This window comes from Malus domestica, chromosome 17 (genome assembly GCF_042453785.1).
Source record: "Malus domestica chromosome 17, GDT2T_hap1".
Lineage (NCBI taxonomy): Eukaryota > Viridiplantae > Streptophyta > Magnoliopsida > Rosales > Rosaceae > Malus > Malus domestica.
This window is the reverse complement of record NC_091677.1, coordinates 2,826,250-2,948,864: the sequence shown is the minus strand read 5'-3', so window position 1 is coordinate 2,948,864 and position 122,615 is coordinate 2,826,250. Positions and strand designations below refer to the sequence as shown.

The 122,615-nt window shown below is 38.1% G+C and overlaps 18 protein-coding genes and 1 pseudogene across 23 annotated transcripts; 6 read left to right on the top strand and 13 right to left on the bottom strand.

Moving 5' to 3' along the window:
* The first annotated feature begins 9,387 nt into the window (after window positions 1-9,387).
* LOC103404375 (protein NRT1/ PTR FAMILY 5.9) lies at window positions 9,388-12,586 on the top strand. Its single transcript, XM_008343276.4, has 4 exons — window positions 9,388-9,849; window positions 9,947-10,164; window positions 10,901-11,415; window positions 11,702-12,586. The coding sequence occupies exons 1-4, from the start codon at window positions 9,798-9,800 to the stop codon at window positions 12,546-12,548; spliced, it is 1,632 nt and encodes a 543-aa protein (XP_008341498.3). The 5' UTR covers window positions 9,388-9,797; the 3' UTR covers window positions 12,549-12,586.
* Window positions 12,587-14,740: 2,154 nt separating this feature from the next.
* Window positions 14,741-15,684, bottom strand: LOC103431917 (metalloendoproteinase 2-MMP-like; annotated as a pseudogene).
* A 4,807-nt stretch (window positions 15,685-20,491) lies between these two features.
* LOC103404374 (uncharacterized) lies at window positions 20,492-21,484 on the bottom strand. The gene has a single exon (XM_070817057.1). It carries the CDS (start codon window positions 21,482-21,484, stop codon window positions 20,492-20,494), a length of 993 nt encoding a protein of 330 aa, XP_070673158.1.
* Window positions 21,485-23,834: 2,350 nt separating this feature from the next.
* LOC103404373 (uncharacterized) lies at window positions 23,835-26,241 on the top strand. Its single transcript, XM_008343274.4, has 6 exons — window positions 23,835-24,086; window positions 24,832-24,867; window positions 25,309-25,510; window positions 25,613-25,685; window positions 25,804-25,921; window positions 26,003-26,241. Exons 1-6 carry the CDS (start codon window positions 23,902-23,904, stop codon window positions 26,040-26,042), a joined length of 654 nt encoding a protein of 217 aa, XP_008341496.3. The 5' UTR covers window positions 23,835-23,901; the 3' UTR covers window positions 26,043-26,241.
* Window positions 26,242-26,947: 706 nt separating this feature from the next.
* LOC103404372 (CRM-domain containing factor CFM2, chloroplastic) lies at window positions 26,948-33,122 on the top strand. Of its 2 annotated transcripts, none has more exons than XR_011578123.1 (13): window positions 26,948-27,816; window positions 28,318-28,849; window positions 28,935-29,065; window positions 29,249-29,536; window positions 29,624-29,780; window positions 29,938-30,230; window positions 30,649-30,708; window positions 30,820-30,876; window positions 31,183-31,497; window positions 31,599-31,734; window positions 31,855-32,083; window positions 32,205-32,335; window positions 32,434-33,122. XR_011578123.1 is itself a non-coding variant. In XM_008343273.4 (13 exons), the coding sequence occupies exons 1-13, from the start codon at window positions 27,112-27,114 to the stop codon at window positions 32,638-32,640; spliced, it is 3,276 nt and encodes a 1,091-aa protein (XP_008341495.3). In that variant the 5' UTR covers window positions 26,948-27,111; the 3' UTR covers window positions 32,641-33,122. The 2 variants fall into 2 exon arrangements, 1 of the variants encoding a protein (XP_008341495.3); XM_008343273.4 differs by having other exon boundaries at window positions 31,599-31,769.
* Window positions 33,123-39,383: 6,261 nt separating this feature from the next.
* Window positions 39,384-41,751, top strand: LOC103404371 (ferredoxin-thioredoxin reductase catalytic chain, chloroplastic). Its single transcript, XM_008343272.4, has 6 exons — window positions 39,384-39,740; window positions 40,146-40,258; window positions 40,695-40,744; window positions 40,900-40,971; window positions 41,456-41,516; window positions 41,619-41,751. The coding sequence occupies exons 1-6, from the start codon at window positions 39,641-39,643 to the stop codon at window positions 41,661-41,663; spliced, it is 441 nt and encodes a 146-aa protein (XP_008341494.3). The 5' UTR covers window positions 39,384-39,640; the 3' UTR covers window positions 41,664-41,751.
* A 1,010-nt stretch (window positions 41,752-42,761) lies between these two features.
* Window positions 42,762-45,628, top strand: LOC103404369 (uncharacterized). Its single transcript, XM_008343269.4, has 7 exons — window positions 42,762-43,002; window positions 43,345-43,478; window positions 43,998-44,047; window positions 44,151-44,644; window positions 44,747-44,827; window positions 45,077-45,139; window positions 45,232-45,628. Exons 1-7 carry the CDS (start codon window positions 42,958-42,960, stop codon window positions 45,289-45,291), a joined length of 927 nt encoding a protein of 308 aa, XP_008341491.3. The 5' UTR covers window positions 42,762-42,957; the 3' UTR covers window positions 45,292-45,628.
* LOC103404370 (zinc finger AN1 domain-containing stress-associated protein 12-like) lies at window positions 45,577-46,617 on the bottom strand. The gene is made up of 2 exons (XM_008343271.4): window positions 46,234-46,617; window positions 45,577-46,152 (listed from the first exon to the last, which is right to left on the bottom strand). The coding sequence occupies exons 1-2, from the start codon at window positions 46,336-46,338 to the stop codon at window positions 45,679-45,681; spliced, it is 579 nt and encodes a 192-aa protein (XP_008341493.3). The 5' UTR covers window positions 46,339-46,617; the 3' UTR covers window positions 45,577-45,678.
* Window positions 46,618-54,646: 8,029 nt separating this feature from the next.
* On the top strand, window positions 54,647-56,998 carry LOC103404367 (U-box domain-containing protein 40-like). Its single transcript, XM_008343267.4, has one exon. It carries the CDS (start codon window positions 55,183-55,185, stop codon window positions 56,836-56,838), a length of 1,656 nt encoding a protein of 551 aa, XP_008341489.1. The 5' UTR covers window positions 54,647-55,182; the 3' UTR covers window positions 56,839-56,998.
* Window positions 56,999-59,560: 2,562 nt separating this feature from the next.
* Window positions 59,561-61,457, bottom strand: LOC103404368 (peroxidase 63-like). Its single transcript, XM_008343268.4, has one exon. It carries the CDS (start codon window positions 60,722-60,724, stop codon window positions 59,741-59,743), a length of 984 nt encoding a protein of 327 aa, XP_008341490.3. The 5' UTR covers window positions 60,725-61,457; the 3' UTR covers window positions 59,561-59,740.
* Window positions 61,458-62,681: 1,224 nt separating this feature from the next.
* LOC103404587 (senescence-associated carboxylesterase 101-like) lies at window positions 62,682-67,088 on the bottom strand. Its single transcript, XM_070817252.1, has 3 exons — window positions 66,637-67,088; window positions 64,858-65,212; window positions 62,682-64,350 (listed from the first exon to the last, which is right to left on the bottom strand). Exons 1-3 carry the CDS (start codon window positions 66,645-66,647, stop codon window positions 63,979-63,981), a joined length of 738 nt encoding a protein of 245 aa, XP_070673353.1. The 5' UTR covers window positions 66,648-67,088; the 3' UTR covers window positions 62,682-63,978.
* Window positions 62,953-63,771, bottom strand: LOC103404586 (senescence-associated carboxylesterase 101-like). The gene has a single exon (XM_008343515.3). The coding sequence runs from the start codon at window positions 63,769-63,771 to the stop codon at window positions 62,953-62,955; it is 819 nt and encodes a 272-aa protein (XP_008341737.3).
* Window positions 67,089-68,463: 1,375 nt separating the features above from the next.
* LOC103417055 (senescence-associated carboxylesterase 101-like) lies at window positions 68,464-73,155 on the bottom strand. 2 transcript variants are annotated; one of them, XM_029097935.2, is made up of 5 exons: window positions 72,599-73,005; window positions 72,344-72,426; window positions 70,814-71,168; window positions 69,866-70,429; window positions 68,464-69,646 (listed from the first exon to the last, which is right to left on the bottom strand). In XM_029097935.2, the coding sequence occupies exons 2-5, from the start codon at window positions 72,352-72,354 to the stop codon at window positions 68,777-68,779; spliced, it is 1,800 nt and encodes a 599-aa protein (XP_028953768.2). In that variant the 5' UTR covers window positions 72,355-72,426; window positions 72,599-73,005; the 3' UTR covers window positions 68,464-68,776. The 2 variants fall into 2 exon arrangements, with proteins under 2 accessions (XP_028953768.2, XP_070673352.1); XM_070817251.1 differs by having other exon boundaries at window positions 72,344-73,155.
* Window positions 73,156-75,101: 1,946 nt separating this feature from the next.
* On the bottom strand, window positions 75,102-80,131 carry LOC103404585 (senescence-associated carboxylesterase 101-like). Of its 4 annotated transcripts, none has more exons than XM_029096990.2 (7): window positions 79,865-80,131; window positions 79,703-79,764; window positions 79,513-79,601; window positions 78,845-79,129; window positions 77,525-77,879; window positions 76,449-77,012; window positions 75,102-76,251 (listed from the first exon to the last, which is right to left on the bottom strand). In XM_029096990.2, the coding sequence occupies exons 4-7, from the start codon at window positions 78,853-78,855 to the stop codon at window positions 75,382-75,384; spliced, it is 1,800 nt and encodes a 599-aa protein (XP_028952823.2). In that variant the 5' UTR covers window positions 78,856-79,129; window positions 79,513-79,601; window positions 79,703-79,764; window positions 79,865-80,131; the 3' UTR covers window positions 75,102-75,381. The 4 variants fall into 4 exon arrangements, with proteins under 4 accessions (XP_028952823.2, XP_070673349.1, XP_070673350.1 ...); XM_070817248.1 differs by having other exon boundaries at window positions 79,703-79,773; window positions 79,865-79,936; XM_070817249.1 differs by lacking the exons at window positions 79,703-79,764; window positions 79,865-80,131 and having other exon boundaries at window positions 79,513-79,652.
* Window positions 80,132-81,829: 1,698 nt separating this feature from the next.
* On the bottom strand, window positions 81,830-82,633 carry LOC139187413 (senescence-associated carboxylesterase 101-like). The gene has a single exon (XM_029096992.2). It carries the CDS (start codon window positions 82,631-82,633, stop codon window positions 81,830-81,832), a length of 804 nt encoding a protein of 267 aa, XP_028952825.1.
* LOC103425824 (senescence-associated carboxylesterase 101-like) lies at window positions 82,153-90,772 on the bottom strand. The gene is made up of 5 exons (XM_070817247.1): window positions 90,612-90,772; window positions 89,832-90,186; window positions 89,006-89,504; window positions 82,868-82,935; window positions 82,153-82,684 (listed from the first exon to the last, which is right to left on the bottom strand). Exons 1-4 carry the CDS (start codon window positions 90,770-90,772, stop codon window positions 82,868-82,870), a joined length of 1,083 nt encoding a protein of 360 aa, XP_070673348.1. The 3' UTR covers window positions 82,153-82,684.
* A 957-nt stretch (window positions 90,773-91,729) lies between these two features.
* LOC103425883 (uncharacterized) lies at window positions 91,730-97,895 on the bottom strand. Its single transcript, XM_008363983.4, has 18 exons — window positions 97,600-97,895; window positions 97,329-97,520; window positions 97,089-97,244; window positions 96,622-96,915; window positions 96,279-96,490; window positions 96,115-96,189; window positions 95,891-95,957; window positions 95,329-95,654; window positions 94,890-95,123; window positions 94,611-94,798; window positions 94,023-94,161; window positions 93,795-93,903; window positions 93,526-93,628; window positions 93,227-93,410; window positions 92,976-93,074; window positions 92,836-92,894; window positions 92,528-92,633; window positions 91,730-92,299 (listed from the first exon to the last, which is right to left on the bottom strand). The coding sequence occupies exons 1-18, from the start codon at window positions 97,832-97,834 to the stop codon at window positions 92,135-92,137; spliced, it is 2,943 nt and encodes a 980-aa protein (XP_008362205.3). The 5' UTR covers window positions 97,835-97,895; the 3' UTR covers window positions 91,730-92,134.
* A 15,213-nt stretch (window positions 97,896-113,108) lies between these two features.
* LOC103416979 (gibberellin-regulated protein 14-like) lies at window positions 113,109-114,434 on the bottom strand. Its single transcript, XM_008355187.3, has 4 exons — window positions 114,319-114,434; window positions 114,147-114,185; window positions 113,844-114,060; window positions 113,109-113,538 (listed from the first exon to the last, which is right to left on the bottom strand). The coding sequence occupies exons 1-4, from the start codon at window positions 114,373-114,375 to the stop codon at window positions 113,399-113,401; spliced, it is 453 nt and encodes a 150-aa protein (XP_008353409.3). The 5' UTR covers window positions 114,376-114,434; the 3' UTR covers window positions 113,109-113,398.
* A 5,575-nt stretch (window positions 114,435-120,009) lies between these two features.
* LOC114822775 (proline-rich extensin-like protein EPR1) lies at window positions 120,010-122,362 on the bottom strand. The gene is made up of 3 exons (XM_029097915.2): window positions 122,269-122,362; window positions 122,121-122,174; window positions 120,010-121,993 (listed from the first exon to the last, which is right to left on the bottom strand). The coding sequence occupies exons 1-3, from the start codon at window positions 122,320-122,322 to the stop codon at window positions 120,260-120,262; spliced, it is 1,842 nt and encodes a 613-aa protein (XP_028953748.2). The 5' UTR covers window positions 122,323-122,362; the 3' UTR covers window positions 120,010-120,259.
* Between the last annotated feature and the right edge of the window lie 253 nt (window positions 122,363-122,615).

Here is a 122,615-nt window from a genome sequence, read left to right as displayed (position 1 = left end):
AAGCGAAGCTCGGGGATTACGACCCTGCCACATATCAATGAGTGGGCTTTTAGTTTTCAGTATATATATATATATATATATATATATATATATATATATATATATGCTTTACTTTTTCCCATAAAAGTTGATTTAAATGCCATGTCGAATACTTTATATCTCAGCATATGCTTCTAGTAGTTGCGTATAATATTGTTGATGTTGCGAACGCACAGGTAAGTTTCAGGTGAGTATAGGTATTAATGATTATGAGTTTCATTATGATGGTTATACATAGATGCATTTAGAGCTCATAAACCTGCACCCCGGTGTTAGTGCTTCTGCCTGTGGCCAGGGCATAGTCCTTCACGTGATGTTCATCTCCCGCACCGCACGCTCACCTTGGATCGAAGTTTGGTGCACAGTCCTGTCATACATACCACATTAGGTGGTTCCGACTCGTAGGTGACCCGCGATTATTCACACAGTCTTCACGTGATCGTAGCACTTGAGTATATTTATTTACACCCAGTCCTGTCGTACAGACCACTTTAGGTGGTTCCGACTCGTGTGCAGTCATATTTGACGAGCTATAGGTTCAGCCATACATGCCACAATAGATAAATCCAACTGACATAGTACTTTTCATTGATTTACTTCACCTGGTTTACTTAATTCATTATGTTGAGATATTTGGCATGACATACCTATGGATGTGGCTATTTCAAGTATGGTTTCGATATAGATAAGTATTCGATTTTCTAAGAAATTATACAGGTTTTACTGCGAGAGGTTATTACTTTTGGAAAGAGAAGTGTTTTTTTTTTTTTTTTGAAAAGCTTTATTTTTGCCCATTCATACTTTCTGTTTTGCGCCCCTCCAGGTTTTAGGTAGGCGTGCTTGTTGGTGGCTTGCGAGGAGACTGCGGCGATTCTGACAAACTGTAACTAATGTAGGACCATCCTTCTGGTATTGTATAATTAGTATCTATCATGCTGGACTGCACTTAGGCTACCTATGCTCTGATTATGTGTGTTTACACTTAAATCTCGTCACTCACACCTATTTGTTTGTCTAGTGTAAATTAGTTAGCTTGGTTTTTATTTACTCACATTTTTATATCCTTATCACTTCCACACTGCGCACATGGCTACGTCACTCTCACGTGACGGCCAGCATGCCTTGATTTAGGTCGGGGTATGTCAGAACTTCTTATACCCTTTTAGAAAAGGATTATGACTCTTCAAATAAAACACAACTCTTAAATATTAAAAATAAATAAAATAAAATAATAATAAGTTTTGAATCTTTAAAATAAAATATTATTAAAATAACCAACAACTAGTTTGAAGTGTGGATTTGCGGTTACTTTGGGACGAAAAACTGCGAAAAGTATGAGTTTCTGATTGACTTTGTGAATGCAGGAGCAAATTGGATATATGGAGTTTTGGGAGAATGGTAGAATGGAGACCTTGCAAGTGGTGGCTACAAGGACACCTCACTGGTACAACTTATTTTGCTTCCATTGCATTTGGCTATGATTGATGGGAATAGAATTAGGATGGAGGTGAGGTTACTGCATAGTTTTTTGATATTATGAGTCAATCTTAATTAACTATCATTGCAGACAATTGCATTGGTTTTCTGCAGCTCTGCCATCAAAGACAAGAGTAATGGATTCATTCGAGTGGATTGTTATGGGGGCCTTAATCAGATGAGAAAAGATGTGAGTGATTGAAGCAACCCTCTTAGTAATCTTCAAGCAATTATCCATGATCCTGATGTCAGCAAGATGGAATTCATGGCATAACAAATCTTCAGTCATGTGCTAGTGTTAAAAAAAAATATCATAGATAAGCATACATGTGTTTCAATATGAACAAGTTCAAAAAAAATAAAAAATATAAAAAATATCCCGTCCCGTCCCATACATAACACTTTGTACTAAACAACAGACGAAACAGGGGTAAGTTAGTTATTTAGTCATTTGGTTCTGTTCCGTTCTGCGCTTACGAAATGCAGAACGAAACAACCGTCCCGTTCTGTCTTACGCATACCAAACATAACACGGAACCTTTGTTCCGTTTCGTCCCGTCCCATCCCATTCTATTCCATTCCATTTGTCTGTGTACCAAATGGAACCTAATAGTGCCCTTGTAGCTAGGTTGGTGATGCTTCAGTGTGTTGCAGGACATGTGAGGGAGTATGCTGTGTAATGTTGCATTGTCCTATTGTTAATTTCTTTTGCCTTATTTATGATTTTAATGAGAATCTCAGTTGACCAAAAAAAATTCTCTAAATCGGACACTGAAATACCTTCTCAAGCATTCCTCCACTTTGGGAGTCCCCCTTCTATCAGAGTATGCATCCATACATTTAACCTTTTTCTTTCGTAAGTAGGCCTTTGAAATTTTTCGTTGTGATCGAAACACGAGTAGTAAATCACATGTATTTATGTGAATGGTAGAAAATTTTATTTTTTAAATTATTAAATTTTTAACATATTTATCCTATTATTTATATAATGACACATGATGTATCATCTCAGGTATTAATCACACTAAATAATCTCTCATTTGATTGACGTAAAGTCGCAAAGAAAACATAATGTCGACAAGCGATCTGTTTCGATTGACGTAATAAAGAAGCATTTTTTTATCATATGGCGATGATGATGAGCTGATCGTGAAACATAAAGTCACTAGATTACAATCACAATTCCATTTTAAATTTCACCACTTCACTTTAATTTAAATTATCTTAAGCTTTCTTTCCCAATTTAGATCGGACTTGGATTGTTTGTCCTCCCAATTCTATGCCATTTCCATGCCTTTCTATATTCAGTGATCATGGTTAATTGACGTCAACATTTTATATTAATTTTTTTACAGAAATAATAAGATAAAAAGCAATAGAAATATAAAATGTTGACTTGGCTTAACCGTGACCACAAAAATAGGAGGGTATGGGCATGGTATGAAATGGAGAGGGCAGACAATCGAAGTCCATTTAGATCTGATTACACCTGTGCAGGAAATAGACACCACCAACAAATTAAAGATATAAACCAAACTAAGTCTATATAAGGTATGGAAATATAAAATAAATAATTACTTATAAGTGGCATTTAAGTGAAACTAACCAAACATCATGAGAGTGATTCTTTTGTAATTAGCACTACTTCAACTACTATCGGTTGGTTAAACTTTCGTGCATGAAAAATATAAATTAATTTATTCCCTTATAAATTATAGTCTATTTTCTGTTTGCAATGCGGTTAAAAGTACAGTTAAGTTTATCGACGACACATCTCCAACCATTTTGCTCACATATTAATAATTGTAAGATTAAAGACGTATTGACATATCAACAATATCAACAATATATTAGCATATTAAAAAGTGTAATTAATCGCAATGTAGCCAATCTAATTATGTATGAGACTTATCCACATCCAATAAAGTGTGCGCACTCATGTCTCGATATTGCTTTGCATACGTATGTCAACTCAACCATAGGAGAATTCAAGATTTCAAAACTACAGTTCTCTTAACTCGATCCATTGTTGTCCCTGGACCCTGTCCCCTGTCCCCTGTCGTTCCCTCTTGTAAAGATTATCATGTATAGCTAGCTCAACCATGAACAATTCAAAAGTAGGTAGGGTACCATTAACAGGCACTCATGTCTTGAGAAAAAAAAATGATAACAACATTTATTTTTCCTAAAATCAAATTGGAATTAGCTTTTCTACGCGTGCACTTGACTTTAATTTAGTAGCTTAACACAAATAAAATTTTTGAATACTGAGAATATAAATCACATAGTGTTATAATTTAAGGGAAATAATAAAATCACATGAATGTACTCTCCTAGAACTGACGGTTTGTTTTATTTCTATCTCTCCAACATCTTTCGCAACAAAAGCTAGTGGTTTCCATAAAGAAATCAAGTGCTATCCATCGTTGCATGCCACCCAAATGAAAAGTTTTAAAATACTCCTCGAAGCACCGAAGAACCTTCATGCTCCCTCCATCTGTCAATATTTCCCAGACTATATATCTTCAGCTGGTTATCTTTTACCTAACTTTTAAATTCTTTTGATTTTCTTAGTTTCTTCCTAGCTAAAACTTGTACATGGTAGCCATCCTCGTCAGCTACCACTGCATATATATACAACAACTGTATCTTAATGAGGTACATGTGCATGTCCGTCTGCATTTGTGTGTGAACTGTGTGTCTGCGTATGCTGGCTGTGTGTCCCGGTGTGTCATCAGTATGCTTTGTCTCTTAGTTCAATTCCCAAACGTAACGCATCCAAAAATCAAACGCACTCATAACTTTATTGCTTTTATTGCACTAATGGTGTGGATTTTTCGACACAAAAAGATCAACAAATCGTAACACACTGAAAGGAGAGCACCGACCAGTTTGGCAAGAGAAATGTGAAAACGTCAAATAGAAACCCTAATATTAAAAATGGTGAAAGTTGAATCATTATTGATGGAGATTGGACACTCAGTCAAAAGTGTTTTCTCCGTAGGATAAAGAGGCTGCTTTCTGATCATCATGGGATCTTATCTTGTGGTAGACTGATAGTGGTAGTTCTATTAGGGTATATTTTTGCTCATCATTCTCAAATGATAATGTTTATCATCTTTTCTCAAATGATAATGTTTATCATCCTTTTATTATTGTTTGATGAATTTAAATTATGAGATTTGTGTCTATTAACTATACAAATCTTAAAATTTAAACTTCTTTTACAACGATAAATAAAGATGTGCATCACCTTCACTTGAGAGGGAGATAAAAATATTCCCCTCTATTACATCACTTACTTTTAGTATTGAATCTATTACGCTCACAAGTGTGGCCCATGCATGTTATTGTTTGTGAAATGTTTACTTCAGATTATTAATATTGATGCAAAATGTATATGATATGCCAAATTATCTGACAATATATGATGTTTATCTTATCATGTTATTGGTCATGTTGATTATTATTACTTGTTACAGATTCACAATCTAACATATCAACACATGCACACATGAATTTGGAGAAATAAAAACATTGTTCCGTAAGTTAGTTTTATTTACTTAATTTTCATTTCTCATAAGTGATTTTTTTTTTAGAAAAATAAGTGATTGTTTTCAGGGTGTACTTACATGTGAAATAGTCTCATTTACTATCGTTCATCAACTATGGTCTTGTAGAATTATGATTCCTTATATTAATTAATGAATAAAGTTATAATCTAGGGTCATAATAATCTATATTGTACTTAAAAGGACTAATGTACCAATTATAATTAATCAACCTTGTCTATATAAAAAATAATTATCACAGAGAAGATTCCGAAATTAGGGAATCTATTCTAACCTGGCTACAATGTAAGTTTGGCAAATGGTTAAATAAGTTACATTTTAGAGCATCTTTAAAGGCGATGTCAAAATTGGATTAATAAGTTTGGCAATTGGTTAAATTGGATTAGTAGTTCCCATGGTGATAACTGAAAGATAGCCCCGTGGTGGAAAAATTAGGATTTAAACATTCGTAGTGAATTCCGTTAGGATTCAAGCCCGAAATTGAAATTTCCATCAACTCCACGTGAACTCATTCAGCCTTCATAACCAAAAGGGATCTGCTACTAGATGGCTTGGGGATGTTTGCCCAGGTTGAAACTCAAGTCCGAACGAACTTTTCAGGATCTTCTCAACCAACCTGAAGCCCCTCCTTGTCACCCAATTCCCAGATCTTATCTATACCTAACATAAAAATTACAAACCCAAAAATATATTTAGAAAGATAAAAACTTGTTTTTTGAAGGAAAAATAAATACTTTAGATAAATACCTGCAGAGTAACGGTAGTATCCAAACAAAAACCTGCAAAGACCAGAAAATAAATAAAATTTGAAAATCATGCAAAATCCAAAAATCAAAACCAGAATATTAACGTCAGGGCACAAATCCAAAATATGAACATAAGAAATGGGTTCGAACTTTTATTCGCAGCTGCCACTAATGCGATTTTTTATTTTTGTTGTTTAAATCTTGCTTTCCTCTGAATTTTCCAGTTTGTTTACCTTGAGGCTTGCGTACTCGGCCATGCTTGGAGACCTACATTCTAATGCGCTTGAAGATTTTCAAGGGAGGCTGGAGCAATCGTTGAACAAAGGAGAATGATTCGCTTCATCTGTTTATTCCTGTGCTCAGTCTTCTATGTGAGTTTGAGAAAGGATGTGCAGGTAATAGAATTTGTTTAGCTAATACTTCAAAGATGTTTGATTGCAATTTGAACTCGTTACCTGCATTTGAGTGCCAACGTGGGCGAACATCCCACGCCAAATATAGCAGCCACATTCCTATTGGTTATGAAGGCTAATGGGTTAACGGAGAGTTGATGGAAATGTTAATTTTCAGTTTTAACCCTAACGGACTTCACTACGAGGGTGTAAATCCAAGGTTTTTTTAGCACATGAGCTATCTTCCGAGTACCTTATCACTACATGGACCATTAATCCAATTTAACCATTATAATTAATCAACCTTGTCTATATAAAAAACAATTATCACAGAGAAGATTCCGAAATTAGGGAATCTTTCTAACATGTCTATAATGTAAGTTTGGCAAATGGTTAAATAAGCTACATTTAGAGCATCTTTAAGGCGATGTCACAAATTTTATGTGGACTACTTTGAACAAAAAAAGAAGTGGTTTCTAGTTCTAAAGGAGATGTCAAAATCTTATGTAAATTGACATTTTTCACTTTGCTGTCAAATTTGAAGCAACGCTTTTTTTTTTTTTTAATCATGGGCTTACAAATTTTTTTCTTTTCACTTATTGATTATTTTATTATTAAACTCTAACCCATTTGATTGTCTGAATAACAAAAAAAATATTTTAATTTGAAATCTCAATTAAAATAAAAGACTCTACAAAATATTATTTTGTTACATCAACTATACAATGAAATTTGACATTTTAATTTTGGGTAAATTGCATAGTAGCCCCTCAGGTTTAAGGTCTATTACAACCTTATACAACATCTTTAAAACATTTCACTTTCATACCTCACGTACTATTTGATTTCAAAATAATACCTCCGTTACATTTTCTATCCATTGATCCGTTAAGCGCTGACATGGCTGCCACATTTGTGCCACATGGCAAAAATAATAATTTTTTTTTTTTTAAAAAACCTAAATCTTCTAACAAAAAAACAAAAGAAAACCCACCCCCGTGAACCCTCCAAACTAGAAACCTAGAAAAAAACACCCCCCATGAACTAGAAACCTAGAAAGAAAAAACCTACCCCCCCCCCCAAAACGAACCAGAAACCGAGAAAGAAAACCCCCATGAGGACCCTCCCTCCCCCACGACCCACCTCACCCAGAAACCCACATCCTTCCCTCTGCACCCACCATCTTCCTTCCTCTACACACCCCCACTCTCCTTTACACACCCCTCACCCCTTAAATGCACATCCATTCCTCCCACCTCACGAACCAGATGGCGGCGTAAATGGGATTTGGGTTTTTTTTTTTTTTTTTTTCTGGGTTGCAGGGTGAAGAAGATGAAGATGGGGGAGAAGACATGAGGAGGAAGATGAGGGGTGCGGAAGACGAATTGAAGGGTTTTTTTTTTGGGGTAAACTACAAAAAACTACCTCAACTATTGGTGTCACAACACTTTCATACATCATCTTTTAAAATTGACAATGTCATACCTCATCTTTAGAATTTGGTCCAATGTTATACCTTCCGTTACTTGGTCGTTTACTTGTCAATTAAATGCTGGCGTGGCTTGATTCGAGGCCCATTTTCTATTAAAAAAAATTAATAAAATATAATTAAAAACTAAAAAAAAAATTTAATATTTTTAAAAATAATAAAGAAAAGTAAAATAATAATAAATAAAAAATCCCTCTGTTCGTCCATTTCCCCCTCTCTCTCCCCATCTTCATCTTCTTCCCTGCTTAATCTTCAACCAAAACCAAAAAAAAAAAAAAAAAAATTGAAAACCATCAACCCCCCTCCCCCGGAACCCAGAAAGAAGAAGAAAGAGACGAAAAAGAAAAAAAAAATACAAAGTGAACCCAGTTCGTCCCCCCCCCCCCCCCCCAAACATAACCCCCTGCCAACCCCAAATTCACCAATCTCTTCCATTCTCCACATCCTCTTCCGCACCTATCCTCCACCTTCTCCGCATACCCATCTTCCTGGCGATGGGATCTAGGTTTTTTTTTTTTTTTTTTTTCTGGGTTGCGGGATGGAGAAGAGAATGGGTGGGAGGGGGGAAGACAAACTGAGGGTGGGTGCGTGGGAAGACAAAGTGTCGTGACACTAATAGTTGATGTAGTTTTTTGTACTTTACCTTTTTTTTTCTGAGTTGGAAGGGGAAAAAGATGAAGATGGGGGAGAAGAGAGGAGGATGAGGGGTGTCACATCCCGACCCGAGGTCCACCACATTCTGGGTTCGACTTCACCGTAGCACGATATTGTCCGCTTTTGACCTCGACCATGCCCTCACGGTTTTATTTCTGGGAACTCATACGAGAACCTCCCAGTGGGTCACCCATCATGGGATTGACCTCGCGTGAACTCGCTTAACTTCGGAGTTCCGACGGAACCCAAAGCCAATGAGCTTCCAAGAAGCCTCGTGCTAGGTAGAGATGAGAATGTACATATAAGGTTTACATGAACCACTTCCCTGGGCGATATGAGATGTCACAATGGGGGATAAGGTTTATGGGTTTAGGGGTTATGGGGTGAAGAGACAAGGAAAAGGAGGGATAAGGTTTCAGCTTTTGATTTTTTTTTTTTTTTAAATTTTAGAAGATTCAAGTTTAAAAAAAATTAAAAATTATTATTTTTACCACGTGGCAGCCATGTGGCAGCCACGTCAGCATTTAAGGGATCAATTGATGGAAAATGTAACGGATGTATTATTTTGAAATAAAATAGTACGCAAGGTATGAAAATAAAATATTATAAAAATATTATATGATGTTATAATAAACCTTAAACCTGAAGAGCTACTATGTAATTTACCCTTTAATTTTACATCTCCATTTGCACATCGTCTTAAAATTTACTTGCTTGAAAGTATCCTATTTATTTATCATCCACCAACTCTATATGGTTTACATTTACATAATTACCTTGTTGGAACTTGGAATAACCTTGGGAATCGTCCATGTATCACATGATTCGCATCACATTGAACACAAAGCAGGAGGGCTGGCCCATCCCACGTGTCAAAGGATCCACGTGTTCCATTATGTGGCACATCCAGATATATTCAGTGGGATATCAAACAGTGAACATTCAGAGACTGACATATGGGGCTTATTTGTCGCATGATGACACCATTATATATACCCAAAACTGAAAAAAAATAAAGTGGTATCCGTTTAACTTTGCTATCTCTTTCCATTCCCTTATAAATTAGTGCGAGCGTTGTTGGAGAGCTTAGTGATTTGCCGAGTGTATACCATTATATATACACAACATTTTCACAAGTGTCTGGAAAAGGATGGAAAAGTATCGCCAATGATGATGAAGTTTGCATTATTGTTTCTTGGTGGGAATATGAAAACAACAGTAGCAGCATATAGTAATCTCCAGATGATGAAAGATTCATAGGAGAGCTCTTGTGGCTTAATTACAGGTTTCCTTCTTCTCTGATTCCCCCATAAACCCTAAATCCGAGCTCGGTGGCTATAGCTCAATTTTCTGGTAGCTTGGATCGCAATGGAGGTTATATCTTAAAGGGACCACGAGCAGTCATCCTTTGATATAATTTTGGAACATCATGGCTGGATCAGGAGGAAAAAGATTCGGCAACTCTTGCATTCTGCTGATAGGTAATTAATCATACCCTAGGCCCAATAATTACCTCATGATATGAGTTTTACCAGGCACATGGGTTAATTTTTGTCTGTTTATTATTCATAATTATAGTGATTGCTGGGATGGAGAGATTTGCGTACAAAGGAGTGGCATCGAATTTAGTTACTTATTTAACCGATGTGGTACAAATGAGCAACTCTGCGGCGGCCAAGACGGTGAACAGTTGGTGTGGGTTCACATCCATGCTCCCACTCTTAGTTGCACCCCTTGTTGACTCTTACTGGGACAGATATCCCACCATCTTGGCCTCTTCTTTCCTCTATGTTGCAGTAAGTACACATTCACTTTGTTTCCTTCCCTTTTTTTTTTAACAAAGGGTTATCTGCTCTAATTTACTGAAAGCGAAATTCAAATTCGAGTTCAAGAAGGTGTGTACACTGCACTGATCAACTAATCTAACTAACATATACATTTACTTTCTTATTTGGCTCTTAATATCAACGAACTTCTATGAAATGGTTCAAGCAAATTTAGGCCAATTGTCTTGATTGTAGGACATCATTAATAAATAGGAAAAAAAACAAAAGACTTCCTGCACTTGTTTTTAGTATGGCTCTTTTACTAAAAATTTAAATGCTCACCAGAGATTATGTTTTTTTTTTTTTTTTGAATTTTTTCATCAAGATATTGTTGATGACAGATTAAAATGGAGTCCGAGTCATGTGCACTAATCTTCTTTCTATTAGAACATAGTGGAGATTATGACCAATGCCTCAAAATGTACGGTTGAAGAATATAAAGTCGCACATTGCAAATTAAATAGAATACAATATATAACTAGTGCGTGTACTATTAATAATATATAAGTTATCACTAGTGAGTTTGCTATTATTAACTGCATCGAGATCTTTTGTGGTAAAACCTTCAAACTACTACCGTTCTTAACACTTACGACATTTTTCTGGTTTGGCCTCTCGACTTTCAATTTGATTTACGAGAAATTTTGGCTCTAATGCATAGGAAAGGTGCAACTATAAGCTCTTTTATATATGGTTTTGCTTTTAGGGGCTTGTGGCATTGACATCAACAGCATTCACCCGGGCATCATCTGCTGCAAACAAAACAAGTTCCAATTCATCATTTCTGTTTTGGTCTCTGTATTTGATTTCTGTTGGTCAAGGTGGATACAACCCATCTCTACAAGCATTTGGAGCAGACCAACTGGACAGTGAAGAGGAACTCCCTAGCAGCAAAGATGACCAAAAATCTAACAAAAAGAGTGTGTTTTTTCAGTGGTGGTATTTTGGTGTTTGCAGTGGCAGCCTCATGGGTGTCACTCTCATGTCCTACATTCAAGACACTTTTGGTTGGATTCTAGGTTTCGCCATCCCCATGATATCGATGGTTATATCCATCGTGGTATTTTCCTGTGGAAGCCGAATCTATACATATAGAGAGAATGATCAGGCCATGGATTATAAGCCTGTTTTCAACATAGCTCAAACCATCAAGGCAGCTGCATTAAAGCTAATGAAATGCAGAATCACATTACCAAATGAAACTAATGTTACTGAGCTAGAGTAAGTTAACAAATTTCTAAAATAAAACTTTTTTTTTAAAGTTTAAGAGTCCAGTTTACAATTATAGGCATGATTTCCACACTCCATTTTTCTCCCATGCATTCCTCTTTTTTCTAGTCGTTGGATGGAATAAATTGAAGGTAAATCAAGGGACAGAATCATATGACAAAGTGCATAAGCAGAAAACGGGAGTGCGGTCAAAATCATATCTCCTTACAAATTACAATTACCGTGCATGAAATATGCTGCTAATGCTATAAGTTTTTGCTGGTTTTATATTATATAGGCTTCAAGAGAAACCGCTTTGCCATCAAAATATTAGCAGCACAGCGAGCTTGGTTGAGAATCCCAAAAGCCGCTTCTACGTGATTGAAAATGCAAAAGTGCTTTTGAGGCTTCTGCCAATATGGATTATGCTTTTGATGTTTGCGGTAATTTTCCAACAGCCTCCAACATTTTTCACCAAACAAGGCATGACAATGAAGAGGAACATTGGAAGCAACTTCAAGATTCCACCAGCAACTCTGCAAAGTGCTATTACACTTTCCATAATCCTCCTGATGCCTCTGTATGACAAAATAATGATCCCGATTACGCGTCTGGTTACATGTAGCGAAAAGGGTATCAGCGTGATGCAACGGATGGGGATTGGAATGTTCGTTTCGGTCATAGCAATGGCCATTGCAGCGGTTGTGGAAACAAAAAGGCTCAAGATCAGCAGGGAAATGGAAATGCGGGGATCTCAATCCGAGACTGTGCCGTTAAGCATCTTCTGGCTGCTGCCACAGTACATTCTTTTGGGCATTTCAGACATTTTCACCGTTGTTGGAATGCAAGAGTTTTTTTACTCTGAAGTTCCGGGAAGAATGAGAACAATGGCCTTTGCATTGTACACTAGTGTTTTTGGGGTGGGAAGTTACCTGAGTACCTTTTTGATTGCAACAGTTGAAGCAGTTACAAGTTCAGAAGGAAGGCAGAGCTGGTTCTCTGATGACATGGGTGAAGCTAGGCTTGACAAATACTACTGGTTCTTGGCATCACTAAGTGCACTTAGCTTTGTGTTTTATGTAATTTTGTCTACGTTTTACACAAGTAAGAAGGATCTGGATTTGGAAAATGAAACCTGTAAATAAAGCTTTTGTTTGAGTAATTGATTTTGTTCAGATGAAAATTTTCTCGTTTTGTTATTTAGTTTTGTGTCAATGATATTGTTTCATTCAAACTTCAATAAACTACTACATACAATCCACACACTATGTGCGACAATTTAAAACTTGTTTTGTGGGATAAGATTTTATTTTCTTTTGATTAGGTTTCAATTAGTTTTTCTTATTTCCTTCACTATCCTCAATATATATATATATGTATGTATGTATGTATGTATGTATATATTACAAACTCATCAAATTGTTTCAATGTTAGAGCTACAAGGAAGAGTAGTTGGAACTTCTGAGAAGTGCTTTTTCTTCCTCAGTCAGAAAAAGACTTTTGAGAAGGGGTGTCTTAAGTAATGCAATAGATCCAATAATCAATGAACAAAAATGGTTGAATATCATAATCTTTATTCTTTAATCATTTAACTCTTAATATTATGCATACTGGTACAACTTTTATTTCTTTATTATTTACCATCACCATCACCTAATACCGCCACCATTACTATTGACACCGCCACCATCCTATCACTTCTTCTACCACCACCTTGTCATACTTTTCATCACTGTACCACAACCTCCCACGACCATCTTTTCACCGCCACGCACCGACACGACCATGCACCATGATCGCCACCTATAGTACCACTATGTTACCATGTCCGCCTGATTACTTCGATTACAATTGCCTAGTCATGGTAATCATCATCTTAACCTCCGACGACCACATTAATGTCTTCCAACTCGCTTATAAATAAAAAGGGTAAAAAAAAATGGAGTTCTACATTCAACATATCAAAATTTGGTAAGATATACCTCACTTATGAGAACCATAGCTGTTGACACCCAATTCCACTTCGCCGGCTATCGGCATCGCCAAATTCCCCTCCTCTTTAATCTCATCATCCCCATCATCAAAATCCAAAGTAAATTGCCTTTGATTATCAAACTGATATATTTCTGCACTAAACGGCTTAAGTCCAATTCAATTCAATCCTAAACACTAAATAAACCTAAGATATTAAAAGCCTAACACTAACTGATGCTTCGATAGCAAAAGAAAAAAAAAAAAAAAAATATATATATATATATATATATATATATATATATGCCAAATTACACTTTGGTCTCTGTAATTTGAGCAATTTTCTGCTCTAGCTAGTGTTCTTATTTCAGTTTTGGCATCTTTAAGTCCTATTGTGTGCTTACTTTTGCAATTTTGGTCACAATAGCTTTTTCTGTTAAAACTGAGACGAAAATTATTTGCATGGCGGCATGTATATCTCCTGTGTATTAGTTATTTTGAATTTAATTTCACGGATTAATACTATACTTATCACATTTTTCATATAACACTTCTACCACATTTCTAACATGGGTAGGCCCCTTCAATGCATGCGGGTACCATCTCTATTAGAAAGATGATAAAAATGTCATATGAAAAATATGATAAGAGTAACATTTTTGAATTTCAAGTGTGCAAACTTTGTAGGAATGCGCGCATCTCGAGAGAGAAGGGATTCTGCGCGTTGAAATTGGCATTTGACCAAAAATACTACTTTCACTACATTTTTTATACCACATTCGTATCTCCTCTTCTGTATTATCATTTTTTTTTTGTTTTAAAATTTATATCTACATGTGTGGGCTGGCTTCATCTAGTTTAGGACCAATTACGCTTTACAGTTTGCATCCATGGTTTGGGTAGTAAAATGGAAATAACACAAAAGTAAAATATTGAACCTGCTCTTATATAATCTTTCAACTTAATCATCAAAGTTGCTACGGTCTAGGATATTTCACTACACTTGTAAGTGACACATCTTAAGTTCAAATCGGGTAAATGACAAATTCAATACTGATTTATTCTTTAAACCATAACAAATCTATGGTTTACTAAAAAAATAAAAAGATATTAAAACGTTCAAACATTAAAATATATAAAAAGAAAACTCATAACTTTGAAAAAGAAATCAAATTTTCAGCATATATATATATGTATGTATATATATATGCTATTACAACTTTATTGATGCAAGAATGTATTGCATATCTCAGTACACTCCAGATAAGGCACCTTAATTATCCGATAAAGAAAAGAATAGGTATGAAAAGTTGACTTTTGCTGAACTTTAATTATTTATCCTCTAGTACTTTTGATTATCTGATCATCAGGTGTTACATAAAGCTTTAATTCCTTGAATATCATCCGCATGCAAACTTTGGGTAAATCCAGTACGAACACCGGAAGACATGACAGCTCCTTCAACAGAGCTATGTCCTAGCCCAAGCAGATGCCCGATTTCATGCAAAGCCACGGTTTCCAAGTCATAAGCACCCTCCACAGCCCCCACAGCCCACGGCTGTAGTGGAATCTCCCATTGGTTTGGTGGAAATGCATGAGCAAGAGTCCCACCTCGGCCGTCAAATGGGGCCCCATCTCCATGATCTCCCCTGCCAAAACTGATCTTCAGATCCGCGTTTTCGTAGCTTTGGGCTTGACTGAACGAGAAGTGTGTGTTTCCTGCCCATGTTGCAAAAGCTCGTGCAACTGCGGCCTGAGCCTCAGCTGGGGTGCTTTGATCAAAAGCATAGGTGAGTCGGTACTATACGAAGGCCATTTAGGGTTTCCGGAGAAGAAAGAAAAATGAGCAACTGTATGAGTCGAACCATGTCTCCGCCACGGTGATGAGGTTATTTCCAGGTCGCATGGAGGTGGTACCATTAATGATATCTGGGACACCACACCGTGGCATCGTCATTCTCGACACTGTTTTGGCATCCAATGTTCCGGTGGCCTTGAGGTGGTAATTGACTTGGTAGGTTTTGATCGCCGACTCTAAGATGTCGTCGAAGTCATCATTATCGAAATAGCTATTCAAATATCCAAAAATTTCAAGGTGCTTTTTATAGGTTTTGGATGCCTTGGACTTTGTCACCCTTGTGACAACCATTGAGATGGTTAAGGAACTCGAATGGTGGAGTTTTTCGGTTGTGTGTTTCTGACGATGTTGCATGGGAGAGGAGAGAAAGGAGGACGAGGAGAGTGACTGTGAAGAGAGAAAGGGTGTTTTGTGATGCCATTGATTATACTAGTAAAAAACTTATGATTAAGCAGATTCAGGATGTTGCAAAAGCTTTGCATTTGGAGGTCTATTTATAGGTCTAATGAGCACCCATAAGTCCTCATTATTAATGTCGAAATTGAGATTGAGCTGGGGTGTCATAGCTATATGATCATGACTTTGACCGTGCCTAAGTCTTGAGGTTCGAGATGATGACCATGGAAAAAAAAATCCGAGGAACAAAATTTGGAGACTTATTTTTATTGGATACGTATAAAACTAGTCACTACAAAGAGAGATTGTCGGAAGGTGAGACCTAAATTATAACTAGAGAACATATTAATATCAATAAGGATAATGGTAGGGAGATCATATTTTTAAACTAAATTTGCAAATTAAATGATGTGTCAGTAATAGTAAATATGCACATTAATTAACACTTAACTAATAATCCAAACACATCAACATTCACATCCTTTAGTTTACAAAATTTTGTTTCCCTAGCATACTACCCTATGGATATATTTAACCTCAAGGCATGAGAGAGAAAAGACCGCCCACATATGCAGCAAATTAGGGTTTTCTGATCAAGTTTATGGAAGTATTATAGAAAAAATGAAGGTACGTATTGTCATATGTCATTATACAAGTGAAATGACACTTGAAAAAAAATTCTCTCAACTTGCATCGCGACATATGGCGCACCGCCCAGTGTTCCAATCACAGTGAAAAAAACTCTCCTAGAAATTGTGGCAAAATAGAAGATTTAAATGAAATAGAGTTTCTTTGGTTTACGGTGGTATGAAGTTTGGGGTTGGCGTTTAGGATATGCTTTGGTTGGATGAATTGCTAGCTACGAAGAAATGGATACTAATTTTTATATTTTGTTCAAATTAAAGGAAGAATAATTTCCTTCATAATTTAAAAAAAAATAGTAGAATGGGCGGAGGACTAATACATTTTTAACCTAAACACTTGGACAAGGTTTTTACTTAGCTGTCTAATTTTCTTTCAACATAGATTGACAAGTTTAGTGACAATTCTATTCCAATCAATTCAATCCTAGACATTGTACAAGACATAAGATATTAAAAGCAAAAGAAAACAAATATGTATATCAATTGTAACAAGCATATTCGTATATCCCCTCTGCACACTACATATGGGGTAAATAGAGTATGAAAGATTTGTATTTACACGTGTCTTGAAGCAATCTGTCATCCTTCATTATATTCATAACTCATATGTTATAAAATTTCTTTAAGACACACCCTCTCTTGTGTGGAGATTTTTCAAGCTTAATACATGGCCAATACAAGTTGGATGACTTGGAGCATGTGCGGTCATTGAGTTTCACATGTAAGACAACCTACTCCTATGTCATACAAAATTGAACATCCATCATTAAATCAGTTGACAATATAAATTCATACATTATCGTAATTAACTTATCATATTCAAGTTGCCCTTTTGTTTGCCGTTTAATAAGAAACAAATGGTGGAAATGACTTGGGTTTTCCATGCATAATTTTTTCTTGGGATATTGCAGGATATATATATAATTGACTGTAAATACAAAACAAATTGACTATACATTTGATGCAGTGGAGTTTCACAAAGATTTACTACTGAATTAGGAATTGGGAAAGTTGTTCAGCAGAACATGATCGTTGCATAATATAGTTGTGTTCCTTAAACATCAAAGTTAACACGTTCAACAAATAGAAGGCTAGACATCCACATATTTCTTAAAAAGTATTTGTTGATGCACAAAATCTGGTGGATCTTTGAGTCAACGTAAAGTGTGGTGTAGTGACCTTAGCGAGGATGATCCGGTCATTAATTGATGTGATATGTAAAAAGATAACAGTACAGAAGTAGATACAACATGTACGTAGGTCACCATAAATTGAGCTACGTCCACGAAGTTAGAAGAATCTCATTGGTAATTTGTATATGTTGGGGGAAAAACTCAGTAGGTAATAGACAAATATCAATGAAATTGGAAGTGATATAGTAATACGTATATTACTATAACAAAATTGTAGAGTTATAATTAATGATAAAACTCTCGTTAATTAATTGCCAATTAAATCAAGATTGAGTTAGGTATTAAACTAATCATTCTGGGAGACTGATTGATGGAAGACTAGAGCAAGATCTAACCTTTAAAATAAATAAATAAAAAATAAAAGGTATCAACTATTTTGGAGTAGAATGTCCACATGCAAGACCATCTCCAACCGAAAGGTCCAGAGGACTAGAGGGTCGAAAATAGCCCGAACACCGTCTCCAACCGAGGGCTAGGCCAGAGGACTCTGAAATCTGGGAGGGCCTCACGGAATCGGAGAGGGCTGGAAGGCTGGCTGCATGCAGCTAGACCAGGGCTGGCCATTTTTTTTTAATGTTTTGTTATTTATATCGGTTATAGCTGATAGGAATACTATTACTTAATATAAATGTATTAATGTCGGTTAACCGACAGTAATACATTTATACTAAATAATATAAATGTATTCCTATCGGTTATAACTGACAAGATTTCTTAAGAAATAATTCAAATGCAACGGCTAGCTGATTAGCCGTTGCATTTGATTTTTTTTTTTTTTACAGTTTTATTATTATTTTTTATTTACAAAATTTTTCTATAACTTCTTTTTTTTTTAAATACCATTTTTTCCTATAACTTCTATTTCACAAAATTTGTTTCATTTTATTTTAAGTTGTAATTTTTAAATAATAAATTATGTTTGGCCTTATGGCCCTCGGTTGGAGACGGTTTTTTGTGACAGGGCTAAAACGAGCATTCTAGCTCTCTGACCCTCGGTTGGAGACGGAGGCAAATATGATCATGTACTGTTCATTAAAATATTAATATCTTGGAGGATCTTGGAAGGCCAGAGGGCTAAAACGAGCCATCGGTTGGAGATGGCCTAAACTCAAAAGGCGAAGGGTCATGCACTCTATGAGAATAAGGCATATAAGTACCACAATGGAAGAGAAAGATGATATTTTTTTTAAAGTGAGACTCTTTATGGATTTTTTGTCACCTCATATTTTTCCGTAATATTTTATAATGTTAACACAAGAATTGACTTTAAACTGTAAAATGAAAGAGAGTCCATAAAAAGTGCCACTTTACAAGAATCTCCTTAGCATTTCTCTTTAAACATTTCTAATGCGTCTTCCAATTTCTCAATTAGAGATCAGAGATGATTTTGGGTGCGAGTTAAAACGTCGTTTTGGGCACATTTCTTACAAATCCATTCAATTTTCTTTTTGACAAATCCATGCACTTGAATTTGGAATATGTTCATGCGTGACATGCAGGTGTAACCACATCAGATTTCTAAAATTACCTAAAATAATCATTTTTAAAAAGACCAATTTTTTTTTAATGAAAAAAAGGGACCAGCTGAGCTACCATCGTGTGTTTCCGTAGCACAAGGAATCGAACCCAAGATGAGCCCAGTGATATCCAGACCTGAAATTCGCTCTAACCACTAGACCACCGCGTGATAGTTATAAAAACAAGTGCCGACAACATATAGTTATGTCATGTTTGTTCTCAATGTTGCCAATAATTAATGTTGACATTTTTTTAACTGTTATTAGCACTCTAAAAACATCATTCTACATTCCTCACAATACTTTTTTTTTCTTCTAATTAAAGAAAGTTTAGCAGCAAAATATTATTTTTGCAGTGTCAATAACATTTTTTTTATGACAAGAATAATTTGAGATTTGACAAGTTTAACATTTAATTTATTAATTTATATTCATTTGAGCCAATTTTGTTTTCTGGTTAGTAAGAAACAAACGGTGGGAATGGCTTCAATTTGCCACTTTTCTGGGAACTTGCAGCTTTCAAGTATTCAACGCAGATAGGTACAGAAGAGTACCTCATACCTTGTTTGTTTCTGTTGTACAACCACAAAACAAGTAACACATTGACTGTACCCTTATGCAAGTTTGGTTAGTGTTCATTATATAGGAAGAAGGATTCTCACCCCTCTTTTTTTCCCTCCCTTTCCCTCTCCTCCTATGTAAACGGTCACGATTAAGCTACTTCAACATCTTATATTAAATTTTTATAGAAAGGGAAAGACGAAATAGAGAGTGAGAGGAGGGGATGTACATGGATGAACAGGATGGAAAGAGGAGGGAAGAGAATCATAATCTGTTATATAGGGGCACAAAGCATGAATGACTTAACATCGTCTCGGCGAAAATTTGCCTTCGTAGATCCATACGGAATGGACTACCAAACCCAACCATGTTTACGCTACTCCGATTACAGAGTAGAGTAGGCAAGAAGTCATGAAGAAAATCCAGGAAATTGAAGAAAACCAAACAAAAAGGTGGAGTTTCGTAAGGTCCTTCTGAATCCGCAATTCGGAAACTTGTTAGCTAACCATTAAAGTTAAATACTGAACCTGGTCCTGTGCAATCTTGCAGCTCAAACACCAACAATACTACTTATATAATAACAAATATTCCTATATGTCCTTCGTACGAAGAACTTACGTCGATTCCAAGAGAAAGTACATAAGATGCAACTGAACTCAGCAGCGAAATCGAATTAACCAACGTAACTACTGAAGAAAATGAAATTGGCCATCCATATTGCTTAACATCTTACAAAACTAATGAAACTTGGAACGCTTAATAAAAAACCAGACATCGATTCACTTTCACGATCTCAATTTAGAAAAGATTTATGAAACTTAATGCCGTTTGAGATCAAAGATTGAAGAACTGCTACATCATTTTCCAAATCCCTACTCGCTTCTGAATTCTAAGGGTGCAAAAAATGAAGTTCTACATTCAGCATATCAAGATTTGGTAAGATATACCTTACTTATGAGAACCATAGCCGTTGACACCCAATTCCACTTCGCCGGCTTTCTGCATTGCCGAATTCCCCTCCTCTTTAACCTCATCATCGCCATCATCAGAATCCAAAGTAAATTGGCTCTGATTATCAAACTGATGTATCTCTGCGCCAAGCGGCTTATAGTGCGGAACATCACCCCGAAATCCGCCACGCTTCCTGGCAATAATCGAGTACACTCCCACAACCACAACCACCACAAAAGCAAGATGGCAGTTAAACTGAAGCGTGACGATGGCTCTAGCCCTGTGATACTCAGGGTGCCCCTTGCACTTCACAGTGTAATTCCCTCTACTCTTTTCGTGCAACGAGCATCCGTGCGCCATGAAGTTGGTGTACAAAGAAATGCCCATTTGCAGAAACCACATTCCTTGCAGAACCAAGCCAACCCCACGAGCCAATTTCGGATAATTCGATTTGGGGTTGTTGAATTCAAGCATTGTAGAAAATATACACACAGCAATTGGCACAAGCAGCAGATCAAAGTACCGATTTTCGATTCCGAAAGTGTCCTTTCTTTGCATGTAAAACATTAAAAATTCTTCAACGAAAGCGAAAAGACCGACCAAACTAAGCAACGAACAAGGTAGAGTTGAATTCGTGAAATTTACCACAAGGCCCGTAACTGCGTAGAGCAAGAACAGCGACGCGATCGCCAGCACTTGCAATTGCATAGCCGAGCCGACTGGGTCCGCTGAGTCCAGCGCGTCGAAGAACGAAACCAAAGAGTTCAAGATGAACAGCAACGAAACAACGGCGGCGGCCAGGTAATAAATCGACGACAACCGAGACTGGGTTTTCGCTTGCGACTGCGCCATCGGGGGACGAATCGGAGGTTGAGGCGGCGACGGCGGAGATGAATCTGAATCTGGGTTTCGGATTGAGGAGGAAATGGCTTCGTACGAGCCCATCAAGATCAGGCCGCCGCCTGCGGCGGCGAATGTGAGAAAACCCATGTGCTTGATCTTCGGCTTGGTGTTTTTTTTGTTTTTTTTGTTTTACCTTCTCAGCGCAGAGATGTTGAGGGGCATCAATTCCAACGGAGGGTTCGGATTTCTGTGGCGGTCGGGTGGTTGGTGTTGCTGGCGTGCGTCGACATGTCGGACTCTTTCGGAATTGTTTAATCGATGATGTTGTTTCCTGCGACAATTCTCGGAGGAGTGACCTTTCGGTTGGACTATTTCGGTTGGACTGTTTTGCGGCAAGTCCAGTTCTGAAGTGCACTTATGGGCTTCTTGATTTGTTGTTTCTTGGCCCATTCTAAACTCAACTAATATTTGTACGTTTTGTTGAATATATGTCTCAGATGGGAAAATTAAGAAACAGCCCCTTAATCAGAAGGATTTCCATTTTTTTGGATTAGGTGTGGCATTCACTTCACGTCGAACTTCAACGATTCGAACTGTTTATTTTTTAAGTCTCGATTTATATATCATCCTTACAAAAATTTAATTCAATCCGAAACTATTTGCCTATTTAATGATCAAGATAAAATTTCATTGTTTTTTATATAACAAAGTATTCGTTAATTTCTTTGAACTTAATTAGATGTCTTAAACATTTCTGATTTGGCTAATATTTTACAAGGATGATCTATGAGGTGCAATTTGAAAAATAGACGGTTCAAATCGTTAAAGTTTGATGTGGTATGAACTCCAACAATTAATCCTCATTTTTATAAAAATACGGGGATCTCTTCCCTTGAAGTCAACACCTATCAATAAGTCTTTAATCTGGGATGATACTGGTGATGTTAGGACTTAGGAGTGAACAAGTGACCCGTCTCTCTGATTATTTGACATGCTTATGGTTGTGGGTCCTGTGACTAGTGACTTGTTAGTGTTGTATAAGCTCCAAGTGGACAATTGATGTGAATTTCTCAAAAAATAAAGTGAATAAGAACGAAAAAAAAAAAAAGCCAGATGGGAAAAAACGTGGGCCGGATAAGGTTGATAGAGACATTATTCAGAATTAAAGTGATAACGTATAAGGCCCAAACCCATGCTGGGGGACCCGCTCACGGGCCAGGAAGAGGCTACAATCAAGTGCATGCAAACTCTTCAGTCATCTTTGCAACTTTTTTTCTTAATTTTAGTTTTTTGTTATAAATAAGTAAAAGTTAGAGAGATAACATTTACTAGTGACAAGAGCGAAGCAGGTGTAAAATATCACATTGTAATTATAACACAAGGGGATGACAAATAAAAGATGGAGGGATAGATAATGATGTTATTTATCTTTCATTTTTCTCAATGTATCTTGAAAACATACGGAGAGCTCTATTTATAGAGCAACTCTAAACAAACGTATTAATTATACATAGAAATTTACAACACACACATTTTGACAATACGATCATTCTTTATTTCCCAAGTCAATATCATAGTGTGGACATTGAAAAATCTACCAATGTTTTCAATATTACTGTGGACATTCATTAACCCACCAGTATTTTCAACATTTTTCACTTTTTTTAATTCATTTTTTAGAACATTTCTTAAGACATCTCATTTTTTTAATAAATTTGAAGATTTATTTGCATCTATATTTAGAGCTGGCAATTTCTTACACAATTAGTTATCTGATGTAAAATGAAATGCCATAAAAATAACGAGTTTCAGGTCATTAACGGGTAGTCCGTTAAAATCCATTAACGTATAGGGTCATTATCGAGTCACTTGTTAAGAACTCGATAAAATACCGTTTATCAGACCTAGACATTAAGCATAACAATATTTTGCATAACTCGTTAACTCGACATGAAACGACACGACCGGTTAACATTTCGAGTCGTTATTAGGTTACCTATTAAGACTCATTTAGATAATAAGTTCAACACAACACAACCTGTTAAGATAACAAGTATAACATCAAAACAACAAACATGGTCAGTTTTTCAAACCTATCTATATTGTTTATGAGGAAAATAAGAAATTTTGACCAAAACAGAAACGAAGAAAAAGAGAGACCGGCGGTTATATCCGTTATCCTACACCCGCTTGCAGAGGATATGACCTCCCTGTATGGGGAGCTCTGACAACCGGTAGTTGGGGGTGGACATGGATCCTCTCCGGATCCATTGGTCCTAATCCACCAAATTTCGTAATCCGGACTTGAAATTTGATCCAATAACTAAAGTTATTATAACTTTAAAATGGACTCTGTTTGTAACCGTTTGATCAAATTTCAAAGGTCCGGATTACGGGATTTAGTGAATTAGGACCAATGGATCCGGAGGGGATCCATGTCCGTTGGCGGTCGGTCAGCCCGTAAGATTACGGGTATAAAATGCACATGCCCGTACAGTATTACGCTCATCTCCTTCTTTCCCTCTCTCTGCACAAAGACCACGACAAAAAACAGACAGAGTCCGATGACGACGACGACGATGATCAAAGGGCTTGTTCACTTCGTGTTCGCAGTCTACTTGGTTTCTCTACCGTCGGGTATCCAACTGCCTGTGGATGGGCGGGTTCTCTTGCTGAAGAAACCCGACCCGGAAAATGCTGCCGCCACTGCTCGCTGGTTGGTCGCTCAGAATTCCTGGGGCGTCTTGAAGTAAGAATCTCTTTACTTTCTTGTAATTTCGTGTTGTTTCTGTTGGTATTTTTTACTTTTTACTGTCGTGGGAAGATTGCTTTCGGTTAATTTGGGGGATTTTTGGCTATGATTATGTTTAATGATTAGAGAACCAAATTAGTGTGATTTTAATTTGGTTCTTATTGGTCAAATTGGAGATCTGATTTCGAAGCTCGTGTGTTTGTGATGAAATTCAAACATGTTTGGGTGTTGTAGAATCTTTACTTGCTTGTAAATTGGTTGTTAGAAAGTGCTTTTAGCGACAGTAAGAATTAAACGTGCTTCTGGTTACGGAAGCGCTTGTTGGGGTCGTTAATGATTACTTATGTAAGAAGAACTTTAGTTCATAAGTGTTTATAAACTCGTTAGAATTCAGTTTAAAATGACCGAAAGCCAGAAATGTTTTTGAGCTCCAAAAGTAGTTTCTGGGTTCCAGTCATGTGATTCTTGTAGGAAGCATTTCAAGTGCTTTTGCAGGATTCACATGCATTTTTCCTAAAGATTGGTTCTAAAAACATTCTCACAAAAAACGCTTTCTGCTATTTTAAAAGCAGTTCCAAACGAGCCCTATGTTAGAAGTGTTTTCATTAGAAAGTAGTTGATATTTTCATTAAAATCCCAAGTGCTCCTTGAGAAATATCAACTTAGTTTTTGTAATAAATATTATTTGTGTTTGGAAGCTTAGACATTTGATGCTTACTTGTGATTTTTGTTTCTTTCACAGTACTATCTCAAGTGAATTGGAAGGAGCACCCTTCGGGTAAGACTTCTTTTTTTTTTTGTTATATATATTACCGCGTTAGATATACTACTGAATTCTAGTATTTATGTCTAGTGTCCGCCCTCGTAAGTACAAGTTTAGGGAAAAGCAAAATGTTTTGCAGGGTTCGTTCATGGCAGGACATACACTCCTAATGTTTAGCTTCCCTTCTTTGTTTAGTACTTGTGCCCTATAGGAAGAACAAGTTTCCAGTAAGATGAAAATTACCACCGGTAGGATAGTGTGTGCGTAATGCATAATGCAGCTCTCTTCGCTCTGTGATTCTCGTTTGAATATATCCATTTGTTATGCCTTTCCTCCCAATCATGCTCTATGTTTGCCTCAAACTCTTGCATCGATCTCAAGTGGTTAATGAAACCTATACGCCACTACAACGCCTATGAAGTCTCTCGGATAAAGTAATTTGAAAATATGATGCAGGAATGTGGTTTCATTTAGCGATGGAGAACCTGGAAAAGGCAGTGGTATCCCTTACTTCTACTTGACAACTCTTGATCCGACTGCAAGAAATGCACTGAAAGATCCAAGAGCTTCGTTGACAATTAGCGAGCATCCTGTTGGAACCTGTGGCAAGACGGACCCAGAGAATCCCACTTGTGCAAAGCTTACACTTAACGGGAAGGTGAGTTGCATCAGAGAATTTATTTATCATCCATACTATTCCGAGGAGGAGGATAAATCGCATTAATTATCGCTAACCTCGGATGCATGATATTTTTTTCAGCTGAAGCTTGCGGATCCCAAAGAAACAGAATTTGCTATAAGTGCCTTGTTCACAAAGCATCCGGAGATGAAGGGTAATACTAAACACACAAATATCACACACCACCTGCAGTTCTTTCGAAATTTCAGTTTTTCGTTTCATCTCTTGCTCAGCTAATTAAGTGGTTTTTGTTTTTGCTGGATGGTTAACAGACTGGCCCAAGGGTCACAACTTCCAGTTCTTCAAATTAGACATCGAGCATATCTTTCTGATCGATTGGTTTGGCGGTCCAAAACCTCTCACGGTCGATCAGTACCTTCATCCCAAAACGTGAGTGTTAAAGCATATCTCGTTAACAATAGCTAATGTTTGCTTTTCGACTTACTGAAAACAAATCTCTGCAATCTACAGGACAGAGAACGTCTGGATTCGAGGATTACTCGTGATCTAAATGTAATTCCTCTTGTATGTTTATGAGCTGGATGGATCTGCATTCGAATTGTGCATAATAACTCTGTTGTAAATCACAGGAGACAATTGTAATTATATATAATCATCCATGTAAGTTCTGTAAATCGTTCACACAAATGCGCATTCCTAAATAATGCAGGGGTATTTTCGTTATATAAATAGTGTTTTTTAATCATTAATTCTTCTTGTACAGTTTTTTTTTTTTTTTAATTAGTACCTCACAATGGATTAGTAATAATATGATTCAATAAGCTATTTATTAAATATTATTTTTTCTATTTTTAAACACGTTCAAAATATCTTAAGAGGCGTATAATGATAGTTATAAAAATGGTATTTCACATGCACATAATAATACATTTAAAACGTGTAAGTTGCATTCAAAAAATGTCATTTGCACGCGCTCACCGATTATAGAAAAGGTCTTTCGCACGTGCATAATAATACATTTAAAACATGTAAGTCGCGCGTAACATGTCGTGATTCAAAAAATGCACGCACGTGCATGAAGGCTAGTTTCTAATTAAACGAATGATCTCTCTTTTAGAAAATCCTAGCTATTCTTACCGTAATATCTGTCAATCTCACTGCGATTACTCAAATAAGCATGAAACATATGTTTGTGCAATCGTCCATATGTTAGATAGTAAATGAAATTATTGGAATAATTGTTGATATGGCTTTGATTTAGGGAGAAATTTTGCAATGCTGAAATATGACCTAATTTACCAAGTATCATAATACAATTGGTTGGAAACTTAAAACAAAAAAATTTCAATCAATTATATTTTTATTCTTAATGTATCGGACCGTATTACCTTCAGACTGAAAAATCTATTGGATTATTTTTGGATTTTAATCAATCATGATCTCGATTGCAGATTCATTCTTTTTCCATCGGACGGTCTCAATTCTTTCCCTTTCGCGGGATTTCACGCGCGAGTCACGTGATTTGAGGATAGAGATAGATAGTCGTTAACAATTGGCTCGAAAACGTTCACCCGCTTGAAACTTGATGCCCTGCAGCCGTCGGAGAGCTGAGCAATGAAATGTCGCCGCCGATGAGTCTCTCTGCAACTCACCTTACCACTTATCGCTTCCCGCCAAAAACCATAACCGACCACCCATCACTCTCTCCCTTCTTTTCCTTTCCCAGAACCCTCCCCTCCCAAAATCCTAAATCCTCTAAATTCACAATTCGGAGCTCCGCCGCCGACACCAAAACACTTGCGCCCAAGTCTGCCATTCAGAGAATCGCCGAGAAGCTCCGAAGCCTCGGGTTCACCGAGAGCACCCAAAATCCCGACCGGCAACCCGATAAGAAGTCCGCCGGCGAAATCTTTGTTCCGATTCCGGAGAAATTGCCCAAGTACCGGGTCGGGCACACGCTCGATGCAAGCTGGAGCACGCCCGAGAACCCGGTCCCAGAACCGGGCACCGGCGGAGCGATTGCGAGGTTTCATGAGTTGAGGCGGGAGGTGAAGAAGCAGAAGGAATTAGAGAGGGAGGAGAGGAAGGGGAAGGGGGAGGGGAGGGTTCCGACATTGGCGGAGCTGAGCTTGGGGAAGGGTGAGTTGAGGCGGCTGACGACGGTTGGGCTTGGGCTGAGGAAGAAGCTGAAGATTGGGAAGGCTGGGATTACTGAAGGGATTGTGAATGGGATTCACGAGAACTGGCGGCGGTCGGAGGTTGTGAAGATTGTGTGTGAGGATTTGTGTAGGTTGAACATGAAGAGGACTCATGACTTGTTGGAGGTTAGGCTTCAATTTTCACTAGTTATTTGAATCAATCAATGTTTTTGTTTTTGACTTGTGCAATGATTGTTTATACTCGCTATCGATTTGAGTCACTTGACATTGCCCATTTGGGACTGCTTGCTCTTCCTGGTCATAAGTGCTTTTACTAGAAGTGCTTTAATTAGAAACACTTTCTTGGAAAGGCACTTCGTAGTGCTTTCAAAGGAGTGCTTTCCCAGAAGCACTTTCTATGACCCATAAACACTTTTACGTTTTTTGACTGGCGCTTTTGGTGAAATTATTTTTGGAACCAATCTTTAGTAAAATGCAAGTGAATCCTGTAAAAGCACTTGAAGTTGCAAAAAGCACTTCAAGTAATTTTTGAACCCAAAAACATTTTCTCTAAAAGCGGATTTAGTTATTTTAAAATCAATTCCAAATGAACACATAATCTAGTACAAAAGCAACACTCTGGTTGGATTAACAGGTTGGTAATATCCTTTGTCCTGACATTCTCAGAGAAAAACTGGAGGGCTGGTTGCCTGGAGGGCTGGAAGTAAGATAATTTTGTATAGAGGGGTGAACTATAAGTATCCATACTTTTTGCGTGACAATGTTCGCAAAGATTCAATGAGTGAGGCTAACTCTATTGCACTACCTGATACACACATCAATGATGGAGGAAATGAGAGTGGTACATCCAGCAAAAATGATGTAAACTCTGCTATAGTACCAAGTACAAGCTATGAACGAGCTCAACCAGCGTTAGTACAAGGTGTTGGTTTGCCAGGTAGAGTTCGGTTTCAACTTCCAGGCGAGGCACAACTTTCAGAAGAAAATGACAGCATGTTAGAGGGACTGGGGCCGCGGTTTACTGATTGGTGGGGTTGTGAACCTCTTCCCATTGATGCTGACCTTCTACCAGCCATTGTTCCTGGATACAGGAAACCTTTCCGCCTTCTTCCCTATGGTCTGAACTCTAAACTAACAGATGATGAAATGACCACAATAAGAAGACTCGGTCGACCCTTACCATGTCATTTTGCATTGGGTGAGTTTGGTTTATGCTTTTATAACTCTTGTTTTCTGGCCAGTGTTTATTTACTATAATTTTTTAATTTTTTTCTTGTTTACAGGCAGAAACAGAAATCTTCAGGGTTTGGCCGCTTCCATTGTCAAACTCTGGGAAAAATGTGAGATTGCCAAAATAGCTGTTAAAAGAGGGGTACAGAACACTAACAGCGAGATGATGGCTGAAGAGCTAAAGGTTGAAGATAATCTAGGAATTTCTCTTCAGTCTTACCTTTCTATTATAACTAAAATAAACTGCTTGTCCAGTCGATTTACATTTAAATTGATTTGGATAGGGACTTCTTCTTTAATTATCATACATTCATGTTGCAAGACTTTGTGACGATTGCTACTTTTGATTAAATGTACTCTGTTGCAGAGGCTGACTGGAGGAACTCTGCTTGCTCGGGACAGGGAATTTATAGTTTTGTATAGGGGAAAGGATTTTCTGCCACCTGCAGTTTCATCTGCAATAGAAGAACGGAGGAGGCATGCAATACGTGTAGAGCGTAGTACCTCAGTTCCAACTAGACAGGATCTTGAACCCAGGACTGAGCCAGAAAATAAACATGGCTGGATCAATGATCATAAAATGGGGCTTCCATCCGCAAGAAAGCTAAAGTCTACTGAGGCAGCTGTCGATAGGACGAGCATTAAATTGTCCATGGTATGGTTTCATTGAGATGCTTCAGTTAGGTGAATTCTCTGCTTTGGCTGTTTTGTGTGTTACAAATGGCATATCTGTAATCAACAGGCTTTAGAAAAGAGAGTAAAGGCAGAAAAACTTCTAGCAGATCTGGAGAACGCAGCGACCCCCCAACAACCAGAAATAGATAAAGAAGGTATTACTAAAGAAGAAAGATATATGCTAAGGAAGGTTGGCTTGAGAATGAAGCCTTTCCTACTGATGGGTGAGTTGCCATCTACTCTCTCTTGAACTCACTAGTTGATACTTGTTACCTGATTATTTTGTTCTTTTGAATTAAATCATAGGTCATAATGGAAATCTATCTAAATATCTAGTTCCTTTAGAAGTGGTTTTAACAAGTCTTATATTTTAATGCTCAGGTAGGCGAGGAGTATTTGATGGAACAATTGAAAACATGCATCTTCATTGGAAGTATAGGGAACTCGTTAAGATAATATCTAATGAGAAAAGTATCGAAACTGTTCACCAAGTAGCACAAACCTTAGAGGCAGAAAGTGGTGGGATACTAGTGGCAGTGGAGAGAGTGAGTAAGGGTTATGCAATTATTGTGTATCGCGGAAAAAATTATAGCAGGCCTGCTTCTTTGAGACCTCAGACACTTCTGACTAAAAGAGAAGCAATGAAACGTTCTATTGAGGCACAGCGTCGTGAGGTAAAATTGGATTTTCTATCTGCTCCCGTGCATTTAAGCTATTTGTCATTACCAACCAGCATCCTGCGACCCAAAACGCTGCATTTGGAAAAGGAATCTGCCTAGTTCAAAGAGACTGGATTAATGACATAGTGATCTTATTCCATCATATACTATCAAGTACTTTTAACGTACAAAGTCATCTCCCCTGAAACCTGATGATAAAGGTGCTTTTGGTTGGAAATTTGTTAATAAAGTATACACCTAGTTTCACTGCTATGGAATCCCTTATTCAAGGATCTTGGCTCATTCTACTTTGTTTATTTTATTTTATTTATAACTAAACTAATTTGTCTATTTTCCGTTTTAAAATTTCGCCATTGTCATATCTACTTCATCATCTGATTCCTTTTTGTTTGTTTCCTGCTTTGACATGCAGTCTTTGAAACTTCATGTTTTAAAGCTTAACGAAAATATAGCTGAATTAAAGCTTCAGTTGGTGAGTTGTCCTGGGTATTTATAATTCTGTTTTATCAGTTTCTATCAAAATTCTATGTCCTTTGTTCCCGTTCAAAGTGAGGCAAATTGTGCTATGTTTTTCTTGAAATAGGATGAAGACAAGGAATCAGACAATACGCACTCGGTTAATGAATCAAGAACTCAATTGGTGAGCTATCTCATGTTTATATACTTCTATGGGCTTCAAACCAAATTAAGTAATAAACTGAGCTAAAGTTAATAGTTTTGAATAGGCAAACGTTGTAAAGTCCGAATAACGTTTGAGATCAGATATTGAATTTACTTTGGTTCTCTCTCATTCTATAAAACCTGCTTGTCATGAAGTGAATGTCAATCTAAATAGTAAAGACTACGCTAATTTGTCAGATGTTTTCAGTCTATTTAAATATTTACTACCTCCTTAGTACCTTCTTCCGAAGTATGGTCTGAAATAGTGCATTTTGTATCATTCAAGGCTAGAGACAAACAGGAAGCTCATGTGATTCCCATAAGTTTGAATGATGGAGTGGCACCTGTTGTGAACAGTCAATTAGCCACGCAACAAGACAATATGACGAGTTTCTCTCCGACCTGTGACGAGGATGAATCTGGGAGAGTTGAGCCAGGATCTTCAAATGAATCAGTTACAAATGAAGAGGATGAAACTAGTACAGTTGAGACAGGATCTTCAAATGAACCAGTTACATATGAAAGTCGTGCAAGTTCGCTCAAGGATATAAATGGAGAAGTTGAAGGCTTCCCATCTACATGTTGTCCTGAAGATGTTCTGGTAATATCTACATCTATGCATGTTTATATTTGGTACCTCCTTATTATCTTCTGCAGCTTGGAAGAGCGGTATCTGAAACAGTGTACATTGTATTTGTTAAGGCTAGAAACAAACAAGAAGGTCATGCGACTCCCATGAAATTGGAAGATAGAACGGGCACTGTAGTAAATGGTCAAGTAGCCACACAACAGGATAAAGTCCTTACTTTCTCTTCGATCTGGGGTGAGGATGAAAATGGTAAAGCTGAGCCACCCGTCTCTAAATCTTTCTCGGTAAATATCAATTATCATGAATTTCTATGCATGTTTATATTCTAGGTTGGAAACTTCTTATGTTGTATGATTTATGTGGTTTCAGACAAACCGTTTGAGCAGTTCAGCGACTGTGGTCAAACATCGTCGTGATAATGAGGCCAGGGACTCATCACGCAGACCTGGCAATAGTGAATCAGAACCATCAGTCCCAGTACTGGTAAGAAAGAATTTTAATGAGAGGCCCTCAAAGGCGGTTCATCTTTCCAACAATGAGAGGCTTCTTCTGCGAAAACAAGCCCTCAAGATGAAAAACCGCCCTGTGATAGCAGTTGGTAATTTTATAACCAATTTATGTTTTCCGGTTTACCTCTTCGTGTTCATCTATAATTTGCTAAAACGGTTGTTTACTTGGTAAGAAACTTTAAGTACTTAGCTTCTCTTATCACCTTTTAGGAAGGAGCAACATTGTAACTGGTGTTGCTAAAACAATCAAGGCACACTTTGAGAAGCACCCTCTTGCCATAGTGAACGTCAAAGGCAGAGCAAAAGGAACTTCGGTCAGGGAAGTTGTTTTCAAACTGGAGGTGTGCACGCCCAAGTTCCTCCTATTTCTCTTATCACCCTCGTTTTTCTTTGCTTACATTATAAATTGCTGATCTCTCTCTTTTTGCCTCTCTCATAGCAAGCAACGGGTGCGGTTTTAGTCTCCCAGGAGCCTAGCAAAGTTATACTTTACCGGGGCTGGGGCGCAGGAGACAATCCTCGCCGTAATGGAAGTAACACAGGGAAAATTGCTTCTTCTCAGGGTGCCGTGTCTCCCGAACTCCTGGCGGCAATAAGACTCGAGTGCGGTTTTAAACCTCGCGAGGGCGAAGATGCAGCTGCTTAGGTTGGAATCTTAGCTTGTGCCAGAAGGTACCGCTGGATCATCTATCCCTCGATCATTGCCTACGGTAGAAAGCTTGCACCTACACACACCGTCTACGTAGCAATCACCGAAGCCCATGATCGTCTTAAGAGCGTGATTAGACTCCGAAACTCCTCTGTTCTTACCTCTTTTGGCATATCAAATTCGAGGAATTGTGGAGATGATAACTTTGGAATGGTTAACAACCTCCGTACATAGATTGATTTAGTGCTGCAAGAAGAGAAATGCAGGCATTCTGTCGACACTTGACATCCAATGACCGGAAGTTTAACGCTGGAAGTCCAGAGAGCTGGTTGAGTTGAGGTTCTGATTAGGTTTAGTCAAATTGTAAGCTCAGAAGCCATCCTCTGTATCTGTGAATTTTCGAAACATATATAAACATTCATCAAATTTTGATTTTTTTTTTTAGGAATAAAGAGAAAAGAAAAAAGGTTAAAAGTAAATGTATGAAATGATCTTGTGTGTACATTGTAATAGTGTTGACTTTAAAAATTACCAAGTCTACGTAGAGTGCAGGTCGAGTAAGCTAATTATTTTCTTTTTGTGCCAACTCACAACCGAGCTCGGTTGGGAGAGTAAAATAGAGTTGGTGGTGGTGTCAAATGCGCTGTTGACTTTTGTATTTGAACGATTATGGCTGAGAAAGGAACACATTATGATCTTGGGTTCTCGAACTTGAAAAACTTTGCATAAAACAGGGACGCCAGGGTTGCGATGTTCGCATCTTATATCGCCATATAGGAGAATGACGTTGCATTACTAACCCAAGACGTTACTCGTATCGAACAAATTTTTGTCGCACGTGTAAGTCATTTTCTCGATTTCAGCTTGTGTGGAGCACAGGAGCCTTTAGAGAATGACACGACATTGCAAGCCCCATCCGGCATTGCCGAAGCATGCGTTTTGTAATTGGACAAGGATTGTTTGCCCTTTACTTTCGGTGTTCTCTTCATGCCCTTCTGTTTGTATGGTCACAGTTAAATCACGTCAACATTTTATATTACTATTTATTTTTATCTTATTATATCTATAAAAAAATAATATAAAATGTTAACGTGGTTTAACCTTATCCACACAAAACAGAAAAACACGAAGAGGGCATCAAAAATGAAGGGCAGACAATCTTGTCCTTTGTAACTTTGTTTCTCTGTCGACGTTGAATAAATAATGTTACGTAGCCAAAGTCAAAATTACGTGGTTTCAAATGGTCCACCCGTCCGTCCGGAGGATGAGGAAAGAGGATAATAATCAAATATTAGTGATATTTTCATCCAACTTTTGCTTTTTAGCTTTTGGATCAGCCTAGGCTAATATGACATCCAGGTGACCCTACTCGGATCCGAATCCAACGGTGGGAAGCAGAGATTCCAGTTCCAATTCCATTTTCCTTTAATTTCTCTTGTTCCATAATTTGTACCAAAAAAAACGAAGGCTTTTTAGCTAAAACGACTGGGAGATTAACATCATTTTTTTACTTTGGTCCTTGAGATTTCAAATCGATGGAATTAGTTCTTAAGTTTGTTTACCCTCAATTATTTTGGTCATTTCATGAAAAATTTAAGCTAAATAAGCAAAATGACAAAAATGCCCCCAAATTTTATCAAAATTATTTTTGCCCATTGTTTATTAAATTGAGGATATTTTTATTATTTTGATTCTTATTCAACAGAGATTTTCTACATAATGACCAAAATAATTGACGGTGGACAAACTCATGGACCACTTCTATCAATTTCAAATCTTAGGGACCAAAGTGATGAGTTATGACAATCTCAGAGACTATTTTGACTAAAATATCGAAAACAAAAAAAATATCCTCTCTCAGTACTGGTTTGATAATTATTTAGTTTTTTATTTTTATTTTGTGTTAGATTGGAGGAGGGGATGAGGTATAAGAGTGGAGGAATAATGGTGGAAGATAGATGTAGAAGCAAAAAAAAGTAAAAACAAAATAGTTATCGAATGGTCTCTAAGTATTTCGAAAAATTCAATTGCTAATAAGGAAGATAAATTATTAGACGTCATTTGATAATCATTTTGTTTTTATTTAATTTTTAATAAAAAAAATCATTTGATTACTATTTTTAGTTTCAATTTATTAAAAAGTGAAAATAAAAAATTACACCAAAAAAGTTCAAACGAAGACTAAAAGTTAAAAATTAAAGGCTTGTTTTATTAATCCCTCACATTTTGTTGACTACACCCATATACTTAATACATCTCACATTTACTTCTTAAATTAAATTTTTTCTTAAGACACCCCACGTATTTTCCAATACTACCCTCACACCTCACATCTCACACACCCCACAATCATCAACTAATTAACCACACATCAAACTTTTCATCTCTTTCAAACAAAAGAATAATTCACATTTCAAAGACAAGAAAGATGAATTAAATTGTAGTATAAAATCTCCATCTTGCTGTTTGATTTATACACATCCGTCAAATTTTCTTGAACAATCACGTTGGATTCTAAGAAGCATGATGGACAAATAGTAGGAATGGTTCTTATAAGGTCATGTCTCAATTCCAACCGGCCAAAAAACATTGAATTTCTTCATCATCAAACAGCCACAAGAATATTAAATTTAATTACATCTTAAAATTTTACAACATTCTTCAGTTTTCTTCCTATTTCTTGGATTCCAATTAGAGCAGAACTTTGCAAAAAGTCAAAATTTTATTCTATTATTTAAATAATTTCTTGAATATGAAAACCAACGTATGAAAGAGGAGCAAAACTCGATTTTTTGTTCCGTTCATCAAAAGATATTTTTTCATCAACGTGTTTGTGTTTTTAGGGTTTTGTTCTACAATTGAGAGTAAGAGTAGCTATGAGGGCTCGAATAGTCATTTCATATTAGAGTTACAAGTTGTTTAGTATTACATTTTTAAATGAGGTGTATTCAACAACATGTGAGGTGTTAATAAAAAAACCCAAAATTAAATAAGTTATCAAATAAGCCCAAACCAAAGGAAAAGAATGACCGTTCATCGTACATCGTATTGTTAGAAATTATATGAAATTTAAAATTTAAAATTAAATATAAATAGTACATAACAAAAACTGATCGTACGATGTATGATAAATGATCACGATCACGGAATTTCTGGAATCCGCCGGATCATTTTCCCAAACTAAAGAGATGAAAATGTGGGTTTTGTTTGACACGTAAGCGCCTTGAATTCAGATGAAGAGTAACTAGGGTTTGGCTTGATGAATGGATGTCATCATCACTCACACACTCTCCTACTCTCTCTCTCTCTCTCTCTAAGCATATGTGTCAGAAGAGAAAGAGAAGGGCACAAGAAACCTAGACATTTTCTTTGCCTTTCCTTCAACGCCAGAAGCCAAACAGCAATCATCATGTCCTCTCCTTACCTTCTTTATCGCCATCATTGCTCCCACACCATCCCCTCCTGCAACTTCACCACCTCCTTCAACCACCCCAAGACCAAAGCATCATCATCATTGTCTTTGAAGTTACCACCAAGAAAAAAGAAGAAGAAACAGAAGAAGTGACGACCCAAAACGAAAAGAAAACTTTCTCATCATGATTTCTAGCGGCCGGCTGAAACCCTAGCTCAGCTCAGCTATAGCTATCACCTTTCTTACTCCTTGGTGGTGAGAGAAAGTGAAGAGTCTGATGAGTCTCTCTCCTCTTCTTACCTGTATTTCAAAGCGTTTGTGTAAGTCTTTGTGCTTTTGGGGAATCAAGCATCTTGGTCCGACGACGACGATTTGCTATCAAAGCAAGCAAATCTCGAGTTTTCAAGTTATTGTTTCTTTACGTACTTTATTTGTGAAGAACTTTAGATCTTGTGTATTAGTAGGGATTTCTGTTCTGGTTTTGTTTGTTAGGTTATCAAGAGAGTACTCACTATTTTGGAAAAAAAACTCTTCGCTCTCTCTCTGTCTCTCCCCCCCCCCCCTCTCTCTCTCTCCCTCTGTGTGTACGAATTATTTTGCTTAAATGATCAGAATTATTATCTGTGCAACTTAATACTAGCTTAAGCTTGAAGAAGTATGTGGATCAATTTAATTTATTATATATGGTTCAAATTTTATCATGCATGGAATGCAAGTATATAATTAATATATATGTACTGATGAAATAATTGATTTATTTATGTTAATTAATCAGGTAACTTAATTGCTTGAAACTTGACTCTTGTCCAGTTAGATCTTTATTAGGGTTTGCACTGAGGGATTTTCATATTTGAACAAACAGATTAAGTTTAATCCACTATCTTTCACCAAATATACATGATAAGGTTTGAAGATTAAGGCAAATACCATATCTTGTTATGTGGCTTTGTGGTTTTGATGTTCCGGGAATACTGAATAATCTCTTGTTTGATATTTCTCATATTTGTTCATTTTGTTTGTGGGATATTATTCATTTCATGACTACACGTGATAAATATAGAAAGGTGTTATTCACCCGTATATTTTTACTTCTCACACGTCTTTGTTAATTTTTTGTCATTTTTCTTCTTCAATTTATTTGATTCGATGGTAAAAAATTGAGAGAGTGAGTCGTAAAATGGGTGTGTAGATAATACTCTCCTAAATAAAGAGGCAGCAAGAAGCTATACTAGGGAATGAGGAGTAATTAACTAATACACTTGTATAATATGTACTGGTTTTGCAAAATCCAAGTAATATTTTTTTATCTGAAAATTGAAATTAATTAATGAAATGTATTTGCTTGTGCTCTAGGTAGCTACTAAGTTCATCCCTTAAGCAGCGAATCTCATCTGTCCAGGTTGTGCAGTAAGTAAATCTTGTTCTTCATTCGACCGTTTTGAAATGAATATTGTTGAATGTTGGGTACAATTTGTCTGGATAGGATTTGGTTAAGTTGGCTTGCCGTAGGCTTCATGTCTATGTTTATCCTGCACTTGAGGACCTTATTAGTATAACTAATAAATTTGAATCTTGTCTATAATACGCTGAAGGTCCTAAGCTCGGATAAAGGAGGAGGGGAGGGCGTTATGTAGTCGATAGTCGGTACTTCATTTTCAGGTCGAATTCCTATAAATACATATTACCTTAAGTTTACAAAATATAGACACAGAGATGAAAGGGAAGAAAGTACTCTATCTACAGGGCTGCTTCTCTGGGTTCTCTCAAGAATAATTTATCCATGAAATGATGCCTTGCCCTAGTTAGGTTCTATTCCCAAGGGATAGGTACTCATTCCTTAGTGTTCCTTGGTGAGTGATTGCTCACTATTTGGCTGGAAAAGGCGGTCTGGAAGCTTCCTCTCTCCCATCAAGCAAGACAAGATCACCACTTCTCTCATTAATGAACTTCCTTGAATTCTTCCTTAGCTATAGTGATGGGGGCAACACTTTTTCTGGCCTTGTTTGATAGCCTGAACTAGACAATTACGACTATTTGAACTAAAATAATTAGTGTCATGTGTTCATGTGTGATCTCTTAATAATACAAATTAAGAAAACTCGACTCGTTAAATTGGGCAACAACATCACATTTTAGGGAAAAACAAGTCCCAAACTCGCATGTAGATAGTCTTAGTATTATGTAGATGTGGTTGATGCATCTCTCTTGTATACTGTTTGGATGAGAATTGAAGTAATCTACATTGAGACTAATACACGAGTACCTCTCCTGTTAATTTAGTGATAGTTCTCTTTCCAATATCAAAAATTTGATGTAGCAAATTCAATTCAGATGAATTATTATTATTATTATTATTATTATTATTATTATCATTTAGGGTAGGTTTTTACGCGTTACTCACCCGTCCACCATTGAAAACATCACTTTCCATCCAACTTGCATGCGTGAAGCATTCCTCAGCGTTCATCTTGAACTAGGATCAAACTCTTCACGAGATTCATAGTTGCATTACTTATAGCTTATATCCATACAACTTCATATTCCAAGGCATAACTTATATCCATACAACTTCATATTCGCCTGGAGTTCGCTCCAAAAAATATAGTCATCCTACCTAGGGATGGGCAACGGTTATGACAGGCAGGTAACCGCGATTATATACCCATAACCATTCATGTTCATACCCGCATAACCGTTTACCCGTTGGGTAATTGCATAAACGGTTATACCCATACCCATAACCGTGTATAAACGGTTAACCATACTCATAACCATTTACCCGCTATAACTGCCACCTCCAGGCTTTGGAAGATCGGTTAGTACTCCCTTATAAGCATTTTCAGAAGATGAAACATGATTTGTAAACGCACAAAAACCATTTCATTCCCCGTTCCTAATAGCATCAATGGCAACTGAAACATGATTTAAGAAAACCATTTGATTTCATTAGTCCAAACACACAATAATCATGTGCGCATCGATTATTTTGTAAATGGATACCCGTTATAACCGCGTAATACCTATAACCGATGGATACCCGTTATAACCGCCGATTTAAATTTCACAGATAAACAGTTATACCCATAACCATTTGTTGGTCTAAACAGTTATCCATAACCGTAACCTTGAATTTTAAATGGACGGGTAACCGCGATTACCCAAACCCATGAGTATCTTGCCCATCCCCAATCCTACACCTCGCGATTTAGGGACTGTCTTTTAGGTTAAAATTGAATTATATCCAGATATAAATGGGCTGAGCTCATAACTAACCCAGAAAAGAAAAGGCCCAAGGCCTTATAACAAGGAAGGAAGGGTTCGGAAGGAAGGGGGTTAGATTCGTTGGTAGAGCGGCGAGCGGACCGAGTGGTTGGTGTGTTTCCTTAACCGATATTCACAACGTGTGGCGGGCAAATGCTTTTCCTTCCCCAACTTTATTAAATGCCAATTACCAAATTAAATCATAAAATCCCCAGTTCCAAAATTAAATTCCTCAAAAATTATATAAACGAGCGGATCATTACCCAGAAATTATAATTTAATTTCACAGCGGTCCACTCCACACTCTCATCAGTCTCAGAGGCCATGACTCTGCAACTCCAAGCTCCGTCGTTCGGCGCCAGCATTGCGTCCTTCGTTTCTCCTCTCAACCGCTCCACGCGCCGCCCTGTAATCATAGCCAATGGTTAGCAATTCTCCAACTTCTTAATCTTCTTCTTTTTTTTTTTTTCAAATTTTTTATTTTTTGAGTTTATAATTATTGAGCTTTCAGATTTATAGCACCAGCTGAACGTTCTTAGATTATATGCGATTCCAAATTGAAAAAAATTTAAACTTGCTTGATTAGTAGACTCGAACTCTGTGGGAGCATTGGGATTTCATAATTTTGTTGTTTGATTAAAAAAAAAAAAATAAACTTGCTTGATTAATATACGTTTTTCAGCTTGAATTAGAATTAGAATTTGGGATTTCATAATTTTGTTATTTGATTGCAAAGATGGTGAATTTTTTACATTTTTGAGCTTCAGTCAGAATTTTGCTCGTGAATGTTGCACTAATGGATACTTTAAATTTTGAATGTTTCTGGCAGCGGAGCCGTCAGATAAGTCTGTTGAAATCATGAGGAAGTTCTCTGAGCAGTATGCTCGCAAGTCCGGAACATATTTCTGCGTCGATAAGGGAGTTACTTCTGTTGTTATCAAGGTGTGGATTAACTTATGTTGTATGCTTAATTAGAACTGTCTTAAGTATTTTCGTTATCATTGTATACTGGAAGGACTCAAATCGACTTCAAAGCCGATTACTTTATGAGCTTCCGGCCTTCCACCAGGGGTTGGAACAGTAAAGAACATGTACCCCTGACCCCCTAGGTCCTATAGACTATGAAACACCTTTGAATTGTTCTGTTAAATCGACCCCTATATGCGTAGTTCTTTGATTCAGTATCTTGCTGCTGTAGTTCTTCGTCTTTTGCATCACAATTCACTAGAAAATTATTTGGGGTAAAAAGGTCCCTTACAAATGGATATGGCATCCTGGGATTATATATACTTGAATCCTTCATTATCGTAATTCGGTTGTCTAAACTGTATTTGTTCGATAGTATATGTGAAAGAAACTCATCCTGGAATCTCAACAGGGATTGGCAGACCATAAAGATTCATTGGGAGCTCCGCTCTGCCCTTGTCGGTAAGCATCTGTTCTTTGGTATTTTTTTCTTGACTAAGAGTCTATGGTGTTCTTACTTTGCCCTCTGCCTCAAACACCTTACCAGTGTCAAAGTCGATTCATGTTCATTTTCATGTCATGTCATGCTTTCCAAGTCTGAATCTATTGTGTTGCAGGCATTATGATGATAAACCTGCCGAGGCAGGCCAAGGCTTTTGGAACTGCCCATGTGTTCCTATGAGAGAGAGGTAGATATATTTCAGTATTTTGTGAAAGTAGTATACGAACCAGTTTTTCTCTACTTTTTCATTCCGTTAGATTATAGATTTGTATACCTAATATGGAAACGAAGTGTCAAAAGCTTTGAAGTACTAGAATATGATTGGGATATATTGGTAAATCTTTGTGGGCAAAAGATTTTTGGTACTCAGCCAGAAATCAAAGATAAGTAGGCTTATTGTTATATTTGCTAGCTAGCTAAAAACATAATAAGGAACAAAAGCTACTTAGAAGTTTCTGGTGAAACGCCGATAGTTCTTGCAAATTTCAACCAGATGGCCGTTGGAATACCAAAACCAAAAATGTATTCCTTGCTGTTGAGGTTCTTGTGTTTATGTTTTCCTAATCTCCAGCTTTAACTCTCAACATTTGGATTCAAGCGACCGTTACATGAAAACAATGTCTGTATATGTATACCTGGTTCTTATGAAAACTGTGAATCTGTGTTGGCAGGAAGGAATGCCACTGCATGCTCTTTCTCACTCCGGACAATGATTTTGCCGGACCGGAACAGGTACTTCATACATCATTCTTTGAGAAAATCTTACGTAGTCCGTTCGTCTGTTACGGTTTTAATAACCTAATTGCGTACCTTCACAACTGTTGTACAATGCAGGCAATCTCCCTGGAAGAGATCAAAGAATCAACAGCAAACATGTAATAAGCTTTAGTGCGTATGAACAAGTATGTGTAAACAGTCCACTTCTGTATTTGTAAAAGAAAAATGAAAAAAAAGCTCATATTTTGAATCTCTCCTTCATTTCCTTTTACGTACCTCCGTTTATTTTTGTCTTTTGACGTTACTTTCATTTAATCAATCTAGAGGTCAAAAATTAATCCGGTATGTGTAGAGAGAGAAGAAGTGTGCGGAAATTACTTCTCTTTTCCGGTGATGTACTAATCCTTTTATGCAATTATTCAAGAATTATGGTGCAGCCCCTGGACTTTGCCATATTCTCATGAACCCCAACATTCTTTTTCTTGTAATTTAAATTTAACTGATCTCCTTATCCGCAAACCCAAATGAATCTTAGCCACCTGGCTTTTGTGCTCTAAAGTCCAAACGAAATTCCCATGGAATGATGCCTTTTGGATTTGTTCATCTGACACGTGGACGGTTACAATTAAGAAACGAATTGTATGCTCTTTAAAACTAGGAATGAGATTCACTCCAGATCTCTATTTTCCCAGCCGGCAGACTAAGAGATCCGAGTCATTCAAGAGAGAGACAAAGAGATCCGGGTGTTTTAAGTTTTTGAGATTCGAGTCGTTTAAAATTGGGAATGAGATCCACTCCGGATCTGTGTTCAAAGCTTGTGGACCGAAAGATTCGAACTGTCCAAGACAAAGATCTGGGTCATTTAAGTTGTTGGATTTTTGTGAAGTGAGCCAGTAGAATAGGATAATGAAGGTCGTAAGATTGAAAATGAGTGATTTGTATCTCTCAGTTCGCGAGCTCCAAACACAGGATTCAGACATTAACAAAGGGATATGTAAGAAGTAAAACGTGGTGTGTAGAGAGCATACCTTTTTTTTTTAGTATCTCGATATTTTTACACTAAAGGGAAGGGGAGTTCGGCTAAACCACACAATGAACAGCTTAATTTGGTATCAAATTCACCATCCATAAGATTCGAACCTAAGATCTCTCACTTCCAAATAAAAAAGAATATCACCAGATTGTAGCACTGAGTGACAGTGAGCATACCCTTTAAAAATCATGCTAATGGGCCTCAACGTTTCTAATATCTAAAGAAGTGGGCTTCGAAGGCGGTGAGGCCCCCATTCCATCGGATTGACTTGACCGGTTGGCGACTGCCAACTCCGCAGCATGGATGGCATCCATGGATTATACCTTTCTTCTTTCTGCAAATCGCAGCATCTGCACTGCACAGAGAGAGAGAGAGAGATTAGGGTTTCTCTCTGCAATCAATTGGGGATTTTGACTTCTAAGTATGTCGAATTCGAGGGTTACCATCACCCTCGGTCGCTCTGGCCAGGTAACTTTTCTTCTCTGCATTCGTTCTTGTTTCTGTGTTTTTCTTCGCCAATTGAATCTGTGAGTAAGAAGGGGATGGCTGCAATTATCCAAATTGTGTAATTTCCGCATTTATCAGCCTCAAAGGGAAGGGGATCGGTTTTTTTCTTACGTTTACTAAATTAGATTCAATTTCTTGAGCTTCAAATTCATCCTATTTAGCTATTTGGAATGCTTTGACGAACTTTTGGGTTGTGCTGGACTTGGCTGAATGGCTCATAATATCCTGGGCTGAAGAACCGGTTTGAATGCGAATTCGGGTTGATTTGTGTGTTTGGTTGCTTATTTGTTGAAATATTTGTAGGTTGTGGAGAGAGGAGGATTTGTATCCAACTCTGCGAAAATGCGTGGTGATAGTGGGATGGTTTCTGGAAGTAAACGAATGGCAGACAGACTTGGGAGTAATGCTCATGGTTTTTCGTTTTCTTCGGGCAAGCGGTACACTGTTCTATCTCGTTTATCTCCATAACTTTTACCTGGCATATCAGCATACTACTTGTTTCAGTAGTTCTTCAGATGCTGTGTGTTGAGGATGCTTGTGATTCTCCAATAGTTTGTTTCCATCTTATGGTTGTTAGTAGTTATCTGTGAACTCATGGTATCCAATGCCCAGAATTGTTTTAACATCTTCTACCGTGCAAGCCACCGCCAATGCTAGAACTAGCTCTTGAAGCATTTTCATGTTGAGAACGGTCCGATTTAGGAGTAGGCTGGTGCATTTTGTTCATTAATTACAAGCGTAGTTTGAAAAATGTGAAAATAATTTATTTGTTTTCGCCTTTCTTTTTAAGTTTGTTTGGCGACAACCAGAGATCTACGTTTCTCAATTTACAGAAGTTTGATTATGATGGCAGTAACGTCTTTATGGTTGTCCCATTTCGAGAATTGGTATTTCAGGCAGTAACATGTCAGATGCGTCTTTAGTCCTATCATGATGTGTTCAATCTCAATTTTCAGGCAACGAGGAGATGGCATAAAATGGAATGAGGGTGATAGAACACTGCAAGGTAAACTATCTTATATGATAACAGTGATATTACCATCATGTATCGTTTATTGTTCTTTATATGGTTTCTTTGTATTGACTCTGGTGCATTAAACCAAGTGAAGATTCACGAATCAGTCGAAATGACCTCAGATTGAAATTGTTGCGTAAAAGATTATTTAAGAAGCAAATTGGCGGAGTTGTTGAAGAGCACAAGCAGTTGGACCCTCGTGCAAAGCTTTCAAAACCTGTTCATCCTTCACTGAAATACCAGGTGTTGCAGCATAATTCAGAAACAAATGGAAGTAACCCCATGAGGCAGGTTCCTCCCAGAGAAAGTCCAGCTGATCTATACCAGGTAAATTCTCGAAGAAACTTCTACTCTTCTCCAACTACAGATGGATTCAGAGGTAGATCCCCACCAAGAGAGCTGCACCCACCATCTTCATTTAGGCCAGTTGACGCTTCTAGAGCTGGCCAATTCCCGAGAAATGGTATGGTTGGTTCTTCTCGGCCAACAGACTCCTTTATTTTCACAATGAAAGCTAACCCTCAAGCTGCCAGGCCAATGGCACAGTTTGCACCACCAAGTGCCAGTGTGCAGAGAAGTTCACAAATGGTACTACCTTATGGCGATTGCACCATTTTAGCTTCAATTTTAGGAAATCTGGTCTTGTATTGCTACTTCAAATTTGATGAGTTTATCTCTGCATTTGTACAGGTGGATGAAACTCTGACTGTTGCTGGCTTGTTGCACAGCCTTGGTTTGGGAAAATATGCCATTATTTTCCAGGCTGAAGAAGTAAGTTACCTGGCCGTTTTGAAATTTTCATTTAAATTTGCTTTCCTTAATTTGGATGAAGACTATAGGCCGTCGTTATCTGATTTTTGACACAGCATCTAAAACAGGGAATATTATCCGTGTTTTAAAAGGGGAAATCTGATCAATCCAATGAGAAATACTAATACAACTGAAGACGAATTTAGGTTCTATGTTTTGTCTTTGGTTGTGGACGTCAGGTTTCTCAATGCTCGATTGTTGGGTTTGCAGGTGGACATGACTGCTTTGAAGCAGATGGGAGATAAGGATCTCAAAGAGCTGGGCATACCGATGGTAAGTTTCATTCACTCTAAGCTTCCTCTTTTATCCGCATGCTCGTTGCAATGGAACTTGACCCGTTCTCACAGAGGTTGCTTAATATTCAGGGACCAAGAAAAAAGATCCTTCTTGCACTCTTGCCCCGTACCAAACGGCCACCACCATAATCTTTACTTTTAACGATGCAACGAAAGATCTTGTTAAGAACGAAGGATAGAAGATTGCCGCTGTACCGCTGTGCCAATTTCATTTCATTTGTTTGTACTTTCACCCGTTGTATCCGAAATATAGTTGAAGTTGAGGTTCGAGAGGGGTTGATTAGTTTGAATAATTCCTCCTCTATAGGTGTCGTGTTGTCGATTTGAAAGATAGGGTTTGTGCTGTTGTATTTTATACATAGAACTATTTGTGTCCGTATAGTTTTTGGAAGATTGTGATTTGCAGTTAAGGAGGAATTAAACGATTATTCGTGTGCTATAATTGAATCAAAGAATTACAACGTAACGATGTCGTTTCGGACAAACATCAAATTGTGGAAGCAGATGAACAATCTCTCAATAAGCTCGAACAGAAGGCGCACTCGAAGCAGAAGACTTGGAATCCCGCGCGCTCTTCCCGCATTCTTTCCCTTCCCTCAAAGCAAAAGCAGCCATGAACTTGTCGTTCCAGCTCACAGGCTTCCCCACCAACGACGGCTGTGCCGCCGTCTGCTTCTGGCAAACATGGTCGGCCGGGAACCGGTGCTTGAGGCAAACCTTGATCTTGCAGGTCTTGCAGGTGCTGGTATTCGAAAACGTGAGAATCTCCTTGCACCGGCGAACCGGGCAGGTTGGTTTCTTCTTCTTTCTGGGGTCGCAATTTCCGGACTTGGCGTGCTTCTCCAACAGCAATTTCTGGTCCTGTTCGCCGTCGCGGCCGGTGGTTTCTATGGATGTCGAGCAGATTTCGCAAACCACCACCTTTCTGCTGTTGTGGTCCGATTTCGGGCACTCGTGGGACTTGTAGGACCGATGCTCAACGCAGAAAACCTGCACATTCGTAAATTCAAGGCAATCAAAACATGCAAAAACGCTTGATTTTCCGTATCAAATCCACGAAGCCCAACGTACCCTATGACAACCGTCGCAGTGGAAGGGGAGGAAATCGAGCTGGTGGCAATCGGAGAGCTGGCAGTGTCTTCCCAAATCCGGGAAAGCTTCTGTTCCTCCCGTCATCTTGTTCGTAATCTGAATTCAATTCCCTTGGAATCTCTGATCTTGGATTGGCAGTCGGCCCCTCTTGGAAGGTTAATATATAGAGGGAGATACAAGGTCGGTCGGTCGGTCTGGGGTTGGCTTGGGGCGGAAGCCAAAACCAGGTTTGACGCGGATTGCAGGAGATGCAAGTTTCTAGTTTCGCACGACTCCTCTTTCCTTTCCTCCTCGACGGAATGGGACCCCATAATATATCCCTCCAAAAATACAAGATTGATAGACCCACAAAAATTAGAATTTTTTTGAACTCTTTCGGTGACTAATCTAACATCTAATCTAACAAAATTTATCGATTAACAAAAAATAAATTAATTAATTAAAGCATGACAATTGAAATTATAAAAAGTTTTTTATCCGCTTAAACTCATGAAGGTTTTCCCACAAAAGTTAATAGTTATTGGCGTTTTTTTTTTTTGAACAAAAAGAAAATAAAGACCCATTGATTATTCAAGGACAATATTAAATGGACATGGATAGTGATCAAAATGGACATGGATGTGGAGTCGAGAGCAAGGTTCTAAAAGACGTTAGGCGTTAATTAGGCGGCATGCTGGAGCCTAGTGCCTAGACGGCTAGGCGGGGTCTTGGCGGGCGCCTAGGTGGACTAGACAAAGTTAAGTAAATCCATAATATTTCTGTAAATAAGTGTCTGTTTATACTTAAAATATATATAATTTCATTATAAACTACAAAATAGAATGAAATATGTATTATGAAGTATTGGAATATAATAAAAACATAGGGCCAAACTGACACATCCCAACCCGAAATGTGTTAGTTTGGTATCAGAGCATGGTTGTAGTTGGTCCTGCACTCATCACAAATGACACACCCCGATCCTAGAATCAAGGCGTGCTGGTCGTCACATGAGTGTGACGTAACCAAAAGTGCAACGCGGAAGTAAAAGATAAGAGAAATACAAATAAACAAAAAACCACATACTAGCAATAATAACCAAGTAACGTGCTAGAGTAAGTTTAAGTGCGAAACACACAATTTCAGAGCATAACAACTAGGTGCAGTCAGTAGGACTATAACTAAATTACAACACCCGCAGGTGAGTCCTACATTTATGTAGTCTGTCAGTACGCCGTGGGGATCCTCGTGGGCCACCAACGCTGCTAACTAGAACCTGGAGGGGCGCAAAACAAAATTGAGTGGGTAAGTAAAACCAAAGCTTTTCGAAAACATTTCATCAAAAACAATTCTAACCCCTCGCTGTAAAACCTATATACTTTCCCAGAAATTAACATAATATGCATATAACTCTTCATATAACTCAAATCACGAATCTTTATCAATTCCAGAAAATATGCCATGTCATAACTGTCAATAACAGGTTATGAATGCATCAATATAACAGGTGACATAATGAATCAACCGGAGAGCCTGCAGTTGGTCCTGTATGGTTAATTCCATAGCTCAATATCCAAACCAACCGGAGTCACCACGGTGACCTGTACGACACTACTTTGCACATAAGTCGGAACTACCTGAAGTAGTCTGTACAACAAGAATGGTGTAATAATACGCTCTAGTGCTTCTCTCATCAATCATCTGTGCACATAATCTAAGGTCACCTACCAGTCGGAACCACCTATAGTGATCTGTACGACTAGCATGTCAGAACCCTCTCATGGTCTGTACGACATGCACCTACTTGGATCCAAGGTGAGCGTGCGGTGCGGTGAATACTATAAGCACTAACACCAGGGGTGCAGGTTATGAGCTTTCAACATAATTCACATCATCAATGATTCACATAAATAACATAAAACTCACCTGATACTCACTTGTGCGTCTACAGCACCAATTCATATATATATATATGTATGTATCAATTACTAATTCATATAATTCATAATATGCATGCATGGCATTTGAAAACATACTTTCATTTAAATTCAATTTATGGAAAAATCAATAGTATATAAGTCATAACAGAAAATAACTGCCCACTCACTGATAAGTCGAAGGGTCGTAACCCCCGTGACGTCTCTGGATGCGCTCGTCCTCGGGATAGGTATCACCTATATGCGAAACAACTAAAATAACGTTATTTAAAGCACATAATCGACAATTCGTAATAACTTCTCATACGATGCTCAGTTTGGGTATATGAATATACCACAGTGACTTACTCGACGTCACGGACGTCGACATATTTTTAGAAAAAATTTCCGAGGCCGCACTCGCCGGGGTGGGCACGGGTCCACGTGCCCCCACATGTATCACCCCTAACCTCTAGTCGCCGGACTGGTTCGCCGGTCGCCGGAAAACTGGAGATTTTTCAATCTCCTTGTTCTCCGTCATTTCTCAACCATTTTTCACGCATTTTATATCAAACTGAAGCCCTAAGCATGTAGATTCACGTTACATTACTTTAAGGCTCTAAAAACTACGAAATCTCAACCGAGAAATTCCAAGAAAACCAGCCAACTTCAAACTCAACGATCCCAACGTCCAAAACCTTCAAACTAAGCACTCCGAGCTTCCTTAGGACCTCACTAAGCTCACTATAAGCTTAGAATTCCCTGAAAATCAACACATCACGAATGCATGCAAATCGGACCTCGGGTTTTCAACGTGATTTCTAAGGTTTCTCGTTCTAAAACTAGTACCAAACGACTCAGGAGGTCGAAAGGATGAAGAACCTTAACTTTTTGGCGTCGATCCGCGATGTTTAGAGAGAATTTGGTCTCGTTCGTACGTTTTCGAGAGGGAGAGAGTGAACTGAGAAGAGAAAAGAGAGAGAGTGAGCACGGGGAAGAAGAGAGAGAGGTTTGCCCCGTGTGTATGTGTGTGTGGTCCATCCCAAAACCATCACCATCCATTTTTCTTAACTCCCTAACCACAAAAATACATATAACCTTTAATCCAATTAAATTTTCCAAAACTTAGGAAATATGCATAATCAATAACATGTCACACACATACCTTAGTAACCGTCAAGGGTAATTTTGTCATTTCACAACCTCGATATATAGAACCTCGGGACGGGTTGTGACAACAAATGTGATGTTGAGCACTAATCTTTCTTGAAATCTCTAATGCCACGTAAGCCTTCCACGTGACAGCAGACAAAATTCAATTCGGAGTTATAACAAGTTATAACGAACAAGTTATGTTCGGAATTGTGTAAAAATACCTGAGACAAATTCAAAACCTAGCTCTAATACCAAACTGACACATCCCAACCCGGAATGTCTACGTGTCCATCCGAATCGTGATGTGTTGGCCGACACCCAAAGAACAAGCATATAATGTATGCTCATTTAAGTATTCAACAAGTCTCTTACAATTTATTGAAAAAAATTAAAAATTAAATGCAAAATAAAAGTTATCTATTTTTTTGTCTAAGTGAGTTGCAACCTGGACAGATGCCTAGGCAAGTTTAGGCGGGCGCCTCAGCTGGTTTAGGCGCCCTTTTTTAATTTTCAAACGCCTAAGCATTAATCGGGATGATGGCTAACCGCCTAGTGCCTAGATGTTGCTAGCTGAGGATTTTTAGAACAGTGGTCGAGAGCCCCAAAATATCTATGTGTAGAGTCCAAAGCCCTGAAGATGTGGGCCGTTAAAAAGAGAGAGATCCAAATACTTGCTTTGTGTAATGTGAATCAACGGGATGGGTTACCGCCTAATTTAAAACTCGGATCTTTAAACTTGGCATTTGCCAGTGACCAATTCATCCTCAGTAGCCCATTCACAAAAATAGGACGCCAACTTTGCAGCCCATTCTTAAGATTGTATATGTTTTGGATACTTGTATAGATGATAAAGATCAAGAACGAATACTGGCTACAAGTTTCATAAACATCTAAAATAGTGTATGATTTGTTGACGTTGAAATAATAATAGCTACAAGTGAAAGGATTTTATTTATTTTTCTTTAAATGCTCATTCGCTTGTAAAATAACATATGGCTTATGTGCTCGTATTTCGGAGATACTAAAATATCCATCCACATTTGCAAGGGTGAATGACTCTCCTATATGCATCTGGGTTCAAATTCCTCTTAATACAAATGTAGATTAGTTTAAAATAAAATATCGCTTGTATAAAACATCTAACATATGAAATGGCATTTGAGAGAGGTTGGTGGAGCAAAAGGCGTTTCCTTTTTATTTTTCTTTCGGTTTCAAATTGCCGGCGAGAATCCAATTCCCTACTCCACAAACATGCAGAGGCCCCACGAGAAAATCCCCTTCTTTTCTCCATGTAAATTACGTTCGAATTGCCCGTTTCCCATACTCTTCATTCCTTGAAGCTCATAGCAGGAATATTCACAAGTGAAAATACTTCCCTTTCCCATGGCAGTATCGCTCGCTCTCTGTCTCTATCATACCGTGATTGATCCCGTCACGCAAGGAGAGAGATAAAGATTAAAAAAACACTGTGACGGAGATAGAGAAGTCCATCTCCGTCGACAGGACATGAAGGATTAGACAAAAAGCTAAACACAATGCGCATTTTACCATGAAGATGGTGACCTACCTGGGCAGGGATCCTCTCTGGATCCCTTCCTCATAATCCACCAAATTAGGAAACCTGTGCCATTGAAATTTGATTCAATAGCTACAAACAAGAGTCCACTTTAAAAGTTATAATAACTTCAACCGTTTGATCAAATTTTAATGGTACAAATTCACTGATTTGATGAATTAAGAGGAAGGGATCCGGAGAAGATCCATTTCCGACCTACCTAACCTCCTATGGATGAAAGGGGTAAACAGGCCATGCAGATGAAACACAAAGGTCCATGCCAAATTGTAAAGTTGGAAAACACTCTTTCTTTCCATAAAGCTTAAACCACATCAACATTCTCTAATTCTATGGGCACATATAAATGTATATATTTATATACCAAAAGGGGACGAAAGAACCAAAATTATTCATGTCCAATATCCAATATTATTTAGTACTAGTACACACAATAATATATATAAGCAGATCCGTAACACCACTTTTTTTACATAATTTTTAGCACGCGTTTTTATGGGATCCACTACTTAATGTATTTTAATGATCTAAATCATTTATCTTTTAGAACATTATTCATAGATCATCTTTGTAAACAATTAGACAAATTCAGAATCATTAATACATTTATTTGTAGTGAAGAAAATGGATAAATACGATTCTATAAAGAAACCGTAAACCCTTAATCCCATGGTCATACTGTTTCAAAGATGAGTGATTTTTTATAGACGTGATATTTGAGAGAAAACCTAAAAGATAAACGGCTCAAATATATACATATTCGTCCCCACATACACATATATATTGGGAAAGGGATCATCTCCGGATCCCTTCCTCCTAATCCACCAAGTATGGGGATCCGGACCATTGAAATTTGATCAAAGGCTACAAACAGAGATCCACTTTAAAAGTTATAATAACTTTAGCCATTTGATCAAATTTCAATAACCCGAATTCTTAGACTTGGCGGGATCCCTTTCCTATATATTGGATTAGACTTGTTAAAAAAAAAATATATATATATATTGGATTAGACTAATTGCTGCCAGTGTCAGGAAGATATATATGCTGCTCTATGATTGGATCTTAATGGAAAGATTATTAGAGCTAATTAAGGACACGGTTAGAACCCGGTCCTTGTTAAAGTGTAGGTACTACTAACTAAATCATGCAATCATGCAAACATGCAATCATGCGTTGCTTATTGGGTGCCAGTGAAAACCACAAACTCTAAATATTCATCTCCTTCCGCTGTTTTCAGGTCATAGCTTCAAATATTAGCGGCATTACCTCACGTGAAAAGTGCATGTAAAATGTAACCAAAGCTTTTGATCTGAAAATAACCTAGAAAGATGGGGCATTTACTCCGAGTTTGAGGTGACCAAGAATTTAACGGTTAAAATCTCGACATAGATGTCAAATAATTAAGAAGATAATTAGTTTTCTTAAGTGTGTTTTAGAAGAAAACCATTTTGGAAGCAAAATATTCATATACATATATGTGTGTGTGTGTTTTTAATTAAAAACATGCAACTCCAACCTTAATTAGATTAAGAAGGACAACAACCAAATCATGGATCAGAATCTGATCTCCCCATGAAAACATGAAAGCGGTGTTCAACCAAAATAAATGGAAAGATTACCTCTCTTAACTAATTAAAATTATTAACATAAACTAATCTCAAATCTTGGAACTAATTAAGCACTTGGTTTAATCTAACAAAAGAAAAGTGAGAAGAAAGAAAAAACCCTAGTTTATGTGAAGGGTGGGTGGGCCATGTATTGAGTAGAAAAAAGGAATCAATCACTTTGGTTAAAAGGCAAAGGGATATATTATCCAGCCTAGAACAATGATAAAGGAAGTAGGTATTTCTAATTTTATATGGCTACACAAACTTAACTAGTAAGTGTATGTAATAAGACAAACGTAAAGGGGGCCTCAAAAGTGAGATATTTTTTTTGTGGATTTTCTGCATCCTCACAGTTTAACATTAATTTTCATGTCAGTATTATAAAATATTATGCAGAAAATATAAGGAGATATAGACTTTATGAAGAGTTCTACTTTAAGAGAATCCTGTTAACATTTCTCATGCAATAATGATCAGTGGCGCTCTTCTTCTTTGTGACTTGGTTGTACATCTCCTCCATGCGTAGTAAGTCAAGAGACATATATTGCCCACAACACTTTTGAAGAAAAAGGAGGACGTGAGAGAGCGAGAGAGAGTACCTTTTTCTTTAAACTTTTTCAGAGGTGGAATCAAACTGCTGTAGCAGCATGTATTTGTCTGCAAAAGTGGTCAATGAGATGGTGTTAATCTATGAGATGGATGGTCCAGAAATTTCCACATCATTCCTTCTCTAAGCTTCTGTTAATTCACGGATCAACATCTGTTTAGAATGCGGTTCTTGTGTACAACCAGTGTACATCATACTGTTAGTATTTATCTCGTCACAAAATTACAAACATAATATCAGAATGATTTACAATCAGTTATAACTTTATTGATATCACTCTTGTTACGTAATGCGATTGATTATAAAGAGGAGATATACACCCAGTAACGTGTTAGAATCCATCATGTTTAGACCCAACAAAATATACCTCCAAAACCAAACATGTTATTCATAGCAGAATATTGTCTTATATCCTCTGAGCAGCATCAAACATTTACTTTACATTATAGAGCAGAAGTAAAACAAATCACCCATCAATTTCGTCTAAACTTAGAAAGGTGTTTTTAGCTTTTAGACTTTCCATGCTACAAAATTGATGCGTGGAAAATTGGTAAAAAATAAATTAAAGAATAAGCTTCAAGGATATTGTTTTCGAAAAAAAAATTTCTTTGGAACTCTTCCTTCAAAGTTCAGGGATGAAGTGATTTAGGTTTTTAAAATTTGATCCAATGGTTGAAAACAAATAAGTTAGTAAAAACTTTTAAAAATTATAATAATTTTTAGCCGTTAGATCTAATTTTTAAAAATCAGAATCATTTGATCCTTGAACTTTGAAAGAAGAGAAAAGAGAATCTCTTTTCATTCTTCTCCAAAGTTTTATTTAATGAAATTGTAAGAAATTAGTAAAAAAATTTGACTGCTAAGCTTCATTTCATAGATAAAGTAATAGAGTCGTGTCTAATGCCTATCACAATCAGTGGATGCAATGCAGTAAGTTGAGTAAAATTATGAAGTTTCAATCTTCCTTGTCAATCATAGAAAACAGCAAAGATTCTTACTTAGTGAATGTTCTAAAAAGCAATAAGCGCTAGTCAGGTGACAGGTATAAACCTAACACTTAGGCGTTTAAGTGGGATCTATGCGGTTTTTTTTTAAGTTTTAACTAAATTTATTACATAACATACAAACAAATGTCTTATTATACTTAAAAAAAAAACATAATCGTATAGAAATGCACAAATTGCAAAATAGAATGATATATAGATTATAAAGTATTAGAAGAACATATTGAAAACCTGACAAACAAGCATACAATGAGTGTTCGTTTAGTTATTCAACAAATCTCTTAAAATTTATTGAAAAAATAAAATGTAAAATGAAAGTTATCAATTTTCTGTCTAAGTGATGGTCACGACCCATGTAAGTTTAAGTAGAGTAGACTTGCTAGGCGGGCGTTTAGGTAAGTTTAGACTTCATTTCTTATTTTTTAAACACTTAAAAATTTTTTAAACACTTAAAAATTAATCGAAACAGTGATTAGTAACCAAATGCCTAAACGGAGATTTTAAAAATATCTACTTAGTAGACATGCTTACAAAATTAGCCAAAAAAGTTCGGGAAGTCCGCTAAATTTTAAACAGTGTTAAAGAGCATGGGAATTTTAACCACTCGCGAGACGAGAGAATCCAATTATTGAAGGTGAAAAATGAAGGGGCAATGAGTTACTTACAACACAAGTGAAGCCGTTGGAGTCTTGAAGAAGAACAAGAGATTGTGTTGTTGATATACCTCCAGGCTCCAGCTTTTGTTTTCTGATTGCGGCTAATTTTCCCAAACCAGAGGAATCGGAATCCCAGTCCTCTTCCCAGTGTCTTCCATCAGACAAACAACACCAATCTCTCTCTCTCTCTCCGTATACCCACCAAACTCTACCTTCAAATGTTAGGCAACCTCCATATCTCTGCTCAAATTATCCAAACCATAATCCCATCTGATTAGCCTCGCAAAACCCGATTAAATTTGAATTAAGGATCATGGGGTTTAGGCGCAATCCTTGCTTGAGCTTAAAGCTCAGAACTTTTACTCAGATAATACGGAATTGAAGAAAGTAACTTGCTTTTTTCGGGTGTCGAGTTTCAAGAAGCTTTGATGAAGCTGATGGTCCACAAATCAAAAGAGAACGAATGGGCTTTCGCGACGCCGGAAAGAGCTGCGGAGATGAGCAGTGCAAGCATGAGTCCCCGGCGGAGATGGAAGCTTTTTCAGAGGTCGTCGTCGGCAATTCCGTCGAAAACTTCAAAGCCGCAAGCTCCCAAAGAGTTCGTCTGTCCAATCTCCGGTTCTCTAATGGCGGACCCGGTCATCGTTTCGTCCGGCCACACCTTCGAGCGCGCCTGCGTCCAAGCCTGCAAGTCCCTCAGCTTCACGCCTGTTCTCCCGGACTCTCCGCCGCCAGATTTCTCCTCCGTAATCTCCAACCTCGCCCTCAGGTCCGCCATTCTCAGCTGGTGCCACAAGTCCTCCGTCGATCCTCCCAAGCCCCTCGATTTCGCCTCCGCCGAGAAGATCGTCCGCGCCTCCATTGGTTCCCGGAACGAAACTAAGCCCCAGAACGTCGTAGTTTCGGATAATCAGCTGTTGATCAACCCTACAGTGAATTTCACTCAGGCGGCCACCGAGCAGACTCGACTCCCAACTCACTTCCCCTCGAGCTCCGACGAATCGGTCTCCGCGGCTCCGCCTCTCCCGTTCTCAACTCCACCGAGATGCTACTCCTCCCCGTCGTCTTCATCCTCGGAACTTGAAACTTTAAATCCCAACTGCAACAGCAATCCCTCCCTCTCCGTAGAGGACGAAATCCCGATCAAGCTCAGAAGCTGCCACGTGTTCGAAATCGAGGAGGCCCTGGCCTCGCTCAGGAATATCACGCGGACGAGAGAGGACGCCCGGGCCCGTCTCTGCACCCCGCGGTTGCTCTCCGCCCTCCGCCCTCTGATTACATCCAGGTACACCGCCGTTCAGGTGGACTCCGTCGCAGCGTTGGTCAATCTGTCGCTGGAAAAGTCAAACAAGATTAAGATCGTACGGTCAGGAGTCCTCCCTCCTCTGATCGACGTGCTCAAGGCCGGAACCCCTGAGGCGCAGGAACACGCTTCCAGTGCGCTCTTCAGCTTGGCACTCGACGACGACTGCAAGACCGCCATTGGTGTTTTGGGCGCGTTGCCGCCATTGCTGCACTTACTCCGGTCCGAGAGCGAGCGGACTCGGCATGACTCGGCACTCGCTTTGTACCACCTCTCACTCGTCCAGAGCAACCGGTCCAAGTTGGTTAAGCTCGGCTCGGTTCCGGTTCTTCTGAGAATGTTGAAGTCGGGTCACATGACCGGTCGGGTATTGCTCACATTGTGTAATTTGAGTTTGTGTGCCGACGGGCGGGCCGCATTGTTGGATTCTGGTGGGGTGGAGTGTTTGGTGGGCGTGTTAAGGGGAAACGAGTTTGACTCGAAGGCGACACAAGAGAGTTGTGTGGCCACAATGTATGGGTTGAGCTACGGCGGTTTGAGGTTCAAGGGGCTGGCGAAGAAGGCGGGCGTGGTGGAGGTGTTGAGAGAGGTGGAGAAAAAGGGAAGCGAACGGGCGAGGGAGAAAGCGAGGCGGATGTTGGAGATGATGAGAGGGAAAGAGAAGGAAGAAGAAGATGAAGTGGATTGGGCGGAATTGCTCAACTCGGGGTTTGGGAGCCGAACTCGGTGTCAACCCGGTGGTGGACTGGACGAGTCGAGTGTCAACTCATTGGACTTTTGAGTACATAATTTGGCGGTTTTTTTCGGGTACAGGTTTTTTGTTCATTATAATTTTTTGAGTGCTTTCAATTTAGTTCATGTGTTTTTAATATGAACAAATATAAATTGCATGGTTTTAAATTTATACCAAAAACATAATGAAATCCCATTTTCTTCACAAATTTGAAATTGCATAGCCAAAAAATTAATTACATGAGCAAGAAAATAATTACCTAATTAACATTTGTAGTTGTGAATACATGGATGGTGTCGGCATGTGCTCAATGAGGGCCTCACTCGACTCTTTTTTCCATGAAAAATGCTCAAACTAAAACAATAAATCATCTATATTCTTAAAAATGAAGTCTCAGTCCAAATACTCAACTAAAAAACCCTCTCATGTTCTACACCTTCCCTACCCTCCCACCCTTCCGAGTTCCGAGCCATGTAATTTTTCCATTAGCTAATGGTTTACAATTTTACTGTTCTAAACACTGGTTACCCAAAATCATGTTGGATAATAATTCAATAGCGTTGCATCAAACTTTAATTTAATTTCATCATTCAAAGTTGTCCCCACTAAAAGGTGGGGGAGTGGGCCTTACCTCGTACTGCGTTAGCCATAGTAATATGGTTTAAATTTGTCTTTGACGATAATCGAATCTAAGACATCTCAATCATAAGTAAAGAGAAATACTCATAAACTGTAGTACCAAATAGCAATTTATGTAGGCGCTGGACCTAACATTATGCATTTAGCGATTTAGGGCTTGAGGTTGTGACTTTTTCCTCCTTAAGTTTTTGGGTTGACATAAAGTGCATGTAAAAGAGCTTTTTGGAGAGGGAAAGAACATTTAACCAAGCCCTGGGCCATCTGAACCATCCAACCAGCCTCATATCTTCTTAATAGTAGTGGGCCCAATCTTCAGCTTTGCTTTGGATGCCGTATCTATCGCCAACTAAACTTCTGTTGAATTTCGAGTTTCAACAATCAACATCCAATCCCAATGGTATTCTGTTGAAAAATTGCATTTAAAAAAGAGTACTTGATGGAGCCCACGGTGAAAAATAGTCATTTACCTACACTCATCAATCATCCTCTAGTTGTACCATCTCTCTAATAGAAATAAAACTCGTCAATGCATGTAAGTCTTATCTCTATAGGGGAGATGTTACAAATAATGGTAAAACTAGATGGTAAGAGTAGCATTTTTGCTTACTTTAACTCAATTGCCTCAAACCAGCAACCATAACGGGATGGCCAGTGGTTGGGACGAATTTCAAGCTCGTATTTCACATGGTTCGTTTTAAGTTCGATTCCCTAGTGCTGGTGAATCACACAATAGTAGGCAAATGAAGGCTAAAATGCATCTACGAGTCTTCTGAGTTCAATTCCTAGCGCTAATAAATTGTGGACTGACGTGACTTTGCCTCTAGCTGGTCCCTTTCTCAGAAAAAAAAAATTGCAACAAACCAGCTAAGTGGACTACAGTTCATAAGTTATTTATATGGTAGTTTGTAATCTAGGGTTACCGAAAAACTCTCAAACCATTTTAACCTTCAAGATATAACAATTTTTCGTTGTCAGTGTCCTAACTTTTATGAGGATGCGACATTATTTGATGGGGAGCTTCGTGATAAGTAAGAAACTCACATGGAAATAAATTCTCGATTACGATGAAGCTTTCTTGTAGTTTTTATTTCTTTTTCTCTTGCTCCATTGATATTTTTTTTATAGAGATTCAACCGATATTTTAATATATAGATGCACTAATACTGCTCTAATTAGCATGATCGACTGTTAGATGTTTAACTATAACCTTCTCCTCCTCATGAGTAATTTTTTAGAGTGTTAAGATTCATGTCCGGTAAACCAAGTATTATGATATAATTGATTGAGATTTTTTTCTTTCTAAAACTTCCAATTAATTGTATTATTAAACTTAATGTATCGGTACGTGTTCATAGCACATTTAAAATTCTCTCCGCCTAAAGACGAGAATCTGTTTTCCCAAATTAAAAAATGAAAGTTTTGGAACATCAATTATGAAATGCACATGCATATTTGCAAGCATATTTTAAATCAATTTCTTCTTGTTTTTTAAAACACCTAAAATAAATAAATAAATAAGTTCTTGAATAAAGCCGTAAAGAAGAGACAAAATTCAACTTAAAACAATAAAATGATCCGTTCAAAATTAAAAAGCTTTGCTCTAATTTGTTCATCATTAAATTATAATCATTTTTAATGGGAGCTACAACCCTAGTTAATTATTTAATTGTATTCAACAATGCCATTTGCTGACATCGTGTTTTCACAAACAGAGGATTCCACCTAGTCCGGGATCCGGACAATTGAAATTTGATTTAACGGCTACAAACATGGGGTTCCTTTAAAAATGATAATAATTGTAGCCGTTTAATCAAATTTCAACGGCTTGGATCCCAAATTAGATGGATTAGGTGGAAGGGGATCCGAAGATGATCTATTTCCTCACAAACACACACTATCCTAAACCAAATCCGCAAGTAATTTCGGATATGATATAGCTAAATTAACTAGAACACTGTGTTTTCTTTGTTTTCTTTTTGCACCTGTTCTATTAGAGCAAACTCTTACATGAGTAAGAGTCAGTAGAGTCGGATGCGATTAAAATAAAAGATGATCTCTTGATTATTCAAGAGGTGCTCCACAGATAACGTAGTTGAAATGTCCGTGCCAAAGTCGGATGCCATACAAAAAATACAAAAAAAGATGTAGTGTATATTTCAGCTCAACAAATATCCCGATACAATAACAACAAATATTTCTCTTATCAAATAGGATCGGTTATATAAATCTTAAAACACTATTGTATTCGATTTTGGGCAAAATCTGAACATAATTCCAATAACAAAAAAAAATTAAAACAAAGTCTAATTAACTAATAATTAGACTCGTCGCATCTGTGCCTAATCTCTCCGCGTTTTCCGGTCTGAATCCCTAACACGCCGAGCTTCTCCATCGCCTTGGCAAAATCCCGAAAAAAGCGGTTCTGGTCGTTGGCGTACAGCTCGACAAACGGCCGCGTCTTGGCGTCGTTAAACAGCGCGTGGTCCGATTTCAAAACCCCCAGACCCTTTGGCAAGTTCTGGAAGTAGACATTGTCGAATTTGTTGGGCGTCATAACGTCGTTAAAGACGGAGAGGGTCGGGTTCTTCTTGATATCCGCGCAGGCCTGCTGCAACCCGGATGCGAATCTCGGGTTGTAATTCGGGTCGGACTGCGCCGACTTGCTGTAGTTGTAGATCGCCGAGCTGAACTCGCTGCAGTGGGAGAACCCGATGGTGTGGGCCCCGCTGAGGGCGACCGTTTCCTGGACGGAGAAGCCCCTGGACCCGAAGACCTCGATGAGCTGGGAGATGGTCATGGCGGGGCGGGGGAGGGTGCCTTCGACGGCGGAGGCATTGGAGGAGCGGCCGTCGCGGCGGCCGAGGGGGACGTTGTAGAAGGGGCCGCCCATCATGGTTACGAGATCGCGGGTGGCGACGGCGAGGATGTCAGCGCAGGAGACGGTGTTGGGGCAGGCGAGCTCGAGGGCGGTCTTGGCGCGGACAACGACGTCGAAGGCGTCTCCGGGGAGGGACAGGTTGATGTCGGCGTCGCGCTCGGCCTTGTTGAAGGGGGTGGAGGAGAGGAGAATGGAGCCATCGCAGCCATTGTGAAGGCAGTCGTGGAAGAAGAGGCGGAGGGTGCCGGCGGCCGTGGTGGGGTTCGTTATCTGCTTGTTGGTGACGGTGTCTTGGACGATTTGGGCGAATCCCGGGCACGACTTTTGGTAGTAGTTGGTGTAGAGTTGGGATTCGGCGGCGGGGAGAGTGGTGAGAGCTAGTAGAGATGTGAGGAGGACAATGAGGAATGCCATCATGCTTAGCTTCTCTCTGCGGCGGCTGTTGCTTCGCCAACTGCTTCAGCTGGCGGGCGGTGGATGTTTAACTAGCTCTGAGGAAGAACTAAGCTCTTTGGATTTCAGCTCAGAGGAGGAGGAAGAAAATAGAGACAGAGACTGAGGTAGAGGAGAAGGATCTACGGGGGCGAGGGAGAGAGATAGAGGGAAGCGAGTGACCACGCGGCACTCTTTCCACCGTCAATCACGGTAATCGTGCCAAGGAACAATGGACGGCCCACTTAAATTATGGGCTGGACTTCGCTTCGAGGTTTATGGAATGACGGAAATGCCCCTGTTCTATGGCAAAAGATTGCTGTTGTTAAGTATTAAATGGAGGCTAGGTTTAGGTGGATACTGGGGAGAAAGGGGCAAGGGCAACGTTGTATTTGCCGCGTATTTCGTCGGTCACGTGATAGATCACTGTCGCCAATCAAACGGTCCAACGTCAACGTGGACTCGCTATTTCCATCCCATCCCGTGCTAGCTCAGCTCTTTCGTGTTCTTATTGAATCATATAATCGTCGGTGATCCAGTTGTACTTTCGATTCCAGGGGCTAAATACGTGTTCTATTGTGAATTGACACACGTTAATAATTTATTTTTTTCTAATAACTTTGTTGTTATAAATTTATCACTTGTTAACATGGCGAGTAACTCAACCTGATATAAGTCGATGTAAAGTCTCATCTCCTGTCAATGTGGAACTTATTTTCAACACGTCCCCTCACGTATAACGAATTTTCAAGCCTAACACGTGGACAATATAACGAGATGACGTGGAGCACATGTGGTAGTTTGGCTTCATATATGGGACAACTTGGCTTTGATACTATGAAGAAAGTTGAGATTCCACCATAAAACCAATTCATGTTTATTTTACACAATTTCGTGTTTATTTTTTTAATCTGAAAACTAAAAGAACTATTTTTTTTGGAACTAATTTCAATTTTCAAAAAATAAGAATTGAAACTAAAAATTAAAAACTATATAGTAATCAAACGAATCTTAATTCTTTTTTTTTTTTACCTCTTGCACTCCCTTTCTAATTTTTTATCTCTTAATTTTCTTTCGATCATTTAATCGATTAAAACAGAAGGAAAATATAATAGAGTCTATAAAGTCGAACGAGAAGTTCAAAAATAAAGACCGGAAAACATATATTTGTTATTGGGCGGTTAAACTTAAAAAGAAAATGGCCCTTACCCTTTGAGCAGAAAGCACGAAAGCACATTTACAGTGGGACCGGAAGATCAAAAGTGGAATACTGTCTGAACCAAAACAAAAGGGTTTGTTGAAAATTACAGAGATTAATTGTACAGATGACAAACAGATGTGATGACAACTGCATTTTTGCATGTGCATGCCGGTCCCATCTAAGCTGGGTTTTGTTCCCATGTCTAGTTATTTTCCAAATATTTGGCAGTGATGGCAATGTCTATCTAAATCGGAAAGAGATATCTTCGAATCACTTTCACCAAATCCATTCAATCAACCAATCTGAATACTTGAAATTTGATCAAACGGCTAAAAATAGAGGGTTCTTTAAAAGTTATAATAACTTTAGCCGTTGGATCAAATTTCAAAAACTCGGATTGGTTGATTGGGTGGATTTGGTGGAAAGGATCAGGAGAGGATCCCTTTCCATCTAAATCAACAGCTCATCCAAAACATTCATATATGTAGTTGTAATATAAGTACTGTGTCCTGGGCCTATCTATCTTGACATATATATCTTTTTGTTCCGTTATAACACATTACGTATTGTGTGAAAAAAGCCAAAGAAATTAGAAGTTTGTGTACATTTTGTGCGAAAACACCAAAGAAACTAGACTAAGTTGTGCACTTTATAGATTCATAAGCAATATTAATACAACGTAAACCATGATCATTGCAAGTCTCAATTTATTCCAATTACTGATTAGGATAGCCTTCACACTTAACGAAATCGAAATGCGACGAGTGTTTTATGAAGTGAAAATTACAACATCGTAATTGAAACAATACCCCCACACATTATTTTTCTTTGTACAAGAAAGCTAGATAGCCCAAAACAAAATGAAACCACAAACAAAAATATTCGAAAGTAGTACCACCAACAAGCCCTGCAAGTACTGCACATCTTTCTCTATGAAGATCATGAGCAATACAGCATAACTAATCTTGCTTTATCTGATTTAATTGCTTGCTTAAAACTTAATTATCTTGCATTATATATCAGCAAGAACCGAGACCCCCTCTGCATACTTGGTATAAGTGCGACGCTTCATGACCTTGGCCAGTGGTGAGGAATAGTCATTTCCCACCCTTTTTTCGTACTTGTTCCACCACTGCATGTAGCTGCTTTGGGCCAAGAAAATATCAAGCGTCACTGCAAACTTCTCGAGATTATTCAGCACGTAATGCTCAAAGTCAATCAACTTTTGCTTGGCATCTGGATTACTCGCTTGTTCATTGTACAAGATAAGCGCTTCCTCAACGTGCACCCAAAAACAAGAATCATCATTGAGACTAGAAGCCACATTCTTCGCTTTTGAGTTCGACTTGGTATCGCTGCGCAGTTGGGGGTTCTCCCTTTCTTTCTTCTCTCTCTCTGCCTTCTTCTTTTCCTCGTCTTCATTGAACCATTGCTCCAACATAATGAAATGTCGAGGCCTTTCCTTTATGTAATCTTTTCCACCTTCCTTGTAGTACTCGGCAATGTGAAGCGGTTCGATCATCCTTCTGTAATTCGTTCCACCAAATAGGAAACGAGTACGCATTGCGGCTCCTTCTTTCTGGGGATTGCTCTCAACTTCTGCAACCGTGTCCTCCCAGTAGTTCGAGAGCTTCTTCTTGTAATCTGTGGCCATAATGTCACTTAAGTAACGCTTGTTTCTGTACCTGTCATAGTATCCAATTCCCATCTCTTTGGACTCCTTCCTGTACCATTCCATGCTGGCCATGTACTCTCTATTCTCATTCAATTTCAAGAAAGAACTGTAAGCCTTCGCCTTGTCGATCGCTTGTTTACATTCTTTGGTTACCATGTTTTGCATCAGATTGCCGAAATTTATGTCGGGATGTTGCTGCTGCAATGACTTTTACAAAATGATTTGCGAAAAAAGTTAGTAGAATGTGATTGCCCCCAGCACACCCGTGTTTATTTCCAATCTTGGGATTAAATAAAGTAAAAGAAAATCAAGAGACAAAAATAAACAGGTTTGTGCAGAACCATTCTCTGAATCATCATCAAATCAAATCAAATATTCCTGCAAAATGGCATCAGGGTCCTCAAGGCAAGAACCACCCGAAGCGGAGCACAATAGGAATGTTCCGAAGGGCTTGTAATCACTCGCTTGCGAAGCGGTTAGGAAGGCTTTAGGTACAGGATCGTTGATAGAGGCTACATTCAAGAAGCAAGAACTCCATGTTGAGAATTGCAACACACATTGTCGGAGTTGTTTGTCACCGGTCAAGGGTGAACCGTAAGTGATGGAAAGGGGACGCTTCGCTTTCGACAAGTTGAGGCTTTGTAGCAGCCATAAGGTGAAAAGGGTAGCTACACAGCCTCCAAAAGACTGTCCAGTTATAAGTATCGATGAGTTGGAATTGCTGCTTTCTACCAGCTGAAATATTACATGAAGTTAGTCAATTACTGAACTGCTTTATAATTAATTCGGAAACGTCTTTACAAATAAGTTCCTCAAAATATATTCGTGGTTAAAAAAAAAAAACATTCTAACTCCATTTTGAACAACAACAAAACAAAATAGAATCAACTTTACGACATTCGGCTCTTATAACACTAATAATGAGGTGTTTGTAAGTGTTTCTAATATTAAGAGTTGTCAAAGAAGCCAAACTAATTAAGTAGGAAGTAATCTAACATCATATATATCATTTCTAACCGTTTCTCACTAAAATTAATAGTCGTCAAAGCAATGAAAAAGTTTGATTAAGTAGGAGAAGAAGAGACAAAAATTGGAAAAGAAAAAAAATTATTTGATTCGTCCTTTCTTCCTTGTCTATGTCTATTTTTAAGCAGTCAATGAATGAACAAGTTCTTATTATAAGGAATTCTCGTAAGTGAAGAAACTTCTTTTTTAAATATTATCAGAGATAACAGTACATACCTTTGATCGCAGAAGATTGAGGTCGGTGTGATTCAAGGCGAAGAATTTGATTGCCAATTCATTGACGGAGAAACTTGGGGTTTTTTTGCTACACAAAAACTCAAAGAGAAGAAAATTTCTGTCCTTCAGAGTCGTCGACGAAATCATTGCTTGTGGATCTTGAACCTTGACTCGTGAAGTTAGAAAAGATATGATGGTGGTGTTTGAGTGCTTGGTTTCGCTAATGTATAAGGCCATTTGTGCATTCAGATTAGCAGCTGTTTGGAGCTTTTGCTTCTGAACCGCGTCCCATGACTGGTGCAGGGGAGGAGAAGTCACCAGCACATTTGCTAGTTCAAGCCCCGCACTGCTAATTCTGCCCATCACCAACAAAAAATTGAAGCAAAGTTAAATGGAGGGAATGCTTTTGAAGTAGTTAAAAATGTCAGTGGAACAATCAAAAGTACTTTTGATTATATTTGGCAGAAAAATTTAAAAGGTTGTTTACTATTCCGTATTCAAAATAAAGGAATTGAGTTGATGAGGCATTGAATTGAAGAGTTGGAATATGATAGAATCAAATTCATGTTGAAACTGTTTACTAAAATTTTCAGAAATCAAATTAGAAATAGTACTAAACCATATAAGTTGTTTACTAACTCATATGAATCGAAATGAAAATCGATGTGATTACTAAAGTGCTTCAATTCTAGTAATGTACTTTATATGCTAATTCTTATTTATTTATTTTATTTTATTGGTAAAACATTATTTTATTTTAACTTTGTGAGAAAAACTGTAATTCTTTTCATTTTTCATTTTTTTTGTTGAGGGAACAAAATTTGGTGTTGGGTAAATGCGAAGGACAATCTTAAAATTTTAGAAATAAATGAGAGTATAATGGTTTGAAACAATTTATTCCGATTCCCCCAATAATCCGGAATTTAATTTGCATCAAATTGTAGATAACTGAATTTCTCCAAATTTTGGAGTTGGATTACAATATTTGATAAATACTGGAGTACTCCGTAATTGAAATTCAATTCCGCTTTTTCATTTCGATTAACCTTGCGTAAACGTGTCATAGAAGTGTCACTTAGTACTACAGTCTAGTGATATTCCTCTTTACTTGTAAGTGAGATGTCTTATGTTCGATTCTTGTTAAAGGCGAATTTGAACTACATTATTGATAGCCCATTATGAGGTTAAGCTCATCCCTGTCCTTTTAGTGTAGATAATATCGTTTCTTTATAAATAAAAAATAAATAAAAACGTGTCACAAAAGTGTGTACGAATCATAAAAGCATTTTCTATAAAAATTAATTGTGCTTCTAATAAGGTCAGACTTGTAAGAATGAAATTCCACTTTGTTAAACCATATGAACATTTATTAAATTTTGCCTCCGCGAGAAACTTTACTCATAAGCGTTTTTGTTTTACTTTACTCATAAGCGTTTTTGTTTTACTTTACTCAAGTGTTTCTGGAAACTTGGAAATGCTTCTTGAAGCTACACATAGCGCATATGCTTCTTAAAAAAAGCTTCTACTATCTACACACGCTTTGTAAGTTTTTTCCCCCAAAATTAACCCTAAGAAGTTTCATGCAAAACACTTTTAGCCATTCCAGAAGCCGTCTTAGACATGTCCGCTTAATCACGACAATCGACGCACATGGATGAAGTGGAAATTTGCCAAACTACATTGAGCAGAATCATAATTAGGTCTAATAAACCATAAGAAAAATCAATGACAAAGGATTCAAAGAAAAACAAGGATCGGAGGAGTTTGAAGTTAACTTACTGGTTGTTCATCTTCAAGCTTTTGGCGATCTGCTTAAAAACACAGTAGATTGAGAGATTTGGAAAACAGAACGGTCAGTGTCCTTTCTATAGAAGAGGAAACAGTTCTAAAGCTATTATTATTCTTATGGACTTCATTGTCTCAAAGGTCCCCACGAGGGAATTTCCCGCCAAGTCGACAATGCACAGGAAAGTATATTAACGGATCTTGTTCCTGGAAGGTTCCCGGAGGAGGGAGGGCTGGACCTTTTGCCTCGATGCTTTGCCTCCGGTCTTCTTATCTACGTTTACGTGTTGAAGTTCAGATAATTATTCATTCCCGGTTGCTTCCAGCTTGTTCATCCGTAACGAAAATTTCAGAGTAATTTAATACATGATTTGATTTTAGCAACTAAACATTCGCGGAAGAATACAAAGAAATTTACAAAGAAATCTAACGAGTTAATCTGAGGGATAGGGAATGGCCGTTGAGCTTTCTGTTTTTTTTGTCTGAATTCACCGACTAGCTACACAATATGGTCAACGCAGTTTAGTCGAGCGGTGGGCTGAGACCTAGCGTCCAGGCAGCTAGGCAGACTAGACGGATTTAATTAAATCTATTATTATTTCATGTAAATAAGTGTTTGTTTATACTTAAAATATATATGATTTCATCATAAATTACAAAACGGAATGATATATATATTATGAGTTATTGGAACATAATGAAAACATGAGAACACGTACATAATGTGTGTTCCTTTAGAGCAGTTCCACCGGGGAACTGATAGGCCAGCACCCAGCCAAAAAACCAGCCCGACACCCAGGCTATCCACTCCAGCCGAGCATTTTGATCGGCACCCAGCCCAAGCCAGGCAAGAGACCAGCCTAAAATCGACAGACCCACATGTCGGGCCATCAACCTCCCACATGATCAACACGTCGCAAAGGGCTAAGGTTGATTCTGGGGCAGTGGGAGATTTCGAGGCCTTCACCAAAAGGCGTCTGACCTCGAAATCCAACACGGGTCCACGGGTACCAACCCGAATTGTCATACGGGTCGGTGTCGGGTAGGTGATAGGCTGGATCCGCGGCGACTACTGCCGAGGGAACCATCGATTGAGGAAAAGATCAAATTGGGTTAGTGAGGTTGGATTGATAGGGAATTTGATAGGCAAAATGGTTGAAATATTGTGGAGGAATAAAGACTGGGGATTGTGAACCGGAAGGAAAGTTGGAATCCGGTGGGATTATCATTGCACATGGTGGTGGATTTTTGCAGAGCTCCACCCAACAGAGAGAGAGAGAGATGTAGAGGGAGGTTGAAGCGAGTTAGCGTCAGGAGTGGCATTTGGCGTTTGGGGATGTAGAGGGAGAGTATAGAGAGTTCTAGTAGAACCGTGGAGGTTCCTGACTTTTCCTTCTTTTTTTTTTAATAAAATTATTATTTTTATTATTTTATAATAAAAAATAATAATATTTTAATAAAATTGACTAAGCTATTTTTTGTTAGGGGTGGAGATACTTTGGCCTATTATTGTTCACTGGAGTATATTACTGTTCACTTGAGTGGATAAATACGGGTGCTGGCGCTAAATTTTTAGGGGTGAACTTGCTCTTAAGTATTCAACAAGTCTCTTATATGTAGTTGTAATATAAGTATTGTGTCATGGGCCTATCTATCTTGACGTATATATCTTTTTGTTCCGTGATAACACATTACGTATTGTGTGAAAAAGCCAAAGAAATTAGAAGTTTGTGTACATTTTGTGCAAAAACGCCAAAGAAACTAGACTAAGTTGTGCACTTTATAGATTCATAAGCAAGATTAATACAACATAAACTATGATTATCGCAAGTCTTAACTTATTCCAATTACTGATTAGGATAGCCCTCACATGAAATCAAAATGCAACGAGCGTTCTATGAAGTGGAAATTATAACATCGTAATTAAACAATACCCCCCACACATTCTTTTTCTTTGTACAAGAGAGGTAGAGCCCAAAACAAAATGAAAACAAACAAAAATATTCGAGAGTAGTAGCACCAACAAGCCCTACAAGTACTGCACAACTTTCTATATGAAGATCATGAGCAATACAGCATAACTAATCTTGCTTTATCTGATTTAATTACTTGCTTAAAACTTAATTATCTTGGATTATATATCGGCAAGAACCGAGACCCCCTCCGCATACTTGGTATAAGTGTGACGCTTCATGACCTTGGCGAGTGGTGAGGAATAGTCATTTCCCATCCATTTTTCGTACTCGTTCCACCATTGCATGTAGCTGCTTTGGGCCAAGAAAATATCAGGTGTCACTGCAAACTTCTCGAGATTATTCAGCACGTACTGCTCAAATTCCATCAGCATTTGCTTGGCATTTGGATTACTCGCTTGTTCATTGCATAAGATATGCGCTTCCTCGACATGCACCCAAAAACAAGAATCATCATTCAGACTTGAAGCCACACTCTTCGCTTTTGAGTTCGACTTGCTTTCGCCACGCAGTTGGGGGTTCTCCTTTTCTTTCTGCCCTCTCTCTGGCTTCTGCTTTTCCGCGTCTTCATTGAACCATTGCTCCAACAGAACGAAATGTCGAGGCCTTTCCTTAATGTAATCTTTTCCACCTTCCTTGTAGTACTCTGCAATGTGAAGCGGTTCGATCATCCTTCTGTAATTCGTTCCACCAAATAGGAAACGAGTACGCATTGCGGCTCCTTCTTTCTGGGGATTGCTCTCAACTTCCGCAACCGTGTCCTCCCAGTAATTCGAGAGCTTCTTCTTGTACTCTTCGGCATTAATGTCACCCAAGCAACGCTTGTTTCTGTACCTGTCATAGTATCCAATTCCCATCTCTTTGGACTCCTTCTTGTACCCTTCCATGTAGGCCATGTACTTTTTAATCTCATTCAATTTCCAGAAAGAACTGTAAACCTGCGTCTTCTGGATTGCGTGGTTACGTTCTTGAGTTTCCATCTTTTGCATCAGATTGCCGAAATTTATGTCGGGTTGTTGCTGCTGCAATGACTTTTACAAAATGATTTGCGAAAAAAGTTAGTAGAAGTAAAAATATATATAGGTCGAAAAAAACATGGGATGTGATTGCCCCCAGCACACCCGTGTTTATTTCCAATCTTCGGATTAAATAAAGTAAAAGAAAATCAAGAGACAAAAATAAACAGGTTTGTGCAGAAACCATTCTCTGAATCATCATCAAATCAAATATTTGTGTAGAAAGTTGGATACCTGTGAGCTATTAACTCCAAATATTGCTGCCAATTGTGTTTTAATTCCAGCTTTAAGTGGAACTCTATCCTCTTCAACCAACTCAAAGACATCTCTTGAAAACGCCTTCAGCTTGAGATCATTCAAAATCTGTCCGTAATCAAAATACTGAAACCCCAAATTCGGACCTTGAATTTGAGCACTCTGAGAGCCGGTGTCCACCACCAGTTGCAAAATGGCATCAGGGTCGTCAAAGCAAGAACCACCCGAAGCGGAGCACAATAGGAATGTTCCGAAAGGCTTGTAATTGCTTGCTTGCGAAGCTGTTAGGAAGGCTTTAGGTACAGGATCGTTGATAGAGGCTACATTCAAGAAGCAAGAACTCCAAGTTGAGAATTGCAACACACATTGTCGGAGTTGTTCGTCACCGGTCAAGGGTGAACCGAAAGTGATGCAAAGGGGACGCTTCGCTTTCGACAAGTTGAGGCTTTGTAGCAGCCATAAGGTGAAAAGGGTAGCTACACAGCCTCCAAAAGAATGTCCAGTGATAAGTATCGATGAGTTGGAATTGCTGCTTTCTACCAGCTGAAATATTGCATGAAGTTAGTCAATTACTGAACTGCTAGCTATATAATTAATTCGGAGACGTCTTTTACAAATAAGTTCCTTCGTGGTAAAAAATATAACATTCAACACCATTTTGAACAACAACAAAACAAAATAGAACCGATTTTACGTCATTCGGCTCTTATAACACTAATAATGAGGTGTTTGTAAGTGTTTCTCACTAATATTAAGAGTTGTCAAAGAAGCCAAACTAATTAAGTAGAAAGTAATCGAACATTATAAATATCATTTCGAACCGTTTCTCACTAAAATTAATAGTCGTCAAAGCGATGAAAAAGTTTGATTCAGTAGGAGAAGAATAGACAAAAATTGGAAAAAATTATTTGAGATAACAGTACATACCTTTGTTCGCAGAAGGTCGAGGTTGGTGTGATTCAACGCGAAGAAGTTGATTGTCAATTCATTGACGGAGAAACTTGGGGTTTTTTTGCTGCACAAAAACTCAAAGAGAAGAAAATTTGTGTCCTTGAGAGTCGTCGATGAAATCATCGCTTGTGGATCTTGAACCTTGACTGGTGAAGTAAGAAAAGATATGATGGTGGTGTTTGAGTGCTTGGTTTCACTAATGTATAAGGCCATTTGTGCATTCGGATCAGCAACTGTCTGGAGCTTTTGCTTCTGAACCGCGTCCCATGACTGGTGCAGGGGAGGAGAAGTCACCAGCAAATTTGCTAGTTCAAGCCCCGCACTGCTAATTCTGTCCATCACCAACAAAAAATTGAAGCAAAGTTAAATGGAGGGAATGCTTTTGAAATAGTTAAAAATGTCAGTAGAACAAAAGTAATTCTGATTATATTTGGCAGAAAAATTTAATGGGTTGTTTACTATTCCGTATTCAAAATAAAAGAAATTGAATTGAAGAGTTGGAATATGGTAGAATCAGATTCATGTTAAAACTGTTTCATGTATTCAATTCCACTTTTTCATTTCAATTACCCATGCGTAAACGTATCATAAAAGTATGTACGAATCATAAAAGCATTTTCTATAAAATTTCATTGTGCTTCTAATAAGGTCAGCTTAGCAAAAGACTAGTAAGAATGAATTCTACTTTGTCAAAGCATATGAACACTTATTAAATATTGCCTCGAGATACTTTACTCATAAGCACTTATCTTTTACTTTACTCATAAGCATTTTTCTTTTACTTTATTCAAAGAGTTTCTCAATAAAGCACTTGGAAACTTGGAAACTCTTCTTAAAGCTACACATAGCACATATGCTTCTTAAAAATAGCTTCTACTATCTAGACGCACTTTGTAAGTTTTTTCCCCCAAATTTAACCCCAAGAAGTTTCATGCAAAACACTTATAGCGATTCTAGAAGCCGTCCTAGACATGATCCGCTTAATCACGACAATCAACACACATGGATGAAGTGGATATTTGCCAAACTAAATTGAGCAGAATCATACTTAGGTCTAATAAACGAGATGAGTAGAAACCCATACTCAAAATTTCTCAAAATTATTCGTTATCAATTTATAGAAGTTCGTGTTTATAATCAGAAACGTTGATATTATAAATCATCCTATACAAATCGCTTCTGACAAAAATCAATTAAACCTAAGAACGTTTAGTCATCAAACCGTTTAAAAACAAATGAACGGTATTAGTAAAAGCATCTATGTAATTGCTACAATAGACTAGTTTTACTTTATTTTTTTACAGAGATGATCTTGACAATGTGAATCATAGTATGAACGGTTATGATCATAACTACAAAATCCTGTGTTTAAAACCCTAAGAGTTTTAAATAAGAGTTCCTATTTATCTTTCAGTAGCCAAGTATTATCCTAATAAACCATAAGAAAAATCAATGACAAAGGATTCAAAGAAAAACAAGGATCGGAAGAGTTTGAAATTAACTTACTGGTTGTTCATCTTCAAGCTTTTGGTGGCGATCTGCTTAAAAACACAGTAGATTGAGAGATTTGGAAGACAGAATGGTGTGTCCTTTATAGAGAAGAGGAAACAGTTCTAAAGCTATTGTTACTCTTAAGATAATACTTGATACTCACAAGTGGACAATTTTCACTGACCATTGATATGCCTCAATTAAAAGAGAACACGTGTACTACTTTATATGTTTAAGCTATGCAGCCAAACACCCTGTTTATCCAATTACCTAGGCATCCAAACACCCCATAATCCCTTTTCACTTCCTCTTTGCTCCCGGGCTTATCCCGCATCGTCCTTGTCTTTTCCTATGCCATCACGGATTTGTATCAGTGCAGCGTCGTCACACTATACACGAAGAACAAAGATCCCCTCCCTTACATGAATTCTTATGGACCTACTTCGATGGAGGAGAGAGGTTGAAGGAAGAGGCGGAAGCGGAAGCGGGGCCGACGGAGGAATACCGGTGAAGTTGACAGAGGAACGGCGGTCGGTTGACGGAGGAGAGAAGTTGGATGAGGACACGGGGTGAATCGACGGTGGAGGAGGACACGGGGTAGGTTTGCGGCGGAGGAACGAGGTGGGTCGAGGCAGGTGCTTGCTCGTTTGTCTCTTAAAGGTTGGGGATTCTTCAACGAGAGAGAAGGATGGTGTTTGGTTAATAGAATAGTTTATGTTTGCATATATAGAACAAAGAAAGCCATGTTTGGTGTTTGGATAAGCAAAAAGACAGGTGTCATCTTTATAGTGTACCACGTTGTGAGGTCCGTATACTTGATCCTGAGCAGTCAGGACCTAAGTATTGTCCTTATTCTTATGGACTTCATTGTCCCCACCAACCAAAGGGCCCCACGAGGAAAGTTCCCACCAAGTCGACAATGCACGGGAAGGTCTATGTCATTGTCAACTGACCTTGTTCCTAGAAGGGAGGGCTGGACGTTTGCCCCGATACTTTGCCTCTGTTCCTCTTGTCTACGTTTACGTGTTAAAGTTCAGATAATTATTTATTCCATGTTGCTTCCAGCTTGCGTTACGAATATTCCGGAGTAATTTAATACATGATTTGAATTTAGCAACTACACATTCGCGGAAGTATACAAAGAAATTTACAAAGAAATCTAACGAGTTAATCTGAGGGATAGGGAATGGCGGTTGAGCTTTCTGTTTTTTTAAAGGTCAAAAAAACGTTAGGCGTTAGTCGGAAAACAGGCTGATGATTAGAGCGCCTAGGCATCTAAGCGGGATCTAGGAAGGCATCTAGGCAGCTTAGGTAGATTTAGATAGATTTTTTGTATATTTTGTAAATAAGTACATATTGATACTTACAAAAAATTATACTCGAATGAAATCTACAGATAAGATAATAAAAGAATGATAAAATATAAAAAGAGTATTCAACAAATCCAAAGTTTAAAAACACATTAAGCATATATGTCATATAACGATAATAAGGAGTATTGAAGAACAATACATGTATAACAAGTTCATAATTTAAAATTACATAAAATACAAAATATGAGAAAAATAAAGAAATATAATAGTATAGTAATATAGTAATACAGATAAGTAAATAAAAAATAAACATTCTGATGGGTGGTTGGCTTCATAAAAAATAAAAACGAATCAATTACTCTATGTAACACTAACACTACACCCCATGTTTCTCACATAATCCAAGGTCGAGTCCAGATACTACCCTTGACCCCTTGGAAAGTGGAAACCATTCATTACTCTGTAACACTCTCCATTCCATGTTTCTCACATAATCCAAGGTGGAGCCCGGACTTACCACCTTTGACCCCTTGGGAAGTCGAAACCATTCATTTAAATTTGAACGATTGTCTGCTCTTCACTTTCGGTGTCCTCTAGTGTCTTCTGATTGTGTGATCACGGTTAAACAACGTTAATATTTTATATTATTATTTATTTTTGTTTTATTATATCTATAAAAAAAATAATATAAAATAATAACGTGCTAACTGTGATCATACAAAACAGGAAGGCATCGAAAGTGAAGGGCAGACAATCATTGTCCTTTAAATTTATGTTGCTCTCTCTCTCTGCGCCGGAGATAGCCGGAAAATGCCTGCAAACTCACGGGTCTCGCTGGAAAACTGGGGAAGAATCTCCTCGCCATTTTTGGGTTCGTGGGGTTCACATAGAGGGTGAGGGATGGTTGTGTGCAGTTGCTGCTGTTGTTGTTGTGTTTGTGTGCTTTCCCGGAGAGGCGAGGTTAGAGAGAAAGATGAGAGAATTGAGAGGAGAGAGTGAAGGGAGGGAAAGAGAGTGACGGGGAGAGGGAAAAGAGAGAGAACCGGGAGACAAGGGAAACATGTGCCCCTAGTGGCTCACAACACAAGGTTCACTAAAGACAAAAACACAAATATCTCCCGAACAGGAAAGACTCAAGAATCTACTTGATTTAGAATTATTCCAAAATTCATGATTTAGAATTATTCTAAAATTCATTCGTTTAATCGTTTTATGTCCAAAATAGATTCACATATTATATAATTAAAATATAGAATAAAGTATCAATATTCAACTAAAATAATCAATAAATTATAACTAAAAATAAGATAAAATAATAGTTTAAAATCGACTCAGCAAAAACATCTACATTAACACATACAAATTGATAAAAGAAAAAATCATAAGCAGATACCAAATATTTAAAAATCACTAATAGCAATGTGCTGAAAGACTGAAAATAGAGTAGGCCTCACACTAAGTGAAATCGAAATGCAATGAATTTCATTAATTTATGAAGTGGAAATTACAACATCATAATTGAAACAATACCCCCACACATTCTTATACTTTAAACAAAGAGAGCTAGATGCTAGAGCCCAAAAAACAAAACGAAACCACAAACAAAAATATTCAATAGTAGTAGCGCCAACAAGTCTGGCAAGTACTGCACACTTTTCTATATGAAGATCATGAGCAATACAGCATAACTAATCTTGCTTTATTTAATTAATTGCTTGCTTAAAATTTAATTATCTTGCATTATATAACAGCAAGAACCGAGACCCCCTCCGCATACTTGGTATAAGTGTGACGCTTCATGACCTTGGCGAGTGGTGAGGAATAGTCATTTCCCACCCTTTTTTCGTACTCGTTCCACCATTGCATGTAACTGCTTTGGGCCAAGAAAATATCAGGCGTCACTGCAAACTTCTCGAGATTATTCAGCACGTACTGCTCAAATTCCATCAGCATTTGCTTGGCATTTGGATTACTCGCTTGTTCATTGCATAAGATATGCGCTTCCTCGACATGCACCCAAAAACAAGAATCATCATTCAGACTTGAAGCCACATTCTTCGCTTTTGAGTTCGACTTGCTTTCGCCACGCAGTTGGGGGTTCTCCTTTTCTTTCGGCTCCCTCTCTGGCTTCTTCTTTTCCGCGTCTTCATTGAACCATTGCTCCAACAGAACGAAATGTCGAGGCCTTTCCCTTATGTAATCTTTTCCACCTTCCTTGTAGTACTCTGCAATGTGAAGCGGTTCGATCATCCTTCTGTAATTCGTTCCACCAAATAGGAAACGAGTACGCATTGCGGCTCCTTCTTTCTGGGGATTGCTCTCAACTTCTGCAACCGTGTCCTCCCAGTAATTAGAGAGCTTCTTCTTGTACTCTTCGGCATTAATGTCACCCAAGCAACGCTTGTTTCTGTACCTGTCATAGTATCCAATTCCCATCTCTTTGGACTCCTTCTTGTACCCTTCCATGTAGGCCATGTACTTTTTAATCTCATTCAATTTCCAGAAAGAACTGTAAACCTGCGTCTTCTGGATTGCGTGGTTACGTTCTTGAGTTTCCATCTTTTGCATCAGATTGCCGAAATTTATGTCGGGTTGCTGCTGCTGCAATGACTTACAAAATGATTTGCGAAAAAAGTTAGTAGAAGTAAAAACAAGGGATGTGATTGCCCCCCGCACACCTGTGTTTATTTCCAATCTTCGGATTAAATAAAGTAAAAGAAAATCAAGAGACAAAAATAAACAGGTTTGTGCAGAAACCATTCTCTGAATCATCATCAAATCAAATATTTGTGTGGAAAGTTGGATACCTGTGAGCTATTAACTCCAAATATTGCTGCCAATTGTGTTTTAATTCCAGCTTTAAGTGGAACTCTATCCTCTTCAACCAACTCAAAGACATCTCTAGAAAATGCCTTCAGCTTGAGATCACTCAAAATCTGTCCGTAATCGAAATACTGAAACCCCAAATTCGGACCTTGAATTTGAGCACTCTGAGAGCCGGTTTCCACCAACAGTTGCAAAATGGCATCTGGGTCCTCAAAGCAAGAACCACCCGAAGCGGAGCACAATAGGAATGTTCCGAAAGGCTTGTAATCACTCGCTTGCGAAGCGGTTAGGAAGGCTTTAGGTACAGGATCGTTGATAGAGGCTACATTCAAGAAGCAAGAACTCCATGTTGAGAATTGCAACACACATTGTCGGAGTTGTTCGTCACCGGTCAAGGGTGAACCGAAAGTGATGCAAAGGGGACGCTTCGCTTTCGACAAGTTGAGGCTTTGTAGCAGCCATAAGGTGAAAAGGGTAGCCACACAGCCTCCAAAAGAATGTCCAGTGATAAGTATCGATGAGTTGGAATTGCTGCTTTCTACCAGCTGAAATATTACATTAAGTTGGTCAATTACTGAACTGCTATATAATTAATTCGGAGACGTCTTTACAAATAAGTTCCTCGAAATACATTCGTGGTAAAAAAAAAAAAACATTCAACTCCATTTTGAACAACAACAAAACAAAATAGAATCAATTTTATGACATTCGGCTCTTATAACTCTAACAATGAGGTGTTTGTAAGTGTTTCTTACTAATATTAAGAGTTGTCAAAGAAGCCAAACTAATTAAGTATAAAGTAATCTAACATTATAAATATCATTTCTAACCATTTCTCACTAAAATTAATAGTCGTCAAAGCAATGAAAAAGTTTGATTCAGTAGGTGAAGAATAGACAAAAATTGGGAAAAAAAAAATAAAACTATTTGATTCGTCCTTTCTTCCGTCTCTATGTCTATTTTTAAGTAGGCAATGAATGAACAAGTTCTTATATAAGGATTTCTCGTATGCGAAGAAACTTTTTTTTTAAATATTATCAGAGATAACATTACACACCTTTGTTCGCAAAAGATCGAGGTTGGTGTGATTCAAGGCGAAGAATTTGATTGCCAATTCATTGACGAAGTAACTTGGTGTTTTTTTGCTGCACAAAAACTCAAAGAGAAGAAAATTTGTGTCCTTGAGAGTCGTCGATGAAATCATCGCTTGTGGATCTTGAACCTCTACTGGTGCAGTAAGAAAAGATATGATGGTGGTGTTTGAGTGCTTGGTTTCACTAATGTATAAGGTCATTTGTGCATTCGGATCAGCAGCTGTCTGGAGCTTTTGCTTTTGAACCGCGTCCCATGACTGGTGCAGGGGAGGAGAAGTCACCAGCACATTTGCTAGTTCAAGCCCCGCACTGCTAATTCTGTCCACCAACAAAAAATTGAAGCAAAGTTAAACAGAGGGAAAGCTGTTGAAATAGTTAAAAATGTCAGTGGAACAATCAAAACTACTTTTGATTATATTTGGGATAAAAATTTAATGGGTCGTTTACTATTCCATATTCAAAAGAAGAAAAAATTGAATTGAAGAGTTTGGAATATGTTAGAATCAGATTCATATTGAAACTGTTTACTAAAATTTTAAAAAATAAGAGTAAGAATAGTACTGAACAATATAAACTGTTTACTAACTCACATGAATCAGAATGAAAATCGATGTGATGACTAAAATGCTCCAATTCAAGTAATGTACTTTATATGCTAATTCGTATTTATTTATTTTATTTTATTGGTAAAACATTATTTTATTTTAACTTTGTGAGAAAATTTTTAATTCTTCTCAATTTTTTTTTTTGTTGAGGGAACAAAATTTGGTGTTGGGTAAATGCGAAGGACCCAATCCTTAAAAAAAGCGAAGGACCCAATCTTTAATTCTTCTTAAAAAAAGCTTCTACTATCTAGACGCGCTTTGTAGGTTTTGGAGGCTCCCCCCTCCTAATCCTCATCTCCTTCCCTTCTCTTCCCTCCTATTTCAACGGTCACAGTTAAACCACGTTAACATCTTATATTAATTTTTTTTTATAAAGACAATAAAACAAAAAGCAATGTGTGAGAGGAATGGACGAGAACAGGAGGGGAGATAATCCTACTCGGTAAATTTTTTCCCCAAAATTAACCCTAAGAAGTTTCATGCAAAATACTTGTAGCCATTCCAGAAGCCGTCCTAGACATGTCTGCTTAATCACGACAATCGACACACATGGATGAAGTGGAAATTTGCCAAACTATATTGAGCATAATCATACTTAGGCCTAATAAACCATAAGGAAAATCAATGACAAAGGATTCAAAGAAGAACAAGGATCGGAGGAGTTTGAAGTTAACTTACTGGTTGTTCATCTTCAAGCTTCTGGCGATCTGCTTAAAAACACAGTAGATTGAGAGATTTGGAAACCAGAATGCTCAGTGTCTTTCTTTATATAGAAGAGGAAAGTCCTATCATTACTATTGTTATGGACGTCATTGTTCCACCAAGTTCCACGAGGGAATTTCCCGCCAAGTCGACAATGCACAGGAAAGTCTACGTCGTCGTCTACGGATCTTGTTCCTGGAAGGTTCCCGGAGGAGAGGGAGTTGGACCTTTGCCCCGATGCTTTTCCTCTGGCCTTCTTATCTACGTTTACGTGTTAAAGTTCAGAATAATTATTTATTCCATGTTGCTTCCAGCTTGTTCTTACGTTACGAAAATTCCAGAGTAATTTAATACATGATTTGATTTTAGCAACTAAACATTCGTGGAAGAATACAAAGAAATTTACAAAGAAATCTAACGAGTTAATCTGAGCTAGGGAATGGCCGTTGAGCTTTCTGTTTTTTTGTCCGAATTCACCTAGTAGCAATACAATATGGTCAACGCAGCCTTACCTGACGGACTTTCGTCGTCATGTTCATCGGGTCAGGCTCTGTTGCCCGACCTAATTCCGTCATCTTAAATGTTTCGCGAAGAACTCATAATATATCAAAACGAAACTAGGAAAGTGTAGAACAAGAATATACCTATTTGGAAGTTCAAAGGTTGCCGGAGATGGCCGGAAAATAGCCTGAAAACTGACTGGTCCGCAGAAAAACGGGGAACACGCCGGAAACTGAGTAAACTTTAAACGTCCATAACTTCTTCAATACTCGACGAAATCAAGTGATTCATAGATGAAAATCATACTTATTGACGAAATGAAGAGAATGGTACCTTTCTCCACGGCTAAATAGCCGTGGTTTAGCCGGAAAATGACTTGAAAGGGTCGCCGGAAACTAGGTAAACTTTAAAAGGTTATAACTTCCTCATTTATTAGTCAAATCGGACCCATAATATGTCAAAACGAAGCTTAAGACGAGAGAAATACGATTTTACCTATTTAGAAGCCAAAAGCTGGCCGGATATGGCCAAAAAATGCGTCTCGCCGGAAAACTGGGGAAAAGTCCGCTCACCGTTTTTGGGTTCGTGAGGTTCGCATAGAGGGTGAGGGATGGTGTTGTGCAGCTGCTGCTGTTGTTGTTGTGTTTGTGTGCTTTCCCGGAGAAGGAAGGTTAGAGAGACAGATGAGAGAAGAGAGTTTTAGAGAGAGTGAAGGGAGGGAAAGAGAGTGACGGGGAGAGGGAAGAGAGGCAGCCGGGAGACAAGGGAAACATGTGGGCCTCGTGACTCACAAAATAAGGTCCACTAAACTCAAGAATACAAATATCTTCCAAACGTGAAATTACAAAATTGTTCTCGACGATCTGTGTTTCATACAATCTGAGACGGGTCATTACAACATATTCATGCTAAGGCTAGTAATCTTGTTCTAGTAAACGGAAATTAGTTACGAATAACCATAAAACAATTGGGAAAGTTGCACGCTGAGTCTTCTTTTCTTTGCCACGGTCAAACGGCTTGGAATTAAATTCTAGAATTTTGACACAATCATCTTGAAAGACTCACGAATCTATTCCAATTGAAATTACTCCAAAATTCCTTCGTTTGATCACTTTATGCCCAAAGTAGATTCACATGTCCTGTAATTGAAATATAGAACAAAGTATCAAAATTCAACCAAAATAATCAATAAATTATAGCTAAGAATAAGGTAAAATAAACAGTAGAATATCAACTCATTAGAAGCATCTACATTAACACATAAAAATTGATAAAAGAAAGAATCATAAGCAGTTACCAAATATTTAAACTTCACTAGTAGCAATGTGCTGAAAGACTGAAATTAGGATAAGCCTCATACTTAGTGAAATCGAAATGCAACGAGTGTCATTGCTTTATGAAGTGGAAATTACAACATCATAATTGAAACAATACCCCCACACATTCTTATACTTTGAACAAAGAGATCTAGATGCTAGAGCCCAAAACAAAACGAAACCACAAACAAAAATATTCAAAAGTTGTAGCGCCAAAAAGTCCGGCAAGTACTGCACACCTTTCTTTATGAAGATCAGGAGCAATACAGCCAGGGGCGGAGGCACTCTAAGGCCACACCATAGGCCAAGGCCTACCCCCCAACTAACTTTTCTATATAATTATGTATTATATTTGGATAAACTTAATATTATACTTCTTTTAGTTTACACAAAACTCTTAATTGCTATTCACTAATAGTTAAAATAAGAAGTCTCTTTTTCTTTTCAATCCCAACAAAACTCGTCCTAAAAATAAATTTACAATCTTATTTTATAAACAAATCAATAGCTCTTAAAATTAAAATCTAAAGTCTAGTTTAGTTTTATCAAAAAAATATTCTTTTACATTGCCAACTGAAGAATAATAAACTTTGAGTTTCTCCTTCTCCGCTTCTTGAAATTTATATATTTTATCTTTGTTCTCTTTAACTTTTTACTAAATTTTTAAAATTTCATATATTTTGTTCACCAAATTCCCAATCCATAATTCTCATTTTTTGTTCGGAAATTCCCAATCTATTCTATATTGACTTGGAGTGATGCTATAGATAGCTTCTACTTGAGCCATATTTTGTGACCGCATGATTGTATCGTACTTAATAGTTGGACTACTTCTTTAAATCACCAAAAAAGGAATCCAATTATCAACGAGGTCACATTATGTGGTTTCTAAAATATGGTCTAAAAACATAGTATCCCTAGTATTTTTCATTGACTTGAGAATGGAAGGTTAACTTCGACATAGAAAAAACATTTAGAGCCTCAAAAATAATTAGCTCACAACTCCAAGCATGCATTATTTAATTTTTTTCACATTTATGTGAGGCCTCTCCTCACCTAAAATCGTGGCTCCGCCACTGAATACAACATAACTAATCTTGCTTTATTTAATTTAATTGCTTGCTTAAAACTTAATTATCCTGCATTAGATATCAGCAAGAACCGAGACCCCCTCCGCATACTTGGTATAAGTGTGACGCTTCATGACCTTGGCGAGTGGTGAGGAATAGTCATTTCCCACCCTTTTTTTGTACTCGTTCCACCATTGCATGTAGCTGCTTTGGGCCAAGAAAATGTCAGGCGTTACTGCAAACTTCTCGAGATTATTCAGCACGTACTGCTCAAATTCGATATTTGGATTACTCGCTTGTTTGTTGCACAAGATAAGCGCTTCCTCGACGTGCGCCCAAAAACAAGAATCATCATTCAGACTAGAAGCCACATTCTTTGCTTTTGAGTTGGGCTTGCTTTCGCTGCGCAGTTGGGGGTTCTCCCTTTCTTTCTTCTCTCTCTCTGCCTTCTTCTTTTCCTCGTCTTCATTGAACCATCGCTCCAACAGAACGAAATGTCGAGGCCTTTCCTTTATGTAATCTTTTTTACCTCCCTTGTAGTGGTCTGCAATGTGAAGCGGTTCGATCATCCTTCTGCAATTGGTTCCAGCAAATAGAAAGCCAGTACGCATTGCGGCTTCTTCTTCCTGGGGCTTTCTCTCAACTTCTTCAACTGTGTCCTGCCAGTAGCGAGAGAGCTTGTTCTTCAACCCTTCGGCATCATTGTCATATGTGTTACCCTTGTTTTTATAGCTGTCATAGTATCCAATTCCCATGGTTTTGGAATGCCCCTTGTACCATTCCATGTAGGCCATGTACTTTTTAATCTCATTCAATTTCCCGAAAGAACTGTAAACCTGCTTCTTCTGGTTTGCGTGCTGACGTTCTTGAGTTTCCATCTTTTGTATCAGATTGCCGAAATTTATGTCGGGTCGTTGCTGCTGCAATGACTTTTACAAAATGAGTCGCGAGAAAAGTTAGTAGAAATAAAAATATATATAGGATGAAAAAAACATGGGATTTGGACTAAATAAATTTAAGGGGAATCAAAAGACAGAAATTAACAGGTTTGTGCAGAAACCATTTCTCTAAATCTCATCAAATCAAATGATTGTGTGTGGAAAGTTGGATACCTATGAGCTATTAACTCCAAATATTGCTGCTAATTGTGTTTTAATTCCAGCTTTAAGTGGAAATCTATGTAAACTTTATGTGGTTATATAATTAAAACACAAACGAAGGAATTTTAGCTGACCTGATCATGAAGCGATAGCCATTGGAGATCAAACGGAGAAGATGAAGGATGCGGCAACACCAAAGTCTTCTACAAAGCACCTAGCCGGATACAACTACTTTATGGGAAGTGTTTGTTGTGTATCTAGGGTTTGCAGGGACCTTAGTATTTATACTGGCTAAGGCATTAAGGTTCCATCCATAAAGGAATCCCAAATCCCACTTTTTAGCCTATCAGTTAGGTATCATAATCACATAAAATCAAGGACTCCATCAATCTTACTTGTATTACAAGACACCTAATATAAGATTGATATCTTTAGGAAATAAATCACAATATCTACATTAATCTCCAATATTACATTCCTATTATATGTTGTAGACCATTTAAGGTTGATTTACATCGGAATAAATCCAACATTCTCCCACTGGTCTACACATATAGTATTTATGTTTATACTTGAAATTGGAGATTAATGTCACTTTAATGGCCATGTAATTGTGATAACATCCTATCCTTGATACAAGTTTCTGTCAAATAAGTCTTTCAACATGGAACTAACAAGGTTGTAAGGTTGACACAACCAAAAACCTTCATAATCACACATGCTAAAATCCTCATCCACATGAAACACCGTCAAATTATGATTGCAAAGATGAACTTTAATTACCTTAATGTGTCTCAACTTTTATCATCTCAGGTCCTCTTTAATGCAAACTTCTACTGCAGTTGCAAACAAAACTTCATAAAACACAATTAATTCAACACCTACGAGCAAGATGAATTAACATGTTTTTGACACTAGTTCATATACCATATTAGTTACTTTCGTGAGAAAAAATTTTCAACACTTATGAGCAAGATGAAAAAACCCTCACAACTAATACAACATATAAATCATGTCATGCCATTTTAAGTCGAACCAAAAGAATTAATCCACACCTACGAGCAAGAAGATTAACCATTCCTTTATGACTTAAAATGCAATTTGCTTAACTGGATATCAGATATATCATCATCTGATAATTGACCAACACATAAACATGTGACTTCATGAATCCAACCGGAGATTAAACTAAATGAATGGATTCAATCAACCATACATACCTTATAGGTCATCTGCAAATGTAAGGCATCAATTACATGAAACTCAAGCTCCCACTGATTTGCAACATCGTCACTTAATTTGCAAATCACTACTTAAATCATACTTTTGAAATATGCTTGTGGGAACACCCTTACTTAGTCAATGAATGCATATCACTACAAAATTGTCTTTCTTTAACCTTTCCTTAACACCTTAAATAGCATAATCTCAATGAAAGGTAAAACTAAGACATTCACCGCTGTTTATACAAAACCATGCATTTCACAACCATCTATTTGCATTAATAATTCCATATTTGTGCTAAGTCCCCATGAGCCTCAAAATTCTTCTAAAGATTAACAAATAATCAATCAAGGCATCCAAATGATTGCAAGTAAAAATATACACATACACCAAGTACTCATTCTGCAACTTAAACATATTATTGTCATTCGAGTCATGGCATAATTCTAATTTCATCAACCAAAACACATATTCATGGAAGATAGAATAACACTTTATGCAAGTCCACTTAATGCTCAAAACTTTAGAACAACTCCCACTAAACTTTTAGAGTTTATACACTTATTGCAAATAAGTTAATGAGTGTGAAGCCCAATTTTCTTTCACTAATTCTCCCACTTGGGCAAACACTCATTCATATATTCTTTCAAGGATTTACCTAAACAAATTTGCTTCATATTTTAGACATAATTAAATAGACATCACAACCAACATAAAGTTATCAAACAGAATTTCAGCAATGAGTTACACTTACTTTAGAATTTATCATAATTAATTTACAAGCTTAATTGCTACCAAAATTTTACAGATCAAAATAGACATACTATCATAAAATAAAAATATAGGGCCGTTTTAGGTCAAACTAATTGTCTAAAGTGACGTCTCAAAAGACAAAAACAATCTGCCAGCAAAACTGTCTGTACGAGCATGGGTTACTAGTAAATTCACCATAATTACACTACATGGCAAAACTTTACGAAAATTTGCAGACACATAGTAGACATATATATGTTGAACATATCAAAAATTCAGGTCGTTTGGTGATCATTAGACGTATCATTCACTCAATTTAAATCAAGACATGCAATCTGCCAGAAACAATCATGTGCATCTATCATGAATTGATACATCCATAACAATTCAATTTCATATCATTTCAATTTTGATGTCCAAGGGAAACTCTAGTTGTCAAATTTCATCATCTAAAACGACATCATACTTCAAATTGAAAAGATTTACAAGCATAAGACTTAAATAATGTGTACCTTAGCAATCCTTGATTAACCTTCATGGGTCCAATACTTTGCATCAACAAGTCTCATGAATAGACACAAAATATGTTATGATGCAACCGATTTCCATGCCTTAAAACCACAACCTATTATGGGGCTCATAGTGGGATTTTGTAACTGATGGCATGGAACTTTATCCCCAATAAACTTCATGAAACTAGATTAATTTACACCTACGGGCAAGAAAATTAATTAGTTTCTAGTACTGAATTATATGTCACAAGAGTTACCTTCATAAAAAACTTCAACACCTACGGGCAAGATGAAGTTTTCACAAACTCCTGTGAAATAAAACTCATACTATGCCATCTTAATTAAAACAAAGGAAACGATCCACACCTACGGGCAAGAAGATTATCCCTTTTATTCTAATTAAGATGCAACGTTGATCAAAGTAACTTAAAACCATAGTCCCAGCATCAACTAAGCCGCTACGGCTTGCTTAGTTGACAAGACATTAATCATCTCCAGCCTTCATGACTCCTTTCGATATCTAATTAATCTCAAAAAACCTGACAACATACTTGATAGGAGATTAATCACATATAGATCAAGTTGTATAAGAGCTATAATATCAATCTTCCACCACAAGGATATCAACACGTATGAGAAAACATGATGGAGCTAATAGATTCAAAATGGAAACACTTTAAACAATATAGTCGCTTTTAATTCAAAAGCCAAATTGTGATATCACTTAAATGCTCTCTTAAGTCAAACGAGTTCCTTTCCTTTTGTACCTTTATTTCTGTAGTACAAGACTCCTAAAACATTAGCATCAAAATCGTGCATTAGCCTTGTAAATACCAAATTAAGTAAAGGAACAACCAAAAATTCTTTTCTTCCAAAAGAAAAAACTCCAATACATGCCATACATTAGCCTTGAATAATTTCTTTTCTTCTCCCCTTATGGCACATAAAATTGACTCATCAAAACGTTGTTTAAATTCTTTAGGCATGGGAAAAACTAATAAACTATATACAAGTTTGAAGACTTATGCTTATCAATTTAGTCACATGCTCTGAATGAAATACATACCTTATGCCTTCATATGTTCACCACTTCTTTATAAACATATTTATAATCACATGACCAACCACAATTCTCAAATAAATAGTTAAAATACAAATGAGAATTGTCACATAATTACTACAAACCTTATTCACTTGTATTATACCCTTATTCTTGTCATTGGATGCTTTCTGTCATTCTCAGTCAATCCATAAGTTATGCATTAGTCATGTACAATTAAATGACTATACTGAGATAGGAAAGCAAAATTGTAGACAAAACTAATTTGATTAGTCATGCAAATTCCGCATGGAGTTAATATCATTATAAACCGTACTTGAATTAATCCCCCATCATGCTTAGTATACTGCATTACTAATCAACACATTTGTGTTAGGACAACCCAATCCCTTTAATAAAACATGCCATATGTCCATTTTAGTTATTACCCATGAAAAACAGAGCAATAGACTTACTCTTGTACTAATGCCGAAACACCCAGACTATTTGTACAAAATATAGTCTCAAACAATAAAATAATTTATGCATTTTTACATATGCTTCTCCGCATGTTTACCATATACATACCATTTAGATACTGGTGTCATGATAATTTTACACATGCAATGTGAACTTCTAGATACATAATTGGCTTTAGAAAATTACGTATACTTAGCTTGATCAAACAATTGATGGCACTTATGCAATTGCAATTCATGGCAAACAATATTAGTCCTTATTCAAATGGATAACAAAGGCAATAAAGATTTGGAGTTTAAGAAGTAATTCCAAAAAACCTTATAAGGTATGTAATTATATTTTGAGGGGTGCTTAGTGTCCCCTTGTTGCCTTTCCACCCTGGAAGCAGTGACTGGAGCTGCTTGGACCAGCCAATAGGCTCACTCATGCATATTACTAACAAAAAACCACGAACAAGCAAGATATATATGCACTTTTATATGCATGCATCTTGGCATATCTTAAAAATCTACTTTTCCCTCGTTCTGTATGCCACTTATATGCAGAATTAATCATGTTCAAAACATATATTTTCTCTTTGTTTTGATAACCAAGTTTAAAACTTAATAGTCAAAACTAACCATATGCATGATCAACTAATTAATTCGCAATTGACACATATAATGATCAATATTGTTTTCTTTGATAGGAGACTTTACCGAGCTTGTTGACTTGAGATGCTTCATAGTCTTCCTTGGCAAGATTAGTACAGAAGTACATATTTCTATATGCTTACAAAATTGACAACAACGTTAGCCAAAAAGTTATATCTACCACTAAATCAATTCAACCAAAACATTGGCATGAATATCGAAAGAAAGCTTAAAGCATGCCATATTCTTCCAGTCATAATTAATTCAGTAAAGATGAGCAAAGCAAACTGTTCCAATCTTTCTTTATGAGAACTGAATACAAGAAAGGAAGCTTGAAGTGCTTGAAAACCTACCATTCAACAATTATTAGTTTACCAATTTATGAGTGATATATCTCAAAATTCTCCAGTGCAAGGTTAGAACCGACCTCCATCAGGATCTCATATGCGATGCATATATGAACCTCCTTATTTGGCTTTGCTGATCATCTCAAATTCTCCGGTGCATGGTTAGAACAAAATGACTATTTCAATTGAACCAAAACATTAATATGAACATTGAAATAGAAAACGTTAAGCACCATGGTAATTCCAATTATACAATTCCATGAAATAATGAACCAACTATTTTAATCTTCCTTTATTATAGTTAATTCAATATCATCATTTAGTGCTTCAATTAGAAAAGCCCACATTTGGAATTGAAGGGTGGTGGCGGTGGAAGAAAACTTGAACTCAACTGGCACCACTCGCAGAAACAGATTATCCAATTATGTAATTGTTTAATTTAACTGATAATTTCGGTCTCTAAGACCAAATAGGAATTTATGTAAAACATGTGCCGTGCATATCAGACTAATATGCCAAGTATATACAATTATATGCGGAACCGTACTATGCAGTTTTCAAGCAGGTCCAACATGGTGATGTTGCCGAATGCAATCACAATTTGGATTTAAAAAAAAAACCGCAGTCCAAAAGAAAAGATATTATATAATCAAACTTCAAACCTAATAGGTTTTAATCATATAACCAGTGGCTCTGATACCACATGTAAACTTTATGTGGTTATATAATTAAAACACAAACGAAGGAATTTTAGCTGACCTGATCATGAAGCGATAGCCATTGGAGATCAAACGGAGAAGATGAAGGATGCGGCAACACCAAAGTCTTCTACAAAGCACCTAGCCGGATACAACTACTTTATGGGAAGTGTTTGTTGTGTATCTAGGGTTTGCAGGGACCTTAGTATTTATACTGGCTAAGGCATTAAGGTTCCATCCATAAAGGAATCCCAAATCCCACTTTTTAGCCTATCAGTTAGGTATCATAATCACATAAAATCAAGGACTCCATCAATCTTACTTGTATTACAAGACACCTAATATAAGATTGATATCTTTAGGAAATAAATCACAATATCTACATTAATCTCCAATATTACATTCCTATTATATGTTGTAGACCATTTAAGGTTGATTTACATCGGAATAAATCCAACAATCTATCCTCTTCAACCAACACAAAGACATCTCTAGAAAATGCCTTCAGCTTGAGATCACTCAAAATCTGTCCGTAATCGAAAAACTGAATCCCCGAATTCGGACCTTGAATTTGAGCACTCTGAGAGCTGGTTTCTACCAACAGTTGCAAAATGGCATTAGGGTCCTCAAAGCAAGAACAACCCGAAGCGGAGCACAATAGGAATGTTCCGAAAGGCTTATAGTCACTCGCTTGCGAAGCGGTTAAGAAGACTTTAGGTACAGGATCGTTGATAGAGGCTACATTCAAGAAGCAAGAACTCCATTTTGAGAATTGCAACACACATTGTCGGAGATTTCCATCACCGATCAAGGGGGAACCGAAAGTGATGCAAAGGGGGCGTTTCACTTTCGACAAGTCGAGGCTTTGTAGCAGCCATAAGGTGAACAGGGTAGCTACACAGCCTCCAAAAGAATGTCCAGTGATCAGTATCAATGAGTCGGAATTGCTGCTAATGTCTACCAGCTGAAATATTACATAAAGTTAGTCAATTACCGAACCAATCAGAGACTTCTTTACAAATAAGTTCCTCAAAACTCCATAGTAAAAAACACTTAAAACTCGGTTTTGAAACACACAAAAAAAAAAAAAAAAAAAAAAACAGAAAGGACTCGACTGTTATTATATTCGGCTCTTATCAACTATTAATGAGGGTTTTGTATGTGTTTTTCGCTAATGTTAACAAATGTCAACGAATCCAAACTAATTAAGTGAAGAGTAATATAACATTATAAATTTGATTTTTAACTGTTTTTCTACTTGTTAGAGCAATTCAGAGAAAACAATACGCACATTTGTTAGCAACTGATTGAGGATGTTGAAATTCACGGCGAAGAAGTTGATTGCCAATTCATTGACGGAGAAATTTGGGGTGCCTTTATTGCACAAAAACTCAAAGAGAGGAAATTTTGTGTCCTTGAGAGTCGTCGATGGAATCCTCGCTTGTTGATCTTGAAGCGTGACGGGTGGAGTAAGAAAAGATATGATGGTGGTGTTCGGGTGCTTGGTTTCACTAATGTCGTATAAGGCCATTTGTGCATTCGGATCAGCAGCTGTGCGGATCTTTTGCTTCTGAACCGCGTCCCATGACTGGCGCAAGAGAGAAGTCACCAGCAAATATGCTAGTTCAAGCCCAGCAGTGCTAATTCTGTCATCACCAACAAAAATTGAAGGAAATGAAGTGTGTAAGAAAAGAACACCCAACCATAATGACAATGCTTGGAACTGCTTTGAAATAGCAAAAAATGTCAATCTAACAACCAAGAGTACTTTTGATTACATTTGGCAGAAAAACCACGATACATTTGGCATGAATACAATCACATTGTACAAACCACGATAAAATGAAGTTTGAAAAACCACTTGAAGTGTTTAAGCACATAATTAGTGCTTCTTACAAGAAGCACTTTAAATACTTTTGAAACTCATAAATATTTTCTCTAAAAGTGTTTTAAGTCATATTAAAAATCTTTTCAAACTATCCAGTACTTTGATCTAACTAAACATAAGAAAAATCAATGACAAAGGGATTCAAAGATAAACAAGGATCGGAAGAGTTTGAAGTCGACTTACACGTTGTTCATCTTCGAGCTTTTGCCGATCTGCTTAAGAACTACAATAGATTGAGAGATTTGGAACCAGAATGGTAGGCGTCTTTCTTTATAGAGATTTGGAAACGAGAATGGTAGGTGTCTTTCTTTACACGTGAAAGTCTTGGTCGTCGTCGTTAACATGTTAAAGTTGAGATGAATTATTGAATCCCCTTTGCTCCTTGCTTTGTTCTGTTCATACGTGACGAAAATATCCAGAACATTTTATTTAAAGAAAAACTAATGAAAAGGTTTTGAAAACTTTGAGTTTTAATGATAAGGACAAAATAAAGGGTAAAGTGAATAGTACCATGATTGACTTTTTAGTGTAAAAATGTGGTTTTTCGTTAAAGTGAATAGTACCGGGTGTTTTTAGTTAAAGTTCCCTTTATTTAAAGACTGAACATTCGCGGAAGAATACGTCGAAAATTTCCAAAGAAATCTACGAGGAAATCTGAGGGCTGTGGATTGTCCGTTGACCTTTCTGTTTTTTTTGTCTGAATTCACCTACCGATGACAACCATGTGGTCAAGTCGTCCGTAGTCAAGAATTTCTCCTAACAGGACCGACCTTTATTGTTTCAAAGTGGAAGATGGTAATATCTAATTCATGATAATGTTTTAAAAGATGAAGGTGAAATCAAGACGTTTTATGAATAGTTCCGTCTAGGCGAAAGCATTAAGGCGTGGGAGTGGGACTATCGCCTCACGAGACCTAAAATTGTTAATATATAGTCTAGTTGGAGGGTATGCCATATAGTCTAGTTGAACTTGAACTTGACCTTGGAGGGATATGTCATATAGTCTAGTTGAATTGAACTTGCACGGTTTTTTTTTTCTTTTTTTTTTAAGCACAGTCCAACATCTCACGTACGCTTCGATCACGTCTAGGTGAGTTTAAGTCTGCTCCAGCTACTTGAACTTGGAGGGATGTGTCATATAGCCTAGTTGAATTGAACTTGTACTGGTTATTTTTTATTTTTTTATTTTTTTTAAAGGCCCAGTTCCATATCTCAGGCACGCTTCGACCACGTCTAGGCGAGTTTAAGTCTACTCCAGCTGGGCAAAGGCGTTTTTATCAGCGCCCCGCCTCCAAAGCCACCTAAGTGCACCTTTAGGCTCGTTTTTTAAAACATTAAAATCCATGATCAATCAAATATTTCAGACAGCCAAAAGAGGAGTTTCTACTTGATAAATTTCGATACAAATTGATCAATGAATATCTAAATAATCAAGACGTGAGAAGAGTGCCAAAATTTCAATCGAACATTGCACGATCCCATCCCATTACGCTGCGGACGACCGAACTTTGGGTTACACTTGGAAAATCCCGTTGCTGGTTCTCTCGTCCACGAGCAATCAGCAGGTGTAGGAATAAAGGGCAAATTATTGTCGAATGGGAAGCTTCTCTTCGAACCGCAAGAGGTGCGCCTTGGCAACGTTAATGCTCGCTTTTCCGGAAAACTGGTGAATTATTTTGATGCCCAAAGTCCCAAATTACCACGACTTACATTGCTTTCCGAGAGGAGCGATCCACCGAACCAATGTCAATATCCTTCGTGTATATGTTTGTGAGAGCAAAGAGCAAAAGCACAAAGACAACTTGAGCACTCATGATTCCGAAATGGCTGATACTGTTACCAATTTCCATCCAACTTCCTGTATTCCGGACCTGATAATAATCAAAATGGTCAGTAGGGTTCACTAGAAATGATTGATCGGATGCTGTATAATAAGAAGCATTCGTCCATGCACGTGTGGTGTGTATGGTGCGGTATGCGGTGTGGATCAGATATCTGTGTTTAAATGTTACTTTGTTGGGTAATCTCGTATTGTTACAAGAGACGGAAGCAGCGAGAAAAAGTTACAAATTCAAAATCTGAAGAATATGGTAACTTACCAGGAAGAAAAAATGCATGGTCATTACATCCGAAAATAGTATAACGAGAAAATAGCATGCCAAACGTGGAAGTCGGTTTAGCTTTGTTATTGCACTGAATACGCATCTGCATGTCAGTCGAACACAAATTATATGAGAAGTTGAGAATCACAATTGCTTACAACTTCTTTATGGCTTAAAAGAAAAAGAATTTCCTATACATGCTAGTAAAATGCATTTTCCAACGGCATAACTAACAGCGTCAATAAAGAAGGATGTTTCGACAGCTTGTAGCCACGCATCACACGCAAAATTGTAACTGGACTTACATGACTAGCAGGAATGGAATGAATAACTTGAAGATAAGTAAGGCGGCCATGAGAAACGGCTGAAATTAGAAGCAAATAGTATCAGGTAAGTAGTGACAACTAATCTGATAAATGCTCAGGAAAGTTCAACCTTCACTTACACTGAAGACAGTAATGAATCGATACACTGATGAAATCTCAAAACTTGCTATACTTGCAAAGTTTCCCGTTCCAAAGAAAGCAACATTGAATAAAACCATCTAAAACCACAAAAGACATCGGAGACATACAATATGAATGATGAGCAGTTAGATTATTAAAAAAAAAAAAGGGCAATGTATATCGTTAAATTTCTTGAACAATCAGATAAATTTTTCAGTATTGTAACAAAAAGAAAAAGGATAGGACTTACAAAGATCAACGGAATTCTCACGTCAGACAGCTGTAAGTATCTACCATCAAGTATGACATTTTCCTCCATACCACTAAAGGAACTTGACAACCTTCTCACCTTACTTGAGTAAATAAGCGTGTTTTCAACTAGTATCCAAGAGATGAGTACAAGAGCCAGAGCACCGTAGAAAACAGCTTCATATCTGCATAGGTCTAGAGAATGAGTGAAAAGATGAAAAAAATTCAACTAACATTCCGCATATTAAACAAATCTGTTAAATGAAGGCAACTATAAGTGAGCATATAAAAGGAATGTACCCGATAGATAATAGAAGAAAAGTGGGCGCAAAACCGAGAAATATGGAAGTAAGACGGGACAAGAGACCATTTTCTGAAAATAATGGAAGTACCATCGAGAAACCTATGACCAGACAAATTAAAGATCAATATAAATAGACATGATATTTGCAGTTATAAACTCTTAAGGCATTAAATACCTGTCAACTGACATACCAATTACAAAGAGAAAAGAACAAACAACTCGGATATGTAAAAAGGCCCTAAAAGGGAAGAGTGAAAACCCATACCAGCGATGGACCAATTTATGATCTGATGCAAAGCGAGTAGTTCTTGGTTCTCAGTTCTGTGAGAGGTTGATATTGACACCATCACGGATGACAATCCAACCAAAAGAGCCTAATTCACAAAGTTCCAAAAAATTCCAAAAATATCATATGTATCTCCAGATCTGTTAAGTTACATTATACATTAAGCTTTATTTCCATACCAACCGAGGACAGAGATAGGTTAAGCACCTGTAACTGGAAGAGCATGGGAAATTTAGGTTTCTTCTTGTCATGATTACAGATACTTAGCCAATACCTTCCTTCAGTACGCAGATCTAGCAATCTAGCAGCTACTCCGATCATAATAATCATAACTCCACTCCAAATCCTGCAAACATGATTTGTCACAAAAGGTTCATAATTAGCTTAATCTTTTTTAGACGATAATTTAGCTTAATCTTAGTTGATTAATCATATAGCTGCATTCAATTTATTTCTTAATATTACACAAACCTAACAAACACAACTATCAAAGCTGATTTAAGTTCTTGCAAATAGTAAAATTGGCAAGTGCTGGGTTCTGCTTTGAACACATATCAGGTTTACCTCCCTTCTGGTAATTTGTATTTCATTTAAAAAGTTAAAAAGATGAGAAAGAAAGAAGGAAATCTCAACTAAACCCAGCTTACCCATAAAAAGATGTGAGCACAATAAAGTTATTGTTTGAATTAGAGATTGGGTTCAATTCCGAAGTTCGTTACATTTATAATGGAAGTAACCCCCGCCCCAACACACATACGCACCACAGAGAAACATTCAAGAATTAAGATGACTTACACTAGACGATTATTATCGGGAATTTCTGCTGGCATCAATGTAAATACAGACAAGAACCAACATGCAGCACAGGCAAAGATTGGTATGCCAGATCTCCAGGGAATCAATTTTAAGAGATAGAGAAAGGATACGACTCCGGAAACTAGGAAACACCAAGTGTATAGCTTCCTCTCAGTAAAGCTATTAACCTGCAGAAATTACCAAAATACGCTGTTCAGGATTGTAGAGTACAATTTCCCATGGCTTGCAGCGTGAAAAATTATAGTTCTGATTCAATACCAGGAATTCAAGAATGAATACTGAGAAAGCACCAGTGGCTAGAATTTTCACAAAGTAATTGATTCTTCTTCCATATAACTCCTTCCATAATGCTTTGATGAACCGATATTCACTAAATATTTGTGTCCACAGGAATACTGTCATTGACGTGTATGCGTGGTAAAGAGGAGGAGAACGCTCCATAAACAGTACTATACTGAGTAGTCCCAGGAAAAGGCATCCACAAAGTTGTACCTGCAGCAAACAATGAGATTTGCGGGTTACATTACATAGTGAATATTAACACTTCTAGATGTTCAAATTTCACATGTAATATATTCACAAACATCTTTTAGTTTCTTTCTTTTAAAGAAAAACATCTCTGTTTTCAGAATTCCGTCCTTCAATTTAGAAATCACTATTAAAGCTTTACAAGAGGTCAAGACTACACAAACATTACCTTTCTGGTATTATCTGTCTGGTGATCTGTTTGCTCCTTTCTAAACATATACCCTGCCAATGGAGTATAAGATTGCAGCACATGGAGAAGAATATAGGTCATCCAACCAATATACCCAAGAATAATTACTGTCATGAGCATCAGCCAATCATAAGTTTGGAAATAGTGAAGTCCCTTCAGAGCCAAATCCCTGAGATCTTCAGACAGCTTCCTTGCAGTTTCATAGTCTCTATTAGATATTAGATCCTCAATCTGATCCAATAGGGAGGAATAATCGTCCAGTGGTTTGAAAGGCTTAAAATATAATGAATTTGCCTCCTTTGTTTCTAACTTTGTCAAGAAATCCAAGATAATAAAAAGGACGTCTCTACCTCCTTTCGTTCCTCAAAACTCCAGTAGAATCAGATATAACAACAGTTTTAAGTTTTAACCTTAATATGCTATTTCGTTAAATGAATTGGATATTTATGATTGAAGAAAGTGATGCCTTGTTGTCATATATAGCACATAAAAATATATATATGTACATATATAAATATAGAATCAGATAACAAAAGGATACGTGACTTCCGAAGGAACTGGTTGAGAATTTGCTTTGTGTTGGCAACCACAGCTTCAACTTCATCTTCCTGGAAAATGAAACAAAAAGAGAAAACTCAGCTGTCTACCAATTAACCAGAAAACTCATCCAATACAATAGGCATATGCAGGCAAAGATAAAAGTGATAACATTACACATCCTTTCAACAAAAAGAAAAGGTCCTCCATCAAACTGGTTGACTATACCTTTGACATGTCTATGTAATCAAGAGGTAAACTCCCAACTGAGTTTACAGGACCAGGCAAACCGAGAAGAGTTGACTGCCAGAAAACTCAATCAGCAAATAAGAGTGATAAAACTTGAAAGGTAGTTTAAAGGGGGGAAAACTTGGGAAAACAAATTGTACAACCATGAGAGGGGCAATATCAGCTTGATTAACATCCACCCTTTCAATGCCATGAAGGCCCCATTCTTTAGGTGTTGGCGCATCATGCATATGATCATCAACAAAACGAAAACTGCAATCAGAATGGTTGGAGACTGGCTTCGGATGTTTAACACCTGCTCCCCAAACAACTAGGGGAGTATCAGTGTTTGAAGGATGTCCATCTCCATGGCTGCCTATCAGTAAAATTATAACACGTAAGAACAGTTATAAGGGAAAAAATGAAGTAAGATCAAAACTTATAACAATTCAGTGAGAAAAGAGAAGCAAAAAGTTTCTATAAAGGTGAAAACAAATTAAATCCAACCTTTATCATGCATTCCATGATCAGCAGTAAACACGTATGCAGTACGATTGTCCTTGTAATAATCTTCTAGAAGATTATAAACCCTTTCAGCTATACTATCAACAACCGCAACATTATTGAGATATATGGACGAAAAAGGCCTATGCGCATGACCATTTGAGTCACAGCCGAGTAAGTGCAAAAACACAACAAGATTATCCTGTAAGAGTAACTCCTTCAACTTTTGGTCTTCTTTGGACCGATTCAGAAGGCTCTGAAATTGATCGAAAGACCACTCATCCAGAAAGGAAGCATCTGCATTAACACGTACAAATTGATAAAAGAAAGAATCATAAGCAATTAACAAATATTTAAACTTCACTACTAGCAATGTGCTGAAAGACTGAAATCAAACCAGTAAAATCGAAGACGAAAACAGAGATAAAATGCTGTAATTGAAACAATGTGATGAAAGTTTGAAATCAAACCAGTAGCAAAGTCTTCAAATTCATGAGGGTAACTATTCCAGGTGGTGTGAGGCAATGCAGCACAGAAAATGGGGACTATATCGGGACTACCATAAGAGAAAGTATGCCGGCTTCGATTAAAAACCGAATCGAATTCAACAGGGTTAGCTTTCCACCCTGAAAAAACGATTTTGGTTTCTTCAGAAAACCAATTTGCATCTGTATAAATGCTCAAAAAAAAAAAAAAAAAAAAGATTCAACCTTTCGTAACAGCACTGGGATCCTCATAGAACCCAGCAATGATAGCAACATGTCCAGGCCTCGACTCCGTCGGCGGACGAGCGTGCGACACTCCCCACCGACCTTTCTCTATCATCACGCTTCTCAGAAACGGCGCTCTGAAGTTTCCGTCGGAATCCGACTCGAAGAATTTGTCGGCTCTCAGCCCATCAGCTGCAGCCGAAGCTCCAAACTTTTCAAAGCACACTCGAATGATAAACAGAGGGAATTTTAGCGGGAAAATTGGACGTACCGACGAGCAAAACGAAGCGTTTTGCGGGGGCGGAGAAGCGGGGGGTGACGGGATCCATGCCGTGGACAATGGGGGACTTGAAGTAGATGTCGAAGATGCTGAGCATGTAAACGGCGTGGAGAACTACACCGAGCACTACCAACCATTTCTCTTTCCTCTTCAACCATGTCCGTCGTCTTCTCCGCGTGCTTGCTCTGCCGTTGCTTCCTTCCGCCGCGTTATTTTCTTCCGCCATTTTTACACGGCCGCTTTTCCTCCCGATCGTCACAGTCGTCGTTCAACTCTTTCGCTCCTTTTTTTAGTTCTTTCTCCTAGTCTCACTCTTCTCAGAAGAATTGTGGGCCCATTGGGCCTTGGGAGATAGTATTGTTGAATGAGCCGAGGCCCATAATCTGTATGTGTGCTATTATGATTTTTGTTTAGAGATATTCCCCAATTTCTCTCCAAATTTGTAAGCCGCGTTCAATTTTTCTTAAATTTTAATTTTAACCGATTATCCTTCTAAACTTTTATAATTGGCCAATTTCCCCTTGAACTTTAATACTAGCCGATTATTCTTATGAACTTTTGTAATTGGCAAATTTCCCCCTTAACTTTCATTTTAGACGATTGCTCCCATGAACTTTTATGTTAGTTTTCAATAATGAATTTGTTGAGATGAGTAATTACTTTTCTTATTCGAATTTGGATCTTGAATTAAAATAGGTGAACCAAGACGGTCATGTGAGTCAAGTCACAAGGTAGGCTAATGAAATGGCATCACGACCCCAACATATTGCTAAAAAAGCAACACCATGGAGAAGATTTATAGTTATCAATATTAGGGTAAAATTCAAAGAAAGAGTATGCGTAGTGAACTAACGGAAGAGAAGAAGAAGAAAAATATTTGGACTACATACTGATAAAATTACACTTTTACCTAAGACAATTGTCATTCGGCATTCCCATGCACATGACCAAGATGAATAAAAGTTCAATATCTAGCATCAGTGGGGAAATTGGCCAATTATAAAAGTTCAAAGAGGTATTTGGCTAAAATTAAAATTTAGAAGGAAGTTTGGCCAATTATAAAAGCTCTAAAAGGTAATTAGCTAAAATTAAAATTTAAAGGGAATGGCAGCTCCTTACAAGTTGGCTTTTCAATTAACTTAGTCAAAAATAGGAAAGTTTGGGGAGGAATATCATCCGAGCTACTTGCAGACTTTGTCTTTAACTTGTTTTGGATCCCTATATTGAAGGAGAGAAAGTGCCTCCTTATTCTCCTCTGCCGTTGTCTTTTGAAGCACAGTCGATCTACTACAAAATTATTGTACGATAATGGATCGTCTCACTGGTTCATAATACGAGTGGATGACGAGTTTATACTTTAAAGTCTAATATCAATAACCAATTCACAGAATGGAATTGATTATGCCACACAACGTGTTCCAGTACTACACAATACTAACTCGGAATTCACTTGATAGATAATTATACGGAAATATTAAAAAAGGGGAAAATCGTATATGAAATGCGTAAGCAAAGCTGCTACACACATTATTAATACAGAAAACTGTATATGACATGTTTGGCATGCACATCAGAAGATCCAACAGCAACACAAACATGGTTACGTAGCCTAAGCCAAAAGGCTTAAAAGAGATAAATGATGAACCCTAGAAAACCAATCAGCATCGACACTGGAAATGCTGTAGTTAGAGAACTTGGTGCTGCAGATGGGGGAGGGGCTGGAGATCTAACTTCTGCAGAAACAGCCAGCACCATGCTAGCAACTGTAACCCAAATGAAGAAAATAGCTGCAAGCTTTTGGTTCTGGAAAGCCATTTTTTGTATAAAATGTTGATGCACGAAAGCTGGACCGACGAACAGTGGAAAGCTGAATTGGTTTGCAATTTGTTGGGTTGGTTCTCACCTATTTATACATGCAATTTCATAGATTTTTCTCTGTGTACTTGTGTGTTTGTAGATTCTGGAAAATTTCAGTGAAGCTGATTTCGATGATACAATTCTTGTTTTTTTGTTCTTGTTTTTGGGGATAAAACAAACACTATAGGGTTCAGATGTTTGCTTGAGCATATTGCATGATGAGTTGTATCAATGTGTTTTGCTGGACTGCAAGGGTGACAATTCCAAAGAGGTTTTATTATAAAACTAAGAACCGATATAAATATCAAAGAGGTTATTTGAGACAACATTGAAGAGGTTATCCATAAAATAAATAAATAAATAAATTTTGACAAGCAACGATTTATTAAGTACGAACTGAACAAATACATAAGGGTGTCATATGGGTACACCTTTTTCAATGACCAATTTCTTAATGTGGAGATTAATTTACACAACTAAAAAATAAGTTAAACCCCTACACGGCTACCAAACTAAGTGGAGCGGTAAAAATTTGCCACAAAGCAATAGAGGCGACAAATCTAACACCAAAATCACAAAACAAAAAAGAGGTCCTCAATCCAAAGAAACCTTAACATAAAATAAAAGTCCAACATGGCCAAACTAATTGTCATCGTACATGTGGATTTGAGAGAGAGACATGTCCGAGAATAAACAAAGGAACGCATCTAAGTCTTGAAGTCATCCACACTCAAACTCAGAGAATTGAAATGGCACTCCAAACCAAAGCCAAAAAAAACTCCATTCTTGATTAAAACTTATACGCAGAAACCCATAAAGACACTATTTGACAACGAGCAACACCAACTTCAAAAATGAACTGACAATGAACCATATATTTAATCAAAAGGATTTATTATTTAATGTTAAGATAGTAATACGACTTCTTTAATTATCATTTTAATTGACTTTGATCAATTAAATTTATGCCATTGACAGTGGACATTTGAACATAATTTTACATTTTACTATTGAAGTTTCAAACAAACAAAAACTACTATATATTCTTGCACTGGAACTGTTTCTCGTATTCTTGCACATGCATGCGGCAAATGGTATCACGTGCAATGTCATGAAACCCTAGTCAAATCAAATGACGTTAGTTACAAGTTTCGAAATAGAATATTAAAACAAAATATTTGGACCTAGCTTGAACATAGGGCAAGGCCCATCCAACCAATAAAATAGGTCCAACTGCCCATCGCTTAATTGGGGGCCCACAACTTATTACTGTGGCCATATTTTTTTATTTTTTATTTTTTGAATTGAAACTGGCCAAAATCTGGGTAAGGAGAGTTTGTCTCCATGATTTCATGATATACCAATTTTTTTTATTATTTATTTTTATTAATTTTTATACAACCATATTTTTTATTAATTTCATGATAGCCTAAACTGTACAATTATTGAGTCACAATTTAACATCAAACTCATCATGAAATGTCAAAAAACTTTAAAACATTTAATCAAAGCGAAAACAAATATCACTAGTTGTAAATAGGCAAACCGAAAAAAATAGTGTAACAATATAGGACTAGGAAGAGATTGATTTCTTCCCATGTAACCAAAACACAAAGATGTCAGATAATTGGGTAAATTACTAAAAACCACCTCAACTATGAGTTGCATAACAATTGTATATCTTATGTTTTAAACATTGCAATGTCACACCTCATTTTTGAATTTATTGCAATGTCATATCTCTGTCAACTTTTCTGTTAAATGCTGATATGGCGAGGGTAGGGCCCACTCCTTCACTAATTGAAATAAAAAATTTAATTAATTAAAAATTAAAAATTTATTATTTATTAAAAATTAAAAAATTAAAAAAAATTATTTGTTATATAGTACATATTTGCAGAAATATATGTAGTGGCTCTATTCAGTAGGTTCATGATCTAATCATGTGTTTATCTTCTCTTAAGGTTCTCTCCGTATTATAATTTGTCAAGAGTTCAATTGCAAAGGAATACATGCGTAGAAAGGTTTAGAGCCAGAACCTGTACATAAAATGCTACTTTTGGAGGTAGTGCCGTTGAGAAGAATATCTAGAAACTTGATGATTGTAAGTAAGTTCTTGGCTGCATTTGCTCCATTCTCTGCATATGCAATGCTAATTTTGCACTACATGCTCTTGTTGGAGTTAATTTTGTATATCTGTGCAAGTCTTTACTGGTTAATTTTTGGCTTCATGTGTGGACTGTTGGAGACTATGCAGATGCTTATGTCCATGCAGATAGAGAGACAACAATTGATGAGGCTCAAGCATTAAGTGCAATATTTCACTCCTAAAGTCATGTCATCGGAGGTGTTCAAAGAAATGAAAAGTCTTCAAGTGACAATGTTCTGTTTGGTACCCTCATGGATAGTATCTTATTTCTCAGTATAACTCATTAGTTCTATGGTTAGCTTTAGTGTACAGTTTGTAATATTTTAGTATGTGATTTTGTGTAAAATTATTATATTGTAGTAAATGTGCAATTTTGTGTGTGTGTATATATATGTATCTTAATATTTTTTTTAATTTAAAAAAAAAATTTGGAATCTTTTTATAACAGGCGTTGACTGTGGTTAATGTATAATCCACAACGGCCATAGCATGTGGTGTTAGCCCGTGGTAGAAATCAACAATTTTTATCACATCCAGATTACTAACGAGGACCATGTTCGTGGTGGATTGCAATCTACCACAAGCATTCATCGTGGTTGATGAACTTTTTTCTTCTAGTCTAACAAAATTTATCGTTTGACCAAAAAAAAAATTACAATATATATAATATCATATGTTAGTGCAAATACAAGATTTGAATCTTGATTGGTATCCGTGTTAAAAGTTCTTAAGTTTTTTAATAGAAACAGAGCATGAAACATTCGCGCTCAAAAGAAATTTCAGTTAACTCACTGAGGCATTTGTTGAACACTTGATGAGTGAGATCAAGAGATTTTTTCGAGTGTAGTTTATTCACTAAGACATTTGTCAGACACTTATGAGCAATATCAAGAGAATTTGTTGAGTGTTGTCTTTACAACCTGACGAGATATGCCTAACATGTATGTGAACACGGAAAATTCCTGAAACGAAAGAGACAAGAACAACGCGCACAAACAAATATTTGTGTTTGATGATTTTGGGTTACAATCTCTCTCTAATTTGATCCTCTGATTCGATCTCTGAAAGGTGTTGATTTGTGGATGTTTGATTGATCCAAAGGGCCGTTGGGCTTGATCTAAGGATGAACGTTCTTCAAGGGCCGTGGACTTGATCTTGAAGGTGGATTTGAGCGGATCTTCAAAGGGGCTTTTGGGCTTGATCTTTGAAGAACAGTGATGAACGGATCTCCAAGGGCTTTTGGGCTTGATCTTGAAGAACAGTGATGAACGAATCTTCAAGGGTCGTCGGGGCTTGATCTTGAAAGAGCGATGAACGAAGAACGAATAACACTTTCTTCAAGGGCCGTCGGGGCTTGATCTTGAATTGGTGGATGATTGTTGATCCAAAGGACCATTGGGGCTTGATCTTAGGATGAACGAAGAACGAAGAACGAATAACACTTTCTTCAAGGGCCGTCGGGGCTTGATCTTGAATTGGTGGATGATTGTTGATCCAAAGGGCCGTTGGGGCTTGATCTTAGGATGAACGAAGAACGAAGAACGAAGAACACTTTCTTCAAGGGCCGTCGGGGCTTGATCTTGAATTGGTGGATGATTGTTGATCCAAAGGGCTGTTGGGGCTTAATCTTGGAAGAACGATGAACGAAGAACGAAGAAGGCTTTCTTGATTCTTAGGGAACCTGGATGCTTGAGAGCTTCGGAGTTTCAGAGCTTCAGAGCTTCAAGAATTTTGCCTAATGATTTTGGTTCCTCAAATGAATGAAATGGGCTTGTATTTATAGAATTTTCCAAGGCCTAATTTTGAATATAATATCCCAGATGAACTAAGTTGTTTCTGCCAGGTGTTGACACGTGTCCTATTTGATGACTTTTCCAACTCATTTCAATTTTTGTTGAGTCGCACGCTACGTGTAGAATTTATGTAATACATGAGCGTTGACACTTTAATTTATCGGTCAACATTTATTTACCGAAATTTCGATGTCTACAAATGCCCCAACTTCAAGGCGCGTCGTATACATGTGCTTGTCACGTGTAGGAGATGCGTTTTGAAGTCCCCTACTGTAGATGTCGATCCAAGGGCCGTTGAGGCTTGATCTTGAATTGGGCTGGAGATCTTCAAAGGGGCTTTTGGGCTTGATCTTTGAAGAACAGTGATGAACGGATCTCCAAGGGCTTTTGGGCTTGATCTTGAAGAACAGTGATGAACGAATCTTCAAGGGCTTTTGGGCTTGATCTTGAAGAACGGTTGGATGTGTGGATTTGTCGACGTTGTTGATCCAAAGGGCCGTCGAGGCTTGATCTTGAATTGGGCTTGAGATTTCTTCAAGGGCCGTTGAGGCTTGTTCTTGAACTTTTGTTTGAAATTTCTTCAAGGGCCGTCGAGGCTTGATCTTGAAGGTTGAAATTAGACCACAAGGAGCTTCATGTGGTAGATGATCTTTGGCTTTGGTAGTGGGTGAATCGGCACATATTTTGTTGCGCTTGTTGACTTTCCACAGCTTTGATCTTGAACTGGGTCGGAGGATTTTCTGGATTCCTCCAATTGTTGATTTTCCACAGCTTATTCTTGAACTAGGTTTTGATTCAAGGGTGGTAGACACTTAATCTTGAATCGGACTTGTGATTTCCTCAATGCCCGTCGAGGCTTGATCTTGAATTTGGCTGGAAACTTCTTCAAAGGCCGTTGAGGCTTGATTCTTGAAGGTTGACTCGAACACATGACAAGCAGGCACGAGGTGAAGGTGACGACTTGTTGCTCTGTTCAATCTTTCTAATTCACACCTGAGCAGTTTGGTCAACGGTATGATCTTCAAGATTGATGAACTCTTCTTCCAGTTGGTGACTTGATCTTTAAGGATTTGATTCAAGGGTGGTGAATCGGCACGTGCAGCCCACAACGCCTAGTAAGTCGACCCAAGAATTTGAGGGTCAAAACGAGTTCTTCATCTCAGACTCTTTCTGCCGAGTTGACTGAGCATGTTGCATTCTTCTCTGCTTGTTTCTTCAGGCAGATATGGCAGCTTCTTGAGTTCTTCAGCTCGGACTCCTTCTGCTGAGTTAACTGTGCAGACTGCATTCTTCTCTGCTTGTTCCTTCTGCACCTTGTCTCCACATGCTGCAAGGTATCATTTTCACTTGCCTTATCTGTTCTCCAGGCAGATGTGGCAGCTTCTTTGGAAGTACAGCAGCAGTGGGAGACGAGTACTCGAGAGCAGTGCTAGGTAGGCAATCAGGGAAGGGTTCCAAGCAGTCGGTTTCTTACCCGAGTTTGAGTGGAAGTTCCGGCATATTATTTTCTTTATCCTTGTCTTTGTAGGTAAGAACAAGGACAAAGGAAAGGACAGGGAGAACTCATGATATGAGATACTCTTGCTTTCTACCCTGGTGATATGAGATACTTTTGCTTTGGAGTCATTGGCTTGCAGAGGTACCCCAAGGAATAAGGAACATTGAATGACTCGAGAGGCTTCGTTGGGAAAGCATTTTTTGGAGATGAAGAAAGGCTCTGTATGTCTGCCTTGCTATGGAAGGCGAAGGTAGACAATTATAGGAAGTTCTTTGATACCTGTAGAGGTACTATTCTTTCACTCGTGTCGGCAACCAATGCGTGATTGATCTATATGGCTTCACGTGCTTTCTTCTTTATCAGAAATCTTCGACAAATTGTCCGTAATTTCCGTCAAGATGAGTGTGCATGTGATAGGTGTCGACACGGCTGAAAAAGACTGGCGCCTCTTCGATAACTGGGATCAGCGATTCAACAAATTACCCGTGATTTCCGCAAAGCTGAGTTTGCGTGCGATGGGTGCTGACGTGGCTGAAAAAGACTGGCGCCTCTTCGATATCTGGGATCGGCGCTTCGACAAATTGCCCGTGATTTTCGCAAAGCTGAGTTTGCGTGTGACGGGTGCCGATGCGTCTGGAAAAGCAAGATGCTTCTCCGATTTCTGAGCTTGCCTCTTCGATTTTTGAATGGCCTCTTCGAATTCTGAGCTCGCCTCTTCGATCTCTGAAATCCCGTCGAGTGCTGATTTTTTATAGAGGCACGTTGTTCGTTTCAAAGCACACTTGAATTTTACTTATGAAAACTCCCTTCTTGCTCTTCTAAGATCTTGATTCGTCCGACCTCTTCTTTCTTCAACACTTTGAAAATGTCAGGACCCTCCGATCGTCGTTTTGACTTGAATCTTGGTGAAGAGGCAGTCCCGCCTTCTCCAGACAACATATGGCGCCCATCCTTCATATCCCCTACTGGTCCTCTTACCGTTGGGGATTCGGTGATGAAGAATGATATGACTGCTGCGGTGGTGGCCCGTACCTTGTCACCCCCAAAGATAACAGACTACTTTCCAGGCGGTCTGATGAGTTGGCTGTTAAGGAGTCTCTGGCTCTTAGTGTGCAGTGTGCGGGTTCTGTGTCCAACATGGCCCAACGCCTATTTGCTCGAACCCGTCAAGTTGAATCGTTGGCGGCTGAAGTGATGAGTCTCAAACAGGAGATTAGGGGGCTCAAGCATGAGAATAAACAGTTGCACAAGCTCGCACACAACTATGCCACAAACATGAAGAGGAAAATTGACCAGATGCAGGAATCTGATGGTCAGATTTTACTTGATCATCGGAGGTTTGTGGGTTTGTTCCAACAACATTTGCCTTTGTCTTCTGGGGCTGTACCGCGTAGTGAAGCTCCGAATGATCAACCTTTGGCTCCTCTTCTTCCTGGAGTTCCGCCGAGTGGTGAGGCTTCAAACAGTCAACCTCCAGCGCCTCTCATTTATAGAGCTCTGCCGAGTGGTGAGGCGGCACCTGATCGTCCTTGAAGATCCCCTCTTGTAAATTTGATTTGATTTGATTTTTTTTTTTTTAAGGTATGTATAATGCAAATTTATGCAAAATTTCCAGAAAAATAAATAAAATGGACTTTATTTCTCTCAATGCAATTTTTTTTTTGCTATATATATATATCTATATATATTATTTCTTTTTCTTTTGACGCTGTACAACCATCCCTTTTTTTTTTCTTTTGTTTTTTTTCTCTTTTTTCTTTTGTCACATGGTGCCAGACGCACCAAAGATCAATTTTTTTTTTAATTTATTATATATATATATATTTTTTTTTTAATTATTATTATATATATATATATTTTGCCTTTAATTATGGTGCCAGATGCACCATTCTCCTTTTTTCACGTGGTGCCAGATGCACCACCACTTTTTTTTTTTTTTTTTTTTTTCTGTATAAATTTGGGTGATGGGTAGAGGAACTTCTGCAGGGAGCGGAGCTCGAGTTTGAGGAAGAGCTTCTCGGCCGGCTAGTCGTTTGACAACGGTCTTTGAAGTTGTTGGCAGCTGCGAGGCAAGAGACGGAGGAGGTCTTTGGATGTGGATTGTCAAACTTCGGTTTTGTCAATCTCATTCAAAGACCGCGGCCATGGCGGAGCAAGGAGGAGAGGATGGGGAGCTGGAGAGGGCTTCGGAGCACCGGTGCTTCAGCCATGGTGGGCACGAGGTCGAGCTTGCTGCTGCGATCGGGGGAGGTGTTGACGGGGGAGGTGCAGTTGCTGCAGCCAGTGGAAGCCTCGAAACAACGACGGGCAGCAGCCGCAGCGATCTGACAACGAGTAGTAAGGAGACGAAGGCAGCTAGCAATACATATCAGGGATGGAGAAAGGGAGCCGGAGGTGTGGAGTTCGTGGCTGATCATCCTTGCTGGGCAGAAGGAAAGGTCTTGCAGAGGAGGACGAGGACGAGGAGAAAAGGTGCATCCAAGAATATTAAATCAATCACACCCCTATTCGGTGCATCCTCCATTGTTTTCTGCAGAAATCGACAGCCGCGCTGCTGCTTGGCCAAAACAGCGATATTTCCGAGCAAATCAGCTGACAACAAGCCTAAATCCCCACCTCCGCCTTTCTGTGAGTTCAGTCAACTCTGCAATGACTCACCGCCGCAAAAAGGCATCGATTTCCGCCGCTAAATCCTTGATCACTTGATGGGTAGTTCAGTGTCGGCCCATTATTGTAATCATCGCCGTTAATGCATGAAATCCGCGGCTGCTGGCGGCCGAACGCTGACACATTTAGGCGAGAAAAGGCAGCCGTTTCCAAGAAAACGCGAAAACTCTGCCTCGACGGCTATGAAATTCTTCCGGCGACCGTTGGATCTTCGCCAGGTGTCTCTTGGCCTCTCCCTATCTCGGGTTTCTGAAAACGTTGATATTTGGTGCCTCAAAATGTTGATATGAGGCGGTCGTAGATCTGCTCACCGCTGAATGCAACGAGAGTGATGCCGAGGCCAGGAGTGGCGTGGTGGAGCTGATTGGAAAGCACGGGGTGCTTCATCTACTCGTCCCTCATCCTAAAGAAATCCCATGTCTTCCCCAGCGTCTTCTTACATGCTTTACGTATCCATGGTGCAGCATCAGAAACAAGATGTACTCGAATAAACTCTGTTCCTCGCTGATCCAGCAACATAACACGAAATTCTTCACCTGCTTTACGTATCCATCCACTGGATTCAGTTGGTCGGGGGCCTCAGATCCAAGTCCACCTTGTAGATATAATAGGTATGGCAATTGTTGTTCTTCTTTACTAACTGAAACAACTTCGTGAGCGAAGACTGAGATCTTAGGCGAAACGGTACGATCGACGGAGTAGTCGAGAGGCACAGTGAGTCGGTGGTCTCGAAGTCGGAGCTCCGGCACCGAAAACCATTTCTCGACAGCGTGGTCTGGCGATGATACGGCGGACGCGACGGTCTGTACAGACATGGCTGTTACCATACGGAGTGAGCTCCGGCTATAACGGAAGCAGTGAAACTTGGCGATGTGAAATAATGGAAACATGTGAAGAGAGAAGAAGAAGATTTGTTTGGATCTGGAGATTTGCTTGGATCTGGAGATCGCCGCGAGGAGATCTGGAGATTTACTTGGATCTGGAGATCTGGAGATTTTCTTTTAAAGAGGACGATGAACTCGGACCCGTCATTTGATCGTGTGCCATCAGACTTCTGGCGACCTGCCCTGTCGCCGCTTTTTTATCGTGCCGATAGTCTCATGATTCCTCTTCTTGAGCTCGTTGACGTAGAAATGGTCGGGCTGGGCGAGGTTTTTTGAGCTGCCACCGCCGCTGGGCTTCGATCAAGGAGGCGGGGCAAGAGCCGAAGCTGCCGTTGTTGATCCGGGCGACGTTCGGGTCGTGGTGGGAGAATTCGGCGGCGATTTCGGCGGCAGTGATGAAATTTGGGGAAAGTTTGGGTTTTTTTTTTTTTTGAGATGTGGGTTTTGGTGTTGCCGTTGATCTGGTGGTCCGGCGAGAAGGCCATTTGAGAATCAATTTGTCTCAAATACTCGGCCTCAGAGAAACTTCAAAACGCTCCGTATTGTGTTTTGGTCCTTTTTTTTTTTTTGGGTCTGCTGCCTTTCTGGAACTTTGAGGATTGAAGTGGTGGAATGGAGGCCATCGCCAAAGCCCAATGTACAAGAGTTTATGTCCCGGGCCTTGAGGTCCACCTGCTAGTCTTGATTTTTTTTTTTTTTAAACAAAATAAATTTGTAATGAAATTGACCCTCATCAATGAAACTTTAATCAAACCTTTTTTTTTTTTTTTTTTTTTGAAGAACATATATATATATATATATATATATATATATATATATACACACACATTACAAAGAACTATATATTGTTACCTTTGTAATAAAATTGACTTTCTTTAATAAAACATTTATTTATATTTTGATGTGACTGAACTCGAAATTTTGAATATTCAAGCTGCCTACGTACCTCTCCAAAGAAGAGATCAAGTCGTAACGTAGTTCAAAATACATTTTTTTTTTCTTGGTATTTTCTTTTGGTGCCGTTTGCAGTTTCAACTCGTGCAGGCAAGGAGAATTTTGTGCCGTTTGCAATTTCAACTCGTGCAGGCAAGGAGCATGTTATGTCGCCTTTTAAACTTGTGCAAACCAGGAGTATTGATGTTGCCCTTTATGCTCGTGCAGACCAGGAGCGTTGGTTCGTGCAGTTTAGGCTCGTGCGAACAAAGAGCTTTGGTGTTGCCTTTTATGCTCGTGCAGACCGGGAGCGTTGTGCCATGCAGTTTAGGCTCGTGCAGGCGAGGAGCTTTGTGTCCTACAGTTTAGGCTCGTGCGGACAAAGAGCTTTGGTTCGTGCAGTTTAGGCTCATGCGAACAAGGAGCATTGTGCCATGCAGTTTAGGCTCATGCGACCAAGGAGCATTGGTTCGTCAAGCGATCTGAGAGAGTCGTTCCTCGCAATCTTCATAGCAAGGAGCCTTGACTGAGTAGTTGAAGAAGTCTTCAGGAAAGAAATCACGCATCATGATGGGGATGGACGATCTATGTGTCGAAATTTCCTCATCTTCAACACGTTCACGTTGCTTTGAAGGTTGACAAGAGCTGTTTTGCCCCCTTTCCGATTGGCAGACATGTGGAGGAGACGTATGCTTCTTGTGCAATTTCTTAGGAGTGACTTGAGTCCATACTTTAACTTCGCTTGGCTTGGAGCATGCCCCCAGCGGTTGAGGTGAAAACTTTGAGTCGGAAGAGCCAGAAGTGAAGGTGGTATAGTTTGACTCCACCACATCGTCAAGATCTAGCTCGATGATTCCTTTCTGAGCCAGCTTCATGATGAGATCTTTCAGCACGAAACATTTTTCTGTCGGATGATTGATGAAACGGTGGAATTTACAGTACCTTGGACTGTCAGTGCGATTCATCTCTTCTGGCCGTTTACACTCAGGCAAACCAATCACCTTCTTTTCCAGCAAGTCTTCTAACATGGCAACCACATCAGAGTCGGGGAATGGATAAGTCATCTCCTCAAGCTCCTTCAAGGTCCGTCTACGCATCTCTTGATCACGAAAAGCTTCGGTTTGAATCGCCTTGCCTCGTGTAGGGATTTTGACGGGAACTGTGTTGACCGTCATTGCTTCCTTGGTGGGTTTCCACGCAGTCTTCTCCAACTTTGGCCCAAGAACTTTGTCGTTCTTGTAGTCGGCGATCGGTTCTTTCTTCCCATGATGGGCGATGCTCAACTCCATGTCATGGGCGCGAGTGGCCAATTCCTCGAAAGTCCGTGGTTTAATGCCTTGAAGGATGTATTGCAAACCCCATTGCATGCCTTGGATGCACATCTCGATTGAAGAGGTTTCCGAGAGCCTGTCTTTACAGTCGAGGCTTAGAGTGCGCCATCTGTTGATGTAGTCAATGACTGGCTCGTCCTTCCACTGCTTTGTGCTCGTTAGCTCTAGCATGCTCACAGTGCAACGGGTGCTGTAGAAGCGGTTGAGGAATTCCCGCTCTAATTGCTCCCAGCTGTTGATGGACTCAGGCTCTAGGTCTGTGTACCACTCAAAGGCGTTTCCTTTCAGCAAGCGCACAAACTGCTTGGCGAGGTAATCCCCTTCGGTCCCTGCGTTGTTGCAAGTTTCAACAAAGTGGGCAACGTGCTGTTTCGGGTTTCCTTTTCCATCGAACTGCATGAACTTTGGTGGTTGATAACCCCTTGGCATCTTCAGGGCATCAATCTTCTTGGAGTAGGGCTTCGAGTAGAACAAGGAGGTATGTGAGCTCCCTTCGTACTGTGCCTTGATGGTGTTGGTGATCATCTCCTGCAGCTGCTGGATAGAAAGAGATCCCATGAGTGCCGCTACTTGGTCTGGTTTCGGCTTCCCATCGATTTTCTTCACCGGAGGTTCTTCGTCTCCGCTAGCTCCTCCCTTTAGTGGATCATCCTCTGGGTCGGGTTTCTCGTTGTCCTGCGCCTCCAGTCGGTTGACTAATGCTGCGATTTGCAAGTCTTTTTCTTCCACAATCTGTGTTAGCCTTGCAATCGCTTCATTCATTTGAGCCAGTTGTTCTTCAACGGAGGTAACGCCGATAGTCATGACTTGTGCGACCAATAGACGTGACTTTCCTTTAGACATCCAGGATGCTGATGAAGAACGTCGTTGGCTGGTTTGGGATGTCATCTTGTGTGCCTCAGCATCATGCTTCGGTGCCCCCAGCGAGGTCAAGTTGATGACAGACTCACACCTTGGATGCTCCCCTTGCTCTTTTAGCGGCACCAGTTTTGAAGTGGCATGTTGAGGAGCGGTTGTGGCGCCAATGGATTGTCCGTTTGCGGCAGAAGTGCTTAGGATCCTTCCCTCAGTGGTTGCGAGAACGGCTTGTCCCTTGCTTGATGCCATTGACTTTGAGGTGTGCTTGGATTCCTTGAACGGAGAAAGAGATGAGAGGTAGAGATGGTCCCACTGGGCGTGCCAATTTGTGAACACGGAAAATTCCTGAAACGAAAAAGACAAGAACAACGCGCATAAACAAATATTTGTGTTTGATGATTTTGGGTTACAATCTCTCTCTAATTTGATCCTCTGATTCGATCTCTGAAAGGTGTTGATTTGTGGATGTTTGATTGATCCAAAGGGTCGTTGGGCTTGATCTAAGGATGAACGTTCTTCAAGGGTCGTGGACTTGATCTTGAAGGTGGATTTGAGCGGATCTTCAAAGGGGCTTTTGGGCTTGATCTTTGAAGAACAATGATGAACGGATCTCCAAGGGCTTTTGGGCTTGATCTTGAAGAACAGTGATGAACGAATCTTCAAGGGTCGTCGGGGCTTGATCTTGAAAGAGCGATGAACGAAGAACGAATAACACTTTCTTCAAGGGCCGTCGGGGCTTGATCTTGAATTGGTGGATGATTGTTGATCCAAAGGACCGTTGGGGCTTGATCTTAGGATGAACGAAGAACGAAGAACACTTTCTTCAAGGGCCGTCGGGGCTTGATCTTGAATTGGTGGATGATTGTTGATCCAAGGGGCCGTTGGGGCTTGATCTTAGGATGAACGAAGAACGAAGAACGAAGAACACTTTCTTCAAGGGCCGTCGGGGCTTGATCTTGAATTGGTGGATGATTGTTGATCCAAAGGGCCGTTGGGGCTTGATCTTGGAAGAACGATGAACGAAGAACGAAGAAGGCTTTCTTGATTCTTCGGGAACCTGGATGCTTGAGAGCTTCGGAGTTTCAGAGCTTCAGAGCTTCAAGAATTTTGCCTAATGATTTTGGTTCCTCAAATGAATGAAATGGGCTTGTATTTATAGAATTTTCCAAGGCCTAATTTTGAATATAATATCCCAGATGAACTAAGTTGTTTCTGCCAGGTGTTGACACGTGTCCTATTTGATGACTTTTCCAACTCATTTCAATTTTCGTTGAGTCGCACGCTACGTGTAGAATTTATGTAATACATGAGCGTTGACACTTTAATTTATCGGTCAACATTTATTTACCGAAATTTCGATGTCTACAATGTATTACACTAAATATTTTATAAGTGTAAAGAAACCCGCACAAAACAGTCGAATAATCATCGAAAAACTTTCACATGTATATTTTCTACGAATAATCCCTGGACCCGTAAGCCCCAGTGTGCATCTACCATGTGATAGTTGAAATTGAATACATACTATAGTAGTACTAATTAATAATTTATCCCATTCAATACACATGCAGTAAGCAGTACACTCTAGAAAGGCCGAAGGAAGAATAACCATGTATTTTCCTCCCTGTCTTTCTTCCTTATTACATACAATGCTTAAATATTCTTCCTTATTACATACAATGCTTAAATATTACCTTATTAAACACCTTGCCAAACGACCTTAAATTAACTCTAAAAAAGATGATAGAATTAAGAAACGAGGGGTTTACTTAAATTCAAGGGCATTTGGTTCTGATGCCATGGATGACAATATCGGTGTATCACTGGCCGCATTTTTCCTCGTTGCCGAATGTTCCCGGAGGAACGCAGCGGCAGCGGTCGCAGCATGCCGTGCAAGCTCTCATGCACGGCCTCTTCCTTGAATGCTGCATGCACCTCTTCTCACACAATGGGACGCAATCTGACCACCAAAGTGTAATAAAACAAGTTTAATCACAAACTAACCAAGTACATTTAGGGTTTTTAATTCCGATATAGCTAGCACACGAGTTACGTTTTAGTCCGTGAACTTGTTCACATGCGACGTTCTTAAGTTATACGTGAACTTAAATAGAGTCCACAAACTAAAATATAACTCCTGGACGAGTTCGCGGGACTATAGAACCAGTTAGGCAAAACATTTTGTAATTAGTACAAAATTAAGGATTTAGATTAGTAAAGAAAACAAATTTTAGTTCCCTGTATGGTAGTGAGAAAAATATTTACCTGATTTGGACCTGACCGGGGGAAGTGGTGGGTAAGTGGGTGGCATCACTGGGGGACTGACAGGAGTTGGTGGCTTCACTGGGGGGCTGACAGGAGATGGAGGTTTGGTATATAGTGGAGATGGTGGCTTGGCTAGTGGTGGACACGGTGGCTTGGCAAGGGGTGGACTGGGTGCCTTGACCAGAGGTTGTGGCGCTGGTGCATTGCCATAAGTAGACTGAAAATAAAGAATTTCGCAACATTGAAGGTCAAAATTTCTAGCAATAATTGAAATTTTTGTTTAGAGTATATAATTAAAAGTACCTTAATCGCGAGTTCCTCATGATCATCAAGTGATGAAGCCTACAAAAACAAGGATATCAAATCACTTTAGACACGCCAAAATATATTGGAAATTAAACTGAAAAAAAATCAATAATACTAATTAATGAGGGAAAAAAAAAATGCTAGGGTTTGGAGGGATGTAGATAATTACCCTAGCAGTGAAAAGGAGAACAGTTGCAAAGAGAAGGAGCACGGTTTTGGAAGCCATTGTTAAACAGCTGGAAAGGTCAAGAGCTGAGAAGAAAGTACTGACTACTGCGATAGTGATGATTTTACGAGAAGCAGGGAGGTGGTATAAATAGTTTTGAAAGGTTGGGCTGGTCAACTGCAGAGGCAGAAGAAAAACTTACCTACACCAATTAAGTCATTTCATCAATATGTCAACGCAATAACATGTTTAAAAATTAAACACATAAAATTATATTATTAGTTTAATGTTAAAGTTGTGTTATCTGATTAAAATAAGTCTCTCATACTAAGAGAGGAGATAACAACATCACTGAAAAGGTTTATATCTGAAATATATTACACACAGTTTTGCGTTAGAGTGACTCCACTCCTCCCAATCACCCTTATAATTGCGTGATTCAATCTCCCTACCCCAAAAAAAACTGCTCCAGCCCACCTAAATCAATCGAGCTATTCAGTGGGCACAACCCTCCAGACCAAGCTATCGGGCCATTCTTCCCGCCTGTCCTGAGTGGATCCGACATTAGCCACGTTATTGTTTTTTTTTTTTTTTTTTTTGACGTCTGACGCGTGGTGGGGGGAGAATGAGCCGAGCAAAAAGTGGTGAAAGGACTCACGCTACAGGCCCACTTAGCTTCTGTTCATGTGGGCCGTTGGATTTCTTAGATACAACGGTCCACATTAATCTGTTTTTTTTTTTTAATTTAGAAAAAAAAATTAAAAATGTGAAAAAATGTTGAGCCCACGTGGCACAACCTGGGTTGTTGGATTGCAAAAAAAAAAGTAATCCAATGATCTATATTTTTCATTTAAAAATTATAAAAGAATCTGGAAAAAAATTAAATTAAGAGAATTTGAAATTAGATATAATATTATTTTTTATTAATTAAAAAAAATTAATAATTAAAAAAATTAATTTTTAATGCCAATTGTTTGGGTACTTTATTACATAGTAAAAATACACTCGGACAATTACTGTTCATTGAGGCAATAATTGCCAATTATCGGACAATTATCACCTTAAAGAGTGGAGTTGAACTTAATAGTTTGGAACTCAGCCTCAGTTGCGTATACTTGGTGTAAGTAAATCGCTTCGACATTGAAGGAGGACATGCTATGTATGTATATGTATTTCAAACTCATTACATACTGTTATTTCAAAAATAAAAATAATAAAATACGTGGTTGATTTATAATACTATAGCATTAACTTGAAGGAGAGAAATTATCTATGCTATATTTAGATAAAGTGATATGCATTCCAGCTGCTTGATGAATGTGATCATCACAGTTCACAGATACACAAGTTATCGGTTTGCCGCCCCGAAATCTGACCCTTGAGTTCGACCCACCTTCCCCTATAGGAGCAGGGACCTGTCTACTAAACTATTTTCTCATCTCCTCGTATCCCAGTGTCTGTCATCCCAAGTAAATTAATATCCTCCACATGAGGTCTGCACATAAAAAAAAACTTAGAAACAAAAGTTATGGGAACTTTTTACAATGTACGAAGTATGAGGTATTTTAAATGTTTTAATCGTTTCGATTTAATAATATTAAATTATGAGTTAATGGTTAAAAAATGAATGATCTTATCCGCATATTTTTATTGGATTTTTTTAATTTATTTGATTGTATAACTAAAAATTAAGCGGAAGCGGTAGATATTACTACCCTTGAAATTTTTTGTGATATCTTGTACTACAAAACACCATATATTTTTGAAGCTACGTTTCCTCTAGTATATTTCATTAGTTGATCTGATCTGATCGACCTTCCTAGCTTGTTTACTAGGTTCATTTGTGTTTAAATAACATAAACAATCTTAGGTTCTGGGTTTATGCCTTCTCTCCACTTGTTTTTTCAAAGCTCCTTTTTAAGGAAAAAAATATTAGATTTGAACATGTTAGGTTTAATTTAATGAACACAGCTGGTTTTTGAGAAAGACCCAACAAAATTGACTGATCACAGTAGAATTGATTAAACAAAACTAGGAATCATAGATTACAGCTGGTTTCATTTATACCATCTGATGAACACATGTTTCAAGTTTAGGTGTAACTGAGAAATATATTATTACGCTTATGGTATGTTATTTACAATAAAGATCATATGAAAATGATTTACTATTATACATGTGAGGTCTTGAGCAGCGGAATTGGAGACCTATCATATGAATCTAGTTTATTTTAATGACGGAGGCAGAAGCGATACGAGTGGTGACTTCTATTGATAAGGGCTTTGAGGTGGTTTAGATAGAGTCGGACTCCAAATGTCTTGTGGAAATGCTTAAGGGAAAAATTCAACCTGATGTTGTGATTGAAGGAATCTTCCCGGATGTTCAGTGTTTGAAACAATAATTGATCAAGGTCAGTAGCTCCTCCGTAACAAGACAATGCATCTAGTGGCTTCATTTGTTGTGCGGGAATGGGGCTTCGTAATTGGAATAGTCTTGAACTATAATGGTTGTTTTATATTTTGGCTTTCGATTTAAACATTTCCATTCGAATTTGATAAAATTCCTTACTTTTGGAAGGAAAAAAAAAAAGTGTATAGAAGAATGCTTTCTCGCATACAGGTACCAATATATGGTAATTAGGATTTGAGCCTTCAATTAATATTTTATTTGATCAAGTCATATTAGATTAGAAATGTGATTGTGTAAATCTTAACATATCTAGGGACATCTTAGAATATTCCCTAGGATTAGATATTATCCTATTAGAGTTGTAATCTTATTAGGGTAAGGATTTAACATTCTCTACTACTATAAATAAAGGCACAATAGGGTGAGATAATGCACACCTCACAATTACACATCTCTCTTTTCTCTCTCTATGTGCCACACCTCCCTCTCTCTGTCTCCATAATTGTTTAGTAATTATGTCTACAACACTCACAAATTTTTATTCAACACAATTAAAAAAAAGTTGTGCTGTAATACTATAAATGATACTAAAAAATTGGCCAAATTACAATTTTGTCTAGGACTTGGACTGTGTTTCGCGTTTTGCTCCGGCCTTGAGCCTCCGTGCAAGGAAAAATTTTGTCTCATACAATGTTTGATTTGGATTCCAAGTCTCTATATTTAGAATTTGTAAATTTATCTGCATTTTGCATTATCTCTATTATTGTAATTAGAGTAATACTAAGTAGATCAATTTTTTAAAAGAATTTGCAAAGCAAATGTTGTATCACTAATATAAAATAAACACGTTAATTTTAATCACAATTAAATTTAGTTTTCTCTTTTTAAGAAAATGAATTTCCAAACAGACATTTACCCTATTGCAGTTAGGTTTTGTTGTGCATCTTCCTCTTCGTGCGTGTTCCTCAGTTTTTTCCGTCGTATTTCTCCTCCTTCACTGCTGCTTTTTATCCTGTTTGTGATTTCAAACTTGATGTCGTTTATGATTTTAAACATCAATTTGACAACAATATAAAAACCCATCTTCAATTTTCCATCAACACCTCCCGCTACATATTATAATTTCTTTCTCTGAGAAACTGAGACGGCACATTTTGTATAGCTGGGTAGGTTCTGATTGCACAAATGAAGATATCTTCTTTTTCTCTTCAATTTTTAGTTATCTATATGAATTGATCTTTCAAACTTAAATGCCATTTCTCTCCATAGCAATAACAACAACCAAGTTTTGTCCCCCTAAGTAGTGTAGGTTGTATGAATCCTAAAAAGTCATTGCGCTTGGTTTTGCTCCAAGTCACTTTCTCTCCACAACACTAGGGAAAAAAAATCTATGAATAAAGGGTAATGCTAGAAAGACTAAATTTGTAGGCTAAATTTTGTAAACTAAATGACATGGAAGTTGATGATTAGATTATGAATGCTAGGGAGACTAAATTTGTACACGAAGTTTTGGAAACTAAGGGACATGGAAGTAGATGATTGATTTATAAAATAACGTTAATAAACGTGCTTATTCATATTGCTGACACATCATTTAGTTTGCAAATTTAGTCTTCCTAGCATTACCCTTAGATTATTACTTAAGCATTGATAAACGTGCTCATTTTCTATTGGTGACACATCATTTTGTTTGCAAAATTTGTCTCTAAATTTATTCTCTCTAGCATTACTTGTGAATAAATAAAGTCCAATAAATTAAAAAAACAAAAACAACGAAGAGTATATATTTAGGGATACTTTGGATGTGGTCCCTAATCCTTAACATTCTTTGACTAAAACCTTAATGGTATTCAAAGTTTGATCAAAGTCCCTTGACTTTGTACACCTTATTATATTACAATTAATATTTATATTTTTATAGTTTTGACATTAATTGTTTGATATTTTATGAGATTTATAATCCTATAAATTTAAAATCCCTCATTATAATACTATTAGAAACGGTTACAATAAAAAAAATTCAAACATTTTGATTGAATAAAAGGATAAAAACTATGTAAAAATAAGAAATAATAAATGGCAAAAGAATGTATCCATAGTGTTAAAAAAATGGTACGTTTTACAGAAAAATTGGTACATTTCACATATAACAAAGTGGTTCAATAATAAAGAAGAATGGGTACATTATAAATAAATTAGGGTGCAAATAAAAAATTAAAAAATTATGAGTACGAATGAATTTTTAAAAAATATAGGCGCTAAAAGAAATTAATACATGGGTACAAAATAAAACTAAAAAGAAAATACTACAAATTTAAAAAAAAATTGCAAATTAAAAGTGGGTACAAACTAAAAATATAAATATATGATACAAAGTTTAGGCATAAAACATAAATATACCATATGTAATTTTTCTATCATTGATTAAATATACAATGTTACATGACGGTGTACACATGGATACAAACACAAATAAAACTTCAAAAAATATGGGCACAAAAAGAAACTAATATATGGGTACAAATTAAAAAATGAAAAGAAAATTGGTACAAACTAAAAATAATAATGTATGATAAAAAAATTTAGCCATAAATATAAATATACTAATTTTAACATTTTTTAACACTAAAGGAATATCTTTAAAAATAAAAATATTTTATTATTCAAATAATTAATGATGTTATTAATACCCAAGGACCTTGATCAAAAATTGAAAATGAATAAAATTTTAATCAATGGAGTATAAAAAAGAAGGATATTAACCTAATTTCTCCATATATTTATATATGAAAGAAAAACTTTAATGGATTTGAAGATTCTTCCAACCATGGGGGAATTTCTATTGAAACACAAAGGAGAGAGTAGCAGTGCGTCCAGAGGAAAAGACGTAAACGCAAAAAGAAAATAAGTGCCCAATGAGATGTTTAAAGTGTCAATGACACTTCTCTAATGTTACTAACAATCTCCTAAATTTGGCAATTAACTATACACGGTATGAGTACGCTACGTACAATATTGGAGAAATTTTGTAGTGTGTAAGGAAATTACATGTCATTATATAAATAGGGGGAAATATTTACTTTTCAAGTGTACCTCTACTCGTGTAATGATATGCGGTGTACCACACCGTTTTCCAAGACAAACTAAAAAATCTCTTACAGTTTTGGGACAACATTAGTGTGGAATATTAGCTTTTGTATTAAGAATTGAAGTGTCTTTCAAAAAGAAAGAAAAACACTTGAAATGATCGCTCAGTCATCCCTGTTAGATCAAAATCCATATAAATTAAGGACTGATAAAAGGCCATTATATTTATTAGTTTTCTTGCCTCCATAAAAAAACAAAAGATCTTGTTTCCATAAAAAAACAAAAGATCTTGTTTATTCAATACATAATTGCATATAGCTCATATTGTATCAATTAAGAAGAGGAAACAAAATGAGTATATTTCAAATTTTCAAGGCACTCGAATCTGCATGGATGAGAGATCCAGTTTCAGCGTAGTGACGGAGACAGTGCATTAATTCACCCACAGTTATGGAGGGGGTGCTATGATCTTAGGAGATCGTGTTGCCAGTGCTACCACACCAGGAGAGAGTGCTATGATCTTAGGAGGTCCTTTTGACACTAAATCAAGCGCCGGAGCGGGTGCTTTCCTCAGATGTTTAAGTGAAGGAGCCAAAACTGCGTCTTCTTTGAAAGGCAAGGAAACCGGAGTATCCTTATCCTCCTCCTGCTCGGATGGTGGTGGTAGTGAAGGCAGTGCCTTCTTCATCCGAGGCGGTGGTGAAGGCAGTCTCTTCTTCTTCGCATGTGGGGCCGGTGTTTTCCACCTCAGATTAGGTTTTGGAGGAGGTGCTTTCGGCACCAGATTAGGTTTTAGAGGAGGTGTTTTCCCCACCAGATTAGGCCTCGGAGTTGGTGCTTTGGTCAGAGGCTTAGGTGAGGGAGCCGGAGGTTCATCGTCCTCTTCCTCCTTTGACGGGGGTGGTGGCGGAGGACGCGGTATCTTCTTTCTTTGACGAGGTGGAGGAGATATCTTCTTCTGAGTTGGTGATGGTGGAGGAGTTGCCTTCTTCTGAGTTGCTGGCGGAGGCGAGGTCTTCACTGGTGAAGACCGTGGAGTACTTGGCGATTTGACGGGAGAGGGTGGTGCCGGTGGGGACTTGAACTGAGGATTACGATTAGGGTTAGGGTTGTTAATTACTGGAACAGGAGGAGTGCACGTGCATTGACGTGTGCTTGGTGGTGGAAGGGTTGCGGTGGTGTTGGGGTTGGGAGCGGGTGCTTTCCTCAGTTGTTTAAGTGAAGGAGCCAAAACTGCGTCATCTTTGAAAGGCAAGGAAACCGAAGTTTCCTCCTCCTGCTCGGATGGTGGTGGTAGTGGAGGCAGTGCCTTCTTCCTCCGAGGTGGTGGCAAAGGCAGTCTCTTCTTCTTCGCATGTGGGGCCGGTGCTTTCTGCCCCAGATTAGGTTTTGGAGGAGGTGCTTTCCCCATCAGATTAGGCCTCGGAGCTGGTGCTTTGATCATAGGTTTAGGTGATGGAGCCGGAGCCTCATCGTCCTCTTCCTCCTTTGACACGGGTGGTGGTGGAGGACGCGGAATCTTCTTTCTCCAACGAGGTGGAGGAGATGTCTTCTTTTGAGTTGGTGATGGTGGAGGAGTTGCTGGCGGAGGCGAGGTCTTCACTGGAGGAGATAGTGGAGTACTTGGCGATTTGATTGGAGAGGGTGGTGCCGGCGGGGCCTTGAATTGAGGATTACGATTCGGGTTAGGGTTGTTAATTACTGGAATTGGAGGAGTGCACGTGCATTGATGTGTGCTTGGTGGTGGAGGGGTTGCGGTGGTGTTGGGGTTGGATTCGGTGTTGGTGCTGGGAGGACTGGAACTCTTTGGGTCGACAGACGGAATCAATGGAATGACTGGTGGTACTGGAGTGAACGGTGTAATAGGAAGCCCGTTAACATCACTGTCGCCCTTGCTCCGAGGCGGAGGGGTCTTGACTGGGGGCACAAGAGTAGGTGCCTTTTTGGGAGCGGGTGTGGGTGCACGACTCGGCGCAGCTACTGGAGGCGGTGGAAGCGGTGGAGGCGATGGAGGCTGTGCTGTTGGTGATGGTGGCGGCGGTGGAGGTTGTGCTTTTGGTGATGGTGGCGGCGGTGGAGGTTGTGCTTTTGGTGACGGCGGTGGTGGAGACGGTGTTGGCGGTTTCTGGTGCCAATGTGGAGGTGGATCATCATCCCAACCAAAGTCGATCCATGGAAATAGCTGGATCATGAGTTTAATTGGTTACCAGCTTATAACATGATTGTTGATTACTACATATTAGTTCTTTTGGAAATCAATTAAACTTAAAATTTTCATTTAACAATTGCCTTAAATACATCATACGTACCCAGTCAATGATTTTGGCGTCTTTCTCTTGATAACCTTGAGCTTGAGATGAAACCTATAATTAAAGGAGAATATATAAATATATGTAAACTCTCAGCAAAAATAAAAATAAAAAATCATATTATATAGATTTATATGAAGATGATCACCCTTGTAGTAACTAAGAGAATAGTGGCAAACAAGAGCGTAGATTTGAAAGCCATAGTATATTAGTATAATGTATTATGATATCAGCTGGGTGTATATATACAACAAGGCAAGAGCAGAGGAAGTCGAAGATATGATTGACAAATGAATAATGCTAACGAGACCAAATTTTTTAATTAAATTTGCAAACCAAATAACGTGTCACTAATAGAAAATAAACACGTTAATTAATCAACACTTGAGTAATACTCTAACCATTAACTACCACATCATTTGATTTACAAAATATAGTTTAAAATTTGGTTTCACTAGCATTACTTTGATGAATATTCTTCTAGCAGCTAGCAGA

Excerpts from the sequence above, each read along its gene's own strand:
- LOC103404375 (XM_008343276.4), top strand. The coding sequence starts at position 9,798 with ATGGCTGGATCAGGAGGAAAAAGATTCGGCAACTCTTGCATTCTGCTG. Across the intron at positions 9,850-9,946 it reads CTCTTGCATTCTGCTGATAG|TGATTGCTGGGATGGAGAGA; the intron begins GTAATTAATCAT and ends TCATAATTATAG. Across the intron at positions 11,416-11,701 it reads ACTAATGTTACTGAGCTAGA|GCTTCAAGAGAAACCGCTTT; the intron begins GTAAGTTAACAA and ends TATATTATATAG.
- LOC103404374 (XM_070817057.1), bottom strand. The coding sequence starts at position 21,484 with ATGGGTTTTCTCACATTCGCCGCCGCAGGCGGCGGCCTGATCTTGATG.
- LOC103404373 (XM_008343274.4), top strand. The coding sequence starts at position 23,902 with ATGACGACGACGACGATGATCAAAGGGCTTGTTCACTTCGTGTTCGCA. Across the intron at positions 25,686-25,803 it reads AAAGCATCCGGAGATGAAGG|ACTGGCCCAAGGGTCACAAC; the intron begins GTAATACTAAAC and ends GATGGTTAACAG. Across the intron at positions 25,922-26,002 it reads CAGTACCTTCATCCCAAAAC|GACAGAGAACGTCTGGATTC; the intron begins GTGAGTGTTAAA and ends TGCAATCTACAG.
- LOC103404372 (XM_008343273.4), top strand. The coding sequence starts at position 27,112 with ATGTCGCCGCCGATGAGTCTCTCTGCAACTCACCTTACCACTTATCGC. Across the intron at positions 27,817-28,317 it reads GGACTCATGACTTGTTGGAG|AGAAAAACTGGAGGGCTGGT; the intron begins GTTAGGCTTCAA and ends TGACATTCTCAG. Across the intron at positions 30,877-31,182 it reads ATGAATCAAGAACTCAATTG|GCTAGAGACAAACAGGAAGC; the intron begins GTGAGCTATCTC and ends GTATCATTCAAG.
- LOC103404371 (XM_008343272.4), top strand. The coding sequence starts at position 39,641 with ATGACTCTGCAACTCCAAGCTCCGTCGTTCGGCGCCAGCATTGCGTCC. Across the intron at positions 40,259-40,694 it reads TTACTTCTGTTGTTATCAAG|GGATTGGCAGACCATAAAGA; the intron begins GTGTGGATTAAC and ends GAATCTCAACAG. Across the intron at positions 41,517-41,618 it reads ATTTTGCCGGACCGGAACAG|GCAATCTCCCTGGAAGAGAT; the intron begins GTACTTCATACA and ends TGTACAATGCAG.
- LOC103404369 (XM_008343269.4), top strand. The coding sequence starts at position 42,958 with ATGTCGAATTCGAGGGTTACCATCACCCTCGGTCGCTCTGGCCAG. Across the intron at positions 43,003-43,344 it reads CCCTCGGTCGCTCTGGCCAG|GTTGTGGAGAGAGGAGGATT; the intron begins GTAACTTTTCTT and ends AAATATTTGTAG. Across the intron at positions 43,479-43,997 it reads TCGTTTTCTTCGGGCAAGCG|GCAACGAGGAGATGGCATAA; the intron begins GTACACTGTTCT and ends CTCAATTTTCAG.
- LOC103404370 (XM_008343271.4), bottom strand. The coding sequence starts at position 46,338 with ATGACGGGAGGAACAGAAGCTTTCCCGGATTTGGGAAGACACTGCCAG. Across the intron at positions 46,153-46,233 it reads ACTGCGACGGTTGTCATAGG|GTTTTCTGCGTTGAGCATCG; the intron begins GTACGTTGGGCT and ends ACGAATGTGCAG.
- LOC103404367 (XM_008343267.4), top strand. The coding sequence starts at position 55,183 with ATGAAGCTGATGGTCCACAAATCAAAAGAGAACGAATGGGCTTTCGCG.
- LOC103404368 (XM_008343268.4), bottom strand. The coding sequence starts at position 60,724 with ATGATGGCATTCCTCATTGTCCTCCTCACATCTCTACTAGCTCTCACC.
- LOC103404586 (XM_008343515.3), bottom strand. The coding sequence starts at position 63,771 with ATGGTAACCAAAGAATGTAAACAAGCGATCGACAAGGCGAAGGCTTAC.
- LOC103404587 (XM_070817252.1), bottom strand. Across the intron at positions 64,351-64,857 it reads TCAATCTTCTGCGATCAAAG|CTGGTAGAAAGCAGCAATTC; the intron begins GTATGTACTGTT and ends GTAATATTTCAG.
- LOC103417055 (XM_070817251.1), bottom strand. Across the intron at positions 70,430-70,813 it reads TCGACCTTCTGCGAACAAAG|CTGGTAGAAAGCAGCAATTC; the intron begins GTATGTACTGTT and ends GCAATATTTCAG. Across the intron at positions 69,647-69,865 it reads TTGGAGTTAATAGCTCACAG|TCATTGCAGCAGCAACAACC; the intron begins GTATCCAACTTT and ends ATTTTGTAAAAG.
- LOC103404585 (XM_029096990.2), bottom strand. Across the intron at positions 77,013-77,524 it reads TCGATCTTTTGCGAACAAAG|CTGGTAGAAAGCAGCAATTC; the intron begins GTGTGTAATGTT and ends GTAATATTTCAG. Across the intron at positions 76,252-76,448 it reads TTGGAGTTAATAGCTCACAG|TCATTGCAGCAGCAGCAACC; the intron begins GTATCCAACTTT and ends TCATTTTGTAAG.
- LOC139187413 (XM_029096992.2), bottom strand. The coding sequence starts at position 82,633 with ATGGAAACTCAAGAACGTCAGCACGCAAACCAGAAGAAGCAGGTTTAC.
- LOC103425824 (XM_070817247.1), bottom strand. The coding sequence starts at position 90,772 with ATGTTAACGACGACGACCAAGACTTTCACGTGTAAAGAAAGACACCTA. Across the intron at positions 90,187-90,611 it reads AGCTCGAAGATGAACAACGT|AATTAGCACTGCTGGGCTTG; the intron begins GTAAGTCGACTT and ends TGGTGATGACAG. Across the intron at positions 82,936-89,005 it reads CTTTGTGTTGGTTGAAGAGG|ATAGATTTCCACTTAAAGCT; the intron begins ATAGATTGTTGG and ends CATAAAGTTTAC.
- LOC103425883 (XM_008363983.4), bottom strand. The coding sequence starts at position 97,834 with ATGGCGGAAGAAAATAACGCGGCGGAAGGAAGCAACGGCAGAGCAAGC. Across the intron at positions 97,521-97,599 it reads ACGCTTCGTTTTGCTCGTCG|CTGATGGGCTGAGAGCCGAC; the intron begins GTACGTCCAATT and ends CTTCGGCTGCAG. Across the intron at positions 92,634-92,835 it reads ATTCCATTCCTGCTAGTCAT|ATGCGTATTCAGTGCAATAA; the intron begins GTAAGTCCAGTT and ends ACTGACATGCAG.
- LOC103416979 (XM_008355187.3), bottom strand. The coding sequence starts at position 114,375 with ATGGCTTCCAAAACCGTGCTCCTTCTCTTTGCAACTGTTCTCCTTTTC. Across the intron at positions 114,186-114,318 it reads TTCTCCTTTTCACTGCTAGG|GCTTCATCACTTGATGATCA; the intron begins GTAATTATCTAC and ends TTGTTTTTGTAG. Across the intron at positions 114,061-114,146 it reads ATGAGGAACTCGCGATTAAG|TCTACTTATGGCAATGCACC; the intron begins GTACTTTTAATT and ends CTTTATTTTCAG.
- LOC114822775 (XM_029097915.2), bottom strand. The coding sequence starts at position 122,322 with ATGGCTTTCAAATCTACGCTCTTGTTTGCCACTATTCTCTTAGTTACT. Across the intron at positions 122,175-122,268 it reads TTCTCTTAGTTACTACAAGG|GTTTCATCTCAAGCTCAAGG; the intron begins GTGATCATCTTC and ends CTTTAATTATAG. Across the intron at positions 121,994-122,120 it reads ACGCCAAAATCATTGACTGG|CTATTTCCATGGATCGACTT; the intron begins GTACGTATGATG and ends CTCATGATCCAG.